Source organism: Oncorhynchus mykiss, chromosome 24, assembly GCF_057628025.1.
Source record: "Oncorhynchus mykiss isolate SJ-2025 chromosome 24, ASM5762802v1, whole genome shotgun sequence".
NCBI classification, from domain to species: domain Eukaryota; kingdom Metazoa; phylum Chordata; class Actinopteri; order Salmoniformes; family Salmonidae; genus Oncorhynchus; species Oncorhynchus mykiss.
The window spans coordinates 43,003,765-43,137,500 of NC_143045.1; the positions used below are offsets into that span (position 1 = coordinate 43,003,765).

General features: G+C 45.9%; 2 protein-coding genes across 5 annotated transcripts in view; both read left to right on the top strand.

Annotated features, from left to right (window-relative positions):
• Window positions 1–3,601: 3,601 nt before the first annotated feature.
• Window positions 3,602–82,621, top strand: bicra (BRD4 interacting chromatin remodeling complex associated protein). Of its 4 annotated transcripts, XM_090219004.1 has the most exons (15): window positions 3,652–3,751; window positions 6,383–6,428; window positions 19,944–19,989; window positions 21,121–21,186; window positions 23,520–25,424; window positions 35,273–35,416; window positions 40,294–40,893; window positions 50,204–50,480; window positions 50,748–50,884; window positions 51,856–51,987; window positions 56,880–56,932; window positions 57,210–57,358; window positions 66,365–66,459; window positions 66,755–66,857; window positions 77,448–82,621. In XM_090219004.1, the coding sequence occupies exons 1-15, from the start codon at window positions 3,691–3,693 to the stop codon at window positions 79,442–79,444; spliced, it is 5,811 nt and encodes a 1,936-aa protein (XP_090075130.1). In that variant the 5' UTR covers window positions 3,652–3,690; the 3' UTR covers window positions 79,445–82,621. The 4 variants fall into 4 exon arrangements, with proteins under 4 accessions (XP_090075131.1, XP_090075132.1, XP_090075133.1 ...); XM_090219005.1 differs by lacking the exon at window positions 21,121–21,186 and having other exon boundaries at window positions 3,602–3,751; XM_090219006.1 differs by lacking the exons at window positions 21,121–21,186; window positions 35,273–35,416 and having other exon boundaries at window positions 3,602–3,751.
• Window positions 82,622–104,709: 22,088 nt separating this feature from the next.
• The window catches only part of ehd2b (EH domain containing 2b), a 35,479-nt gene continuing 6,452 nt past the window's right edge, over window positions 104,710–133,736 (top strand). The window contains exons 1-5 of the mRNA XM_036961454.2: window positions 104,710–105,675; window positions 119,299–119,842; window positions 124,080–124,256; window positions 130,003–130,100; window positions 133,316–133,539. Coding sequence (XP_036817349.2) covers window positions 119,622–119,842; window positions 124,080–124,256; window positions 130,003–130,100; window positions 133,316–133,539 — 720 coding nt within the window. The 5' untranslated portion in view covers window positions 104,710–105,675; window positions 119,299–119,621. The remainder of the gene's footprint in view (window positions 105,676–119,298; window positions 119,843–124,079; window positions 124,257–130,002; window positions 130,101–133,315; window positions 133,540–133,736) is intronic.

Sequence of the window (133,736 nt, forward strand, 5' to 3'; positions counted from 1 at the left end):
ATGAAAAGAGTGTTTCTCAAATTGATATAACTGCTGTAGCACGGAGCTGCTGATAACAGGCATGAAGGCTCTGGTCTGGATAATATGATTTACTACCTGTCCTTGAAAATGCTGCTGAAATCAATCGGTTTGTGCCCTCTAGTGGAGAATGTATGTAAAATAGAGGTGCAGAAGAGCTGAGGACATCATCTGTGTATGTTAAATTCAGAACCGTAAATTTCTAAATGCTTGGTTAACAGTGCCGATTTTAGCAAGTACATCTTGCTAAAGTCGGCACAAACAAAAATTGGGGGATGCATGCCAGCAAAGTCACTGCACAACACAACACTAAACAATACATGAATTGCATTATATCGGTGACAAACTGTGACCACAAACTGTTTGGGCCAACATAAAGCTGTCCCAACAGCAGAGTCCCAACACCTTACCACTGCTACACCTGGCTATCAGTGGAGCCTTGTCTGGAAGCGAAACAGTTAATTCAGCCTCATTTACTGACATGTAAAAAAACATAGCTGATATGGCTGACGTGCTTAAATAAATGTGTTTTCTACTGACAATTGAGATGTACAAACTATGGCATAAGGGGACGACAAACGGATAAGAGGCGATCCGTAATTTCAATTAAGACGCAAATGAGCGAGCTAAGATGGACATAGTCAATATAACTATTTATTCAGCACTTTTGAAATGTACAGCGACAAAATTTAAAACATGGGCCGTTCTTACAGTGTTCTCCCTGTACACCAAGTCAGAACCGTAGGATAAATAAAGGGGTCATATAAGCAGACAATTAAAGCTCTTACAATATTCGATGATTACATTTCTCTAAAACAGGTTATAGGCTACAGGTGAAAATAAGAGGGGAAATAGACCAAATTGTTAGGGTGAGGCACATGGGCTACTATCAGCTTACTACACAACATGCACTTAGTATTACTTACTTAGCTACAGATACATATCTCCCTGGCAAATTACATAATTTATGCAGCAGCATACAACACATTTTTGGATTCACCTTGTTGTGCTGTGTTCACTTGAACTTGGACGGTGGAGTGGCGGTCCTTTGTGGGCAAATTTTGTCGTCATAATTTGTCATCAAAGTCTGTCATTCTCTGGAACTCTGAAAAAAAAAACAAGGTCGAATCATGATGCTGTCATAGATCTTCAGGCCGTAGCTCTAGAAAGAGACCAGAATTCCCAATATTTACAATTTCGAGTTGGATGACCATTCAAAACGTATTTTACCAGTCGGAGCTCAGTTTTCTCCAGAGTTCCCAGTTGTCTTGAACTCACTGAAGTCAGATTTCTCAGTTCCAAGTTAACAGTTGTTTGGAGCACGGCAGAAATCATGCTGGATTGACAGCATGGCCAATGTTGAATGTTCATAATTTTAAGCTTGGAAAAAACACACAGAATTGGTACCACACACCACACACCCACTCCATTGAATAGCAGGCTAGTGAGCCTTGCAATGCTTGCAGTTAACCACTGATTACTTCCAAACCACTCATTGTTGAATTTGCGATTTCCAACTTGTTGTGTAATGTTTATGTCCAATGGCCGATGAGCACCGATACATTTTATCTATAATTTCTCTTCATTATTTCTCTTCACATGACAAGGATTGAAAAGGATTTGCCAGTAGATTGTCGACTTGATTCATTATGATGACTGCTAGCTTGCTAGCTAAGATTTTGAAAGTATGATGTTGACATAATCAGTCTAATCAAAGCTACGGTAGATATAATGCGATTTGATGTCATTTTATCTGTGGCCAATGACCTTGAGCCTTCTTGGATGGGCACTTCTAATGTAACTCTATGGCAGCACTCAAGGGGCTTGAATTTTTGAGCTCTACCCTTAGATTGTGCGTTGGCGTAGTGTCCCCGTGAGTGACAGAACACAGAGCCAATCACGGCGACCAGCCCCTACGCTCCGTATTTTCCACTGGCTGCCCAAACCACCACAGAAAGCACTGAGCTGGGCTGAAACACCTGCATTTTGGAGCTGCCTTACTCAATCAAGCAACAAAGAGACCATGTTTGTATGCGGCTTTATTAACTCAGTGAATTATATATATATTTTTGCATTGTTTGCAAACTGATATGTAACACGTATTAATGCCAAAGTAACATACAAAAACAGGCAACCCCCTGAAGGACGGCTCACCACTGATGGTTAAACATGCATAGATGTCAAGGAAGTAGCTTGCAAAATACCTTTGCTCGTAATAGTATGCTGAGTGATATGACCTTTCTCAGAGTTGGCCACGTGCCAGTGGTCGGATATTCTAAATGTCCTCTAAATGCATGCTGCATTCACAAATTACGTGTTTCATTCAACCCCATGGGTGAACGATTTTTATGAAAAGGCCAAAGTGTGTACATTTTCATTAATATATGATTAGAATGTAGTGTCAAAATCAGCTAGAAGAGCTTTCTGTAACCACACCCAAATGGACAAACGATCTCTGAGTCCTCATTCAAATTCAACCAATCACTGAGTGTAAACAACAACCCAAACCACGCCCCTAGGAAAAATAGCTCTTTAAAACTGCCAATCACTTTCCCTGTATGCTGGAGGGAAATGACCTAAACACACATCTTTTTGTAGTCATCATTTGAACTGATCATGCCCTCTTTTTTAAAAAAATTTTTTATTTAAAAACATTTTTTTGTTGATATTGGCCAATCATATAACAAGATATATTTAATCACAAATAAAATAGCTTTGTCACTAATGCAGCTCTGAGGCAGAGGTGGATCGCCTGTGTATTTACTTCAGGACACATACCTACTGGTATTTTAATGCTATGGACAAAACATTAAAAACATCTGCTCTTTCCATGACATGGACTGACCAGGTGAAAGCTATGATCACTTGTTAAGTCCACTTCAATGTAGGTCAGTGTTCTCCAACCGGAGCAAAAAAAAAAACATTTATTTATTTTCATGTTTGGACAAAAAACACCGGACAAACTTAAGGAAATCAACTCCCAAGTTATTTTCATTTTTACAAATCTGTTCCCTAGTATTCTCACGCATAATAGAGACACGTGATTGTATACAAATGTAAACAAGGTTTGAAATGATTAGGTGTTTAGTCAAATATTATATATGTTTGGGCTTCTTGCATTCAATTTGCAGTCTACAAATGATTTGTAGTTATGTTCGTGACCCTGACCATCCGCTGAATAAAAAAAACTCGTCCTGCAGCTGAAGATGAAGGGGAGAAGACAGGTTAAAGAAGGACGTTTAAGCCTTGAGACGTGGATTGGTTATTACCACAATCTCAGACATAAAATGCTAATAGCATAACCGTAACCCAGTTGAATTATGATGGAAAATACAAGTGATAATGTCTCTATTAGTTTCTAACAGTGAATATACACTTAAAGCTATTACAAAACTGCACACTGTTTAAATATGTTTTGTTTATTGACAGTAAAATAAAGGTTTGCAACCATATACTCATCTGTATGACAGAGAAATCATTTGAAACCTAAACTAACATTTTTAACTTGCCTAAACTGGAACATTGGCTGTTTTACTATGATCGATAAACTGGCGCTCAGGGTTCATGAAAGGTTGAGGGATTTTTTTCTATTGAATGAATGCACACAAAACAATGATTTTTGAGCAGGCGAACTCAACGGTCCTCTGTTTCCTGCCTGTATCCGGGTCCTGTATGGAAGCCCGTGCGAGGCTGTCCCGGAGACCCCGCGCTGCCTGCACCTCTATCGTCTCGGGTGAGTTTGTTACAATGTAGCAATTTCTCTATTAATCTGAATAACTATATTAAAGCTGCAACATTTGCGTACTGCAAGCGGATTGCAAACCTCGCATCTGCCTTGATCTAAACGCCGTAGTCCTGTACGGCGAGACAAACCCTTTCATTTTCCAACGAATTCCCAAGCAAATACCCCCTGGTCCAAGAGTATTCCAACATTAACTCATATTTTGCTTGCAAGGAGAGCTGGCTTACGCAATTGCATTTTATTAAGGCAAACAAAATAATGCATCGGGAAAGCTAGGATGCAACGCTACCGTGCATTACAAGTGTTTCGATAGTACACCCTCTTGTGATGTTTTTACTTGTCAAATGTCTGAATCTGTTAACACCAGAATGTTGATAGAATGTTAGCTACTTAGCAGCTAATGCTAACGAAATGAAAGCTATGCATCAAAAGGTTCAAAAATAGCTAGCAGATTCAGACAAATAGACATCAAAAGAACACGCGAATTGTTTTAGAGGAAACCCAGTAGCAACAGGGCAAAAACAATGATATGATCGTGTCACTACATTGGAGGCATACAACGTTAAGTGAAAGCACCTAAACTAGCCAGCCGCTCGCAGTGTCCCTCCCATTCATATGCTGCGCACCGCTCTTCCTCTCTGCCCTGCTGGCTGTGCAATGGCTACGACCGCTTTAGCTACCAACCAACATTATGGAGAGCGGCAAATGGAGATTTGTCCTCTCTCTATATATATATATATATATATATATATATATATATATATATATATATAAGTGGGGGGTTTTTTTTCGCGGCGCAAGTCCGCTGCTGCTCGTCTCCGCCTCTCTGATCTCAGAATCTACTAGTTTATGTCGAGATGATACGAGCAGAGAGATTTAAAACATAGCTGGTTTCAGCAACATCTCCGTACTGTTTACTGGTAACATGAACAATCGGCCTCTCTGACTATAGCTATTATTCTTCTCTCTACGTGTGTGTATATATATATATATATATACACACGTAGAGAGAAGAATAATAATATAATATAATATATATATATATATAATACAATTTAAATAAATCTGAACATTGAATGATAACCGAGTGAGTGAAAAACGCGCGTTTTTAACCCAGAAGGTGATTTGCTCAAGGAAAGGGTATCACATTTTATTGTGATCAGATCGTGGTGATATTCAAGCAGAGGTGTTATGTTGTATGCATGCTTAAATTGGCCTACAAAAATAACTGTTTTATTGTAATGCTCACATTTTTTGGGGGGTGGGGGGGGGGTGTAATAGCAAGATAACTAATTCAAGAGCATCAATTAAGATTTCAGATCACTGATCATCAATAGGCTATGTATGTCATTAGTCCTGACCTTCTGGGCGAGACCAGTTAAATAAATCTGGAAAGTTTTGTAAAAAAAAAAAAAAATCCTGTCCCTATCTATATTTCAACCTGGTTGTTCTCTGGTGGTTTTAGTGTGGCGAAAACAACATAGCTCTGTTCTGCTCAGATCTGTGACGAATCGTAAGTAGCTCGTTTGATCTTGTTCTTGATACCACGAGGTGTTTTGACTGATGTCACGTTTATGCTAATATTTGTTAGTAAGCAAACGTCAACCAACTGTAACGATGTATTTGAGAGGCAAGTGCACCTTGTGCCACTTTAATTATGTTTTCAATAAACATTGGAGACAAAATCTAGTTTCCATGTTAACAACCTAAGCCAACCCCATCTGTTTTGCCCCAACCCCTATGCAACTGTGGGGCAAAATAGACAACACTTAAACTCAATTCAGTCTCGAAATGTTTATAAAAAATATAAATACATTTGCGCTCGTCTCAAATACATTGTTAGTTGTTGGTTAGCTTGCTAGCGAATTTGAGCCATATTAGCATAGACATGACATCAGTCAAAACATCTCAAAACAAGACGTGGTATCAAGAACCACCTACAACTCGCCACTTGACAGCTTCTTGTCATTGTTGCTAGATATCTGACCATTCAGAATCACAACAATGAAAGCCTTCCGGACACATCAACGCGCTGGCATCATTTTGGTGACGTTTTATTTTTTTGGGGGGGGAATGGAAGTATCGTGGTATCGCAATGCTTTGTTTAGGTTTTTGAACCTTGTGACTAACATATACTGTATCCTAGGACCTCGGTGGAAGTCTTTTTTTATTTTTTTATATATATATATCGAACAGAAAATGTAGAAAAATAAAAACAACTTCCCCCTAAAAAACGGTTATCAGACTGTCACCGTAGCCAAGTTGGAAGGACAATTACACAGAGAACCTCCTCACAGCACTTCCTGGATGGTTGGATTCTGGGAACTTATAAAGCCCCTTTAAAGAGACGCACGTTAGAAATGAATATTCATGCAATAATGATGCAGTTAGTCTTTGTTTGCATCGTTGCTAGTATCTTTGTATCCCAAATATAGGCTACACCTTGTTGATAGTATATTGGTTTACCAAAAGGATTGCACAAGCTTTGTTTGATATAGCCTACCACTATAGCCCCCCCCCCCCCCCCCCCCCCCTCTGTTTTTTACTGGAGTGGTGAATGCAATGATTGATGTATTGAACTAAATATTGTTGGGGGGTGGGGGATGTTTAATGTGTTTTCAGTTGACATGGACGATGAAGATGGCAGGTGCCTGCTAGATGTCATTTGGTGAGTTCATATATCCAAGCTATTCATCCTCGTCACACAATTGATTTATATTCTACTATCCACTGTTCATAACATCTAGTATACCTGACCAAGACATTGGTTTAGTCTATGTTGTAGGCTTGGGCAGGTATACTACCCCTATACCTAAGGGGGGGGGGGGGGGGGGTGTATTTCTAAAATAGCCACAGGATGTTGTTGTTTTCAATATCGTCACAGGGTTCGACATTAACGCCTGTCAAGTAAAACAGATCACCATATCCATTACTCAGATCGTAGAGACTAACAGTGGAAATTATATTTCAATCTATGGACAACTTGTTACAGCTGTTGTTAAATCATTGATAATAATCTGCCAGTTATTTTCCTGTAATTGCATTAAGATATATGGGGGAACATGGGTATATTCTAGAGGTCGACCGATTATGATTTTTCAAAACCGATACCGATTATTGGAGGACCCCCCAAAAAAAAGCCGATAACGATTAATCGGCGGATTTTTAAACACATTTATTTGTAATAATGACAATTACAACAATACTGAATGAACACTTATTTTAACTTAATATAATACATCAATAAAATAAATTTAGCCTCAAATAAAATGAAACATGTTCAATTTGGTTTAAATAATGCAAAAACAAAGTGTTGGAGAAGAAAGTAAAAGTGCAATATGTGCCATGTAAGAAAGCTAACGTTTAAGTTCCTTGCTCAGAACATGAGAACATATGAAAGCTGGTGGTTCCTTTTAACATGAGTCTTCAATATTCCCAGTTAAGAAGTTTTAGGTTGTAGTTATTATAGGAATTATAGGACTATTTCCCTCTATACCATTTGTATTTCATTAACCTTTGACTATTGGGTGTTCTAATAGGCACTTTAGTATTGCCAGTGTAACAGTATAGCTTCCATCCCTCTCTTTGCTCCTCCCTGGGCTCGAACCAGGAACACAACGACAACAGCCACCCTCGAAGCAGCGTTACCCATGCAGAGCAAGGGGAACAACCACTCCAAGTCTCAGAGCGAGTGATGTTTGAAACGGTATTAGCGCGCACCCCGCTAACTAGGTAGCCATTTCACATCGGTTACACAAGCCTCATCTCTGGAGTTGATAGGCTTGAAGTCATAAACAGCTGCAGGCAAACGCACGAAAGTGCTGTTTGAATGAATGCTTACGAGCCTGCTGGTGCCTACCACCGCTCAGTCAGACTGCTCTATCAAATCATAGACTTAATTATAACATAATAACACACAGAAATACGAGCCTTTGGTCATTAATATGGTCGAATCCGGAAACTATCATCTCGAAAACAAGACGTTTATTCTTTCAGTGAAATACGGAACCGTTTCGTATTTTATCTAACGGGTGGCATCCATCAGTCTAAATATTCCTGTTACATTGTACCACCTTCAATGTTATGTCATAATTACGTAAAATTCTGGCAAATTAGGCGGCCCAAACTGTTGCATATACACTGAAATGACACAATTTCACCTGGTTAATATTGCCTGCTAACCTCGATTTCTTTTAGCTAAATATGCAGGTTTAAAAATATATACTTCTGTGTATTGATTTTAAGAAAGGCATTGGTGTTTATGGTTGGGTACACGTTGGAGCAACGATATGCACAGCATCGATTATATGCAACGCAGGACACGCTAGATAAACTAGTAATATCATCAACCATGTGTAGTTAACTAGTGATTATGATTGATTGTTTTTTATAAGATAAGTTTAATGCTAGCTAGCAACTTACCTTGGCTTACTGCATTCGCGTAACAGGCAGGCTCCTCGTGGAGTGTAATGAGAGGCAGGTGGTTAGAGCGTTGGACTAGTTAACTGTAAGGTTGCAAGATTGAATCCCCGGGCTGACAAGGTACAAATCTGTCTTTCTGCCCCTGAACAAGGCAGTTATCCCACTGTTCCTAGACCAGTTAAGCCCACTGTTCCTAGGCTGTCATTGAAAATAAGAATGTGTTCTTAACTGACTTTCCCTAGTTAAATAAAGGTTAAATTATCGGCCAAATCGGTGTCCAAAAATATCAATCAATTCCGATTAATCGGTCGACCTCTAGTATATTCAATACAATTCACGAGTTGATTTAAAAATCTATGCTTATCGTGGTTGGTTTCTTGACAGATTTGCCCAAAATGTTGTGATGTAGAACATTTACTTTTCTGTCCTTGTATTTATGGCAGTGAAAGTTGTCCTTATATCATAGATGAATCCGTTAAATTAGACATCGAATCCAAAAGACCTGAGACTGGGACGGAGATTTGTCTTCCAACAAGACAATGATCCAAAACATAAAGCAAAATCTACAATGGAATGGTTCAAAAATAAACATATCCAGGTGTTAGAATGGCCAAGTCAAAGTCCAGACCTGAATCCAATCGAGAATCTGTGGAAAGAACTGAAAACTGCTGTTCACAAATGCTCTCCATCCAACCTCACTGAGCTCGAGCTGTTTTGCAAGGAGGAATGGGAAAAAATGTCAGTCTCTCGATGTGCAAAACTGATAGAGACATACCCCAAGCGTCTTACAGCTGTAATCGCAGCAAAAGGTGGCGCTACAAAGTATTAACTTAAGGGGGCTGAATAATTTTGCACGCCCAATTTTTCAGTTTTTGATTTGTTAAAAAAGTTTGAAATATCCAATAAATGTCGTTCCACTTCATGATTGTGTCCCACTTGTTGTTGATTCTTCACAAAAAAATACAGTTTTATATCTTTGTTTGAAGTCTGAAATGTGGAAAAAGGTCGCAAAGTTCAAGGGGGCCGAATACTTTCGCAAGGCACTGTATAGCCTCCACATTGACTCTGTACCGGTACCCCCTGTATATAGTCTCCACATTGACTCTGTACCGGTACCCCCTGTATATAGCCTCCACATTGACTCTGTACTGGTACACCCTGTATATAGCCTCCACATTGACTCTGTACCAGTACCCCCTGTATATAGCCTCCACATTGACTCGGTACCGGTACCCCCTGTATATAGCCTCCACATTGACTCTGTACCGTAACACCCTGTATATAGCCTCCACATTGACTCGGTACCGGTACCCCCTGTATATAGCCTCCACATTGACTCTGTACCGTAACACCCTGTATATAGCCTCCACATTGACTCTGTACCGTAACACCCTGTATATAGTCTCCACATTGACTCTGTACCGGTACCCCCTGTATATAGCCTCCACATTGACTCTGTACCGGTACACCCTGTATATAGCCTCCACATTGACTCTGTACCAGTACACCCTGTATATAGCCTCCACATTGACTCTGTACCGGTACCCCCCTGTATATAGCCTCCACATTGACTCTGTAGCGGTACACCCTGTATATAGCCTCCACATTGACTCTGTACCGGTACCCCCTGTATATAGCCTCCACATTGACTCTGTACCGTAACACCCTGTATATAGCCTCCACATTGACTCTGTACCGTAACACCCTGTATATAGCCTCCACATTGACTCTGTACCGTAACACCCTGTATATAGCCTCCACATTGACTCTGTACCGTAATACCCTGTATATAGCCTCCACATTGACTCTGTACCGTAATACCCTGTATATAGCCTCCACATTGACTCTGTACCGGTACTCCCTGTATATAGCCTCCACATTGACTCTGTACCGGTACCCCCTGTATATAGCCTCCACATTGACTCTGTACTGGTACCCCCTGTATATAGCCTCCACATTGACTCGGTACCGGTACCCCCTGTATATAGTCTCCACATTGACTCTGTACCGTAACACCCTGTATATAGCCTCCACATTGACTCTGTACCGTAACACCCTGTATATAGCCTCATTATTGTTATTTTATTGTTACTTTCTATAATTTTTTTTACTTTAGTCTTTTTAGTAAATATTTTCTTAACTCTATTTATTGAACTGCCTTGTTTGCCTTGTTGTTTAAGGCCTTGTAAGTAAGCATTTCACGGTACGTTCTACACTTGTATTCCGCACATGTGACAAATACGATTTGATGTCGAGCTGTTTTTAATTAAGTTGTGATGTATTCACACATCATCTGATCCATTTTAAGGATTTAAAAAAAAAAGACAAGTCAAGTGATGAAAAGATGATGTTGCGTTGGATGCACTAACAGCCCAAGTCAAGTGATGAAAAGATGATGTTGCGTTGGATGCACTAACAGCCCAAGTCAAGTGATGAAAAGATGATGTTGCGTCGGATGCACTAACAGCCCAAGTCAAGTGATGAAAAGATGATGTTGCGTCGGATGCACTAACAGCCCAAGTCAAGTGATGAAAAGATGATGTTGCGTCGGATGCACTAACAGCCCAAGTCAAGTGATGAAAAGATGATGTTGCGTTGGATGCACTAACAGCCCAAGTCAAGTGATGAAAAGATGATGTTGCGTTGGATGCACTAACAGCCCAAGTCAAGTGATGAAAAGATGATGTTGCGTCGGATGCACTAACAGCCCAAGTCAAGTGATGAAAAGATGATGTTGCGTTGGATGCACTAACAGCCCAAGTCAAGTGATGAAAAGATGATGTTGCGTTGGATGCACTAACAGCCCAAGTCAAGTGATGAAAAGATGATGTTGCGTTGGATGCACTAACAGCCCATGTGAACCAAAAAAAAGTATCCGAGAGGAATATCCATGAAAATGTTGCTGTCTTATTTGTTATGCGGTGAAGACGTACCTAGTGACTTGATGTTGATTATCTGTTGCTGTCTTATTTGTTATGCGGTGAAGACGTACCTAGTGACTTGATGTTGATTATCTGTTGCTGTCTTATTTGTTATGCGGTGAAGACGTACCTAGTGACTTGATGTTGATTATCTGTTGCTGTCTTATTTGTTATGCGGTGAAGACGTACCTAGTGACTTGATGTTGATTATCTGTTGCTGTCTTATTTGTTATGCGGTGAAGACGTACCTAGTGACTTGATGTTGATTATCTGTTGCTGTCTTATTTGTTATGCGGTGAAGACGTACCTAGTGACTTGATGTTGATTATCTGTTGCTGTCTTATTTGTTATGCGGTGAAGACGTACCTAGTGACTTGATGTTGATTATCTGTTGCTGTCTTATTTGTTATGCGGTGAAGACGTACCTAGTGACTTGATGTTGATTATCTGTTGCTGTCTTATTTGTTATGCGGTGAAGACGTACCTAGTGACTTGATGTTGATTATCTGTTGCTGTCTTATTTGTTATGCGGTGAAGACGTACCTAGTGACTTGATGTTGATTATCTGTTGCTGTCTTATTTGTTATGCGGTGAAGACGTACCTAGTGACTTGATGTTGATTATCTGTTGCTGTCTTATTTGTTATGCGGTGAAGACGTACCTAGTGACTTGATGTTGATTATCTGTTGCTGTCTTATTTGTTATGCGGTGAAGACGTACCTAGTGACTTGATGTTGCTGTCTGCTTCATTTACAGCAGGGTCTCGTTAGATTTAACAGAGAAAGCGTCAATGTAATACTTTCATATGTTTTTGCGCCTCGGATTGGACACCGAGCCTACTGTGCGCAATTATTTAGGATACACTATTGCGCAACACCCAACACTATTCATATGAATTATTCTGTATACAATGACAACGAATGACAGCCTAGCGGGCTTCACAGTATGATCTGGTAATGAAATATCATGACAAATACATTTTGGTTTCCCAGCGATTTTCAACAGTACCAAGGGGCTTGAAGTAGCCTACTTCAGAAATACAAACTAGTCACCTTTAGGCGAAATTTGATGTTTTTAATTAACAAAATAGGTTACCTACGGGGAATAGTGTAGGTCCGATTAGAATTTTTTTTTTGTGTGTGGGCCTGTGGATCACTACTGGCTGTAAGCAAACGAGTGATGCGCGTTTGTAAGCGAGCGAGTGATGCGCGTTTGTAAGCGAGCGAGTGATGCGCGTTTGTAAGCGAGCGAGTGATGCGCGTTTGTAAGCGAACGAGCGATGTGCGTTTGCAGCAATACTGGCTGTAATCCAAGGCTCAGCCAATCGTTCCCATATTAACAGAATGCAGCAGGAGACTGAAGAGAGAAGAGACAACCAATTTACTCATTACAGCATCAAAAAGACAACAGTGTGTCATTTAATTTACAGCAGCGCGTCCCCTGAACGATAACGACGAGGTAGGCGAGAAGCCTGACCGGGGTAAGAAGGTGATGAAGCCTACTTCATGAGCTGTAACCGGAAAAACAACTGGCTTTTTGGAAAGTTTGAGATGAGGGAGAAAGTGTGGTGGAACAAGTATTTGTTAGCATTGTTAAGTAATCTTGCTATAGTAGCTGGATCGAATTCTCCCGTTAGCTAACCAGAGACATGTTGGGCAACATTAGCCAATTTAACTGATCAAATCATTGAGTTTGTTTGACAATTAGCTGGTTAATAAAGTCAGACAGCCAGCTAGTTAATGTTACAACATCAGATAAGCTAACGGTGGTAACCAACGGGCTATAGTGTTAACTGGTACTGTATAAGACCCCTTGCCTTGTTGTGCCACCCCCCCCCCCCCCCCCATCGCGTGAACACACTCAATTCTTCATTGCCGCAACTTGCTTGCTAGTTGTTTCTGCTCCGTTTAACATACATATCACTGATCTTAGTAGCAGGAAACAATTTTGTATTTGTATCCTTCAAGGCAGCTGTCAATGATCACGTTAGGCTGCGTTTAATTCCTTTTATTGATCATGGGGTAGGCGCTAGTAATGTTTGCAGTTTTAGGGTTTGGCTATTTGTTTCAAGTTTATTAGATCTCTTTGCCAAAATTCATAATCTCTCCCATGTCTCATTCAACTAGTAGTTGTTGTGAAATGTTTATTGCTTGCCTGTATTTCACTCCCTCTGTTTAATATAACACACAATAATTACCCCCCCTTCTATTTTGGGACTGCAAGGCCTGGCACACGTCAGAATAATGCTTGTAGCTCCAGTAGTGTGTGCCACAGAAAGTATTTGACTCTAGCCACAAAATTAAGGGAATTAGAAGGGGGGGGGGGGGATTTCGGCAGGCAAGAAAATGCCCCCCCCCCCCCTCTCTAATTTTCTTACATTTTGTGGCTAGAGTCAAATGGCTATGCCAAATTTGGGCAGGGGGGAAGAATTTAGGCACAACACAGTTCCTGAAGTTATAACACATTAGTTGCTTACTGGACCCTGGCAATCTGTGTGAAATGTTAACTAGCTAACAAACTGTCTGTGAACTCATGTTTTCCCTCTACAGTATGTGGTTAATTTTCAGAATGAGAGAATTAGGTGAAAAAATGAGGCGTTGCTTGTTAAACAAGTGGATTCAGGGATCAAGCGTAGCTGAAGCTGGGCCTGACTTAAACGGGATGCCGCTATAGAGGTGAAAGGAACACCACACACTTTCCCTCTTTCAATACAGTGGATGAAAAGGGGTGTGCCAGGTGTGCCTGAAAGACAAAGAGATCAATTATACCAACGAAGGGTCTCCTGCTCTGCTGGGACTTTGTAGAACAGATGTCCTCATGGCAGAAAGTGTGCAGTGTGTTAGTGTGCAGTGTGTTAGTGTGCAGTGTGTTAGTGTGCAGTGTGTTAGTGTGTTAGTGTGTTAGTGTGTTAGTGTGCAGTGTGTTAGTGTGCAGTGCAGTGTGTTAGTGTGCAGTGTGTTAGTGTGTTAGTGTATTAGTGTGCAGTGTGTTAGTGTGCAGTGTGTGCAGTGCAGTGTGTTAGTGTGCAGTGTGTTAGTGTGCAGTGTGTTAGTGTGCAGTGTGTTAGTGTGCAGTGTGTTAGTGTGCAGTGTGTTAGTGTGCAGTGCAGTGTGTTAGTGTGCAGTGCAGTGTGTTAGTGTGCAGTGCAGTGTGTTAGTGTGCAGTGTGTTAGTGTGCAGTGCAGTGTGTTAGTGTGCAGTGTGTTAGTGTGCAGTGTGTTAGTGTGCAGTGCAGTGTGTTAGTGTGCAGTGCAGTGTGTTAGTGTGCAGTGTGTTAGTGTGCAGTGCAGTGTGTTAGTGTGCAGTGTGTTAGTGTGCAGTGTGTTAGTGTGCAGTGTGTTAGTGTGCAGTGTGTTAGTGTGCAGTGCAGTGTGTTAGTGTGCAGTGCAGTGTGTTAGTGTGCAGTGCAGTGTGTTAGTGTGCAGTGCAGTGTGTTAGTGTGCACTGTGCAGTGTGTTAGCGTGCAGTGTGTTAGCGTGCAGTGTGTTAGCGTGCAGTGTGTTAGTGTGCAGTGTGTTAGTGTGTTAGTGTGCAGTGCAGTGTGTTAGTGTGCAGTGTGTTAGTGTGCAGTGCAGTGTGTTAGTGTGCAGTGTGTTAGTGTGCAGTGTGTTAGTTTGCAGTGCAGTGTGTTAGTGTGCAGTGTGTTAGTGTGCAGTGTGTTAGTGTGCAGTGCAGTGTGTTAGTGTGCAGTGTGTTAGTGTGCAGTGTGCAGTGCAGTGTGTTAGTGTGCAGTGTGTTAGTGTGCAGTGTGTTAGCGTGCAGTGTGTTAGCGTGCAGTGTGTTAGTGTGCAGTGTGTTAGTGTGCAGTGCAGTGTGTTAGTGTGCAGTGTGTTAGTGTGCAGTGCAGTGTGTTAGTGTGCAGTGTGTTAGTTTGCAGTGTGTTAGTGTGCAGTGCAGTGTGTTAGTGTGCAGTGTGTTAGTGTGCAGTGCAGTGTGTTAGTGTGCAGTGTATTAGTGTGCAGTGTATTAGTGTGCAGTGTGCAGTGTGTTAGTGTGCAGTGTAGCCCAAAGAGAGGTGTTTTTGTTGTGTTGAACTTGACAGTAACACGTGTGAGTGGGGGGTTTATTACATGTTTTTCTCCTGACTGAACGTTATTTTATGTAACTTTGTGCACTTGATCGATGTCTGTAGTGGCCACTATAACAGAGCAACAATAGAATAGCCTGTTTTGTTTCATTCTATTTCAACTTTAAGATGTCCCCCCCCCCCCCCCAAAATGCAATATAATTTAAATGTGTGTGTGGTCAGAAGCGTTCTATTATAAAGGCTGTCGTGGCTAACTGCAATATTAGTGGATTGTTTTGTTGCAGGACTTGAGTGTCATTTGCAGTAAAGTCTAAAGCAACAAATAACATTCGATTGATTTCCTTACGTTTCTTTGTTTGTTTTTTAAAAACAAAATACACACAGAGACTGATGATGTAGATCATATTCTGTGTTGTTTAATTAGTTAAAACCTGCCTTTCTCCCTAGCCCTAACCCTAACCCTATCCCTATCCCTAACCCTTTCTCCCTAGCAGGGATTTATTTAGCATCTTTCAGTGCAACACAAGAAACGGTCACCTTTTTCGGTGGGGCCTCACCAGTTTGCATCCCCGCTCGTTGAATTTGGAGTTTCAAATGTCCTTGTGATTATTCTAGCCAATTTATAAGTTCTCCTGTTGCCTTAGTTTTTTTTGAGAGAGGTGGGGACACTTTCTTCCCCCCCCCCCCCCCCTCTCCAGCCACTTACATTTTAGGGTGTTGCGCAACACAACACCATATATGTGAAGCCCTATATGTACAACTATTATATAAATTATACAATTATATAACATTGAGGTCTTTCGAAATGACAATTTAAGTGCTTAAAAAAAGTTGCTGAAAGTCATTGAATTTCACTTGCCAATATATCTGTATGAGCCCCGTCCAACATGTTATAGTCCTATGTTTTTGTGTTGGTGTAGTAATGGATATATATATATATATATATATATATATATATATATATACCTCTAAGTATACAATCTAAATGTATCTAAATACACAAGGAACTGCATAAATATCCTTTATATTTTTCTGTTTCAACCCATTTTGACGTTTTGATTTCGATGTCAAACATTGGCCCCGTTACCGAGTTCCAAACTGCCTCTTCAAGCAACGTCGGCACCAGAACTGTTCGTCGGGAGCTTCGTGAAAACGAGTTTCCGTGGCCGAGCGGCCGCACACAAGCCTAAGATCACCATGCGCAACGCCAAGCGTCGGCCGGAGTGGTGTAAAGCTCACCGCCATTGGCAGTGCCTTCAGGATGTATTCATACCCTTTGACCTCTTCCACTTTTTGTTGTGTTAAATTGACTAAATTCAAAATGGATTTCTCACCCTATACACATATATACACTATACATCCCATAATGACACAGTGAAATGTTTTTAGACACGACTGCTAATTTATTGAAATTATTATTCTGTTTCTTTTTTTTTTTTTTTTGTTCTGATAAACTCTCCAGTCCTTAACAATTACAAGCATACCCATAACATGATGCAGACACCACTATGCTTGAAAACATGGAAAGTGGTACTTTTGTAATGTGTTTTTATTGGATTTTCCCCAAACATAACGTTTGTATTCAAGACAAAAACGTTAATTGTTTTCCAGTATTTCTTCAGTGCCTTGTTGCAAACCGGATGCACGTTTAGGAATAGTGTTGTTCTGTACTGGCTTCCTCCTTTTCACTCTGTCATTTAGTTTAGTATTATGGAGTAACTACAATGTTGAAAACAATCACAGCCGTTAAACTGTTTTCAAGTCAGTTAAGAACTGGGGAGTTTTTCCAGAACAAAAACCCGACAGGGTATGAAATGACTGCGTTTAATGAGTTAAGCACAGGCTAAATCCTAGAGAGAAACCTGCTTTCCACCAGACGCCGGAAGAGGATAATTAACCTTCCAGCACCTTCCAGCAGGACAACAACATAAAACACAAGGCCAAATTTACACTGGTGTTGCTTATCAAGAAGACAGGGAATGTTCTCAGAGTTGCAGAGTTACAGTTTGGACTTAAAATCTACTTGAAAACCTGAAAATTGTTGTCTAGCAATGATCGACAACCATTGTGAAAAATGTTGTAAAATGATAACGAGCTAATGTTGCACAATCCTCATGTGGAAAGAAAGCTCTTAGAGACTTACTCGGACGCTCAGCTGTAATCTCGGCCAAAGCTTCTACAAAGTATTGACTCTGGTACGAATACTTTATGGAAAAGAGATTTCTGTATTTCATTTACAATAAATTTGCCAAAAAATGTCTAAACCTGTTTTCACTTTGTCATTATGGGGTATTGTGTGTAGATGGAGGGGGGGGGGGGGGGGGGGCTGTAACACAACAAAATATTTGGGCTGTAACACAACAAAATGTGGAATAAGCCAGGCTAAAGGCAGGCTAAGCTCCAGTCATGTTTGACTAATGTATAATAATGACAAATAATTACCATTTTAACATCTACAGACTTAATTATGTGGACATAAGCGAGGCTCTGGTTCTGATGAAATGGTCACAAGACCCAAGAGTGAAGGGCCGTGCCTACTTCACATCACCCACCTTGAATCAGAGCGGAGGCCGTCAGTATTTGGAAGCAATTTAACCATAAAGTTAATCGTTTAAAACCTGGGATGTTTTATGTAATTTTATGAAGCATGTCTGTCTTGGTTTCAAACTATCCTCGCTAAAATACGGCCATAGAAATGTTGAGGGAATTATTTCATAAAAACCTAACATGCCGTTGAAACCAGCATTTCTCTCATGTTTGCCAAAGGCATACTCCTGGTTTTATTAATCCTGGTCTGATTGATGCGTCTTTCAGATCTCCTCGCTTCATTTCTAATTCATATTTTCATCTCTGTCACATGAAACAGCTTGTGCCTGTGGTGGCCTTTTGTGTTTACCCTCTAATTTCATTTTGGAACATTCGCGCTTAGGCTACCAAGTGTGTTATTTAGTTTGGCTACCAAGTGTGTTATTTAGTTAGGCTACCAAGTGTGTTATTTAGTTTGGCTACCAAGTGTGTTATTTAGTTTGGCTACCAAGTGTGTTATTTAGTTTGGCTACCAAGTGTGTTATTTAGTTTGGCTACCAAGTGTGTTATTTAGTTTGGCTACCAAGTGTGTTATTTAGTTTGGCTACCAAGTGTGTTATTTAGTTTGGCTACCAAGTGTGTTATTTAGTTTGGCTACCAAGGGTGTTATTTAGTTTGGCTACCAAGTGTGTTATTTAGTTTGGCTACCAAGTGTGTTATTTAGTTTGGCTACCAAGTGTGTTATTTAGTTTGGCTACCAAGTGTGTTATTTAGTTTGGCTACCAAGTGTGTTATTTAGTTTGGCTACCAAGTGTGTTATTTAGTTTGGCTACCAAGTGTGTTATTTAGTTGTAATTGTAATGTTTTGATAGGCTACCAAGGGTGGCCAACCATCCTCCAGGATAAACTTAAAGGGGCAGTGTTGTTTTTTGAGACGGGCTTGAATATGGAGAGAAGCCAATGGCCAGAGTGTTGCCTCCATTTTGTTTGATTCTCTATGTTAAAAAGTATGGTAATGGATTTTTATTTTGTAAAGTGGTTCTTTGCATCATACAATAAGGTAAAAATTGTTTTACATACCTTTTTTTGGAGGGGGGGGGGGACACAAGTGACGAGCTTTCGAAAAAAACAATCTTGCCTACTTAATGTTAAAACAATTTCTTTTGAAGTTTTTCAATAAATTTGAATATATGTAGCTAGCTTTTAACGTAAATACCTGCAGTCCACTTGTACGTTAGGAGATAAAGATCTTAATTTCACCCGTCACATTATTTGACATTATGGAGCTCACCGTAGTTCCCCAGAACCGTTGAGCCAGTCACGTGTTTTTGTTGTTGTTTTTTGTTTTGTAAATGGCTCAACGGGAGAATGCGTGAATCCAGGTGTGTAACTTGTTATCTCAGTAGGTAGCTTAATTAATAAGGAGACGGGGGCATCGAATCACAGGAGGTTGGTGGCACCTTTTTAATTAGGGAGGATGGGCTCGCGGTAATGGCTGGAGCAGAACGGTATCAAATACATCAAACACGGTTTCCACGCCGTTCCATTCGCTCCGTTCCAGACATTATAATGAGCCGTCCTCCGGTGCATCAAACATAAAGTGATAGATTTCTGTTTGTGTTTTGAGAAGTCCTAGGACTTTGGATGAATTATCTGTACAGCTGCCACTGCGACCTTGATTTCCTTGCGTATTTTCTCCTCTTCGTTCTCTGCCCGAGCAGACAGGCCCGTTGCCCTTGCGACTCCAGACTCCACACAGACACAGCAGGTACACATGCTGTTCCAGATCCACTACTGTTCTTCCTTCAGACGTGCAGGCCATTTGTACAATCCCTCTCGTTCATATTTCTCTTGTAAATGTCGAAACTCACCAATTTGTCCTTGTACATTTTGTTAGCTACTACCTAATATAGGCAATCCAGCTCAAGTTATAGGTGTCTTTTTGTAATTAGTTTATTTTCATTTTAGCGCTCATTAGCATATTTTGCTAGCAGCCTCTGTGGAAATTTCGTTAGTACTTGTGCCAATTTTGTGCCTCTCACCCTTTAAAAAAAATTTGGGTTAGCGTTCTGATAATAAATGTGGGTGGGTTGTTTTAGCGCCCCCTTGTGAATTTCGGCAGTAATAGCGTAAATCCCAGGATGAGAGAAGGATGGTAATGACGATGTGAACATCTGGATAATGGCTCAACTCTACTAGGTAGTAAGTGTGGATACTGGGACAGAGAAATAGACGTGACCTCAATGACTACCTGCCTGCCTGTCTGACCGATGTTCCTCTCTCCACAGTGACCCAGAAGCACTCAACGATTTTCTTCATGGATCAGAGATACATGTACGTGGCTGCTAATTGACCTGCATGGATGGTTATGATGCTTCTATTGTACTTACCAAAGCTAAGGAGGTAGCTGGATTGTGTTTCATAGCAGTTGATTTGACAATGAGGATGGGTGTGGTTGACTTCCAAGCACCAGATATCAGCTAACAGAACAGGCTACTTCTCTTGGGCCGTAGCGTCAGTGACACATTGAGGTCAACACGTGCACTGGCTACCACACACACACACACACACACACACACACACACACACACACACCTCCCCGTCCCTCCAACGGGGTTTCTGCGTCCATGGCTCTGCTACTGCTTATGGTTTCTTGCTTTGTGTCTGGTCTGTATGGTGGATCTGTGTGTCTGGTCTGTATGGTGTGTCTGGTCTGTGTGGTCGGTCTGTGTGGTCGGTCTGTGTGTCTGGTCTGTATGGTGGATCCGTGTGTCTGGTCTGCGTGGTGGATCCGTGTGTCTGGTCTGCGTGGTGGATCCGTGTGTCTGGTCTGTATGGTGGGTCCGTGTGTTTGGTCTGTGTGGTCGGTCTGTGTGGTCGGTCTGTGTGGTCGGTCTGTGTGTCTGGTCTGTGTGTCTGGTCTGTATGGTGGATCCGTGTGTCTGGTCTGTGTGGTCGGTCTGTGTGTCTGGTCTGTATGGTGGATCCGTGTGTCTGGTCTGTGTGTCTGGTCTGTATGGTGGATCCGTGTGTCTGGTCTGTGTGTCTGGTCTGTATGGTGGATCCGTGTGTCTGGTCTGTGTGGTCGGTCTGTGTGTCTGGTCTGCATGGTGGATCCGTGTGTCTGGTCTGTGTGGTCGGTCTGTGTGGTCGGTCTGTGTGATTTCAACCCTGCCTTGTCACCTGATTAATCCACGATGACCAGTACTAGTCTAACACTAGCCCTCTTCTGCTTCGCTTCCCTCCCTCCCTCCCTCCCACCTTTAAACCACTTTGCTGCCCCTCCTCAATTCCGGGTCATTGGTGGGTTTGTTTGTCTGTCTCGCTCTCCCTGTCTGTCTCGCTCTCCCTGTCTGTCTCGCTCTCCCTGCATTTTTTGGCTGTCCATGTGGTGTGACCTCCCTCCGGCCTATTCTGTCTGTCGTTCTGTCCTATCCTGTCTGCGTCTGTCGTGTCTGTCTGTAGCTGGACACTGACGACCTTTTGGATGGCTCTAACGACCCCTCCAGCTCGTTCTTCTCTTCTGTTGGGGTGAGTAATGGCTCTTCCCCACTCTGACCTCTGACCCTCCTGTCTCCATTCATATATGTAGCATGCATCTCTCCCCCACCCTGCCAGTAACACACATCCACACACACCAAGCTCTGATGGCCCTGGGCTGGTTGGTAGGAGCCATGACACTGTGGGGGTCTAAGGGTCCTGTCTGGGGGGCCTGTCTGGTCAACATCTCCACGTGTGAGGCCTGTCCAGGCTGATCTCAGGCCTGCTCAGTTCAACCCATTCCTTCCCATCTCTCCTCATCTCTCCTCATCTCTCCTCTCCTCATCTCTCCTCTCCTCTCCTCAGCTCTCCTCTCCTCAGCTCTCCTCTCCTCAGCTCTCCTCTCCTCAGCTCTCCTCTCCTCAGCTCTCCTCTCCTCAGCTCTCCTCTCCTCAGCTCTCCTCAGCTCTCCTCAGCTCTTCTCTCCTCAGCTCTCCTCTCCTCAGCTCTCCTCTCCTCAGCTCTCCTCTCCTCAGCTCTCCTCTCCTCAGCTCTCCTCAGCTCTCCTCATCTCTCCTCATCTCTCCTCTCCTCTCCTCAGCTCTCCTCTCCTCAGCTCTCCTCTCCTCAGCTCTCCCCTCCTCAGCTCTCCTCTCCTCAGCTCTCCTCTCCTCAGCTCTCCTCTCCTCAGCTCTCCTCTCCTCAGCTCTCCTCTCCTCAGCTCTCCTCTCCTCAGCTCTCCTCTCCTCTTCTCTCCTCAGCTCTCCTCAGCTCTCCTCAGCTCTCCTCAGCTCTCCTCAGCTCTCCTCTTCTCTCCTCAGCTCTCCTCAGCTCTCCTCAGCTCTCCTCTTCTCTCCTCAGCTCTCCTCTTCTCTCCTCAGCTCTCCTCAGCTCTCCTCAGCTCTCCTCTTCTCTCCTCAGCTCTCCTCAGCTTTCCTCAGCTCTCCTCTTCTCTCCTCAGCTCTCCTCAGCTCTCCTCAGCTCTCCTCTCCTCAGCTCTCCTCTCCTCTTCTCTCCTCAGCTCTCCTCTCCTCTCCTCAGCTCTCCTCTTCTCTCCTCAGCTCTCCTCTTCTCTCCTCAGCTCTCCTCTTCTCTCCTCAGCTCTCCTCAGCTCTCCTCAGCTCTCCTCTTCTCTCCTCAGCTCTCCTCTTCTCTCCTCAGCTCTCCTCAGCTCTCCTCAGCTCTCCTCTTCTCTCCTCTTCTCTCCTCTTCTCTCCTCTTCTCTCCTCAGCTCTCCTCAGCTCTCCTCAGCTCTCCTCAGCTCTCCTCAGCTCTCCTCTCCTCAGCTCTTCTCTCCTCAGCTCTCCTCTCCTCTCCTCAGCTCTCCTCTTCTCTCCTCAGCTCTCCTCTTCTCTCCTCAGCTCTCCTCTTCTCTCCTCAGCTCTCCTCTTCTCTCCTCAGCTCTCCTCAGCTCTCCTCTCCTCTTCTCTCCTCTTCTCTCCTCAGCTCTCCTCTCCTCAGCTCTCCTCTTCTCTCCTCAGCTCTCCTCTTCTCTCCTCAGCTCTCCTCTTCTCTCCTCAGCTCTCCTCTTCTCTCCTCAGCTCTCCTCTTCTCTCCTCAGCTCTCCTCTTCTCTCCTCAGCTCTCCTCTCCTCTCCTCTCCTCTTCTCTCCTCAGCTCTTATCTTCTCTCCTCAGCTCTCCTCTCCTCAGCTCTCCTCAGCTCTCCTCTCCTCAGCTCTCCTCTCCTCAGCTCTCCTCTCCTCAGCTCTCCTCTCCTCAGCTCTCCTCTCCTCAGCTCTCCTCTCCTCAGCTCTCCTCTCCTCAGCTCTCCTCTTCTCTCCTCAGCTCTCCTCAGCTCTCCTCAGCTCTCCTCTTCTCTCCTCTCCTCTCCTCAGCTCTCCTCTTCTCTCCTCAGCTCTCCTCAGCTCTCCTCTCCTCAGCTCTCCTCTCCTCAGCTCTCCTCTCCTCAGCTCTGCTCTCCTCTCCTCAGCTCTCCTCTTCTCTCCTCAGCTCTCCTCTTCTCTCCTCAGCTCTCCTCTTCTCTCCTCAGCTCTCCTCTCCTCTCCTCAGCTCTCCTCTCCTCAGCTCTCCTCTCCTCAGCTCTCCTCTCCTCAGCTCTCCTCTCCTCAGCTCTCCTCTCCTCAGCTCTCCTCTCCTCAGCTCTCCTCTCCTCAGCTCTCCTCTCCTCAGCTCTCCTCAGCTCTGCTCTCCTCTCCTCAGCTCTCCTCTTCTCTCCTCAGCTCTCCTCTTCTCTCCTCAGCTCTCCTCTTCTCTCCTCTGCTCTCCTCTTCTCTCCTCTGCTCTCCTCTCCTCTGCTCTCCTCTCCTCAGCTCTCCTCTCCTCAGCTCTCCTCTCCTCAGCTCTCCTCTCCTCAGCTCTCCTCTCCTCTCCTCTCGTCCTCCATCACAACGCTTCACTGTTCTTCCTTCTCTCTCCTTCATAGTGCCACGTTCCAGAGGTCCCACCCCCAGTCCAGCTGTCGTCCAATGAGCAGCAAGGCCTGCCCCGGGTCAGCGTGGACCTGGACTTCCTGGAAGATGATGTCATCCTGGACGGGTCGCCGGGCGACGACGGTAGCAACGCGATGGAGCCATGCGACATCCTGCAGCAGAGCCTGGCGGAGGCGAACATTACAGAGCAGAGCCTGCAGGAGGCCGAGGCAGAGCTGGACCTGGGCTCCTTCGACCTCACCATGCCAGGTCTGACTCAGGTGGTCCAGACCCTGCCCTGTACAGACAGCCTGACTGGGTCTGGAGGGACCGCTGCGGGGGTGGGGCTCCCCATCTTCCCTGGAGCTCCAGGCTCCTCCGCCACCCCTCCCCAGGCCACAGCTGACATGCTGGGCTCGGTGCTGGCCCAACAGGGCCTGGAGTTTGGGCCCCAGGTCATGAACAAGGCCCAGGCCATCAGTATGCAGCCTTTCATGCAGCAGGTGGCAGGCCTGGGTAACGTCACCCTTCAGCCAATCGCCTCCCTCCAGGCCCTACCTAACGGCTGTCAGTCAGGACACCTGGGGCTGGGACTGGGGCAGATACAGGTGATGGGCCAGCCCACTGTGATGACTATGAACCAATCAGGACAGTCCATCCTGGCCAAGGGTATGGGAGGATACCAGCTGCACCAGCCTGGCCCCGAGGCACAGGGGGCAGGTGGGCAGGGTGGACTTGGAGGAGGACTTCTGATCCAAGGGGGAAAAGCCACTCTGGGACCTCCTGCTTTAAACGGACCAGCGGTGTGCGGTACCACAGGAACCTTGGTTGGGTTCAGTAGCCCCGGACTGGCACAACATGGGCAGAACCATCCCCAAGGACAGATCATGCAGAACTTGATCGTCCAGCGAACTCCGACCCCCATCCAACCCAAACCCCCTCAGGGGGGCGCAGCCATCCAGCCCAAACTGTTTAAGCAGCAGCAGGCCCAGCCACACGCCTTCCAGAATGAAGCCAACAAGGCTCTAGGGGTGCAGCATGTCCCTGTCTCCGCTGCCCAGAATGTAGCCTTCCTGACAGGCAAGCCTGGCGCCAACGTGGTCCTAACCTCCCAGGCAGGGCTTCCCCAACAGGCTCTGTTCAAACAGCAGACAGCCCACCACCCCTCTGGGAAAGCACTCAGTGTCCACCTGCTCAACCAGCCCGGCAGCATCATGCTGGGGGGCCAGAACCACCAGTTCCTCCTGCCACAGCAGCTAGCCGGGGGTCAGATCCTCACGCAGCACCCTGGGGGCCACATCATCACCTCCCAGGGGCCTGGGGGCCAACTGATAGCCAATCAGATCCTGGCTCAGCACCAGAACATCAACCTGGGCCAGGTGCTGATGTCTCAGGGCCACATCCAGCTGCAGCCGGGTCAGATGGGTGTGGGACATCAGCTTTTCCAGATGCCTGTTACCCTCTCCCAGAGCCAGACCCACCCGGTCACGGGCCACCAGGCCCACACGGTGATCCAGGGCATGCCCCTGCAGAACTCCCTGGCCATGCTGAGCCAGGTGGAGGGGGTGAGTCCTGCTGTCAGCCTGCAGCCCGCTCTGCAACCGCAGCCGGGGGGCGTTCCCAGCAGTGGGATGGGCGGGGCAGCTGCCATGGCACAGGGCCAGCCTGGGGAGAGTGGGAGCTGTACAGACCAGGCAGCCCATCCTGGACAACCCCCCCAGCACTCCTCCATCCTTTCTATGCAGGCTGGGCCCTCTGTCTCTGTGGCTGTCTCTGTCCCCTCCTCTTCTCCATCCTTATCTGTGTCCTCCACGTCAGCCCAGCAGCAACACAGCCCCGGGAGCAGGGTGCTCTTCACAGGGCCACAGGGCTCCAGCATGATCCTCAGCCAGGAACACCTCCAGATGTTTCTCCAGCAGGTCAGTATGGCCCAGCTTCTACCTCACCTTTCTACCTTTCTACCTCACCATCTCTCTACCTCACCATCTCTCTACCTCACCATCTCTCTACCTCACCATCTCTCTACCTCACCATCTCTCTACCTCACCATCTCTCTACCTCACCATCTCTCTACCTCACCATCTCTCTACCTCACCATCTCTCTACCTCACCATCTCTCTACCTTTCTACCTCACCATCTCTCTACCTCACCACCCCTCTACCTCTCTACCTCACCATCTCTCTACCTCTCTACCTCACCATCTCTCTACCTCTCTACCTCACCATCTCTCTACCTCTCTACCTCAACCTCACCATCTCTCTACCTCACCATCTCTCTACCTCACCACCCCTCTACCTCTCTACCTCAACCTCTCTACCTCTCTACCTCAACCTCACCATCTCTCTACCTCTCTACCTCAACCTCACCATCTCTCTACCTCACCATCTCTACCTCACCACCCCTCTACCTCACCATCTCTCTACCTCACCACCCCTCTACCTCTCTACCTCTACCTCTCTACCTCAACCTCTCTACCTCACCATCTCTCTACCTCACCACCCCTCTACCTCTCTACCTCACCATCTCTCTACCTCACCACCCCTCTACCTCTCTACCTCACCATCTCTCTACCTCTCTACCTACCATCTCTCTACCTCACCACCCCTCTACCTCTCTACCTCACCATCTCTCTACCTCACCACCCCTCTACCTCTCTACCTCACCATCTCTCTACCTCACCACCCCTCTACCTCTCTACCTCACCACCCCTCTACCTCTCTACCTCACCATCTCTCTACCTCACCACCCCTCTACCTCTCTACCTCAACCTCTCTACCTCACCACCCCTCTACCTCTCTACCTCAACCTCTCTACCTCACCACCCCTCTACCTCTCTACCTCTACCTCTCTACCTCACCACCCCTCTACCTCTCTACCTCAACCTCTCTACCTCACCACCCCTCTACCTCTCTACCTCAACCTCTCTACCTCACCACCCCTCTACCTCTCTACCTCACCACCCCTCTACCTCTCTACCTCACCACCCCTCTACCTCTCTACCTCAACCTCTCTACCTCACCACCCCTCTACCTTCCTACCTCTCCCCCTCTACCTTTCTCTTTCCCCCCTACCTCTGGCTATTCTCCATGGTACAGACTGTAGGCTAGTTACTGTATGTTATCTGGCTATAGACTGTAGACTTGTTCATTTATCAGACTAGATACTGTATGTTATCTGGCTAGATACTGAATGTTATCTGGCTATAGACTGTAGGCTTGTTCATTTATCAGACTAGATACTGTATGTTATCTGGCTATAGACTGTAGGCTTGTTCATTTATCAGACTAGATACTGTATGTTATCAGACTAGATACTGTATGTTATCTGGCTATATATAGGCTTGTTCATTTATCAGACTAGATACTGTATGTTATCAGACTATAGACTGTAGGCTTGTTCATTTATCAGACTAGATACTGTATGTTATCTGGCTATAGACTGTAGGCTTGTTCATTTATCAGACTAGATACTGTATGTTATCTGGCTATAGACTGTAGACTTGTTCATTTATCAGACTAGATACTGTATGTTATCTGACTAGATACTGTATGTTATCTGACTAGATACTGTATGTTATCAGACTAGATACTGTATGTTATCTGACTAGATACTGTATGTTATCAGACTATAGACTGTAGGCTTGTTCATTTATCAGACTAGATACTGCATGTTATCAGACTAGATACTGTATGTTATCTGACTAGATACTGTATGTTATCAGACTATAGACTGTAGGCTTGTTCATTTATCAGACTAGATACTGTATGTTATCTGGCTAGATACTGTATGTTATCTGACTATAGACTGTATGTTATCTGACTATAGACTGTATGTTATCTGACTATAGACTGTAGGCTTGTTCATTTATCAGACTAGATACTGTATGTTATCAGACTAGATACTGTATGTTATCAGACTAGATACTGTATGTTATCTGACTAGATACTGTATGTTATCTGACTAGATACTGTATGTTATCTGACTATAGACTGTATGTTATCTGACTATAGACTGTATGTTATCTGACTATAGACTGTAGGCTTGTTCATTTATCAGACTAGATACTGTATGTTATCTGGCTAGATACTGTATGTTATCTGGCTAGATACTGTATGTTATCTGACTAGATACTGTATGTTATCTGACTAGATACTGTATGTTATCTGACTAGATACTGTATGTTATCTGGCTATAGACTGTATGTTATCAGACTAGATACTGTATGTTATCAGACTAGATACTGTATGTTATCAGACTAGATACTGTATGTTATCAGACTAGATACTGTATGTTATCAGACTAGATACTGTATGTTATCAGACTAGTTACTGTATGTTATCTGACTAGATACTGTATGTTATCTGACTAGATACTGTATGTTATCAGACTAGATACTGTATGTTATCAGACTAGATACTGTATGTTATCAGACTAGATACTGTATGTTATCAGACTAGATACTGTATGTTATCAGACTAGATACTGTATGTTATCAGACTAGATACTGTATGTTATCAGACTAGATACTGTATGTTATCTGACTAGATACTGTATGTTATCTGACTAGATACTGTATGTTATCTGACTAGATACTGTATGTTATCTGACTAGATACTGTATGTTATCTGACTAGATACTGTATGTTATCAGACTAGATACTGTATGTTATCAGACTAGATACTGTATGTTATCTGACTAGATACTGTATGTTATCAGACTAGATACTGTATGTTATCAGACTAGATACTGTATGTTATCAGACTAGATACTGTATGTTATCTGACTAGATACTGTATGTTATCTGACTAGATACTGTATGTTATCTGACTAGATACTGTATGTTATCTGACTAGATACTGTATGTTATCTGACTAGATACTGTATGTTATCAGACTAGATACTGTATGTTATCAGACTAGATACTGTATGTTATCAGACTATATACTGTATGTTATCAGACTAGATACTGTATGTTATCAGACTAGATACTGTATGTTATCAGACTAGATACTGTATGTTATCAGACTAGATACTGTATGTTATCAGACTAGATACTGTATGTTATCAGACTAGATACTGTATGTTATCAGACTAGATACTGTATGTTATCAGACTAGATACTGTATGTTATCAGACTAGATACTGTATGTTATCAGACTAGATACTGTATGTTATCAGACTAGATACTGTATGTTATCAGACTAGATACTGTATGTTATCAGACTAGATACTGTATGTTATCAGACTAGATACTGTATGTTATCAGACTAGATACTGTATGTTATCTGACTAGATACTGTATGTTATCAGACTAGATACTGTATGTTATCAGACTAGATACTGTATGTTATCTGACTAGATACTGTATGTTATCAGACTAGATACTGTATGTTATCAGACTAGATACTGTATGTTATCAGACTAGATACTGTATGTTATCTGACTATAGACTGTATGTTATCAGACTAGATACTGTATGTTATCTGACTAGATACTGTATGTTATCAGACTAGATACTGTATGTTATCAGACTAGATACTGTATGTTATCAGACTAGATACTGTATGTTATCTGACTAGATACTGTATGTTATCAGACTAGATACTGTATGTTATCAGACTAGATACTGTATGTTATCAGACTAGATACTGTATGTTATATTTTATATGATTTTATAGTAAGAAGAATATAATTGAACTTAGCTTAATAAAATATAAAGGATATTTTTCCCATTCAGAAGTGTGCGGATATGAAGTGTCTGTGTTGAGCATAATAGACATCATTTGAAACAGGTCTTATACGTTAGATTTAGAGTTATTTGACAACTTTAGTTGTAAATTATACAAACCTTGGAATGTGTTAGAAATCAAAAGATATATCGGCTGCATGGTGGGACTATAGACTATTGATGACTTCAGTAAGTTTGCTGTCTGTTCCTTGCCTCCGGCTGCACAAGCTGTTCATCAAGTGATCACATTTTCACCCATCAGACTATTCTCAGTTGAATATTGTCTTTACTAATATGTCAAATGAGTTTTGATTTATCAAATTTGGCAGGAACAGGGTCAAGAATGAAAAATACATTATGTGACTGGAGGCCACTTTCCCTCCGTTATGTTTTTCATTCATGTCAGGCTGGCTACTCCAGTGATGTTGCTGTGGGACAGGTGACATCCCAAACTGTGGTGTTGCTGTGGGACAGGTCACATCCCAAACTGTGGTGTTGCTGTGGGACAGGTCACATCCCAAACTGTGGTGTTGCTGTGGGACAGGTCACATCCCAAACTGTGGTGTTGCTGTGGGACAGGTGCCATTCCAAACTGTGTATACCGTGATGTTGCTGTGGGACAGGTGACATCCCAAACTGTGTATACCGTGATGTTGCTGTGGGACAGGTGACATCCCAAACTGTGGTGTTGCTGTGGGACAGGTCACATCCCAAACTGTGGTGTTGCTGTGGGACAGGTCACATCCCAAACTTTGGTGTTGCTGTGGGACAGGTAGCATTCCAAACTGTGTATACCGTGATGTTGCTGTGGGACAGGTGACATCCCAAACTGTGTATACCGTGATGTTGCTGTGGGACAGGTGACATCCCAAACTGTGATGTTGCTGTGGGACAGGTCACATCCCAAACTGTGGTGTTGCTGTGGGACAGGTGACATCCCAAACTCTGGTGTTGCTGTGGGACAGGTGGCATCCCAAACTCTGGTGTTGCTGTGGGACAGGTGGCATCCCAAACTGTGATGTTGCTGTGGGACAGGTGACATCCCAAACTGTGATGTTGCTGTGGGACAGGTCACATCCCAAACTGTGGTGTTGCTGCGGGACAGGTGACATCCCAAACTGTGGTGTTGCTGTGGGACAGGTGGCATCCCAAACTCTGGTGTTGCTGTGGGACAGGTGGCATCCCAAACTGTGGTGTTGCTGTGGGACAGGTCACATCCAAAACTGTGGTGTTGCTGCGGGACAGGTGGCATTCCAAACTGTGTATACCGTGATGTTGCTGTGGGACAGGTGACATCCCAAACTGTGTATACCGTGATGTTGCTGTGGGACAGGTGGCATTCCAAACTGTGGTGTTGCTGTGGGACAGGTGGCATTCCAAACTGTGGTGTTGCTGTGGGACAGGTGGCATTCCAAACTGTGGTGTTGCTGTGGGACAGGTGGAATTCCAAACCGTGTATACCGTGGTGTTGCTGTGGGACAGGTGACATCCCAAACTGTGGTGTTGCTGTGGGACAGGTGGCATTCCAAACCGTGATGTTGCTGCGGGACAGGTCACATCCCAAACTGTGTATACCGTGGTGTTGCTGTGGGACAGGTGGCATTCCAAACCGTGTATACCGTGGTGTTGCTGTGGGACAGGTGACATCCCAAACTGTGATGTTGCTGCGGGACAGGTGACATCACAAACTGTGTACGCCGTGATGTTGCTGTGGGACAGGTCACATCCCAAACTGTGATGTTGCTGCGGGACAGGTCACATCCCAAACTGTGGTGTTGCTGTGGGACAGGTCACATCCTAAACCATGATGTTGCTGCGGGACAGGTCACATCCCAAACTGTGATGTTGCTGCGGGACAGGTCACATCCCAAACTGTGATGTTGCTGCGGGACAGGTCACATCCCAAACTGTGATGTTGCTGTGGGACAGGTCACATCCCAAACTGTGATGTTGCTGCGGGACAGGTCACATCCCAAACTGTGGTGTTGCTGTGGGACAGGTCACATCCTAAACCGTGATGTTGCTGCGGGACAGGTCACATCCCAAACTGTGATGTTGCTGCGGGACAGGTCACATCCCAAACTGTGATGTTGCTGTGGGACAGGTCACATCCTAAACCGTGATGTTGCTGCGGGACAGGTAGCATTCCAAACTGTGATGTTGCTGTGGGACAGGTGGCATCCCAAACTGTGTATACCGTGATGTTGCTGCGGGACAGGTGGCATCCCAAACTGTGATGTTGCTGTGGGACAGGTGGCATCCCAAACTGTGTATACCGTGATGTTGCTGTGGGACAGGTCACATCCTAAACCGTGATGTTGCTGCGGGACAGGTGGCATCCCAAACTGTGATGTTGCTGTGGGACAGGTGGCATCCCAAACTGTGTATACCGTGATGTTGCTGTGGGACAGGTGACATCCCAAACTGTGATGTTGCTGCGGGACAGGTCACATCCCAAACTGTGGTGTTGCTGTGGGACAGGTCACATCCTAAACCGTGATGTTGCTGTGGGACAGGTGACATCCCAAACTGTGATGTTGCTGTGGGACAGGTCACATCCCAAACTGTGATGTTGCTGCGGGACAGGTGGCATCCCAAACTGTGTATACCGTGATGTTGCTGTGGGACAGGTTACATCCCAAACTGTGATGTTGCTGTGGGACAGGACACATCCCAAACTGTGATGTTGCTGTGGGACAGGTGGCATCCCAAACTGTGTATACTGTGATGTTGCTGTGGGACAGGTGACATCCCAAACTGTGATGTTGCTGCGGGACAGGTCACATCCCAAACTGTGATGTTGCTGTGGGACAGGTGACATCCCAAACTGTGATGTTGCTGCGGGACAGGTCACATCCCAAACTGTGTATACCGTGATGTTGCTATGGGACAGGTGACATACCAAACTGTGTATACCGTGATGTTGCTGTGGGACAGGTGACATCCCAAACTGTGATGTTGCTGCGGGACAGGTGGCATCCCAAACTGTGTATACCGTGATGTTGCTGTGGGACAGGTGACATACCAAACTGTGTATACCGTGATGTTGCTGTGGGACAGGTGACATCCCAAACTGTGTATACCGTGATGTTGCTGTGGGACAGGTGACATCCCAAACTGTGATGTTGCTGCGGGACAGGTGACATCCCAAACTGTGTATACCGTGATGTTGCTGCGGGACAGGTCACATCCCAAACTGTGATGTTGCTGCGGGACAGGTGCCATCCCAAACTGTGTATACCGTGATGTTGCTGTGGGACAGGTGACATTCCAAACTGTGTATACCGTGATGTTGCTGTGGGACAGGTGACATCCCAAACTGTGATGTTGCTGTGGGACAGGTGACATCCCAAACTGTGTATACCGTGATGTTGCTGCGGGACAGGTGGCATTCCAAACTGTGTATACCGTGATGTTGCTGTGGGACAGGTCACATCCCAAACTGTGGTGTGTTGTAATGTAACAAAATGTGGAAAAAGGTCATTACGACCTGAGGGTAGTTAGAGCCCTGAGTACCAGGCCATTACGACCTGAGGGTAGTTAGAGCCCTGAGTACCAGGCCATTACGACCTGAGGGTAGTTAGAGCCCTGAGTACCAGGCCATTACGACCTGAGGGTAGTTAGAGCCCTGAGTACCAGGCCATTACGACCTGAGGGTAGTTAGAGCCCTGAGTACCAGGCCATTAGGACCTGATGGTCGTTAGAGCCCTGAGTACCAGGCCATTAGGACCTGATGGTCGTTAGAGCCCTGAGTACCAGGCCATTAGGACCTGATGGTCGTTAGAGCCCTGAGTACCAGGCCATTAGGACCTGATGGTCGTTAGAGCCCTGAGTACCAGGCCATTAGGACCTGATGGTCGTTAGAGCCCTGAGTACCAGGCCATTAGGACCTGATGGTCGTTAGAGCCCTGAGTACCAGGCCATTAGGACCTGATGGTCGTTAGAGCCCTGAGTACCAGGCCATTAGGACCTGATGGTCGTTAGAGCCCTGAGTACCAGGCCAGTAGGACCTGATGGTCGTTAGAGCCCTGAGTCCCGGGCCATGAGGGCCCGCTGGTCGTTAGTACTACCAACGTCTGTCCAGAGTGCATAAAAGGAGATTACAGTGGTTCAATGGTCACATATAATTTGATTTGAATGTGGTCAGGACCCACGACTGCCGGTATGGCAGGAAAACTGTCACCGCAACAGCCCTACTCTCTACCTCTCCTCTTTACCTCTCTACCTCCACCCCTACCTCTCCTCTTTACCTTTCTACCTCCACCCCTCCTCTCTACCTCTCCTCTTTACCTCTCTACCTCCACCCCTACCTCTCCTCTTTACCTCTCTACCTCCACCCCTCCTCTCTACCTCTCCTCTTTACCTCTCTACCTCCACCCCTATCTCTCCTCTTTACCTCTCTACCTCCACCCCTCCTCTCTACCTCTCCTCTTTACCTCTCTACCTCCACCCCTCCTCTCTACCTCTCCTCTTTACTTCTCTACCTCCACCCCTACTCTCTACCTCTCCTCTTTACCTCTCTACCTCCACCCCTCCTCTCTACCTCTCCTCTTTACCTCTCTACCTCCACCCCTCCTCTCTACCTCTCCTCTTTACCTCTCTACCTCCACCCCTCCTCTCTACCTCTCCTCTTTACCTTTCTACCTCCACCCCTCCTCTCTACCTCTCCTCTTTACCTCTCTACCTCCACAACTACCTCTCCTCTTGACCTCTCTACCTCCACCCCTCCTCTCTACCTCTCCTCTTTACCTCTCTACCTCCACCCCTCCTCTCTACCTCTCCTCTTTACCTCTCTACCTCCACCCCTCCTCTCTACCTCTCCTCTTTACCTCTCTACCTCCACCCCTACCTCTCCTCTTTACCTCTCTACCTCCACCCCTCCTCTCTACCTCTCATCTTTACCTTTCTACCTCCACCCCTCCTCTCTACCTCTCCTCTTTACCTCTCTACCTCCACAACTACCTCTCCTCTTGACCTCTCTACCTCCACCCCTCCTCTCTACCTCTCCTCTTTACCTCTCTACCTCCACCCCTCCTCTCTACCTCTCCTCTTTACCTCTCTACCACTCCTCCTCTACCTCTCCTCTCCTCACTATCTCTACCACTCCTCCTCTACCACTCCTCCTCTACCTCTCCTCTCTACCTCTCCTCTCTACCTCTCCTCTCTACCTCTCCTATTTCCTCTCTACCTCCACCCCGTCTCTCTGCCTCTCCTCTCTACCACTCCTCCTCTACCTCTCCTCTCTACCTCTCCTATTTCCTCTCTACCTCCACCCCTTCTCTCTGCCTCTCCTCTCTACCACTCCTCCTCTCCTCACCATCTCTACCGCTCCTCCTCTACCTCTCCTCTCCTCACCATCTCTACCACTCCTCCTCTACCTCTCCTCTCTACCTCTCCTCTTTCCTCTCTACCTCCACCCCTACTTTCTACCACTCCTCCTCTACCTCTCCTCTCCTCACTATCTCTACCACTCCAGTCTCTGTTGACATTGTTGTTGATCTGAAGTGAACAGTTAATATTGGCCAACAAGATAACAGAGTGATGCATCATGGATGATAGACTGATTCCAATGGTACCTGACCTACCTACCTCTGGTTTCCTATTTTACTCATCTTCTCCATTTTTCTCTGCTCTCCCTCTCTCTCCCCCTCTCTCTCCCCCTCTCTCTCCCCCTCTCTCCCCCTCTCTCCCCCTCTCTCTCCCTCCCTCTCCCTCCCTCCCTCCCTCTCCCTGCCTCCCTCTCCCTGCCTCCCTCTCCCTGCCTCCCTCTCCCTGCCTCCCTCTCCCTGCCTCCCTCTCCCTGCCTCTCTCTCCCTGCCTCTCTCTCCCTGCCTCTCTCTCCCTGCCTCTCTCTCCCTGCCTCTCTCTCCCTGCCTCTCTCTCCCTGCCTCTCTCTCCCTGCCTCTCGCTCCCTGCCTCTCGCTCCCTGCCTCTCGCTCCCTGCCTCTCGCTCCCTGCCTCTCTTATCTCTCTCTCTCTCTCTCTCCATCCCTCTCTCTCCTCCCTCTCTTCTTGAATCGTTAATGTGCCCATGTCAGGACCAGCGACAGACAGAGAATGACCCCGCCCCCTCTGTCTCAGTGGGCGTCCCAGCGTCCGTTATCGTCAGCAGCAACAGCAGCTCTGGCAACACACCCTCGGGTCTTGACAGCCAATTAGCTGAGGCAGCAGTGGTAAACCAGGTAGACAATACGCCCCTTAATGCTAAGCCCCACCCCCTTGTTGCTGCCACTCTGTTAGGACATTGTCTGCCTCTCTCTCTCACTCCCTCTCACTCCCTCTCACTCCCTCTCACTCCCTCTCACTCCCTCTCACTCTCTCTCACTTCCTCTCACTCTCTCTCACTCCCTCTCACTCCCTCTCACTCACTCCCTCTCACTCCCTCTCACTCTCTCTCACTCTCTCTCACTCCCTCTCACTCCCTCTCACTCCCTCTCACTCACTCTCTCTCACTCCCTCTCACTCCCTCTCACTCTCTCTCACTCCCTCTCACTCCCTCTCACTCCCTCTCACTCCCTCTCACTCCCTCTCACTCTCTCTCACTCCCTCTCATTCCCTCTCACTCTCTCTCACTCTCTCTCACTCCCTCTCACTCTCTCTCACTCCCTCTCACTCACTCTCTCTCACTCTCTCTCACTCCCTCTCACTCCCTCTCACTCCCTCTCACTCCCTCTCACTCCCTCTCTCTCACTCTCTCTCACTCCCTCTCACTCCCTCTCACTCCCTCTCACTCCCTCTCACTCCCTCTCACTCCCTCTCACTCCCTCTCACTCCCTCTCACTCCCTCTCACTCTCTCTCACTCTCTCTCACTCCCTCTCACTCTCTCTCACTCCCCCTGCACAATTTGTTTCCTCTAAATCACCAGTCCGCTCTCACTTTGTTTCACATGCATGTGTTCCTGAATGTGACATCACTACTCATGTATAATACTAGACCTGTCATATCTCATCATACTAGACCTGTCATACCTCATCATACTAGACCTGTCATATCTCATCATACTAGACCTGTCATACCTCATCATACTAGACCTGTCATATCTCATCATACTAGACCTGTCATATCTCATCATACTAGACCTGTCATACCTCATCATACTAGACCTGTCATATCTCATCATACTAGACCTGTCATATCTCATCATACTAGACCTGTCATATCTCATCATACTAGACCTGTCATATCTCATCATACTAGACCTGTCATATCTCATCATACTAGACCTGTCATACCTCATCATACTAGACCTGTCATACCTCATCATACTAGACCTGTCATACCTCATCATACTAGACCTGTCATATCTCATCATACTAGACCTGTCATATCTCATCATACTAGACCTGTCATACCTCATCATACTAGACCTGTCATACCTCATCATACTAGACCTGTCATATCTCATCATACTAGACCTGTCATACCTCATCATACTAGACCTGTCATATCTCATCATACTAGACCTGTCATATCTCATCATACTAGACCTGTCATATCTCATCATACTAGACCTGTCATACCTCATCATACTAGACCTGTCATATCTCATCATACTAGACCTGTCATATCTCATCGTACTAGACCTGTCATATCTCATCATACTAGACCTGTCATATCTCATCATACTAGACCTGTCATATCTCATCGTACTAGACCTGTCATATCTCATCATACTAGACCTGTCATATCTCATCATACTAGACCTGTCATACCTCATCATACTAGACCTGTCATATCTCATCATACTAGACCTGTCATATCTCATCATACTAGACCTGCTCCTCTCCCATCCTGCTCCTCTCCCTTCCTCCGGCTCCTTGCTCCTCTCCCCTCCTACGGCTCCTTGCTCCTCTCCCCTCCTACGGCTCCCTGCTCCTCTCCTCTCCCATCCTGCTCCTCTCCCCTCCTACGGCTCCTTGCTCGTCTCCCCTCCTCTCCCATCCTGCTCCTCTCCCCTCCGCTCCCCTCCTCTCCCATCCTGCTCCGCTCCCCTCCGCTCCCCTCCTCTCCCATCCTGCTCCTCTCCCCTCCTACGGCTCCTTGCTCCTCTCCCCTCCTCTCCCATCCTGCTCCTCTCCCCTCCTCTCCCGTCCTTGCTCCTCTCCGCTCCTACGGCTCCCTGCTCCTCTCCCCTCCTCCGGCTCCTCTCCCCTCCTCTGGCTCCCTGCTCCTCTCCCCTCCTCTCCCATCCTTGCTCCTCTCCGCTCCTACGGCTCCCTGCTCCTCTCCCCTCCTATGGCTCCCTGCTCCTCTCCCCTCCTCCGGCTCCCTGCTCCTCTCCCCTCCTCTGGCTCCCTGCTCCTCTCCCCTCCTACGGCTCCCTGCTCCTCTCCTCTCCCATCCTGCTCCTCTCCCCTCCTACGGCTCCTTGCTCCTCTCCCCTCCTCTCCCATCCTGCTCCGCTCCCCTCCTCTCCCATCCTGCTCCCCTCCTCTCCCATCCTGCTCCTCTCCCCTCCTACGGCTCCTTGCTCCTCTCCCCTCCTCTCCCCTCCTCTCCATCCTGCTCCTCTCCCCTCTCCCATCCTTGCTCCTCTCCGCTCCTACGGCTCCCTGCTCCTCTCCCCTCCTCCGGCTCCTTGCTCCTCTCCCCTCCTCTGGCTCCCTGCTCCTCTCCCCTCCGGCTCCCTGCTCCTCTCCCCTCCTCCGGCTCCCTGCTCCTCTCTCCTCCTCCGGCTCCCTGCTCCTCTCCCCTCCTCCTGCTCCTCTCCTCTCCTCCGGCTCCCTGCTCCTCTCCCCTCCTCCGGCTCCCTGCTCCTCTCCCCTCCTCTCCCATCCTTGCTCCTCTCCCCTCCTCTGGCTCCCTGCTCCTCTCCCCTCCTCCGGCTCCCTGCTCCTCTCCCCTCCTCTGTCTCCCTGCTCCTCTCCCCTCCTCCGGCTCCCTGCTCCACTCCCCTCCTCCGGCTCCCTGCTCCTCTCCCCTCTTCCGGCTCCCTGCTCCTCTCCCCTCCTCTGGCTCCCTGCTCCTCTCCACTCCTCTGGCTCCCTGCTCCTCTCCCCTCCTCTGGCTCCCTGCTCCTCTCCCCTCCTCCGGCTCCCTGCTCCTCTCCCCTCCTCCGGCTCCCTGCTCCTCTCCCCTCCTCCGGCTCCCTGCTCCTCTCCCCTCCTCCGGCTCCCTGCTCCTCTCCCCTCCTCTGGCTCCCTGCTCCTCTCCCCTCCTCTGGCTCCCTGCTCCTCTCCCCTCCTCCGGCTCCCTGCTCCTCTCCCCTCCCCTCCTCCGGCTCCCTGCTCCTCTCCCCTCCTCCGGCTCCCTGCTCCTCTCCCCTCCTCCGGCTCCCTGCTCCTCTCCCCTCCTCTGGCTCCTCTCCCCTCCTCCTGCTCCTCTCCCCTCCTCCTGCTCCTCTCCCCTCCTCCGGCTCCCTGCTCCTCTCCCCTCCTCTGGCTCCCTGCTCCTCTCCCCTCCTCTGGCTCCCTGCTCCTCTCCCCTCCTCTGGCTCCCTGCTCCTCTCCCCTCCTCCGGCTCCCTGCTCCTCTCCCCTCCTCCGGCTCCCTGCTCCTCTCCCCTCCTCTCCCATCCTTGCTCCTCTCCCCTTCTACGGCTCCTTGCTCCTCTGTTGACTACAGTGACTGTGATACCCCCCATTTGCTCCAGTCTCTCTACCCCTCTCATGCAACAACTGGGTTTTGCCCCAAACCTAGATGCCCAACCCCTTCTATTCCCAGAAACCCCTTGGCTTAAACCTTGCCAGAACCCGCGTCCACCGGTTCCCCTCAGCATAATAACACAAGATCATCTCTCCTCCTTTCAACTGTCTCTCGCAGGCCAGGCAGAATGCTACACCTTTTTGGCTTTCTCATCGTGTTGTGTTTCAGGTTGGAGGATGGACTTGTTCTTTTCCACGGGCAGTAGTATAACACTAGCCCTAGTTTTCCTGTAGAAACTGACCAGCAGGGTGCTTGTGTCTCTGTGTGGTCCTCACAACCTGTTCTCTCTGAAAGTTGATCATGTGTGTCATCATGCTGTCCCCTGTATATAGCCTCCACATTGACTGCTGTTTTCGTTCTGATGTCCTGTATCTGCTTGTCCTCTCCTCCTCTCTCTCCTCCTCTCTCCAGCTCTCCTCCTCCTTTCTGTCCTCTCTCTCTGTCCTCTCTCTCTCCTCCTCTCTGTCCGCTCTATCCTCTCTATCCTCTCTGTTCTGCTCCTCTCTCTCCTCCTCTCTCCAGCTCTCCTCCTCCTTTCTGTCCTCTCTCTCTGTCCTCTCTCTCTCCTCCTCTCTCCTGCTCTCCTCCTCCTTTCTGTCCTCTCTCTCTGTCCTCTCTCTCTCCTCCTCTCTGTCCGCTCTATCCTCTCTATCCTCTCTGTTCTGCTCCTCTCTCTCCTCCTCTCTCCTGCTCTCCTCCTCCTTTCTGTCCTCTCTCTCTCCTCCTCTCTGTTCTCTCTAATCCTCTCTGTTCTGCTCCTCTGCTCTCCTCCTCACTGCTCTCCTCTCCTCTGTCCTCGCTCCTCTCTGCTCCTCTCCTGTTTTTGCTTGATGTCCTATACCTGCCTGTGCTCCTCCTCTGCGCCTCCCTGCTCCGCTCCTCCTCTGCTCATCCCTGCTCCTCTCTGCTCCTCCCTGTTCCTCCTCTGCTCCTTTCTGCTCCTCTCCTGTTTTTGCTTGATGTCCTATACCTGCCTGTGCTCCTCCCTGCTCCTCCTCTGCGCCTCCCTGCTCCACTCCTCTCCGCTCCTCCCTGCTCCTTCTCTGCTCCGCTCCTCTCCGCTCCTCCTCTGCTCCTCCCTGCTCCTCCTCTGCTCCTCCTCTGCTCCTCCTCCGCTCCTCCTCCGCTCCTCCTCCGCTCCTCCTCTGCTCCTCCTCTGCTCCTCCTCTGCTCCTCCTCTGCTCCTCCTCTGCTCCTCCTCCGCTCCTCTCCGCTCCTCCTCTGCTCCTCCCTGCTCCTCCTCTGCTCCTCCTCTGCTCCTCCTCCGCTCCTCCTCTGCTCCTCCTCTGCTCCTCCTCTGCTCCTCCTTGATGTTATAATGCTGTTTTCACATGTTTTATTTTCTTAAAGTCTGGTATTATTTGGAGCCTCTGTGTCTGATGTGTTTCCTGTCTGTTTTGACCTCTAACCCTAGATGCCCCAGGCGGCTGGACAGCAGTTGAAGCTCCAGAGCCTGTCCCCCTCCCAGCCCCTGGCCTCCCACACTGCTCCCCCTCTGTCGGACAGCCCTCAGCCCTCCCCCTTCCCCCTGCAGTCCCCCCTCCACCATGGCCAGTCCCGCACCCCCTCCCAGCCACAGACCCCTGTCCGCTCCTGCACCCCCTCATCTCTTCCCTCAATGTTCATTATCCACAACCAGATCCCTGGCTCCCCCCAGCCTGCACAACAACAACAACAACAACAACAACAACAACAACAACAACAACAACAACAACAGCAGCAGCAACAGATGCACATCCAGTCCCGGCCCCCCTCCCAGCCTGCTCCCTACCAACCTGACGTCCCCCCTCCCACCTGCTCCCCCAAACCCTCCCAGACTCTCCAGGGCCCTCCTGCAGGGTTCCAATTTACGGTGCCCGAGGTGGGGGCCCCCGGCGGTGGAGTGGTGAAGACCCAGGCTCAGCCCATCGCTCAGCCCATCGCTCAGCCCATCGCTCAGCCCATCGCTCAGCCCATCGCTCAGCCCATCGCTCAGCCCATCGCTCAGCCCTCTCCGCAACAGAAACTACAGCAGGTCTGAAGTGACACACCCTAACACTTATCTCGCTGCTCGGATGTTTTGATTGGTTAAGTTATCACATCTTATCAAATCACAGTTTATTTGTCACAAGCGCCCTGAATTCAACAGGTGTAGTAGACCTCACAGTGAAATGCTGAATACAACAGGTGTAGTAGACCTCACAGTGAAATGCTGAATACAACAGGTGTAGTAGACCTTACAGTGAAATGCTGAATACAACAGGTGTAGTAGACCTCACAGTGAAATGCTGAATACAACAGATGTAGTAGACCTCACAGTGAAATGCTGAATACAACAGGTGTAGTAGACCTCACAGTGAAATGCTGAATACAACAGGTGTAGTAGACCTCACAGTGAAATGCTGAATACAACAGGTGTAGTAGACCTCACAGTGAAATGCTGAATACAACAGGTGTAGTAGACCTCACAGTGAAATGCTGAATACAACAGGTGTAGTAGACCTTACAGTGAAATGCTGAATACAACAGGTGTAGTAGACCTTACAGTGAAATGCTGAATACAACAGGTGTAGTAGACCTTACAGTGAAATGCTGAATACGACAGGTGTAGTAGACCTTACAGTGAAATGCTGAATACAACAGGTGTAGTAGACCTCACAGTGAAATGCTGAATACAACAGGTGTAGTAGACCTTACTGTGAAATGCTGAATACAACAGGTGTAGTAGACCTGACAGTGAAATGCTGAATACAACAGGTGTAGTAGACCTCACAGTGAAATGCTGAATACAACAGGTGTAGTAGACCTTACAGTGAAATGCTGAATACAACAGGTGTAGTAGACCTCACAGTGAAATGCTGAATACAACAGGTGTAGTAGACCTCACAGTGAAATGCTGAATACAACAGGTGTAGTAGACCTTACAGTGAAATGCTGAATACAACAGGTGTAGTAGACCTCACAGTGAAATGCTGAATACAACAGGTGTAGTAGACCTCACAGTGAAATGCTGAATACAACAGGTGTAGTAGACCTGACAGTGAAATGCTGAATACAACAGGTGTAGTAGACCTCACAGTGAAATGCTGAATACAACAGGTGTAGTAGACCTTACAGTGAAATGCTGAATACAACAGGTGTAGGTAGACCTCACAGTGAAATGCTGAATACAACAGGTGTAGTAGACCTCACAGTGAAATGCTGAATACAACAGGTGTAGGTAGACCTTACAGTGAAATGCTGAATACAACAGGTGTAGTAGACCTCACAGTGAAATGCTGAATACAACAGGTGTAGTAGACCTTACAGTGAAATGCTGAATACAACAGGTGTAGGTAGACCTCACAGTGAAATGCTGAATACAACAGGTGTAGTAGACCTTACAGTGAAATGCTGAATACAACAGGTGTAATAGACCTTACAGTGAAATAACAATATATACAGGGTATTACGGTACAGAGTCAATGTGGAGGCTATATACAGGGTGTTACGGTACAGAGTCAATGTGGAGGCTATATACAGGGTGTTACGGTACAGAGTCAATGTGGAGGCTATATACAGGGTGTTACGGTACAGAGTCAATGTGGAGGCTATATACAGGGGCTACCGGTACAGAGTCAATGTGGAGGCTATATACAGGGGCTACCAGTACAGAGTCAATGTGGAGGCTATATACAGGGGGTACCGGTACAGAGTCAATGTGGAGGCTATATACAGGGTGTTACGGTACAGAGTCAATGTGGAGGCTATATACAGGGTGTTACGGTACAGAGTCAATGTGGAGTCTATATACAAGGTATTACGGTACAGAGTCAATGTGGAGGCTATATACAGGGGGTACCGGTACAGAGTCAATGTGGAGGCTATATACAGGGTGTTACGGTACAGAGTCAATGTGGAGGCTATATACAGGGGGTACCGGTATAGAGTCAATGTGGAGGCTATATACAGGGGGTACCGGTACAGAGTCAATGTGGAGGCTATATACAGGGGGTACCGGTACAGAGTCAATGTGGAGGCTATATACAGGGGGTACCAGTACAGAGTCAATGTGGAGGCTATATACAGGGGGTACCGGTACAGAGTCAATGTGGAGGCTATATACAGGGGGTACCGGTACAGAGTCAATGTGGAGGCTATATACAGGGGGTACCGGTACAGAGTCAATGTGGAGGCTATATTCAGGGGGTACCAGTACAATGTGGAGGCTATATACAGGGGGCACCGGTACAGAGTCAATGTGGAGGCTATATACAGGGGGTACCGGTACAGAGTCAATGTGGAGGCTATATACAGGGGGTACCGGTACAGAGTCAATGTGGAGGCTATATTCAGGGGGTACCAGTACAATGTGGAGGCTATATACAGGGGGTACCAGTACAGAGTCAATGTGGAGGCTATATACAGGGTGTACCAGTACAGAGTCAATGTGGAGGCTATATACAGGGGGTACCGGTACAGAGCCAATGTGGAGGCTATATACAGGGGGCACCGGTACAGAGTCAATGTGGAGGCTATATACAGGGGGTACCGGTACAGAGTCAATGTGGAGGCTATATACAGGGGGTACCGGTACAGAGTCAATGTGGAGGCTATATACAGGGGGTACCGGTACAGAGTCAATGTGGAGGCTATATTCAGGGGGTACCAGTACAATGTGGAGGCTATATACAGGGGGCACCGGTACAGAGTCAATGTGGAGGCTATATACAGGGGGTACCGGTACAGAGTCAATGTGGAGGCTATATACAGGGGGTACCGGTACAGAGTCAATGTGGAGGCTATATTCAGGGGGTACCGGTACAGAGTCAATGTGGAGGCTATATACAGGGGGTACCGGTACAGAGTCAATGTGGAGGCTATATACAGGGGGTACCGGTACAGAGTCAATGTGGAGGCTATATACAGGGGGTACCGGTACAGAGTCAATGTGGAGGCTATATACAGGGGGTACCGGTACAGAGTCAATGTGGAGGCTATATACAGGGGGTACCGGTACAGAGTCAATGTGGAGGCTATATACAGGGGGTACCGGTACAGAGTCAATGTGGAGGCTATATACAGGGGGTACCAGTACAATGTGGAGGCTATATACAGGGGGCACCGGTACAGAGTCAATGTGGAGGCTATATACAGGGGGTACCGGTACAGAGTCAATGTGGAGGCTATATACAGGGGGTACCGGTACAGAGTCAATGTGGAGGCTATATTCAGGGGGTACCGGTACAGAGTCAATGTGGAGGCTATATACAGGGGGTACCAGTACAATGTGGAGGCTATATACAGGGGGCACCGGTACAGAGTCAATGTGGAGGCTATATACAGGGGGTACCGGTACAGAGTCAATGTGGAGGCTATATACAGGGGGTACCGGTACAGAGTCAATGTGGAGGCTATATTCAGGGGGTACCAGTACAATGTGGAGGCTATATACAGGGGGTACCAGTACAGAGTCAATGTGGAGGCTATATACAGGGTGTACCAGTACAGAGTCAATGTGGAGGCTATATACAGGGGGTACCGGTACAGAGCCAATGTGGAGGCTGTATACAGGGGGCACCGGTACAGAGTCAATGTGGAGGCTATATACAGGGTGTTACGGTAAAGAGTCAATGTGGAGGCTATATACAGGGGGTACCGGTACAGAGTCAATGTGGAGGCTATATACAGGGGGGTACCGGTACAGAGTCAATGTGGAGGCTATATACAGGGGGTACCGGTACAGAGTCAATGTGGAGGCTATATACAGGGGGGTACCGGTACAGAGTCAATGTGGAGGCTATATACAGGGGGTACCGGTACAGAGTCAATGTGGAGTCTATATACAGGGTGTTACGGTACAGAGTCAATGTGGAGGCTATATACAGGGGGTACCAGTACAATGTGGAGGCTATATACAGGGGGCACTGGTACAGAGTCAATGTGGAGGCTATATACAGGGGGTACCGGTACAGAGTCAATGTGGAGGCTATATACAGGGTGTTACGGTACAGAGTCAATGTGGAGTCTATATACAAGGTATTACGGTACAGAGTCAATGTGGAGGCTATATACAGGGGGTACCGGTGCAGAGTCAATGTGGAGGCTATATACAGGGTGTTACGGTACAGAGTCAATGTGGAGGCTATATACAGGGGGTACCGGTATAGAGTCAATGTGTAGGCTATATACAGGGGGTACCGGTACAGAGTCAATGTGGAGGCTATATACAGGGGGTACCGGTACAGAGTCAATGTGGAGGCTATATACAGGGGGTACCAGTACAGAGTCAATGTGGAGGCTATATACAGGGGGTACCGGTACAGAGTCAATGTGGAGGCTATATACAGGGGGTACCGGTACAGAGTCAATGTGGAGGCTATATACAGGGGGTACCGGTACAGAGTCAATGTGGAGGCTATATTCAGGGGGTACCAGTACAATGTGGAGGCTATATACAGGGGGCACCGGTACAGAGTCAATGTGGAGGCTATATACAGGGGGTACCGGTACAGAGTCAATGTGGAGGCTATATACAGGGGGTACCGGTACAGAGTCAATGTGGAGGCTATATTCAGGGGGTACCAGTACAATGTGGAGGCTATATACAGGGGGTACCAGTACAGAGTCAATGTGGAGGCTATATACAGGGTGTACCAGTACAGAGTCAATGTGGAGGCTATATACAGGGGGTACCGGTACAGAGCCAATGTGGAGGCTATATACAGGGGGCACCGGTACAGAGTCAATGTGGAGGCTATATACAGGGGGTACCGGTACAGAGTCAATGTGGAGGCTATATACAGGGGGTACCGGTACAGAGTCAATGTGGAGGCTATATACAGGGGGTACCGGTACAGAGTCAATGTGGAGGCTATATTCAGGGGGTACCAGTACAATGTGGAGGCTATATACAGGGGGCACCGGTACAGAGTCAATGTGGAGGCTATATACAGGGGGTACCGGTACAGAGTCAATGTGGAGGCTATATACAGGGGGTACCGGTACAGAGTCAATGTGGAGGCTATATTCAGGGGGTACCGGTACAGAGTCAATGTGGAGGCTATATACAGGGGGTACCGGTACAGAGTCAATGTGGAGGCTATATACAGGGGGTACCGGTACAGAGTCAATGTGGAGGCTATATACAGGGGGTACCGGTACAGAGTCAATGTGGAGGCTATATACAGGGGGTACCGGTACAGAGTCAATGTGGAGGCTATATACAGGGGGTACCGGTACAGAGTCAATGTGGAGGCTATATACAGGGGGTACCGGTACAGAGTCAATGTGGAGGCTATATACAGGGGGTACCAGTACAATGTGGAGGCTATATACAGGGGGCACCGGTACAGAGTCAATGTGGAGGCTATATACAGGGGGTACCGGTACAGAGTCAATGTGGAGGCTATATACAGGGGGTACCGGTACAGAGTCAATGTGGAGGCTATATTCAGGGGGTACCGGTACAGAGTCAATGTGGAGGCTATATACAGGGGGTACCAGTACAATGTGGAGGCTATATACAGGGGGCACCGGTACAGAGTCAATGTGGAGGCTATATACAGGGGGTACCGGTACAGAGTCAATGTGGAGGCTATATACAGGGGGTACCGGTACAGAGTCAATGTGGAGGCTATATTCAGGGGGTACCAGTACAATGTGGAGGCTATATACAGGGGGTACCAGTACAGAGTCAATGTGGAGGCTATATACAGGGTGTACCAGTACAGAGTCAATGTGGAGGCTATATACAGGGGGTACCGGTACAGAGCCAATGTGGAGGCTATATACAGGGGGCACCGGTACAGAGTCAATGTGGAGGCTATATACAGGGGGTACCGGTACAGAGTCAATGTGGAGGCTATATACAGGGTGTTACGGTAAAGAGTCAATGTGGAGGCTATATACAGGGGGTACCGGTACAGACTCAATGTGGAGGCTATATACAGGGGGGTACCGGTACAGAGTCAATGTGGAGGCTATATACAGGGGGTACCGGTACAGAGTCAATGTGGAGGCTATATACAGGGGGTACCGGTACAGAGTCAATGTGGAGGCTATATACAGGGGGTACCGGTACAGAGTCAATGTGGAGGCTATATTCAGGGGGTACCAGTACAATGTGGAGGCTATATACAGGGGGCACCGGTACAGAGTCAATGTGGAGGCTATATACAGGGGGTACCGGTACAGAGTCAATGTGGAGGCTATATACAGGGGGTACCGGTACAGAGTCAATGTGGAGGCTATATTCAGGGGGTACCAGTACAATGTGGAGGCTATATACAGGGGGTACCAGTACAGAGTCAATGTGGAGGCTATATACAGGGTGTACCAGTACAGAGTCAATGTGGAGGCTATATACAGGGGGTACCGGTACAGAGCCAATGTGGAGGCTATATACAGGGGGCACCGGTACAGAGTCAATGTGGAGGCTATATACAGGGGGTACCGGTACAGAGTCAATGTGGAGGCTATATACAGGGGGTACCGGTACAGAGTCAATGTGGAGGCTATATACAGGGGGTACCGGTACAGAGTCAATGTGGAGGCTATATTCAGGGGGTACCAGTACAATGTGGAGGCTATATACAGGGGGCACCGGTACAGAGTCAATGTGGAGGCTATATACAGGGGGTACCGGTACAGAGTCAATGTGGAGGCTATATACAGGGGGTACCGGTACAGAGTCAATGTGGAGGCTATATACAGGGGGTACCGGTACAGAGTCAATGTGGAGGCTATATACAGGGGGTACCGGTACAGAGTCAATGTGGAGGCTATATACAGGGGGTACCGGTACAGAGTCAATGTGGAGGCTATATACAGGGGGTACCGGTACAGAGTCAATGTGGAGGCTATATACAGGGGGTACCAGTACAATGTGGAGGCTATATACAGGGGGCACCGGTACAGAGTCAATGTGGAGGCTATATACAGGGGGTACCGGTACAGAGTCAATGTGGAGGCTATATACAGGGGGTACCGGTACAGAGTCAATGTGGAGGCTATATTCAGGGGGTACCGGTACAGAGTCAATGTGGAGGCTATATACAGGGGGTACCAGTACAATGTGGAGGCTATATACAGGGGGCACCGGTACAGAGTCAATGTGGAGGCTATATACAGGGGGTACCGGTACAGAGTCAATGTGGAGGCTATATACAGGGGGTACCGGTACAGAGTCAATGTGGAGGCTATATTCAGGGGGTACCAGTACAATGTGGAGGCTATATACAGGGGGTACCAGTACAGAGTCAATGTGGAGGCTATATACAGGGTGTACCAGTACAGAGTCAATGTGGAGGCTATATACAGGGGGCACCGGTACAGAGTCAATGTGGAGGCTATATACAGGGGGTACCGGTACAGAGTCAATGTGGAGGCTATATACAGGGTGTTACGGTAAAGAGTCAATGTGGAGGCTATATACAGGGGGTACCGGTACAGAGTCAATGTGGAGGCTATATACAGGGGGGTACCGGTACAGAGTCAATGTGGAGGCTATATACAGGGGGTACCGGTACAGAGTCAATGTGGAGTCTATATACAGGGTGTTACGGTAAAGAGTCAATGTGGAGGCTATATACAGGGGGTACCGGTACAGAGTCAATGTGGAGGCTATATACAGGGGGGTACCGGTACAGAGTCAATGTGGAGGCTATATACAGGGGGTACCGGTACAGAGTCAATGTGGAGTCTATATACAGGGTGTTACGGTACAGAGTCAATGTGGAGGCTATATACAGGGGGTACCAGTACAATGTGGAGGCTATATACAGGGGGCACTGGTACAGAGTCAATGTGGAGGCTATATACAGGGGGTACCGGTACAGAGTCAATGTGGAGGCTATATACAGGGGGTACCGGTACAGAGTCAATGTGGAGGCTATATACAGGGGGCACTGGTACAGAGTCAATGTGGAGGCTATATACAGGGGGTACCGGTACAGAGTCAATGTGGAGGCTATATACAGGGTGTTACGGTACAGAGTCAATGTGGAGGCTATATACAGGGGGTACCAGTACAAAGTCAATGTGGAGGCTATATACAGGGTGTTACGGTACAGAGTCAATGTGGAGGCTATATACAGGGGGTACCAGTACAGAGTCAATGTGGAGGCTATATACAGGGGGCACTGGTACAGAGTCAATGTGGAGGCTATATACAGGGGGTACCGGTTAGTTCAGGTAGGATGTACATGTAGGTAGAGCTAATTAAAGTGACTATGCATAGATGACAACAGATACTAGCAGCGGTGTAAAAGAGAGGGGAGGGGGGGGGGGGGGGTGCTAATAGTTTGGGGTAGCCATTTGATTAGATGTTCAGGAGTTGAATGGTTTGGTGGTAGAAGCTGTTTAGAAGCCTCTTGGTCCTAGACTTTCTCTTTTATGTTATTGACTGTATGTTTGTTTACTCCATGTGTAACTCTGTGTTGTTGTTGGTGTCACACTACTTTGCTTTATCTTGGCCAGGTCGCAGGGGGGCGGCAGGGTAGCCTAGTGGTTAGAGCGTTGGACTAGTAACCGGAAGGTTGCACGTTCAAACCCCCGAGCTGACAAGGTACAGGCAGTTAACCCACTGTTCCTAGGCCGTCATTGAAAATAAGAATTCGTTCTTAACTGACTTGTCTAGTTAAATAAAGGTAAAATAAATAAAATAAAAGTTGTAAATTAGAACTTGTTCTCAACTATCCTACCTGGTTAAATAAAGGTGATCTGGTCTACCTGGTTAAATAAATGTGATCTGGTCTACCTGGTTAAATAAAGGTGATCTGGTCTACCTGGTTAAATAAAGGTGATCTGGTCTACCTGGTTAAATAAAGGTGATCTGGCCTACCTGGTTTAATAAAGGTGATCTGGCCTACCTGGTTAAATAAAGGTGAAATCAAATCCAAATAAAGACTTGGCTCTCCGGTGCCGCTTGCCGTGCGATAGCAGAGGGAACAATCTATGACTTAGGTGGCTAGAGTCTTTGACAATTTTTAGGGCCTCCTGACACCGCCTGGTGTAGAGGTCCTAGATGGTTGTCAGCTTGATGGCTGTACGCACTGCCTTGCGGTCGGAGGCCGAGCAGTTGCCATATCAGGCAGTGATGCCAGTCAGGAGTCAGGAGGCTCTCGATGGTGCAGCTGTAGAACCTTTTTGAGGATCTGAGGACCCATGCCCAATCTTTTCAGTCTCCTGAGGGGGAAATAGTTGTGAAGAGGGCACGACAAAACCTGTCTTCTACTTGCATGTTTTTTTGCCTGATATGTGAGTGGTGTCTTAGTCCAGCAAAACCATCTTTTCGATTATTATATATGTTAGAATCAAAGTATTTCTACTCATTTCTGTTCTATCTGTCCATTATTCACTCTCAGGTCCAACAGAACATTTTACTACAGGCCAAACAACAGCAGCATAGCCAACCCCAAACTCCACCCCAACAACAAGCCCAGTTCAACTCACAGCAAGATATGCCTGCTCTTCTGATCCCACAACAGGCCCAGTCCAGCTCACAGCAAGATGTGCCTGCTCTTCTGATCCCACAACAGGCCCAGTCCAGCTCACAGCAAGATGTGCCTGCTCTTCTGATCCCACAACAGGCCCAGTCCAGCTCACAGCAGGCGTCTGTGCTGGTCAAGACTCCTGCCACAGGTCAGAAAGAAACAACATTCACAGCTGCCAAAAACAACAACCCTGATGACGACCAAAAGCCCAAAACCCGTTGCTTCTACTTTTAGCAATAAATAAGATTATTTTTAAATTGAAATCCATTGTCCATCAAGTGTTGCTGAATCTCTTCACTTCTTCAGTTTGGTTGGCAGTGATCTCTTCATTAAAAAACAACTACAGTGAAATGTTTGACTCTCTCTCTGTCTCTCTCTCTCTCTCTCTCTCTCTCTCTCGCTCTCGCTCTTTCAGCATCCAATGACGTGCAGGTGTTCTCAGGAGTGCAGGGTCAAGGTGGAGTTGAGGTGAACCATGGGGGCGTGGCTCCAGCTAGTTTTAGCCAGTCAGCACATCCGCCTGGTCAACAGTCACTACACCAGTCTGTGCAGGTGGGTAGTACCTACTGACACTCAGTGCTCCTTTCAACCATTTGATAGAAGTAGTTGTAGCAGTAGCAGTAGTAGTAGTTGTAGCAGTAGTGGTAGCGGTAGTAGTAGTAGTAGTAGTAGCAGTAGTAGTAGCAGTAGTAGCAGTAGTAGTAGTAGTAGCGGTAGTAGCAGTAGTAGCAGTAGTAGCAGTAGTAGTAGTAGTAGTAGTAGTAGTAGTGGCAGTAGTAGTAGCAGTAGTAGCAATAGTAGTAGTAGCAGTAGTAGTAGTTGTAGCAGTAGTAGTAGTAGTTGTAGCAGTAGTAGTAGTAGTAGTAGTAGTAGTAGCAGTAGTAGTAGTTGTAGCAGTAGCAGTAGTAGTAGTAGTTGTAGCAGTAGTAGTAGTAGTAGCAGTAGTAGTAGTAGTAGCAGTAGTAGCAGTAGTAGCAGTAGTAGTTGTAGTAGTTGTAGCAGTAGTAGTAGCTGTAGTAGTAGTTGTAGCAGTAGTAGTTGTAGCAGTAGCAGTAGTAGTAGTAGTTGTAGCAGTAGTAGTAGTAGTTGTAGCAGTAGCAGTAGTAGCAGTAGTAGTAGTAGTAGTAGCAGTAGTAGTAGTAGTAGTAGTAGTAGTTGTAGCAGTAGCAGTAGTAGCAGTAGTAGTAGTAGTTGTAGCAGTAGTAGTAGTAGTAGTTGTAGCAGTAGTAGTAGTAGTTGTAGCAGTAGTAGTAGTAGTTGTAGCAGTAGTAGTAGTAGCAGTAGTAGCAGTAGTTGTAGTAGTAGCAGTAGTAGTAGTAGCAGTAGTAGCAGTAGTAGCAGTAGTAGTAGTTGTAGCAGTAGTAGTAGTAGTTGTAGTAGTAGTAGTGAAAAGGAAAGCTTTATTGTCCATCCAATTGACATAAATAAGAATTTGGTCTTAACTGACATACCTGGATGAAAGGTTAAATAAGATAAATATGTAAGAAAACAACATGATTATTTTGTTTCTACTGCTCCCCCAGTCAAAGACTGAAGGACTGATCGGTCAGATGGGGGTGAGGAGCCTGGGGATGATCCAGGTGATCGGGTCAGGTCTGGGTCAGATGACGTCAACACAGCAGCACACCCCTGGTCTGGTCTCGCTACAAACACAGGTGAGGAGACACTCAACCGATCCTACTGGGTTCCATTTGTTCATGTTCTTAATCCTGGTTCTGGGACCCAAAGGGCTGTACATGGTTGTTGTTGCCCGAGCAGTACCACCTCTGATTTAAAAAAAATGATGAATGGCTTGGTGGTGATTAGTGGTATACGGAGTGTACTGCTAGGGGGAAAACAACAGAGAACAGCCCTTTGGGTTTCCGGGACGAGGATTAAGAACCACTGTTGTATGTAATGCTATTTGTCACACTCGCCAAATATCTTACAGTGAAATACTGACTTACAAGCCCTTAACCAACAATGCAGTTTTAAGGAAAGGGGGGAAAAAAAGTGTTAAGTATTTACTTAAACTGAAATGAATCAAATAAAAAAAATAAGTTTATTTTTTATTTTTTAAATAACAAATAATTAAAGAGAAACAATAAAATAACAATAGCGAGGCTATATACAGGGGGTACTGGTACAGAGTCAATGTGGAGGCTATATACAGGGTGTTACGGTACAGAGTCAATGTGGAGGCTATATACAGGGTATTACGGTACAGAGTCAGTGTGGAGGCTATATACAGGGTATTACGGTACAGAGTCAATGTGGAGGCTATATACAGGGGGTACCGGTACAGAGTCAATGTGGAGGCTATATACAGGGTATTACGGTACAATGTGGAGGCTATATACAGGGGCTACCGGTACAGAGTCAATGTGGAGGCTATATACAGGTTATTACGGTACAGAGTCAATGCGGAGGCTTTATACAGGGGGCACCGGTACAGAGTCAATGTGGAGGCTATATACAGGGGGTACCGGTACAGAGTCAATGTGGAGGCTATATACAGGGGTACCGGTACAGAGTCAATGTGGAGGCTATATACAGGGGGTACCGGTACAGAGTCAATGTGGAGACTATATACAGGGGATACCGGTACAGAGTCAATGTGGAGGCTATATACAGGGTATTACGGTACAGAGTCAATGTGGAGGCTATATACAGGGTATTACGGTACAGAGTCAATGTGGAGGCTATATACAAGGGGTACCGGTACAGAGTCAATGTGGAGGCTATATACAGGGTATTACGGTACAGAGTCAATGTGGAGGCTATATACAGGGTATTACGGTACAGAGTCAATGTGGAGGCTATATACAGGGGGTACCGGTACAGAGTCAACGTGGAGGCTATATACAGGGTATTACGGTACAATGTGGAGGCTATATACAGGGGCTACCGGTACAGAGTCAATGTGGAGGCTATATACAGGTTATTGCGGTACAGAGTCAATGCGGAGGCTTTATACAGGGGGCACCGGTACAGAGTCAATGTGGAGGCTATATACAGGGGGTACCGGTACAGAGTCAATGTGGAGGCTATATACAGGGTATTACGGTACAGAGTCAATGTGGAGGCTATATACAGGGGGTACCGGTACAGAGTCAATGTGGAGGCTATATACAGGGGGTACCGGTACAGAGTCAATGTGGAGGCTATATACAGGGTATTACGGTACAATGTGGAGGCTATATACAGGGGCTACCGGTACAGAGTCAATGTGGAGGCTATATACAGGTTATTACGGTACAGAGTCAATGTGGAGGCTATATACAGGGGGGTACAGAGTCAATGTGGAGGCTATATACAGGGGGTACCGGTACAGAGTCAATGTGGAGACTATATACAGGGTGTACCGGTACAGAGTCAATGTGGAGGCTATATACAGGGGGTACCGGTACAGAGTCAATGTGGAGGCTATGTACAGGGTGTTACGGTACAGAGTCAATGTGGAGGCTATATACAGGGTGTTACGGTACAGAGTCAATGTGGAGACTATATACAGGGTGTACCGGTACAGAGTCAATGTGGAGGCTATATACAGGGGGTACCGGTACAGAGTCAATGTGGAGGCTATATACAGGGTGTTACGGTACAGAGTCAATGTGGAGGCTATATACAGGTTATTACGGTACAGAGTCAATGCGGAGGCTTTATACAGGGGGCACCGGTACAGAGTCAATGTGGAGGCTATAAACAGGGGGTACCGGTACAGAGTCAATGTGGAGGCTATATACAGGGGGTACCGGTACAGAGTCAATGTGGAGGCTATATACAGGGGGTACCGGTACAGAGTCAATGTGGAGACTATATACAGGGGATACCGGTACAGAGTCAATGTGGAGGCTATATACAGAGTATTACGGTACAGAGTCAATGTGGAGGCTATATACAGGGGGTACCAGTACCGAGTCAATGTGGAGGCTATATACAGGGGGTACCGGTACAGAGTCAATGTGGAGGCTATATACAGGGGGGTACAGAGTCAATGTGGAGGCTATATACAGGGGGGTACAGAGTCAATGTGGAGGCTATATACAGGGGGTACCGGTACAGAGTCAATGTGGAGACTATATACAGGGTGTACCGGTACAGAGTCAATGTGGAGGCTATATACAGGGGGTACCGGTACAGAGTCAATGTGGAGACTATATACAGGGTGTACCGGTACAGAGTCAATGTGGAGGCTATATACAGGGGGTACCGGTACAGAGTCAATGTGGAGGCTATATACAGGGTGTTACGGTACAGAGTCAATGTGGAGGCTATATACAGGGTGTTACGGTACAGAGTCAATGTGGAGACTATATACAGGGTGTACCGGTACAGAGTCAATGTGGAGGCTATATACAGGGGGTACCGGTACAGAGTCAATGTGGAGGCTATATACAGGGTGTTACGGTACAGAGTCAATGTGGAGGCTATATACAGGGTGTTACGGTACAGAGTCAATGTGGAGGCTATATTCAGCTGAAAAGGTGGCTCAGGGAATTCAAAAATATTCTTTAGAAATATTTAACTTTCACACATTAACAAGTCCAATACAGCAAATTAAAGATAAACATCTTGTTCATCTACCCATCATGTCCGATTTTAAAAATGTTTTACAGCGAAAACACAACATAAATTTGTTAGACCACCACCAAATTTTTTTAAAAACACAGCCTTTTTTCCCAGCCAAAGATAGAGTCACAAAAGCAGGATTAGAGATAAAATGAATCACTAACCTTTGATGATCTTCATCAGATGACACTCATAGGACATCATGTTACACAGTACATTTATGTTTTGTTCGATAATATGCATATTTATATCCACAAATCTCGGTTTACATTGACGCCATGTTCAGAAGTGCCTCCAAAATACCCGGAGGAATTATAGAAAATTATACGATATTACATCATAAATATTCCCTTACCTTTGATGATCTTTCATCAGAATGCAGTGCAAGGAGTCCTAGTTCCACAATACATCGTTGTTTTGTTCCATAATGTCCATTACTAGTGTCCAATTAGCCGCATTTGCTAGCACTTTCAGCTCACGTGCCCAAAAGCTGACGTCCAGGCTTCAAGAAGTTATATTCCAGGTCGAATAAACTGGTCAAACTAAGTAGAGAATCAATCTTCAGGATGTTATTATCATATATATCCAATAACGTTCCAACCGGAGCATTCGTTTTCTTCTGCAGCCAAATGGAACGATGGTGACATCAACAGACAAAAATGCGCAACAGGGAAATTGCATTCTGCCAGGAATACTGAATGAGGACATCTAGTGGAAGGCGTAGGAAGTGCTACCAGATCCATATCTTATTTGGAAGTGAAGAGGCACTGACTTAAAATCAGACTCCGCATTCAGAATTTCACTTCCTGTTTGGAAGATTGCCTGCCCTGTGAGTTCTGTTATACTCACAGACATAATTCAAACAGTTTTAGAAACTTCAGAGTGTTTTCTATCCAATAGTAATAATAATATGCATAAATTAGCAATCTAGGACAGAGTAGGATGCAGTTCACTATGGGCACGCAATTCATTCAAAATGGAAATACCGCCCCCTATCCTCAACAAGTTAAGGAGGCTTTTGGACCTAGACTTGGCGCTCCGGTACCGCTTGCCGTGCGGTAGAAACGGCAGCTCTACCCTTTAGCTCAGTGCGGATGTTGCCTGTAATCCATGGCTTCTGGTTGGGGTATGCACTGTTGGGACGTGATCTTCAATGCACTTATTGATGAAGCCAGTGACTGATGTGGTGTCCTCCTCAATGTCATCTGAAAAATCACGGGAACATATTCCAGTCTGTGCTAACAAAACAGTCCTGTAGCTTAGCATCTGTGTCATCTGACCACTTCCTTATTGAGTGAGTCACTGGTACTTCCTGCTTTATTTTTTTCTTGTTAGCAGGAATCAGGAGGATAGAGTTGTGGTCAGATTTACCAAATGGAGGGCGAGAGAGCTTTGTATGCATCTCTGGTAAATTGTGTGGTCTACAGCTTATCACGAGATACTCTTACCTCAGGCGAGAAAAACCTTGAGACTTCCTTAATATTAGATTTTGTGCACCAGCTGTTATTGACAAATAGACACAAACCACTACCCCCTTATCTTACCGACGGCAGCCGTTCTATCTTGGCGACGCACCGAAAACCCAGCCAGCTGTATGTTTACATGTCGTCGTTCAGCCACGACTCTGAGAAACAACATAAGACCGTTTTTTAAATGTCCCGTTGGTAGGATCGTCTTGATTGGACCTCATCCGGTTTGTTATCCAATGATTTTGCACGTTGGCTAATAGGACTGATGGTAGAGGGGGGGGGGGGGGGGGTTGTTTACTCCCTTCTATGTGAATCTGACCATATAGATGGGTCTGTGTTCTAATGGTGTGATGTCGTGGATGCTGTGATGTCGTGGATGCTGTGATGTCGTGGATGCTGTGATGTCGTGGATGCTGTGATGTCGTGGATGGTGTGATGTCATGGATGGTGTGTTGCTGTGATGTCATGGATGCTGTGATGGTGTGTTGCTGTGATGTCATGGATGCTGTGTCTTGTTCACCTGACAGACTGCTACTATGAAGATGCCTTTCAGTATTGCTGAACCCAGCAAGGAAGCCAGGTATGCTATTACATCATCATTCTGTATCATGGTCCTGTATCGTCATTCTGTATCGTGGTCCTGTATCATGGTCCTGTATCATGGTCCTGTATCGTCATTCTGTATCGTGGTCCTGTATCGTCATTCTGTATCGTGGTCCTGTATCGTCATTCTGTATCGTGGTCCTGTATCGTCATTCAAGGGTCAGCCATAGTAGTATGATAGGTGTTGTTTTACAGGGTTACCATGCCAATCCAGCCTTGTGACCCATGTTTTCTGACTGTGTGTGTGTGTGCAGGATGTTGGAGCAGCTGAGGAAGCAGCAGGGTTCAGTCCTCCACCCAGACTACAGCTCTTCCTTCCAGTGTTTTGAAGACACCCTGACCCGCCTGGTGCCTTACCACCTCTACCAGGGCACTGCCACCGCACCACACGACTACCACAGAGGTACACACACCCTGACCCGCCTGGTGCCTTACCACCTCTACCAGGGCACTGCCACCGCACCACATGACTACCACAGAGGTACACACACCCTGACCCACCTGGTGCCTTACCACCTCTACCAGGGCACTGCCACCGCACCACATGACTACCACAGAGGTACACACACCCTGACCCGCCTGGTGCCTTACCACCTCTACCAGGGCACTGCCACCGCACCACACGACTACCACAGAGGTACACACACCCTGACCCGCCTGGTGCCTTACCACCTCTACCAGGGCACCGCCACCGCACCTAAAATGTGTTTCCATTTCAAATCCCGTTTTTCCCTAATGCCGAACCCCTAACCCTGAACCTAATCCCTAAACCGAACCCCTAACCCTGTACCTAATCCCTAAACCTAACCCCTAACCCTAAACCTAATCCCTAAACCTAACCCCTAACCCTGATCCTAATCCCTAAACCGAACCCCTGTACCTAATCCCTAAACCTAACCCTGAACCTAATCCCTAAACCTAACCCTGAACCTAATCCCTAAACCGAACCCCTAACCCTGTACCTAATCCCTAAACCGAACCCCTAACCCTGAACCTAATCCCTAAACCGAACCCCTAACCCTGTACCTAATCCCTAAACCTAACCCCTAACCCTAAACCTAATCCCTAAACCTAACCCCTAACCCTGAACCTAATCCCTAAACCGAACCCCTAACCCTGTACCTAATCCCTAAACCTAACCCCTAACCCTAAACCTAATCCCTAAACCTAACCCCTAACCCTGATCCTAATCCCTAAACCGAACCCCTGTACCTAATCCCTAAACCTAACCCTGAACCTAATCCCTAAACCTAACCCTGAACCTAATCCCTAAACCTAACCCCTAACCCTGATCCTAATCCCTAAACCGAACCCCTGTACCTAATCCCTAAACCTAACCCTGAACCTAATCCCTAAACCTAACCCCTAACCCTGAACCTAATCCCTAAACCGAACCCCTAACCCTGTACATAACCCCTAAACCTAACCCCTAACCCTGTACATAACCCCTAAACCTAACCCCTAACCCTGTACATAACCCCTAAACCTAACCCCTAACCCCTAACCCTGTACATAACCCCTAAACCCTATCACTAAACCTAACCCTCTAAACCTAACCCTCTAAACCTAACCCCTAAACCTAACCCCTAACCCTTTTTGTAACCCTAACCCCTAACCATGCACTTAACCCTAACCCTGTACATAACCCTAAACCTGACCCCTAAATTTAAAATAGCCTCTGTCCTTGAGGGGATGTGGGAGAAGTTTCCTTGTTAAACCTACTGGGACAGTGACATATTCTTTTGGGGTGGGGGGGGGGGGGGGGTCTGTACTCCATGACTTTGGATTTGAAATGATACAATGACTATGAGGTTAAAGGTCACACTGTCAGCTTTAATTTGAGGGTATTTTCATCCGTATCAGGTGAACCGTTTAGAAATTACAGCCCTTTTTGTACACAGTCCCCCTTTTTTAGGGGACCAAAAGTATTGGGACAAATTCACTTAAAATGTGTTTTAAAGTAGATAAAAGTTTAGTATTTGGTCCCAATACTAACCTCAATGCTAACCTCCCCTGCAATGACTACTGAAAAATGATGAGTGAGGAAGATAGACGCACAAATATCATAGCCCCCAAAAATGCTAACCTCCCCTGTTATTGTAATGGTGAGAGGTTAGCATGTCCTGGGGTTATGATATAAAATGCTAACCTCCCCTGTTATTGTAATGGTGAGAGGTTAGCATGTCCTGGGGTTATGATATAAAATGCTAACCTCCCCTGTTATTGTAATGGTGAGAGGTTAGCATGTCCTGGGGTTATGATATAAAATTCTAACCTCCCCTGTTATTGTAATGGTGAGAGGTTAGCATGTCCTGGGGTTATGATATAAAATGCTCACCTCCCCTGTTATTCTAATGGTGAGAAGTTAGCATGTCTTGGAGGCATGATATTTGTGCGTCTAACTTTCTTGATTCATTATTCACCATTCATTCAGGATTATCCGTAATCAGGGTAGCAACCACATTAATATAGAAGTGTTTAGAAACATATTCTATTCTGATTTACAATAAAAGTGACTCCAAAATGACACAATACATTATATACCATTAATTTCTATTGGACACAAAATAATCTTAAACACAATAGTGGACTTTGCGGTTAGCCTTCAAAATAAAAGCATGGCGTAATTCTACTATTTGTATTAATTTGCATCACTGGCAATGACATACTTTTATTTTGAAGGCAAACTCAAATTCCACTATTGTGCCTGATCCTTGTCCCAAAGCCACTCCTGCGCTGTCTTGGCTGTGTGCTTAGGGTCATTTTTCTGCTGCCTGAGTCTGAGGTCCTGAGCGCTCTGGAGCAGGTTTTCATCAAGGATCTCTAGTTTTTTTTAAATGTTACCTTTATTTAACGAGGCAAGTCAGTTAAGAACAAATTCTTATTTTCAATGACGGCCTAGGAACAGTGGGTTAACTGGCCTATGAACAGTGGGTTAACTGCCTGTTCAAGGGCAGAACGACAGATTCGTTTGTACCTTGTCAGCTCGGGGGTTTGAACTTGCAACCTTCTGGTTACTAGTTCAATGCTCTAACCACTAGGCTACCTGCCACCTCTACACTCTAACCACTAGGCTACCTGCCACCTCTACACTCTAACCACTAGGCTACCCGCCACCTCTACACTCTAACCACTAGGCTACCCTGCCACCTCTACACTCTAACCACTAGGCTACCTGCCGCCCCTACACTCTAACCACTAGGCTACCTGCCACCTCTACACTCTAACCACTAGGCTACCTGCCACCTCTACACTCTAACCACTAGGCTACCCTGCCACCTCTACACTCTAACCACTAGGCTACCCGCCACCTCTACACTCTAACCACTAGGCTACCCTGCCACCTCTACACTCTAACCACTAGGCTACCTGCCGCCCCTACACTCTAACCACTAGGCTACCTGCCACCTCTACACTCTAACCACTAGGCTACCTGCCACCTCTACACTCTAACCACTAGGCTACCCTGCCACCTCTACACTCTAACCACTAGGCTACCCGCCACCTCTACACTCTAACCACTAGGCTACCCTGCCGCCTCTACACTCTAACCACTAGGCTACCTGCCGCCCCTACACTCTAACCACTCGGCTACCTGCCACCTCTACACTCTAACCACTAGGCTACCCTGCCGCCTCTACACTCTAACCACTAGGCTACCTGCCACCTCTACACTCTAACCACTAGGCTACCCTGCCACCTCTACATTCTAACCACTAGACTACCTGCCGCCTCTACACTCTAACCACTAGGCTACCTGCCACCTCTACACTCTAACCACTAGGCTACCCTGCCACCTCTACATTCTAACCACTAGACTACCTGCCACCTCTACACTCTAACCACTAGGCTACCTGCCGCCCCTACACTCTAACCACTCGGCTACCTGCCACCTCTACACTCTAACCACTAGGCTACCCTGCCGCCTCTACACTCTAACCACTAGGCTACCTGCCACCTCTACACTCTAACCACTAGGCTACCCTGCCACCTCTACATTCTAACCACTAGGCTACCCTGCCACCTCTACATTCTAACCACTAGACTACCTGCCACCTCTACACTCTAACCACTAGGCTACCTGCCGCCTCTACACTCTAACCATAAGGTTACCTGCCACCTCTACACTCTAACAACTAGGCTACCCTGCCGCCTCTACACTCTAACTACTAGGCTACCCTGCCACCTCTACACTCTAACCACTAGGCTACCCTGCCACCTCTACAATCTAACCACTAGGCTACCCTGCCGCCTCTACACTCTAACCACTAGGCTACCCTGCCACCTCTACACTCTAACCACTAGGCTACCCTGCCACCTCTACACTCTAACCACTAGGCTCCCTGCCACCTCTACACTCTAACCACTAGGCTACCTGCCTCCTATACACTCTAACCACTAGGCTACCCTGCCGCCTCTACACTCTAACCACTAGGCTACCCTGCCGCCTCTACACTCTAACCACTAGGCTACCTGCAGCCTCTACACTCTAACCACTAGGCTACCTGCCACCTCTACACTCTAACCACTAGGCTACCTGCAGCCTCTACACTCTAACCACTAGGCTACCTGCAGCCTCTACACTCTAACCACTAGGCTACCCTGCCGCCCCTACACTCTAACCACTCGGCTACCTGCCACCTCTACACTCTAACCACTAGGCTACCCTGCCGCCTCTACACTCTAACCACTAGGCTACCTGCCACCTCTACACTCTAACCACTAGGCTACCCTGCCACCTCTACATTCTAACCACTAGACTACCTGCCACCTCTACACTCTAACCACTAGGCTACCTGCCGCCTCTACACTCTAACCATAAGGTTACCTGCCACCTCTACACTCTAACAACTAGGCTACCCTGCCGCCTCTACACTCTAACTACTAGGCTACCCTGCCACCTCTACACTCTAACCACTAGGCTACCCTGCCACCTCTACAATCTAACCACTAGGCTACCCTGCCACCTCTACACTCTAACCACTAGGCTACCCTGCCACCTCTACACTCTAACCACTAGGCTACCCTGCCACCTCTACACTCTAACCACTAGGCTCCCTGCCACCTCTACACTCTAACCACTAGGCTACCTGCCTCCTATACACTCTAACCACTAGGCTACCCTGCCGCCTCTACACTCTAACCACTAGGCTACCTGCCACCTCTACACTCTAACCACTAGGCTACCCTGCCACCTCTACACTCTAACCACTAGGCTACCCGCCACCTCTACACTCTAACCACTAGGCTACCCTGCCACCTCTACACTCTAACCACTAGGCTACCTGCCGCCCCTACACTCTAACCACTAGGCTACCTGCCACCTCTACACTCTAACCACTAGGCTACCTGCCACCTCTACACTCTAACCACTAGGCTACCCTGCCACCTCTACACTCTAACCACTAGGCTACCCGCCACCTCTACACTCTAACCACTAGGCTACCCTGCCGCCTCTACACTCTAACCACTAGGCTACCTGCCGCCCCTACACTCTAACCACTCGGCTACCTGCCACCTCTACACTCTAACCACTAGGCTACCCTGCCGCCTCTACACTCTAACCACTAGGCTACCTGCCACCTCTACACTCTAACCACTAGGCTACCCTGCCACCTCTACACTCTAACCACTAGACTACCTGCCACCTCTACACTCTAACCACTAGACTACCTGCCACCTCTACACTCTAACCACTAGGCTACCTGCCGCCTCTACACTCTAACCATAAGGTTACCTGCCACCTCTACACTCTAACAACTAGGCTACCCTGCCGCCTCTACACTCTAACTACTAGGCTACCCTGCCACCTCTACACTCTAACCACTAGGCTACCCTGCCACCTCTACAATCTAACCACTAGGCTACCCTGCCACCTCTACACTCTAACCACTAGGCTACCCTGCCACCTCTACACTCTAACCACTAGGCTACCCTGCCACCTCTACACTCTAACCACTAGGCTACCCTGCCACCTCTACACTCTAACCACTAGGCTCCCTGCCACCTCTACACTCTAACCACTAGGCTACCTGCCTCCTATACACTCTAACCACTAGGCTACCCTGCCGCCTCTACACTCTAACCACTAGGCGACCCTGCCGCCTCTACACTCTAACCACTAGGCTACCTGCAGCCTCTACACTCTAACCACTAGGCTACCTGCCACCTCTACACTCTAACCACTAGGCTACCTGCCGCCCCTACACTCTAACCACTCGGCTACCTGCCACCTCTACACTCTAACCACTAGGCTACCCTGCCGCCTCTACACTCTAACCACTAGGCTACCTGCCACCTCTACACTCTAACCACTAGGCTACCTGCCACCTCTACACTCTAACCACTAGGCTACCCTGCCTCCTCTACACTCTAACCACTAGGCTACCCTGCCTCCTCTACACTCTAACCACTAGACTACCCTGCCGCCTCTACACTCTAACCACTAGGCTACCCTGCCGCCTCTACACTCTAACCACTAGGCTACCCTGCCTCCTCTACACTCTAACCACTAGACTACCCTGCCGCCTCTACACTCTAACCACTAGACTACCCTGCCGCCTCTACACTCTAACCACTAGACTACCCTGCCGCCCCTACACTCTAACCACTAGGCGACCCTGCAGCCTCTACACTCTAACCACTAGGCTACCCTGCAGCCTCTACACTCTAACCACTAGGCTACCCTGCCGCCTCTACACTCTAACCACTAGGCTACCCTGCCGCCTCTACACTCTAACCACTAGGCTACCTGCCACCTCTACACTCTAACCACTAGGCTACCCTGCCGCCTCTACACTCTAACCACTAGGCTACCCTGCCACCTCTACACTCTAACCACTAGGCTACCCTGCCTCCTCTACACTCTAACCACTAGGCTACCCGCCACCTCTACACTCTAACCACTAGGCTACCCTGCCGCCTCTACACTCTAACCACTAGACTACCCTGCCGCCTCTACACTCTAACCACTAGGCTACCCTGCCGCCTCTACACTCTAACCACTAGGCCACCCTGCCACCTCTACACTCTAACCACTAGGCTACCTGCACCTCTACACTCTAACCACTAGGCTACCTGTTTAACATTTTTTTTGGTTACTACATGATTCCGTATGTGTAATTTCATAGTTTTGATGTCTTCACAATGTAGAGTAGGTGTGTCCAAACATTTCACAGTTTACTGTGTGTACATTTATGTCTGCTGCGACTTGACAAGAGAGCATGAGAAAATTAGTTTTGATCAGTTAACTTCTGACTGTGTGTGTGTGTGTGTGTGTGTGTGTGTGTGTAAATATTGATTTATTTTTGTAAATATTTGTTGTTCGGTGGTGTTGCTAGTCGTCTGTTCCTTTGCCAAAATTCGTTCTCAGTCTTCTTTTTTAAATAACATGTTTTCACCACTTTATTTCATATTTATATATCAACAATAAAACATTCTCATGCTCTTGTCTCGTTGCAGCAGACGTATAGTGAGCAATATGGTTGGGACATCGAATCACATTAGCAATACATATAGAATCGTGAGAATCTCAATACATATAGAATCTCAATACATATAGAATCTCAATACATATAGAATCTCAATACATATAGAATCTCAATACATATAGATAGAATCTCAATACATATAGAATCGTGAGAATCTCAATACATATAGAATCTCAATACATATAGAATCTCAATACATATAGAATCTCAATACATATAGAATCTCAATACATATAGATAGAATCTCAATACATATAGATAGAATCTCAATACATATAGATAGAATCTCAATACATATAGATAGAATCTCAATACATATAGAATCTCAATACATATAGAATCTCAATACATATAGAATCTCAATACATATAGAATCTCAATACATATAGATAGAATCTCAATACATATAGATAGAATCTCAATACATATAGATAGAATCTCAATACATATAGAATCTCAATACATATAGAATCTCAATACATAGAGAATCTCAATACATATAGAATCGTGAGAATCTCAATACATATAGAATCTCAATACATATAGAATCTCAATACATATAGATAGAATCTCAATACATATAGAATCTCAATACATATAGAATCTCAATACATATAGAATCTCAATACATATATATAGAATCTCAATACATATAGAATCTCAATACATATAGAATCTCAATACATATAGAATTTCAATACATATAGAATCTCAATACATATAGAATTTCAATACATATAGAATCTCAATACATATAGAATCTCAATACATATAGAATCTCAATACATATAGAATCTCAATACATATAGAATCTCAATACATATAGAATCTCAATACATATAGATAGAATCTCAATACATATAGATAGAATCTCAATACATATAGATAGAATCTCAATACATATAGATAGAATCTCAATACATATAGATAGAATCTCAATACATATAGAATCTCAATACAGATAGAATCTCAATACATATAGAATCTCAATACATATAGATAGAATCTCAATACATATAGAATCTCAATACATATAGAATCTCAATACATATAGAATCTCAATACATATAGAATCGTGAGTGAGAATCTCAATACATATAGAATCGTGAGTGAGAATCTCAATACATATAGAATCGTGATCATATTGTGAGGTCCTTGGCAATTCCAAGCCCTAATGTGTATGGTCGGGAGTGACCACATGACCTGACCAGAAACTCCAAGCCCTAATGTGTATGGTCGGGAGTGACCACATGACCTGACCAAAAACTCCAAGCCCTAATGTGTATGGTCGGGATTGACCACATGACCTGACCAGAAACTCCAAGCCCTAATGTGTATGGTCGGGAGTGACCACATGACCTGACCAGAAACTCCAAGCCCTAATGACCGTTGGGTCTGATTACCCATGTTCCATTCTCTCCCTCTCTGCCCCCCCCCCCCCCCTCAGTGGATGATGAGTTTGATTACCCATGTTCCATTCTCTCCCTCTCTGCCCCCCCCCCCCCCTCCCTCCCTCAGTGGATGATGAGTTTGATTACCCATGTTCCATTCTCTCCCTCTCTGCCCCCCCCCCTCCCTCCCTCAGTGGATGATGAGTTTGATTACCCATGTTCCATTCTCTCCCTCTCTGCCCCCCCCCCCCCTCAGTGGATGATGAGTTTGATTACCCATGTTCCATTCTCTCCCTCTCTGCCCCCCCCCCCCCCCCCTCCCTCCCTCAGTGGATGATGAGTTTGATTACCCATGTTCCATTCTCTCCCTCTCTGCCCCCCCCCCCCTCCCTCCCTCAGTGGATGATGAGTTTGATTACCCATGTTCCATTCTCTCCCTCTCTGCCCCCCCCCCCCCCTCAGTGGATGATGAGTTTGATTACCCATGTTCCATTCTCTCCCTCTCTGCCCCCCCCCCCCCCCCCTCAGTGGATGATGAGTTTGAGAGTGTTTCCAGCCAGCTCCTGAAGAGAACGCAGGCCATGCTGGATAAATACAGACACCTGCTTTTTGAGGAGTCAACGGTAAGTTATTAATATTATATAACATATTATATTACCTTATTATCAACAGTAAGTAATTAATATTATTTTAGGTTATTATCAACGGTAAGTAATTAATATTGTTACCTTATTAACAACTTTTTTCTCACATTGATCTCAATGGTTCTTGTCCTTCTCCTCCTCCTTGTCCTACTCAGCCCTCCTCCACTGTTCAGTGTGTTCTTTCTCTCCCTCCACTAACCGATGTGCTGTGGCGCATTCATTGATTCATTGATTGATTGGCTGGTTGGCTGTGTTTCTGTTGTATGTTTCACAGCGCCTTGGACCGTCAGCTGAGATGGTAATGATGGACAGGATGTTTATTCAGGAGGAGAAGATCTCTCTTGGACAGGACCGCATCCTCGCCAGGGACAGACCTGGTAATACTATACAGTGTGTGTGTGTGTGTGTGTGTGTGTGTGTGTGTGTGTGTGTGTGTGTGTGTATATATATATATGCGTGTTTGTGTGTGTGCGCAGTTGAAGTCAGAAGTTTACATACACCTTAGCCAAATGTGAAAGACTGAGTTTAAATGCAATTCCTGAGATTTAATCCTAGTAAAAAAATCCCTGTTTTAGGTCAGTTAGGATCACCACTTTATTTTAAGAATGTGAAATGTCAGAATAATATTAGAGAGAATTATTTATTTCAGCTTTTATTTCTTTCATCACATTCCCACTGGGTCAGAAGTTTACATACACTCAATTTGTATTTGGTAGCATTGCCTTCAAATTGTTTTAACTTGGGTCAAACGTTTCGGGTAGCCTTCCACAACAAGTTGGGTGAATTTTGGCCCATTCCTCCTGACAGAGCTGGTGTAACCGAGTCAGGTTTGTAGGCCTCCTTGCTCGCACATGCTTTTTTCAGTTCTGCCTACAACTTCCTGATTGATGTTTTGAGATGTAGCTTCAATATATCCACATAATTTTCATAAGTGCACCAGTCCCTCCTGCAGCAAAGCACCCCCACAACATGATGCTGCCACCCCCACAACATGATGCTGCCACCCCCACAACATGATGCTGCCACCCCCACAACATGATGCTGCCACCCCCACAACATGATGCTGCCACCCCCGTGCTTCACGGTTGGGATGGTGTTCTTCAACTTGCAAGCCTCCCCTTTTTTTTTTTTTTTAAACTTCTGACTTCAACTGTAGAGATATAGATATGTAGATGTAGATATGTAGATGTAGATATGTAGATGTAGATATGTAGAGATATAGATATGTAGATGTAGATATGTAGATGTATATATGTAGATGTAGATATGTAGATGTAGATATGTAGATGTAGATATGTAGAGATATAGATATGTAGATGTAGATATGTAGAGATATAGATATGTAGATGTAGAGATATAGATATGTAGATGTAGATATGTAGATGTAGATATGTAGAGATGTAGATATGTGGAGATGTAGATATATAGAGATGTAGATATGTAGAGATATAGCTATGTAGATGTAGATATGTAGAGATATAGATATGTAGATATGTAGAGATATAGATATGTAGATGTAGATATGTAGATGTAGATATGTAGAGATATAGATATGTAGAGATATAGATATGTAGATATGTAGAGATATAGATATGTAGATGTAGATATGTAGATGTAGATATGTAGATGTAGATATGTAGATGTAGATATGTAGATGTAGATATGTAGATGTAGATATGTAGATGTAGATATGTAGATGTAGATATGTAGATGTAGATATGTAGATGTAGATATGTAGATATGTAGAGATATAGATATGTAGAGATATAGATGTGTAGATAGAGATGTGTAGATAGAGATGTGTAGATAGAGATATGTAGATATGTAGATATCTATATAGAGATATGTTGATATAGATATGTAGATATCTATATAGAGATATGTTGATATAGATATGTAGATGTAGAGATGTAGATATGTAGATATAGATATGTAGATATAGATATGTAGATATCTATATAGAGATATGTAGATATCTATATAGAGATAGGAATGGATGGATATACACTGTGTGTCCATAAGTGTGTGGGCACTTGCTTGTCGAACATCTTGTTCCAAAATCATTGGCAGTAAAATGGAGTTGGTTCCCTCTGCTGTTATAACAGCCTATTCCATTCTGGGATGGCTTTCCACTATATTTTGGAATATTAATGCAGGGGACTTACTTCCATTCAGTAACAAGAGCATTAGTGAGGTCGGGCACTGATGTTGGGCGATTAGGCCTGGCTCGCAGTCTGCGTTCCAATTCATCCCAAATGTGTTCGATGGGGTTGAGGTCAGGGCTCTGTGCAGGCCAGTCAAGTTCTTCCACACCGATCTCGACAAACCATTTATTTCTGTATGAACCTCGCTTTGTGCACGGGGGCATTGTCATTGCGTGAGTGGCCAGCTGAGGGCTCTCAGAGTGATTCTTGCGTAAAAGACAGAGGTAGTCATTTTTCCTCTCGCTCCTACTGAAAAGCCAATTGTCCCGGTTGACATATTATCGAATAGATATTTGAAAAACACCTTGAGGCTTGATTATTAAAAACGTTTGCCATGTTTCTGTCGATATTATGGATATAATTTGACTTTTTTTTCTGCGTTGTCGTGACCGCTATTTCCGGCGGATTTCTGAACATAACGTGACAACCAAACGGAGGTATTTTGGATATAAAAATAATCTTTATGGAATAAAAGGAACATTTGCTGTCTAACTGGGAGTCTCGTGAGTGAAAACATCCGAAGATCATCAAAGGTAAACGGTTAATTCGATTGCTTTTCTGATTTTCGTGACCAAGCTTCCTGCTGCTAGCTGGACATAATGCTATGCTAGGCTAATGATAAACTTACACAAACGCTTGTCTTGCTTTGGCTGTAAAGCATAATTTCAAAATCTGAGATGACAGGGTGATTTAACAAAAGGCTAAGCTGTGTTTTCATTATATTTCACTTGTGATTTCATGAATATTAATATTTTCTAGTAATATTTTTTGACCGTTGCACTATGCTAATTAGTGTCGTTGATGACAATTCTCCCGGATCCGGGATGGGTAGTTCTTCCGTTCATCTTTCCCCTCGATCTTGACTAGTCTCCCAGTCCTGGCCATTGAAAAACATCCCCACAGTATGATGCTGCCACCACCATGCTTCACCGTAGGGATGGTGCCAGGTTTCCTCCAGATGTGACGCTTGACATTCAGGCCAAAGAGTTCAATCTTGGTATCATCAGACCAGAGAATCTTGTTTCTCATGGTCTGAGAGTCTTTAGGTGCCTTTTGGGAAACTTCAAGTGGGCTGTCATGTGCCTTTTACTGAGGAGTGGCTTCCGTCTGGCCACTCTACCATAAAGGCCTGATTGGTGGAATTCTGCAGAGATTGTTGTTTTTCTGGAAGAGTAACTCTAGAGCTCTGTCAGAGTGACCGTCAGGGTCTTGGTCACCTCCCTGACCAAGGCTCTTCTCCCCGATTGCTCAGTTTGGCCGGGCTGCCAGCTATAGAAGAGTCTTGGTGGTTCCAAACTTCTTCCATTTAAGAGTGTTGGAGGTCACTGGTTTCTTGGGGACCTTCAATGCTGCAGAAATGTTTTGGTACCCTTCCCCACAATCAGGTCTTGGAGCTCTACGGACAATTCCTTTGACCTCAAGGCTTGGTTTTTGCTCTGACATGCACTGCCAACTGTGGGACCTTATATAGACAGGTGTGTGCCTTTCCAAATCATGTCCAAATCAATTGAATTTACCACAGGTGTACTCCAATCAAGTTGTGGAAACGGGATGCACCTGAGCTCAATTTCCGGTCTCATAGTAAAGGGTTTGACTATTTGTTTTTTTTATTCTAAATAAATTTGCAAAAATATATCTAAACCTTTTTTTGCTTCATCATTATTGGGTATTGTGTGTAGATTGCTGAGGATTCTTTTCATTTAATCCCTTTTAGAATAAGGCTGTAATTTACCAAAATTTACTTTGGGCACATCATTCATCCGAACTTCTGAACACTCGGGGGGAGCCTTAACTATTGAAGGCACCAATAATTCTGGACTCCAATGTATATCTAACATACCTGTACCTTTTTTATATATAAAAAATATATAATAATTATATATAATATATACTTTACGAAAAATATAAACGCAACAATTTTTACTGCGCCACAGTTCAAATAAGGAAATCACTACATTTTTTAATACATTCATTAGGTCCATATTTTTATGGATTTTCCGTGACTTGGCAGGGGCGCAGCCATGGGTGGCTCTTGAAGGGCATAGGCCCACCCCCTGGCTGGGCCTGGCTTCCCAATCAGACTGGCCCACCCGATGTGGAGAAATGGGCGTTTTTTTTGTGCATATGGAACATTTCTGGGATCTTTTATTTCAGCTCATGAAACACGGGACCAACACTTTACAATGTTGTGTTTTATATTTTAGTTCCGTGTATATTTATACACACACACACACACAAAGTGGGGTCTGGAATGATTGCGTAGCTTCGTAAGGAAGGAAAAAAGACGACCGTTGAATAATACAATTACTGCTTTTTAATCATTTGTAAACATTGTAAACAATAACAAAGTGTTAAACAAATCAAAATATATATTTGAGATTCTTCAAAGTAGCCACCCTTTGCCTTGATGACAGCTTTGCACACTCTTGGCATTCTCTCAACCAACTTTCATGAGGTAGTCAACCTGGAATGCATTTCAATTAACAAATGTGCCTTTTTAAAAAAAGTTAATTTGTGGGAATTTCTTTCCTTCTTAATGCGTTTGAGCCAATCAGTTGTGTTGTGAGAAGGTAGGGTTGGTATACAGAAGATAGCCTTATTTGGTAAGAGACCAAGTCCATATTATGGCAAGAACAGCACAAATAAACGACAGTCCATCATTACTTTAAAACATGAAGGTCAGTCAATCCGGAAAATGTCAGGAACTTTGAAAGTTTCTTCGACTGCAGTCCCAAAAACCATCATGTGCTGTGATGAAACTGGCGCGTATGTCTCTCATGAGGACCGCCACAGTAAAGGAAGACCCAGAGTTACCTCTTCTGCGATATGATGAAACTGGCGCTATGAGGACCGCCACAGGAAAGGAAGACCCAGAGGTACTTCTTCTGCGATATGATGAAACTGTCTCTCATGAGGAACCCACAGGAAAGGAAGACCCAGAGTTACCTCTGCTGCAGAGGATAAGTTCATTAGAGTTACCAGCCTCAGAAATCGGCAATTAACTGCACCTCAGAAATTACAGGTTCCAACCTCTGTGTCTTTGAGAGACACAGAGTAGGTGAACAGATGATCTCTGCATGTGTGGGGGTGCTTGGCTGGTGGCACTGTCAGTGATTTATTTAGAATTCAAGGCACACATAACCAGAATGGTTACCACAGTATTCTGCAGCGATACACCATCCCATCTGGTTTGGGCTTAGTGGGACTATCCATTTGTTTTTCAACAGGACTCTGACCCAACACAACTCCAGGCTGTGTAAGGACAATTTGACCAAGAGGAGAGTGATGGAGTTCTGCATCAGATGACCTGGCCTCCACAATCACTCGACCTCAACCCATTTGAGATGGTTTGGGATGAATCGGAATGCGGAGTGAAGGAAAAGCAGCCAACAAGTGCTCAGCGTATGTGGGAACTCCTTCAAGACTGTTGGAAAAGCATTCCAGGTGAAGCTGGTTGAGAGAATGCCAAGAGTTTGCAAAGCTGTCATGAAGTCATCAAGGGTGGCTACTTTGAAGAATCTCAAATGTAAAAAATATATTTTATAATGCTCATAAAATATATTTTGATTTGTTTAATATTTCTTTTGTTACTACATGATTCCATATGTGTTATTTCATAGTTTTGATGTCTTCACTATTATTCTACAATGTAGAAAACAGTCAAAATAAAGAAAAACCCTTGAATGAGTAGGTGTTCTAGAACCCTTGAATGAGTAGGTGTTCTAGAACCCTTGAATGAGTAGGTGTTCTAGAACCCTTGAATGAGTAGGTGTTCTAAAACTTTTCAGTGTGTGGATCTTCTTTTTTTTTTCATTATTATTTTAACCTTTATTTAACGAGGCAAGTCAGTTAAGAACAAATTCTAATTTTCATTGACGGCCTAGGAACAGTGGGTTAACTGGCCTAGGAACAGTGGGTTAACTGGTCTAGGAACAGTGGGTTAACTGGCCTAGGAACAGTGGGTTAACTGGTCTAGGAACAGTGGGTTAACTGGCCTAGGAACAGTGGGGTTAACTGGTCTAGGAACAGTGGGTTAACTGGTCTAGGAACAGTGGGTTAACTGGTCTAGGAACAGTGGGTTAACTGGTCTAGGAACAGTGGGTTAACTGGTCTAGGAACAGTGGGGTTAACTGGTCTAGGAACAGTGGGGTTAACTGGTCTAGGAACAGTGGGTTAACTGGTCTAGGAACAGTGGGTTAACTGGTCTAGGAACAGTGGGTTAACTGGTCTAGGAACAGTGGGGTTAACTGGTCTAGGAACAGTGGGGTTAACTGGTCTAGGAACAGTGGGGTTAACTGGTCTAGAAACAGTGGGTTAACTGGTCTAGGAACAGTGGGTTAACTGGTCTAGGAACAGTGGGTTAACTGGTCTAGGAACAGTGGGGTTAACTGGTCTAGGAACAGTGGGGTTAACTGGTCTAGGAACAGTAGGTTAACTGGTCTAGGAACAGTGGGTTAACTGGTCTAGGAACAGTGGGGTTAACTGGTCTAGGAACAGTGGGGTTAACTGGTCTAGGAACAGTGGGTTAACTGGCCTAGGAACAGTGGGTTAACTGGTCTAGGAACAGTGGGTTAACTGGCCTAGGAACAGTGGGTTAACTGGTCTAGGAACAGTGGGTTAACTGGTCTAGGAACAGTGGGTTAACTGGCCTAGGAACAGTGGGTTAACTGGTCTAGGAACAGTGGGTTAACTGGCCTAGGAACAGTGGGGTTAACTGGTCTAGGAACAGTGGGTTAACTGGTCTAGGAACAGTGGGTTAACTGGTCTAGGAACAGTGGGTTAACTGGTCTAGGAACAGTGGGGTTAACTGGTCTAGGAACAGTGGGTTAACTGGCCTAGGAACAGTGGGTTAACTGGTCTAGGAACAGTGGGTTAACTGGTCTAGGAACAGTGGGTTAACTGGTCTAGGAACAGTGGGCTAACTGGCCTAGGAACAGTGGGCTAACTGGTCTAGGAACAGTGGGGTTAACTGGTCTAGGAACAGGGGGTTAACTGGTCTAGGAACAGGGGGTTAACTGGTCTAGGAACAGTGGGTTAACTGGTCTAGGAACAGTGGGTTAACTGGTCTAGGAACAGTGGGGTTAACTGGTCTAGGAACAGTGGGGTTAACTGGTCTAGGAACAGTGGGGTTAACTGGTCTAGGAACAGTGGGGTTAACTGGTCTAGGAACAGTGGGGTTAACTGGTCTAGGAACAGTGGGGTTAACTGGTCTAGGAACAGTGGGGTTAACTGGTCTAGGAACAGTGGGGTTAACTGGTCTAGGAACAGTGGGGTTAACTGGTCTAGGAACAGTGGGGTTAACTGGTCTAGGAACAGTGGGGTTAACTGGTCTAGGAACAGTGGGGTTAACTGGTCTAGGAACAGTGGGGTTAACTGGTCTAGGAACAGTGGGGTTAACTGGTCTAGGAACAGTGGGGTTAACTGGTCTAGGAACAGTGGGTTAACTGGTCTAGGAACAGTGGGTTAACTGGTCTAGGAACAGTGGGTTAACTGGTCTAGGAACAGTGGGTTAACTGCCTGTTCAGGGGCAGAACGACAGATTTGTACCTTGTCGGCTGAACTTTCGGTTACTAGTCCAACGCTCTAACCACTCAGCTACCCTACAGTGCATATGGAAAGTATTCATGTTTAATGGTTTCAACGAGGCCAGAGAATCTTGTTTCTCATGGTCAGAGACTCCTTTAGGTGCCTTTTATGGGGTATTGTGGATGTGTTTTATCACTTATGTGTTATCCCTGGTGGATGTGTTATCCCTGGTGGATGTGTTATCCCTGGTGGATGTGTTATCCCTGGTGGATGTGTTATCCCCTGGTGGATGTGTTATCCCTGGTGGATGTGTTATCCCTGGTGGATGTGTTATCCCCTGGTGGATGTGTTATCCCTGGTGGATGTGTTATCCCCTGGCCAGTGTCTTGGTGGATGTGTTATCCCTGGTGGATGTGTTATCCCCTGGTGGATGTGTTATCCCCTGGCCAGTGTCCTGGTGGATGTGTTATCCCCTGGCCAGTGTCCTGGTGGATGTGTTATCCCCTGGCCAGTGTTTTGGTGGATGTGTTATCCCCTGGTGGGTGTGTTATCCCTGGTGGAGGTGTTATCCCCTGGTGGATGTGTTATCCCCTGGTGGATGTGTTATCCCCTGGTGGATGTGTTATCCCCTGGTGGGTGTGTTATCCCCTGGTGGGTGTGTTATCCCCTGGTGGGTGTGTTATCCCTGGTGGGTGTGTTATCCCTGGTGGATGTGTTATCCCTGGTGGATGTGTTATCCCTGGTGGATGTGTTATCCCTGGTGGATGTGTTATCCCCTGGCGAGTGTCCTGGTGGATGTGTTATCCCAGGTGGGTGTGTTATCCTCTGGCCAGTGTCTTGGTGGATGTGTTATCCCTGGTGGATGTGTTATCCCCTGTCTTGGTGGATGTGTTATCCCCTGGTGGATGTGTTATCCCCTGGCCAGTGTCTTGGTGGATGTGTTATCCCCTGGCCATTGTCTTGGTGGATGTGTTATCCCCTGGTGGATGTGTTATCCCCTGGCCAGTGTCCTGGTGGATGTGTTATCCCCTGGTGGATGTGTTATCCCTGGTGGATGTTTTATCCCCTGGCCAGTGTCTTGGTGGATGTGTTATCCCTGGTGGATGTGTTATCCCCTGGTGGATGTGTTATCCCCTGGCCAGTGTCCTGGTGGATGTGTTATCCCCTGGTGGATGTGTTATCCCCTGGCCAGTGTCCTGGTGGATGTGTTATCCCCTGGTGGATGTGTTATCCCCTGGCCTGTGTCCTGGTGGATGTGTTATCCCTGGTGGATGTGTTATCCCCTGGTGGATGTGTTATACCCTGGTGGATGTGTTATCCCTGGTGGATGTGTTATCCCCTGGTGGATGTGTTATCCCCTGGCCAGTGTCTTGGTGGATGTGTTATCCCCTGGTGGATGTGTTATACCCTGGTGGATGTGTTATCCCTGGTGGATGTGTTATCCCCTGGCCAGTGTCTTGGTGGATGTGTTATCCCCTGGCCAGTGTCTTGGTGGATGTGTTATCCCCTGGTGGATGTGTTATCCCCTGGCCAGTGTCTTGGTGGATGTGTTATCCCCTGGCCAGTGTCTTGGTGGATGTGTTATCCCCTGGTGGATGTGTTATCCCTGGTGGATGTGTTATCCCCTGGTGGATGTGTTATCCCCTGGCCAGTGTCTTGGTGGATGTGTTATCCCCTGGTGGATGTGTTATCCCCTGGTGGATGTGTTATCCCTGGTGGATGTGTTATCCCTGGTGGATGTGTTATCCCCTGGTGGATGTGTTATCCCCTGGTGGATGTGTTATCCCCTGGTGGATGTGTTATCCCTGGTGGATGTGTTATCCCCTGGCCAGTGTCTTGGTGGATGTGTTATCCCCTGGTGGATGTGTTATCCCCTGGTGGATGTGTTATCCCCTGGTGGATGTGTTATCCCCTGGTGGATGTGTTATCTCCCCTGGTGGATGTGTTATCCCCTGGTGGATGTGTTATCCCCTGGCCAGTGTCTTGGTGGATGTGTTATCCCCTGGTGGATGTGTTATCCCCTGGTGGATGTGTTATCCCCTGGTGGATGTGTTATCCCTGGTGGATGTGTTATCCCCTGGTGGATGTGTTATCCCCTGGCCAGTGTCTTGGTGGATGTGTTATCCCCTGGTGGATGTGTTATCCCCTGGCCAGTGTCTTGGTGGATGTGTTATCCCCTGGTGGATGTGTTATCCCCTGGTGGATGTGTTATCCCCTGGTGGATGTGTTATCCCCTGGCCAGTGTCTTGGTGGATGTGTTATCCCCTGGTGGATGTGTTATCCCCTGGTGGATGTGTTATCCCCTGGTGGATGTGTTATCCCTGGTGGATGTGTTATCCCCTGGTGGATGTGTTATCCCCTGGCCAGTGTCTTGGTGGATGTGTTATCCCCTGGTGGATGTGTTATCCCCTGGTGGATGTGTTATCCCTGGTGGATGTGTTATACCCTGGCCAGTGTCTTGGTGGATGTGTTATCCCCTGGTGGATGTGTTATCCCCTGGCCAGTGTCTTGGTGGATGTGTTATCCCCTGGTGGATGTGTTATCCCCTGGCCAGTGTCTTGGTGGATGTGTTATCCCCTGGCCAGTGTCTTGAGATGATCAACCTCTTGGGGAGTGAGAGAATTGACAATAATTACAAGAGATCAGCAAGGAGAAGCTTTGTAACGTTTCTATTGGTCAGTCTGTCCCTCATGTATAGCAGAGCAGCACATAGCTAATCAGATCAGTGTTTGGAGTAGCTTTGTCTTTGGTTAGGTCTCTCTTTCTGCCTCATCTTATAACATATCTTTCTCCCTATTACTCTCTCTCTCTGTCTCTCTCTCTCTCTGTCTCTATCTCTGTCTCTATCTCTGTCTCTCTCTCTCTGTCTCTCTCTCTGTGTCTCTGTCTCTCTCTCTGTGTGTCTGTCTCTCTCTGTGTCTCTCTCTCTCTCTGTCTCTCTCTCTCTGTGTCTCTGTCTCTCTCTCTGTGTGTCTCTGTCTGTCTCTCTGTGTGTCTGTCTCTCTGTGTGTCTCTCTCTCTGTGTGTCTCTCTCTGTCTCTCTGTCTCTCTCTCTGTGTGTCTCTGTCTGTCTCTCTCTGTCTCTCTCTCTCTGTCTCTCTCTGTCTCTCTCTCTCTGTCTCTCTCTCTGTCTGTCTCTCTCTCTCTCTCTCTCTCTCTCTCTCTCTCTCTCTCTCTCTCTCTCTCTGTCTCTCTCGTTCTGTCTCTCTCTCTGTCTCTCTCTGTCTCTCTCTCCAGAGGAGTACGTTGCCAACTCGAAGATGCTGGAGCAGGAGAGTGTAGCTGCCAGGGTGCCCCAGTCTTTTGTGTCTGCTGAGCCCAGCGTCGTGTGGAGTCGTGTATCTGTGGCAGGGACAGATAAAGGTCCTACCCCCATCACAGCCTCAACACCGGCCCACTTCCCCTCCACCAAGCTGGTGATAAAGCAGGGAGGAGCGGGGGCGTCTGCCTCCTGGTCCAGCTCCCCAGCTCCTGTAGCCAGGTCGGGGTCAGGGGTCAGACAGACAGTTGACACCCAGAGTCACAGCTCCTCCTTCAGCCACGGTCCTCCGCCTCCTTCCTCATCCAGCTCCTCCTACCGCTCCTTCTCCTCCAACTCCTCCTACCGCCCCTCCTCTCGTCCAGCTGATGATGATGATGATGATTCTCTCCCCCAGAGGACCAGTAAACCTCCCATGAAGACTTACGCCGCCCGCCCACGCATCGGCTTGAAGCTCAAGATCAAACAGGAAGCGGGGTTTAGTAAGGTGGTACACAACACCGCCCTCGACACACCATCCACACCCCAGCCTCAAGCCCAACCACACCCCACCACCCAACCACACCCCATCACCCAGCCACACCCCACCACCCACCCCACCACCCAGCCACAATCAGCACTGACGCACCCAAAAGCCCGAGCTGTAGCAGCACTAGTCACTCCTCCTTCTATAACTACTGTCATTAGGACTCCACCCCCTACCTGTAATGCCACTTCCTCGGCAACGGTCTCCATAGAAACCACACAGGCGACCCCCAGCCCCCTCCAGAGAGTCACAGCCCCCCCACCCCCCTCCTCCTATCACCCTTGGTCTTCATCATCAACGACAACACCATCCTCATCCTCTTTCACTGCTCAAATTAACGGAACGTTAGAACATCACAATGTGGGTGGAGTCGAGCGTAACCCCGCCTCCACGGTCACTCCTCCTCAGACCACTTGCCGTCTACCGCTACGGAAGACTTACCGGGAGAACATCAGCCCGCGCGTCCGACCGGGGGTACCGGGAGGAGGAGGAGACAGTGTCCCGTACCCCCGTCCCTCCCCCTCACCCCCCAAATCTCCCCTCCCACCCTCCTCACCCTCTGCCCTCTCGGAGCGGACAGTGATCGCCAACGTGAAGTTGGAGAAGAGAGGAGGCAGCTCCAGGGAGGTGGGCTCCCACGCCCACACAGAGCCCAGCCGAGAGGCACCGAGGCTGGGGAACTCCACCTCCTCCTCCCCTGGCTTAGGTCTGGAGGTGTTGTACCGCGGCATCAAAAACACAAACACCCACCCTCACCTCTCAGGCAGAACCAGAGACGGTGAGGGGGAGCAGGGGGACAGAGGGGGGGACAGAGGAGCGGACAGAGGGGCGGACAGAGGAGCGGACAGAGGGGGGGACAGAGGAGCGGACAGAGGGGCGGACAGAGGGGCGGACAGAGGGGCGGACAGAGGGGCGGACAGAGGGGCGGACAGAGGAGCGGACAGAGGGGCGGACAGAGGGGGGGACAGAGGAGCGGACAGAGGGGGGGACAGAGGGGGGGACATGGGGAGGTGTAAAAGGGTGAGCAGTAAAAACCATCAGAGGTCAGGGAGCGGAACGTTCAGAATGGACCAGCATGCCCCTGGGCCCCCGTCCACGCCGCCAGATGCTTCCTGTTACAGAGACTCATCACTTCCTGCTAAGCGCTGTAAGTCGGACTCCCCTGACATGGACAACGCCTCCTTCTCCTCCGGTTCCCCGCCACACGATGAGTCTCTTAACGAGCACCTGCAGTGTGCTATCGACTCCATCCTCAACCTGCAGGGCCAGGTCCAGGGGCCCCCGCCGCGCGGGGCTAAAGGAGGCCCCGCCAGGCCACAGCGCGCCACAGGCCCCCAGTCCTCCTCAAACACACACAGACCCTCCTCCTCTTCCTCATCCTCCTCCTCTTCTCAGGTTGGAGGCCGAGGACGCAATGGCGGCCTGGTGCCACAGACTCAAGGCAGATAACACACACACACACACACACACACACACACACACACACACACGGGACAGTAGAGACTGAAGAGGAGGAGAGGCGGACAGAGAAGTCTCGCTGTGTTTTAATGAACTGTTTGTCCATCTGAATGTTGTCTACTTTACAACATGACCCAATGCTCACAGTCTCTCCATGGATGAGTGGATGATGTCTCTCTCTCTCTCTCTCTCTCTCTCTCTCTCTCTCTCTCTCTCTCTCTCTCTGTCTCTCTGTCTCTCTGTCTCTCTGTCTCTCTCTCTCTCTGTGTAAAAAGGTATCGTGTTTTACTCTGGAAGTCTCCTCTGCTCTCTCTCAACCACGCTCAATCATTCATTAGAATAATTAGTCTTGAGGTTTTTCATTCACACGCTGTATTCCATTACATTCCTTAGTTCATCATGGTCTGTCTGTCTGTCTCTGTCTGTCTGTCTGTCTGTCTGTCTGTCTCCTGGTGCAGAAATAACACCGTGGTCATGTTCACTAGGTGAAACGGGTGAAAAAGAATCTGAAACTACACAATCTAGTCCAATAAGAACACAGATTTGTTTTTTCTGTTGCAAACGGTTTTACTGCGGTGTGCCTGCTGTCACTAGGTAACCCACACCAGGAAGAGAGCGGTCTGGTTTATAACACCCTACAGCCTGCTGTCACTAGGTAACCCACACCAGGAAGAGAGAGGTCTGGTTTATAACGCCCTACAGCCTGCTGTCACTAGGTAACCCACACCAGGAAGAGAGGTCTGGTTTAGAAAGCCCTACAGCCTGCTGTCACTAGGTAACCCACACCAGGAAGAGAGAGGTCTGGTTTATAACGCCCTACAGCCTGCTGTCACTAGGTAACCCACACCAGGAAGAGAGGTCTGGTTTATAACGCCCTACAGCCTGCTGTCACTAGGTAACCCACACCAGGAAGAGAGCGGTCTGGTTTATAACACCCTACAGCCTGCTGTCACTAGGTAACCCACACCAGGAAGAGGGAGGTCTGGTTTAGAACGCCCTACAGCCTGCTGTCACTAGGTAACCCACACCAGGAAGAGAGAGGTCTGGTTTATAACGCCCTACAGCCTGCTGTCACTAGGTAACCCACACCAGGAAGAGAGAGGTCTGGTTTATAACACCCTACAGCCTGCTGTCACTAGGTAACCCACACCAGGAAGAGAGGTCTGGTTTAGAACGCCCTACAGCCTGCTGTCACTAGGTAACCCACACCAGGAAGAGAGGTCTGGTTTAGAAAGCCCTACAGCCTGCTGTCACTAGGTAACCCACGCCAGGAAGGGAGAGGTCTGGTTTAGAACGCCCTACAGCCTGCTGTCACTAGGTAACCCACACCAGGAAGAGAGCGGTCTGGTTTATAACGCCCTACAGCCTGCTGTCACTAGGAAACCCACACCAGGAAGAGAGAGGTCTGGTTTAGAATGCCCTACAGCCTGCTGTCACTAGGTAACCCACACCAGGAAGAGAGGTCTGGTTTAGAACGCCCTACAGCCTGCTGTCACTAGGAAACCCACACCAGGAAGAGAGAGGTCTGGTTTATAACACCCTACAGCCTGCTGTCACTAGGTAACCCACACCAGGAAGAGAGAGGTCTGGTTTAGAACACCCTACAGCCTGCTGTCACTAGGTAACCCACACCAGGAAGAGAGCGGTCTGGTTTATAACACCCTACAGCCTGCTGTCACTAGGTAACCCACACCAGGAAGAGAGAGGTCTGGTTTAGAATGCCCTACAGCCTGCTGTCACTAGGAAACCCACACCAGGAAGAGAGAGGTCTGGTTTATAACGCCCTACAGCCTGCTGTCAATAGGTAACCCCCACCAGGAAGAGAGAGGTCTGGTTTATAACGCCCTACAGCCTGCTGTCAATAGGTAACCCACACCAGGAAGAGAGAGGTCTGGTTTAGAATGCCCTACAGCCTGCTGTCACTAGGTAACCCACACCAGGAAGAGAGAGGTCTGGTTTAGAACGCCCTACAGCCTGCTGTCACTAGGAAACCCACACCAGGAAGGGAGAGGTCTGGTTTATAATGCCCTACAGCCTGCTGTCACTAGGTAACCCACTGTCCTCTTCTCCTGTTGTCCATGTGTCCCCCAGGTCAACTGTCCTCTTCTCCTGTTGTCCATGTGTCCCCCAGGTCAACTGTCCTCTTCTCCTGTTGTCCATGTGTCCCCCAGGTCAACTGTCCTCTTTACTCTGTTGTCCATGTGTTCCCCAGGTCAACTGTCCTCTTTACTCTGTTGTCCATGTGTTCCCCAGGTCAACTGTCCTCTTTACTCTGTTGTCCATCATCATATTCATGGTGTATCACTGGTTTTAATAGTGAGGTGACTGCTCTCTGACTGACTGTTGTGGGTTGACTGTTGTGGCTGCTCTCTGACTGACTTGTGGGTTGACTGTTGTGGGTTTACTTGTGGGTTAATCTCTGACTGACTGTTGTGGGTTGACTGCTGTGGGTTGACTGCTGTGGGTTGACTGCTGTGGGTTGACTGCTGTGGGTTGACTGTTGTGGGTTGACTGCTGTGGGTTGACTGCTGTGGGTTGACTGTTGTGGGTTGCTCTCTGACTGTTGTGGGTTGGCTGTTGTGGCTGCTCTCTGACTGACTGTTGTGGGTTGACTGTTGTGGGTTGACTGCTGTGGGTTGACTGTTGTGGCTGTTCTCTGACTGACTGTTGTGGGTTGACTGTTGTGGGTTGACTGTTGTGGGTTGCTCTCGGTCTCTAATGGAACCACATTACTGTATTGTTGAGGTGTTAATGAAATCGCCTGTATGGTAAAACACATCTCTTCTGTTGTGAATGTCTCTGGTTGTCCTGGCAACTGGTCTTTCTGACCGGTTCAATATGTTCGATGCATTTCAGTCAACACACAGACGGCCACCCTTACCCCCCCCCCCCCCTCCATCACTGTCCATCCATCCCTCTCTTCCTCCATGTCATCCCTCTCTTCCTCCATGTCATCCCTCTCTTCCTCCATGTCATCCCTCTTCAAAGCCCAGTGGAGAAGTCAAACCCAAACGCAGCGAGAGCAACAACAACATGGACAAACAAACTAATGTACAACAAAACCTGAAGAGAATTGGTAGTATATTATTACAGATTAATTTTGTATTGTATTTATTGTGTATAATGACACTTTTTAAAAAATAAATGTACATTTGGTAAAACTGTAAATCAAACCTTGTTTCTTTTCTAAAAGAGTTGATTTAAAAACAAAAAATATATTTAACCTTTTATTTAACCAGGTAGGCCAGTTGAGAACAGTTCATTTACAACTGCGACCTGGCCAAGATAAAGCAAAGCAGTTCAACAGATACAACGACACAGAGTTACACATGGAGTAAAACAAACATACACCCAATAATACAGTAGAAAAAGTCTATATACATTGAGTGCAAATGAGGTAGGATATGGGAGGTAAGGCAATAAATAGGCCATGGTGGCGAAATAATTACAATATAGCAGTTAAACACTGGAGTGATAGATGTGCAGAAGATGAATGTGCAATTAGAGAAACTGGGGTGCAAATGAGAGAAATAAATAACATGGGGATGAGGTAGTTGGATTGGGCTATTTACAGATGGGCTATTTACAGATGGGCTATGTACAGGTGCAGGGATCTGTGAGCTGCTCTGACAGCTGGTGCTTAAAGCTAGTGAAGGAGATATGAGTCTCCAGCTTCAGTGATTTTTGCAATTTGTTTGGGTCATTTGCAGCAGAGAACTGGAAGGAAAGGCGGCCAAAGGAGGAATTGGCTTAGTGGGTGACCAGTGACATATACCTGCAGGAGCGCGTGCTACAGGTGGGTGTTGTTATCGTGACCAGTGAACTGAGATTAGGCGGGGCTTTACCTAGCAAAAACGTATAGATGACCTGGAGCCAGTGGGTTTGGCGACGAATATGAAGCGAGGGCCAGCCAAGGGCCAGCCACCGAGAGCATACAGGTCGCGGTGGTGGGTAGTATATGGGGCTTTGGCGACAAAACGGATGGCACTGTGATAGACTGATATTTTGTAAATGACATCGCCGAAGTCAAGGATCGGTAGGATAGTCAGTTTTACGAGGGTATGTTTGGCAGCATGAGTGAAGGATTCTTTGTAGCGAAATAGGAAGCCAATTCAATATTTAATTTTGGAATGGAGATGCTTAATGTGAGTCTGGAAGGAGAGTTTACAGTCTAACCAGACATCCAGGTATTTGTAGTTGTCCACATATTCTAAGTCAGAACCGTACAGAGTAGTGATGCTAGACAGGCAGGTGTGGGCAAACGATCGGTTGAAGACCAGGCATTTAGTTTTACTTGCATTTAAGAGCAGTTGGAGGCCACAGAAGGAGAGTTGTATGGCATTGAAGCTCGTCTGGAGGTTTGTTAACACAGTGTCCAAAGAAGGGCCAAAAGTATACAGAATGGTATCGTCTGCGTAGAGGTGGTTCAGAGAATCACCACCAGCAAGAGCGACATCATTGATGTATACATAGAAGAGTCGGCCCGAGAACTGAAACCTGTGGCACCCCCATAGAAGACTGCCAGAGGTCCGGACAACAGGCCCTCCGATTTGACACACTGAACTCTGTCTGAGAAGTAGTTGGTGAACCAGGTGTGGCAGTCATTTGAGAAATCAAGGCTGTTGAATCTGCCTATAAGAATAATGTGATTGACAGAGTCGAAAGCCTTGCCCAGGTCGATGAAGACGGCTGCACAGTATTGTCTCTTATCGATGGCGGTTATGATATCGTTTAGGACCTTCAGCGTGGCTGAGGTGCACCAGTGACCGGCTCGGAAACCAGATTGCACAGCGGAGAAGGTTAACTTGGCTTTCAAAGACCTTAGAATGGCAGGGTAGGATATATTTAGGTCTATAGCAGTTTGGATCTATAGTGTCTCCCCCTTTGAAGAGGGGGATGACCGCGGCAGCTTTCCAATCTTTGGGGATTTCAGACAATACGAAAGAGGTTGAACATTCTAGTAATAGGGGTGGCAACAATTTCGGCGGGTCATTTTAGAGAGGGTCCAGATTGTCTAGCCCGGCTGATTTGTAGGGGTCCAGATTTTGTAACTCTTTCAGAACATCAGCTATCTGGATTTGGGTGAAAGAGAAATGGGGGAGGCTTGGGCGAGTTGCTGTGGGGGGTGCAGGGCTGTTGACCGGGGTAGGGGTAGCCAGGTGGAAAGCATGGCCAGCCGTAGAAAAATGCTTATTGAAATTCTCAATTATAGTGGATTTATCAGTGGTGACAGTGTTTCCTAGCCTCAGTGCAGTGGACAGCTGGGAGGAGGTGCTTTTATTCTCTGTGGACTTTACAGTGTCCCAGAAGGAGGTGCTCTTATTCTCCATGGACTTTACAGTGTCCCAGAAGGAGGTGTTCTTATTTTCCATGGACTTTACAGTGTCCCAGGAGGAGGTGTTCTTATTCTCCATGGACTTTAAAGTGTCCCAGAAGGAGGTGCTCTTATTCTCCATGGACTTTAGTGTCCCAGAAGGAGGTGTTCTTATTCTCCATGGACTTTACAGTGTCCCAGGAGGAGGTGTTCTTATTCTACCTGGACTTTACAGTGTCCCAGAAGGAGGTGCTCTTATTCTCCATGGACTTTACAGTGTCCCAGAAGGAGGTGCTCTTATTCTCAATGGACGTTAGTGTCCCAGAAGGAGGTGTTCTTATTCTCAATGGACGTTAGTGTCCCAGGAGGTGCTCTTATTCTCCATGGACTTTACAGTGTCCCAGAAGGAGGTGCTCTTATTCTCCATGGACTTTAGTGTCCCAGAAGGAGGTGCTCTTATTCTCCATGGACTTTACAGTGTCCCAGAAGGAGGTGCTCTTATTCTCCATGGACTTTAGTGTCCCAGAAGGAGGTGCTCTTATTCTCCATGGACTTTACAGTGTCCCAGAAGGAGGTGTTCTTATTCTCCATGGACTTTAGTGTCCCAGAAGGAGGTGTTCTTATTCTCCATGGACTTTACAGTGTCCCAGAAGGAGGTGCTCTTATTCTCCATGGACTTTACAGTGTCCCAGAAGGAGGTGCTCTTATTCTCCATGGACTTTACAGTGTCCCAGAAGGAGGTGTTCTTATTCTCCATGGACTTTACAGTGTCCCAGGAGGAGGTGCTCTTATTCTCCATGGACTTTACAGTGTCCCAGAAGGAGGTGCTCTTATTCTCCATGGACTTTAGTGTCCCAGAAGGAGGTGTTCTTATTCTCAATGGACTTTAGTGTCCCAGAAGGAGGTGTTCTTATTCTCCATGGACTTTAGTGTCCCAGAAGGAGGTGTTCTTATTCTCCATGGACTTTAGTGTCCCAGAAGGAGGTGCTCTTATTCTCCATGGACTTTAGTGTCCCAGAAGGAGGTGCTCTTATTCTCCATGGACTTTAGTGTCCCAGAAGGAGGTGCTCTTATTCTCCATGGACTTTAGTGTCCCAGAAGGAGGTGCTCTTATTCTCCATGGACTTTACAGTGTCCCAGAAGGAGGTGCTCTTATTCTCCATGGACTTTAGTGTCCCAGAAGGAGGTGCTCTTATTCTCCATGGACTTTAGTGTCCCAGAAGGAGGTGCTCTTATTCTCCATGGACTTCAGTGTCCCAGAAAGAGGTGCTCTTATTCTCCATGGACTTTAGTGTCCCAGAAGGAGGTGCTCTTATTCTCCATGGACTTTAGTGTCCCAGAAGGAGGTGCTCTTATTCTCCATGGACTTTAGTGTCCCAGAAGGAGGTGCTCTTATTCTCCATGGACTTTAGTGTCCCAGAAGGAGGTGCTCTTATTCTCCATGGACTTTAGTGTCCCAGAAGGAGGTGCTCTTATTCTCCATGGACTTTAGTGTCCCAGAAGGAGGTGCTCTTATTCTCCATGGACTTCAGTGTCCCAGAAGGAGGTGCTCTTATTCTCCATGGACTTTAGTGTCCCAGAAGGAGGTGTTCTTATTCTCCATGGACTTTAGTGTCCCAGAAGGAGGTGCTCTTATTCTCCATGGACTTTAGTGTCCCAGAAGGAGGTGCTCTTATTCTCCATGGACTTTAGTGTCCCAGAAGGAGGTGCTCTTATTCTCCATGGACTTTAGTGTCCCAGAAGGAGGTGCTCTTATTCTCCATGGACTTTAGTGTCCCAGAAGGAGGTGCTCTTATTCTCCATGGACTTTAGTGTCCCAGAAGGAGGTGCTCTTATTCTCCATGGACTTTAGTGTCCCAGAAGGAGGTGCTCTTATTCTCCATGGACTTTAGTGTCCCAGAAGGAGGTGCTCTTATTCTCCATGGACTTTAGTGTCCCAGAAGGAGGTGCTCTTATTCTCCATGAACTTTAGTGTCCCAGAAGGAGGTGTTCTTATTCTCCATGGACTTTACAGTGTCCCAGAAGGAGGTGTTCTTATTCTCCATGGACTTTAGTGTCCCAGAAGGAGGTGCTCTTATTCTCCATGGACTTTACAGTGTCCCAGAAGGAGGTGCTCTTATTCTCCATGGACTTTACAGTGTCCCAGAAGGAGGTGTTCTTATTTTCCATGGACTTTACAGTGTCCCAGGAGGAGGTGTTCTTATTCTCCATGGACTTTAAAGTGTCCCAGAAGGAGGTGTTCTTATTCTCCATGGACTTTAGTGTCCCAGAAGGAGGTGTTCTTATTCTCCATGGACTTTACAGTGTCCCAGAAGGAGGTGCTCTTATTCTCCATGGACTTTAGTGTCCCAGAAGGAGGTGTTCTTATTCTCCATGGACTTTACAGTGTCCCAGAAGGAGGTGCTCTTATTCTCCATGGACTTTACAGTGTCCCAGAAGGAGGTGCTCTTATTCTCCATGGACTTTACAGTGTCCCAGAAGGAGGTGTTCTTATTCTCCATGGACTTTACAGTGTCCCAGAAGGAGGTGCTCTTATTCTCCATGGACTTTAGCATCCCAGAAGGAGGTGTTCTTATTCTCAATGGACTTTACAGTGTCCCAGGAGGAGGTGTTCTTATTCTCCATGGACTTTACAGTGTCCCAGAAGGAGGTGCTCTTATTCTCCATGGACTTTACAGTGTCCCAGAAGGAGGTGCTCTTATTCTCAATGGACGTTAGTGTCCCAGAAGGAGGTGTTCTTATTCTCAATGGACGTTAGTGTCCCAGGAGGTGCTCTTATTCTCCATGGACTTTACAGTGTCCCAGAAGGAGGTGCTCTTATTCTCCATGGACTTTAGTGTCCCAGAAGGAGGTGCTCTTATTCTCCATGGACTTTACAGTGTCCCAGAAGGAGGTGCTCTTATTCTCCATGGACTTTAGTGTCCCAGAAGGAGGTGCTCTTATTCTCCATGGACTTTACAGTGTCCCAGAAGGAGGTGTTCTTATTCTCCATGGACTTTAGTGTCCCAGAAGGAGGTGTTCTTATTCTCCATGGACTTTACAGTGTCCCAGAAGGAGGTGCTCTTATTCTCCATGGACTTTACAGTGTCCCAGAAGGAGGTGCTCTTATTCTCCATGGACTTTAGTGTCCCAGAAGGAGGTGTTCTTATTCTCCATGGACTTTACAGTGTCCCAGAAGGAGGTGCTCTTATTCTCCATGGACTTTAGTGTCCCAGAAGGAGGTGTTCTTATTCTCCATGGACTTTACAGTGTCCCAGAAGGAGGTGTTCTTATTCTCCATGGACTTTAGTGTCCCAGAAGGAGGTGCTCTTATTCTCCATGGACTTTACAGTGTCCCAGAAGGAGGTGCTCTTATTCTCCATGGACTTTACAGTGTCCCAGAAGGAGGTGTTCTTATTTTCCATGGACTTTACAGTGTCCCAGGAGGAGGTGTTCTTATTCTCCATGGACTTTAAAGTGTCCCAGAAGGAGGTGTTCTTATTCTCCATGGACTTTACAGTGTCCCAGGAGGAGGTGCTCTTATTCTCCATGGACTTTAGTGTCCCAGAAGGAGGTGCTCTTATTCTCCATGGACTTTAGTGTCCCAGAAGGAGGTGTTCTTATTCTCCATGGACTTTAGTGTCCCAGAAGGAGGTGTTCTTATTCTACATGGACTTTAGTGTCCCAGAAGGAGGTGCTCTTATTCTCCATGGACTTTAGTGTCCCAGAAGGAGGTGCTCTTATTCTCCATGGACTTTAGTGTCCCAGAAGGAGGTGCTCTTATTCTCCATGGACTTTAGTGTCCCAGAAGGAGGTGCTCTTATTCTCCATGGACTTTACAGTGTCCCAGAAGGAGGTGCTCTTATTCTCCATGGACTTTAGTGTCCCAGAAGGAGGTGCTCTTATTCTCCATGGACTTTAGTGTCCCAGAAGGAGGTGCTCTTATTCTCCATGGACTTTAGTGTCCCAGAAGGAGGTGCTCTTATTCTCCATGGACTTCAGTGTCCCAGAAGGAGGTGCTCTTATTCTCCATGGACTTTAGTGTCCCAGAAGGAGGTGCTCTTATTCTCCATGGACTTTAGTGTCCCAGAAGGAGGTGCTCTTATTCTCCATGGACTTTAGTGTCCCAGAAGGAGGTGCTCTTATTCTCCATGGACTTTAGTGTCCCAGAAGGAGGTGCTCTTATTCTCCATGGACTTCAATGTCCCAGAAGGAGGTGCTCTTATTCTCCATGGACTTTAGTGTCCCAGAAGGAGGTGCTCTTATTCTCCATGGACTTCAGTGTCCCAGAAGGAGGTGCTCTTATTCTCCATAGACTTCAGTGTCCCAGAAGGAGGTGCTCTTATTCTCCATGGACTTTAGTGTCCCAGAAGGAGGTGTTCTTATTCTCCATGGACTTTAGTGTCCCAGAAGGAGGTGCTCTTATTCTCCATGGACTTTAGTGTCCCAGAAGGAGGTGCTCTTATTCTCCATGGACTTTAGTGTCCCAGAAGGAGGTGCTCTTATTCTCCATGGACTTTAGTGTCCCAGAAGGAGGTGCTCTTATTCTCCATGGACTTTAGTGTCCCAGAAGGAGGTGCTCTTATTCTCCATGGACTTTAGTGTCCCAGAAGGAGGTGCTCTTATTCTCCATGGACTTTAGTGTCCCAGAAGGAGGTGCTCTTATTCTCCATGGACTTTAGTGTCCCAGAAGGAGGTGCTCTTATTCTCCATGGACTTTAGTGTCCCAGAAGGAGGTGCTCTTATTCTCCATGAACTTTAGTGTCCCAGAAGGAGGTGTTCTTATTCTCCATGGACTTTACAGTGTCCCAGAAGGAGGTGTTCTTATTCTCCATGGACTTTACAGTGTCCCAGAAGGAGGTGTTCTTATTCTCCATGGACTTTAGTGTCCCAGAAGGAGGTGCTCTTATTCTCCATGGACTTTACAGTGTCCCAGAAGGAGGTGCTCTTATTCTCCATGGACTTTACAGTGTCCCAGAAGGAGGTGTTCTTATTTTCCATGGACTTTACAGTGTCCCAGGAGGAGGTGTTCTTATTCTCCATGGACTTTAAAGTGTCCCAGAAGGAGGTGTTCTTATTCTCCATGGACTTTAGTGTCCCAGAAGGAGGTGTTCTTATTCTCCATGGACTTTACAGTGTCCCAGAAGGAGGTGCTCTTATTCTCCATGGACTTTAGTGTCCCAGAAGGAGGTGTTCTTATTCTCCATGGACTTTACAGTGTCCCAGAAGGAGCTGCTCTTATTCTCCATGGACTTTACAGTGTCCCAGAAGGAGGTGCTCTTATTCTCCATGGACTTTACAGTGTCCCAGAAGGAGGTGTTCTTATTCTCCATGGACTTTAGTGTCCCAGAAGGAGGTGCTCTTATTCTCCATGGACTTTAGTGTCCCAGAAGGAGGTGTTCTTATTCTCAATGGACTTTAGTGTCCCAGAAGGAGGTGTTCTTATTCTCCATGGACTTTAGTGTCCCAGAAGGAGGTGTTCTTATTCTCCATGGACTTTAGTGTCCCAGAAGGAGGTGCTCTTATTCTCCATGGACTTCAATGTCCCAGAAGGAGGTGCTCTTATTCTCCATGGACTTTAGTGTCCCAGAATTAGGTGCTCTTATTCTCCATGGACTTCAGTGTCCCAGAAGGAGGTGCTCTTATTCTCCATGGACTTCAGTGTCCCAGAAGGAGGTGCTCTTATTCTCCATGGACTTTAGTGTCCCAGAAGGAGGTGTTCTTATTCTCCATGGACTTTAGTGTCCCAGAAGGAGGTGCTCTTATTCTCCATGGACTTTAGTGTCCCAGAAGGAGGTGCTCTTATTCTCCATGGACTTTAGTGTCCCAGAAGGAGGTGCTCTTATTCTCCATGGACTTTAGTGTCCCAGAAGGAGGTGCTCTTATTCTCCATGGACTTTAGTGTCCCAGAAGGAGGTGCTCTTATTCTCCATGGACTTTAGTGTCCCAGAAGGAGGTGCTCTTATTCTCCATGGACTTTAGTGTCCCAGAAGGAGGTGCTCTTATTCTCCATGGACTTTAGTGTCCCAGAAGGAGGTGCTCTTATTCTCCATGAACTTTAGTGTCCCAGAAGGTGTTCTTATTCTCCATGGACTTTACAGTGTCCCAGAAGGAGGTGTTCTTATTCTCCATGGACTTTAGTGTCCCAGAAGGAGGTGCTCTTATTCTCCATGGACTTTACAGTGTCCCAGAAGGAGGTGCTCTTATTCTCCATGGACTTTACAGTGTCCCAGAAGGAGGTGTTCTTATTTTCCATGGACTTTACAGTGTCCCAGGAGGAGGTGTTCTTATTCTCCATGGACTTTAAAGTGTCCCAGAAGGAGGTGTTCTTATTCTCCATGGACTTTAGTGTCCCAGAAGGAGGTGTTCTTATTCTCCATGGACTTTACAGTATCCCAGAAGGAGGTGCTCTTATTCTCCATGGACTTTACAGTGTCCCAGAAGGAGGTGCTCTTATTCTCCATGGACTTTAGTGTCCCAGAAGGAGGTGTTCTTATTCTCAATGGACTTTACAGTGTCCCAGGAGGAGGTGTTCTTATTCTCCATGGACTTTACAGTGTCCCAGAAGGAGGTGCTCTTATTCTCCATGGACTTTACAGTGTCCCAGAAGGAGGTGCTCTTATTCTCAATGGACGTTAGTGTCCCAGAAGGAGGTGTTCTTATTCTCAATGGACGTTAGTGTCCCAGGAGGTGCTCTTATTCTCCATGGACTTTACAGTGTCCCAGAAGGAGGTGCTCTTATTCTCCATGGACTTTAGTGTCCCAGAAGGAGGTGCTCTTATTCTCCATGGACTTTACAGTGTCCCAGAATGAGGTGCTCTTATTCTCCATGGACTTTAGTGTCCCAGAAGGAGGTGCTCTTATTCTCCATGGACTTTACAGTGTCCCAGAAGGAGGTGTTCTTATTCTCCATGGACTTTAGTGTCCCAGAAGGAGGTGTTCTTATTCTCCATGGACTTTACAGTGTCCCAGAAGGAGGTGCTCTTATTCTCCATGGACTTTACAGTGTCCCAGAAGGAGGTGCTCTTATTCTCCATGGACTTTACAGTGTCCCAGAATTAGGTGTTCTTATTCTCCATGGACTTTACAGTGTCCCAGAAGGAGGTGCTCTTATTCTCCATGGACTTTAGTGTCCCAGAAGGAGGTGTTCTTATTCTCAATGGACTTTAGTGTCCCAGAAGGAGGTGTTCTTATTCTCCATGGACTTTAGTGTCCCAGAAGGAGGTGTTCTTATTCTCCATGGACTTTAGTGTCCCAGAAGGAGGTGCTCTTATTCTCCATGGACTTTAGTGTCCCAGAAGGAGGTGCTCTTATTCTCCATGAACTTTAGTGTCCCAGAAGGAGGTGTTCTTATTCTCCATGGACTTTACAGTGTCCCAGAAGGAGGTGTTCTTATTCTCCATGGACTTTACAGTGTCCCAGAAGGAGGTGTTCTTATTCTCCATGGACTTTACAGTGTCCCAGAAGGAGGTGTTCTTATTCTCCATGGACTTTAGTGTCCCAGAAGGAGGTGCTCTTATTCTCCATGGACTTTACAGTGTCCCAGAAGGAGGTGCTCTTATTCTCCATGGACTTTACAGTGTCCCAGAAGGAGGTGTTCTTATTTTCCATGGACTTTACAGTGTCCCAGGAGGAGGTGTTCTTATTCTCCATGGACTTTAAAGTGTCCCAGAAGGAGGTGTTCTTATTCTCCATGGACTTTAGTGTCCCAGAAGGAGGTGTTCTTATTCTCCATGGACTTTACAGTGTCCCAGAAGGAGGTGCTCTTATTCTCCATGGACTTTAGTGTCCCAGAAGGAGGTGTTCTTATTCTCCATGGACTTTACAGTGTCCCAGAAGGAGCTGCTCTTATTCTCCATGGACTTTACAGTGTCCCAGAAGGAGGTGCTCTTATTCTCCATGGACTTTACAGTGTCCCAGAAGGAGGTGTTCTTATTCTCCATGGACTTTACAGTGTCCCAGAAGGAGGTGCTCTTATTCTCCATGGACTTTACAGTGTCCCAGAAGGAGGTGTTCTTATTTTCCATGGACTTTACAGTGTCCCAGGAGGAGGTGTTCTTATTCTCCATGGACTTTAAAGTGTCCCAGAAGGAGGTGTTCTTATTCTCCATGGACTTTAGTGTCCCAGAAGGAGGTGTTCTTATTCTCCATGGACTTTACAGTGTCCCAGAAGGAGGTGCTCTTATTCTCCATGGACTTTAGTGTCCCAGAAGGAGGTGTTCTTATTCTCCATGGACTTTACAGTGTCCCAGAAGGAGCTGCTCTTATTCTCCATGGACTTTACAGTGTCCCAGAAGGAGGTGCTCTTATTCTCCATGGACTTTACAGTGTCCCAGAAGGAGGTGTTCTTATTCTCCATGGACTTTACAGTGTCCCAGAAGGAGGTGCTCTTATTCTCCATGGACTTTAGTGTCCCAGAAGGAGGTGTTCTCATTCTCAATGGACTTTAGTGTCCCAGAAGGAGGTGTTCTTATTCTCCATGGACTTTAGTGTCCCAGAAGGAGGTGTTCTTATTCTCCATGGACTTTAGTGTCCCAGAAGGAGGTGCTCTTATTCTCCATGGACTTCAATGTCCCAGAAGGAGGTGCTCTTATTCTCCATGGACTTTAGTGTCCCAGAATTAGGTGCTCTTATTCTCCATGGACTTCAGTGTCCCAGAAGGAGGTGCTCTTATTCTCTATGGACTTCAGTGTCCCAGAAGGAGGTGCTCTTATTCTCCATGGACTTTAGTGTCCCAGAAGGAGGTGTTCTTATTCTCCATGGACTTTAGTGTCCCAGAAGGAGGTGCTCTTATTCTCCATGGACTTTAGTGTCCCAGAAGGAGGTGCTCTTATTCTCCATGGACTTTAGTGTCCCAGAAGGAGGTGCTCTTATTCTCCATGGACTTTAGTGTCCCAGAAGGAGGTGCTCTTATTCTCCATGGACTTTAGTGTCCCAGAAGGAGGTGCTCTTATTCTCCATGGACTTTAGTGTCCCAGAAGGAGCTGCTCTTATTCTCCATGGACTTTACAGTGTCCCAGAAGGAGGTGCTCTTATTCTCCATGGACTTTACAGTGTCCCAGAAGGAGGTGTTCTTATTCTCCATGGACTTTACAGTGTCCCAGAAGGAGGTGCTCTTATTCTCCATGGACTTTACAGTGTCCCAGAAGGAGGTGTTCTTATTTTCCATGGACTTTACAGTGTCCCAGGAGGAGGTGTTCTTATTCTCCATGGACTTTAAAGTGTCCCAGAAGGAGGTGTTCTTATTCTCCATGGACTTTAGTGTCCCAGAAGGAGGTGTTCTTATTCTCCATGGACTTTACAGTGTCCCAGAAGGAGGTGCTCTTATTCTCCATGGACTTTAGTGTCCCAGAAGGAGGTGTTCTTATTCTCCATGGACTTTACAGTGTCCCAGAAGGAGCTGCTCTTATTCTCCATGGACTTTACAGTGTCCCAGAAGGAGGTGCTCTTATTCTCCATGGACTTTACAGTGTCCCAGAAGGAGGTGTTCTTATTCTCCATGGACTTTACAGTGTCCCAGAAGGAGGTGCTCTTATTCTCCATGGACTTTAGTGTCCCAGAAGGAGGTGTTCTCATTCTCAATGGACTTTAGTGTCCCAGAAGGAGGTGTTCTTATTCTCCATGGACTTTAGTGTCCCAGAAGGAGGTGTTCTTATTCTCCATGGACTTTAGTGTCCCAGAAGGAGGTGCTCTTATTCTCCATGGACTTCAATGTCCCAGAAGGAGGTGCTCTTATTCTCCATGGACTTTAGTGTCCCAGAATTAGGTGCTCTTATTCTCCATGGACTTCAGTGTCCCAGAAGGAGGTGCTCTTATTCTCTATGGACTTCAGTGTCCCAGAAGGAGGTGCTCTTATTCTCCATGGACTTTAGTGTCCCAGAAGGAGGTGTTCTTATTCTCCATGGACTTTAGTGTCCCAGAAGGAGGTGCTCTTATTCTCCATGGACTTTAGTGTCCCAGAAGGAGGTGCTCTTATTCTCCATGGACTTTAGTGTCCCAGAAGGAGGTGCTCTTATTCTCCATGGACTTTAGTGTCCCAGAAGGAGGTGCTCTTATTCTCCATGGACTTTAGTGTCCCAGAAGGAGGTGCTCTTATTCTCCATGGACTTTAGTGTCCCAGAAGGAGGTGCTCTTATTCTCCATGGACTGTAGTGTCCCAGAAGGAGGTGCTCTTATTCTCCATGGACTTTAGTGTCCCAGAAGGAGGTGCTCTTATTCTCCATGGACTTTAGTGTCCCAGAAGGAGGTGCTCTTATTCTCCATGAACTTTAGTGTCCCAGAAGGTGTTCTTATTCTCCATGGACTTTACAGTGTCCCAGAAGGAGGTGTTCTTATTCTCCATGGACTTTAGTGTCCCAGAAGGAGGTGCTCTTATTCTCCATGGACTTTACAGTGTCCCAGAAGGAGGTGTTCTTATTTTCCATGGACTTTACAGTGTCCCAGGAGGAGGTGTTCTTATTCTCCATGGACTTTAGTGTCCCAGAAGGAGGTGCTCTTATTCTCCATGGACTTTACAGTGTCCCAGAAGGAGGTGTTCTTATTTTCCATGGACTTTACAGTGTCCCAGGAGGAGGTGTTCTTATTCTCCATGGACTTTAAAGTGTCCCAGAAGGAGGTGTTCTTATTCTCCATGGACTTTAGTGTCCCAGAAGGAGGTGTTCTTATTCTCCATGGACTTTACAGTGTCCCAGAAGGAGGTGCTCTTATTCTCCATGGACTTTAGTGTCCCAGAAGGAGGTGTTCTTATTCTCCATGGACTTTACAGTGTCCCAGAAGGAGGTGCTCTTATTCTCCATGGACTTTACAGTGTCCCAGAAGGAGGTGCTCTTATTCTCCATGGACTTTAGTGTCCCAGAAGGAGGTGTTCTTATTCTCAATGGACTTTACAGTGTCCCAGGAGGAGGTGTTCTTATTCTCCATGGACTTTACAGTGTCCCAGAAGGAGGTGCTCTTATTCTCCATGGACTTTACAGTGTCCCAGAAGGAGGTGCTCTTATTCTCAATGGACGTTAGTGTCCCAGAAGGAGGTGTTCTTATTCTCAATGGACGTTAGTGTCCCAGGAGGTGCTCTTATTCTCCATGGACTTTACAGTGTCCCAGAAGGAGGTGCTCTTATTCTCCATGGACTTTAGTGTCCCAGAAGGAGGTGCTCTTATTCTCCATGGACTTTACAGTGTCCCAGAAGGAGGTGTTCTTATTCTCCATGGACTTTAGTGTCCCAGAAGGAGGTGTTCTTATTCTCCATGGACTTTACAGTGTCCCAGAAGGAGGTGCTCTTATTCTCCATGGACTTTACAGTGTCCCATAAGGAGGTGCTCTTATTCTCCATGGACTTTACAGTGTCCCAGAAGGAGGTGTTCTTATTCTCCATGGACTTTACAGTGTCCCAGAAGGAGGTGCTGTTATTCTCCATGGACTTTAGTGTCCCAGAAGGAGGTGTTCTTATTCTCAATGGACTTTAGTGTCCCAGAAGGAGGTGTTCTTATTCTCCATGGACTTTAGTGTCCCAGAAGGAGGTGTTCTTATTCTCCATGGACTTTAGTGTCCCAGAAGGAGGTGCTCTTATTCTCCATGGACTTTAGTGTCCCAGAAGGAGGTGCTCTTATTCTCCATGAACTTTAGTGTCCCAGAAGGAGGTGTTCTTATTCTCCATGGACTTTACAGTGTCCCAGAAGGAGGTGTTCTTATTCTCCATGGACTTTACAGTGTCCCAGAAGGAGGTGTTCTTATTCTCCATGGACTTTACAGTGTCCCAGAAGGAGGTGTTCTTATTCTCCATGGACTTTAGTGTCCCAGAAGGAGGTGCTCTTATTCTCCATGGACTTTACAGTGTCCCAGAAGGAGGTGCTCTTATTCTCCATGGACTTTACAGTGTCCCAGAAGGAGGTGTTCTTATTTTCCATGGACTTTACAGTGTCCCAGGAGGAGGTGTTCTTATTCTCCATGGACTTTAAAGTGTCCCAGAAGGAGGTGTTCTTATTCTCCATGGACTTTAGTGTCCCAGAAGGAGGTGTTCTTATTCTCCATGGACTTTACAGTGTCCCAGAAGGAGGTGCTCTTATTCTCCATGGACTTTAGTGTCCCAGAAGGAGGTGTTCTTATTCTCCATGGACTTTACAGTGTCCCAGAAGGAGCTGCTCTTATTCTCCATGGACTTTACAGTGTCCCAGAGGGAGGTGCTCTTATTCTCCATGGACTTTACAGTGTCCCAGAAGGAGGTGTTCTTATTCTCCATGGACTTTACAGTGTCCCAGAAGGAGGTGCTCTTATTCTCCATGGACTTTAGTGTCCCAGAAGGAGGTGTTCTTATTCTCAATGGACTTTAGTGTCCCAGAAGGAGGTGTTCTTATTCTCCATGGACTTTAGTGTCCCAGAAGGAGGTGTTCTTATTCTCCATGGACTTTAGTGTCCCAGAAGGAGGTGTTCTTATTCTCAATGGACTTTAGTGTCCCAGAAGGAGGTGTTCTTATTCTCCATGGACTTTAGTGTCCCAGAAGGAGGTGTTCTTATTCTCCATGGACTTTACAGTGTCCCAGAAGGAGGTGTTCTTATTCTCCATGGACTTTAGTGTCCCAGAAGGAGGTGCTCTTATTCTCCATGGACTTTACAGTGTCCCAGAAGGAGGTGCTCTTATTCTCCATGGACTTTACAGTGTCCCAGAAGGAGGTGTTCTTATTTTCCATGGACTTTACAGTGTCCCAGGAGGAGGTGTTCTTATTCTCCATGGACTTTAAAGTGTCCCAGAAGGAGGTGTTCTTATTCTCCATGGACTTTAGTGTCCCAGAAGGAGGTGTTCTTATTCTCCATGGACTTTACAGTGTCCCAGAAGGAGGTGCTCTTATTCTCCATGGACTTTAGTGTCCCAGAAGGAGGTGTTCTTATTCTCCATGGACTTTACAGTGTCCCAGGAGGAGGTGCTCTTATTCTCCATGGACTTTACAGTGTCCCAGAAGGAGGTGCTCTTATTCTCCATGGACTTTACAGTGTCCCAGAAGGAGGTGTTCTTATTCTCCATGGACTTTACAGTGTCCCAGAAGGAGGTGCTCTTATTCTCCATGGACTTTAGTGTCCCAGAAGGAGGTGCTCTTATTCTCCATGGACTTTACAGTGTCCCAGAAGGAGGTGCTCTTATTCTCCATGGACTTTACAGTGTCCCAGAAGGAGGTGCTCTTATTCTCCATGGACTTTAGTGTCCCAGAAGGAGGTGCTCTTATTCTCCATGGACTTTAGTGTCCCAGAAGGAGGTGCTCTTATTCTCCATGGACTTTAGTGTCCCAGAAGGAGGTGTTCTTATTCTCCATGGACTTTAGTGTCCCAGAAGGAGGTGTTCTTATTCTCCATGGACTTTACAGTGTCCCAGAAGGAGGTGCTCTTATTCTCCATGGACTTTACAGTGTCCCAGAAGGAGGTGCTCTTATTCTCCATGGACTTTAGTGTCCCAGAAGGAGGTGTTCTTATTCTCCATGGACTTTACAGTGTCCCAGAAGGAGGTGCTCTTATTCTCCATGGACTTTAGTGTCCCAGAAGGAGGTGTTCTTATTCTCAATGGACTTTAGTGTCCCAGAAGGAGGTGTTCTTATTCTCCATGGACTTTAGTGTCCCAGAAGGAGATGTTCTTATTCTCCATGGACTTTAGTGTCCCAGAAGGAGGTGCTCTTATTCTCCATGGACTTTAGTGTCCCAGAAGGAGGTGCTCTTATTCTCCATGGACTTTAGTGTCCCAGAAGGAGGTGCTCTTATTCTCCATGGACTTTAGTGTCCCAGAAGGAGGTGCTCTTATTCTCCATGGACTTTACAGTGTCCCAGAAGGAGGTGTTCTTATTCTCCATGGACTTTAGTTTCCCAGAAGGAGGTGTTCTTATTCTCCATGGACTTTACAGTGTCCCAGAAGGAGGTGCTCTTATTCTCCATGGACTTTACAGTGTCCCAGAAGGAGGTGCTCTTATTCTCCATGGACTTTACAGTGTCCCAGAAGGAGGTGTTCTTATTCTCCATGGACTTTACAGTGTCCCAGAAGGAGGTGCTCTTATTCTCCATGGACTTTACAGTGTCCCAGAAGGAGGTGTTCTTATTCTCCATGGACTTTACAGTGTCCCAGAAGGAGGTGCTCTTATTCTCCATGGACTTTACAGTGTCCCAGAAGGAGGTGCTCTTATTCTCCATGGACTTTACAGTGTCCCAGAAGGAGGTGTTCTTATTCTCCATGGACTTTACAGTGTCCCAGAAGGAGGTGTTCTTATTCTCCATGGACTTGTGTGTCCCAGAAGGAGGTGTTCTTATTCTCCATGGACTTTAGTGTCCCAGAAGGAGGTGCTCTTATTCTCCATGGACTTCAATGTCCCAGAAGGAGGTGCTCTTATTCTCCATGGACTTTAGTGTCCCAGAAGGAGGTGCTCTTATTCTCCATGGACTTCAGTGTCCCAGAAGGAGGTGCTCTTATTCTCCATGGACTTCAGTGTCCCAGAAGGAGGTGCTCTTATTCTCCATGGACTTTAGTGTCCCAGAAGGAGGTGTTCTTATTCTCCATGGACTTTAGTGTCCCAGAAGGAGGTGCTCTTATTCTCCATGGACTTTAGTGTCCCAGAAGGAGGTGCTCTTATTCTCCATGGACTTTAGTGTCCCAGAAGGAGGTGCTCTTATTCTCCATGGACTTTAGTGTCCCAGAAGGAGGTGCTCTTATTCTCCATGGACTTTAGTGTCCCAGAAGGAGGTGCTCTTATTCTCCATGGACTTTAGTGTCCCAGAAGGAGGTGCTCTTATTCTCCATGGACTTTAGTGTCCCAGAAGGAGGTGCTCTTATTCTCCATGGACTTTAGTGTCCCAGAAGGAGGTGCTCTTATTCTCCATGGACTTTAGTGTCCCAGAAGGAGGTGCTCTTATTCTCCATGGACTTTAGTGTCCCAGAAGGAGGTGCTCTTATTCTCCATGAACTTTAGTGTCCCAGAAGGTGTTCTTATTCTCCATGGACTTTACAGTGTCCCAGAAGGAGGTGTTCTTATTCTCCATGGACTTTAGTGTCCCAGAAGGAGGTGCTCTTATTCTCCATGGACTTTACAGTGTCCCAGAAGGAGGTGCTCTTATTCTCCATGGACTTTACAGTGTCCCAGAAGGAGGTGTTCTTATTTTCCATGGACTTTACAGTGTCCCAGGAGGAGGTGTTCTTATTCTCCATGGACTTTAAAGTGTCCCAGAAGGAGGTGTTCTTATTCTCCATGGACTTTAGTGTCCCAGAAGGAGGTGTTCTTATTCTCCATGGACTTTACAGTGTCCCAGAAGGAGGTGCTCTTATTCTCCATGGACTTTAGTGTCCCAGAAGGAGGTGTTCTTATTCTCCATGGACTTTACAGTGTCCCAGAAGGAGGTGCTCTTATTCTCCATGGACTTTACAGTGTCCCAGAAGGAGGTGCTCTTATTCTCCATGGACTTTACAGTGTCCCAGAAGGAGGTGTTCTTATTCTCCATGGACTTTACAGTGTCCCAGAAGGAGGTGCTCTTATTCTCCATGGACTTTAGTGTCCCAGAAGGAGGTGTTCTTATTCTCCATGGACTTTACAGTGTCCCAGAAGGAGGTGTTCTTATTTTCCATGGACTTTACAGTGTCCCAGGAGGAGGTGTTCTTATTCTCCATGGACTTTAAAGTGTCCCAGAAGGAGGTGTTCTTATTCTCCATGGACTTTAGTGTCCCAGAAGGAGGTGTTCTTATTCTCCATGGACTTTACAGTGTCCCAGAAGGAGGTGCTCTTATTCTCCATGGACTTTACAGTGTCCCAGAAGGAGGTGTTCTTATTCTCCATGGACTTTACAGTGTCCCAGAAGGAGGTGCTCTTATTCTCCATGGACTTTAGTGTCCCAGAAGGAGGTGTTCTTATTCTCAATGGACTTTAGTGTCCCAGAAGGAGGTGTTCTTATTCTCCATGGACTTTAGTGTCCCAGAAGGAGGTGCTCTTATTCTCCATGGACTTTACAGTGTCCCAGAAGGAGGTGCTCTTATTCTCCATGGACTTTACAGTGTCCCAGAAGGAGGTGTTCTTATTTTCCATGGACTTTACAGTGTCCCAGGAGGAGGTGTTCTTATTCTCCATGGACTTTAAAGTGTCCCAGAAGGAGGTGTTCTTATTCTCCATGGACTTTAGTGTCCCAGAAGGAGGTGTTCTTATTCTCCATGGACTTTACAGTGTCCCAGAAGGAGGTGCTCTTATTCTCCATGGACTTTAGTGTCCCAGAAGGAGGTGTTCTTATTCTCCATGGACTTTACAGTGTCCCAGAAGGAGGTGCTCTTATTCTCCATGGACTTTACAGTGTCCCAGAAGGAGGTGCTCTTATTCTCCATGGACTTTACAGTGTCCCAGAAGGAGGTGTTCTTATTCTCCATGGACTTTACAGTGTCCCAGAAGGAGGTGCTCTTATTCTCCATGGACTTTAGTGTCCCAGAAGGAGGTGCTCTTATTCTCCATGGACTTTACAGTGTCCCAGAAGGAGGTGCTCTTATTCTCCATGGACTTTACAGTGTCCCAGAAGGAGGTGCTCTTATTCTCCATGGACTTTAGTGTCCCAGAAGGAGGTGCTCTTATTCTCCATGGACTTTAGTGTCCCAGAAGGAGGTGCTCTTATTCTCCATGGACTTTAGTGTCCCAGAAGGAGGTGTTCTTATTCTCCATGGACTTTAGTGTCCCAGAAGGAGGTGTTCTTATTCTCCATGGACTTTACAGTGTCCCAGAAGAAGGTGCTCTTATTCTCCATGGACTTTACAGTGTCCCAGAAGGAGGTGCTCTTATTCTCCATGGACTTTAGTGTCCCAGAAGGAGGTGTTCTTATTCTCCATGGACTTTACAGTGTCCCAGAAGGAGGTGCTCTTATTCTCCATGGACTTTAGTGTCCCAGAAGGAGGTGTTCTTATTCTCAATGGACTTTAGTGTCCCAGAAGGAGGTGTTCTTATTCTCCATGGACTTTAGTGTCCCAGAAGGAGATGTTCTTATTCTCCATGGACTTTAGTGTCCCAGAAGGAGGTGCTCTTATTCTCCATGGACTTTAGTGTCCCAGAAGGAGGTGCTCTTATTCTCCATGGACTTTAGTGTCCCAGAAGGAGGTGCTCTTATTCTCCATGGACTTTAGTGTCCCAGAAGGAGGTGCTCTTATTCTCCATGGACTTTACAGTGTCCCAGAAGGAGGTGTTCTTATTCTCCATGGACTTTAGTTTCCCAGAAGGAGGTGTTCTTATTCTCCATGGACTTTACAGTGTCCCAGAAGGAGGTGCTCTTATTCTCCATGGACTTTACAGTGTCCCAGAAGGAGGTGCTCTTATTCTCCATGGACTTTACAGTGTCCCAGAAGGAGGTGTTCTTATTCTCCATGGACTTTACAGTGTCCCAGAAGGAGGTGCTCTTATTCTCCATGGACTTTACAGTGTCCCAGAAGGAGGTGCTCTTATTCTCCATGGACTTTAGTGTCCCAGAAGGAGGTGCTCTTATTCTCCATGGACTTTAGTGTCCCAGAAGGTGTACTTATTCTCAATGGACTTTAGTGTCCCAGAAGGAGGTTTTCTTATTCTCCATGGACTTTAGTGTCCCAGAAGGAGGTGTTCTTATTCTCCATGGACTTTAGTGTCCCAGAAGGAGGTGTTCTTATTCTCCATGGACTTTAAAGTGTCCCAGAAGGAGGTGTTCTTATTCTCCATGGACTTTAGTGTCCCAGAAGGAGGTGTTCTTATTCTCCATGGACTTTACAGTGTCCCAGAAGGAGGTGCTCTTATTCTCCATGGACTTTAGTGTCCCAGAAGGAGGTGTTCTTATTCTCCATGGACTTTACAGTGTCCCAGAAGGAGGTGCTCTTATTCTCCATGGACTTTACAGTGTCCCAGAAGGAGGTGCTCTTATTCTCCATGGACTTTACAGTGTCCCAGAAGGAGGTGTTCTTATTCTCCATGGACTTTACAGTGTCCCAGAAGGAGGTGCTCTTATTCTCCATGGACTTTAGTGTCCCAGAAGGAGGTGCTCTTATTCTCCATGGACTTTACAGTGTCCCAGAAGGAGGTGCTCTTATTCTCCATGGACTTTACAGTGTCCCAGAAGGAGGTGCTCTTATTCTCCATGGACTTTAGTGTCCCAGAAGGAGGTGCTCTTATTCTCCATGGACTTTAGTGTCCCAGAAGGAGGTGCTCTTATTCTCCATGGACTTTAGTGTCCCAGAAGGAGGTGTTCTTATTCTCCATGGACTTTAGTGTCCCAGAAGGAGGTGTTCTTATTCTCCATGGACTTTACAGTGTCCCAGAAGGAGGTGCTCTTATTCTCCATGGACTTTAGTGTCCCAGAAGGAGGTGCTCTTATTCTCCATGGACTTTAGTGTCCCAGAAGGAGGTGCTCTTATTCTCCATGGACTTTAGTGTCCCAGAAGGAGGTGTTCTTATTCTCCATGGACTTTACAGTGTCCCAGAAGGAGGTGCTCTTATTCTCCATGGACTTTACAGTGTCCCAGAAGGAGGTGCTCTTATTCTCCATGGACTTTACAGTGTCCCAGAAGGAGGTGTTCTTATTCTCCATGGACTTTACAGTGTCCCAGAAGGAGGTGCTCTTATTCTCCATGGACTTTACAGTGTCCCAGAAGGAGGTGCTCTTATTCTCCATGGACTTTAGTGTCCCAGAAGGAGGTGCTCTTATTCTCCATGGACTTTAGTGTCCCAGAAGGTGTACTTATTCTCAATGGACTTTAGTGTCCCAGAAGGAGGTGTTCTTATTCTCCATGGACTTTAGTGTCCCAGAAGGAGGTGTTCTTATTCTCCATGGACTTTAGTGTCCCAGAAGGAGGTGCTCTTATTCTCCATGGACTTTAGTGTCCCAGAAGGAGGTGCTCTTATTCTCCATGGACTTTAGTGTCCCAGAAGGAGGTGCTCTTATTCTCCATGGACTTTAGTGTCCCAGAAGGAGGTGCTCTTATTCTCCATGGACTTTACAGTGTCCCAGAAGGAGGTGCTCTTATTCTCCATGGACTTTAGTGTCCCAGAAGGAGGTGCTCTTATTCTCCATGGACTTTAGTGTCCCAGAAGGAGGTGCTCTTATTCTCCATGGACTTTAGTGTCCCAGAAGGAGGTGCTCTTATTCTCCATGGACTTTATTGTCCCAGAAGGAGGTGTTCTTATTCTCCATGGACTTTAGTGTCCCAGAAGGAGGTGCTCTTATTCTCCATGGACTTTAGTGTCCCAGATGTTTTTTGGTAGTTTGTGCTGCAGGATGTCAATTTCTGTTAGAAAAAGCTAGCCTTTGCTTTCCTAACTGCCTGTGTATATTGGTTCCTAACTTCCCTGAAAAGTTGCATATCGCTGGGGCTATTCGATGCTAATGCAGAACACCACAGGATGGTTTTGTGATGCTTCTCGTGCTTCCATTACAGTGCCTTATATTTGTAGATGTAATGTGATTTGACCAGGAAAAACTCTGGGCCTTTTACTTATTTCTACTTATTGTGGGACATTCAGGGCAGCCTACATACCATTGGATGAGTAACGATGTCAGAAGAGGTGTCGATTTGAAGGGGGAGAAGGATGCAATGTAGCTGAGAGCCAGCAGGAGGCGCCAGTGGTAGTGGAAACGTTGCGCTGGGTGGTTTGCCTGCGGGGTTTCGAGAGTTGCGGGAAAGGAGGAGGGGCAATGGAAAGAGGAGGAGAGAAGGTAGACAGTGGAAAATGTCTAAATGCTGGGAACTTAAACTAAGTCATGGGGTGGTCTCTGAGAATGTTTATTACATAAAAAAATAAAAAAAAGAACTGGGGGAAAACTATAACTGAATAATGCAACCATTGGCAGGATGTGTAATCTCCATTTTATCGACTCTTTGAGTTCTGTTGAAGATCTCTGTATTGGGGTTGCCATCAAAGAAGGACTCCACCCAAATGATTTATCCAACTCCCCCATCGCACGTACACCCCGTGCTCTCCACCCTCCTCAACCTTCCCTGCCAGTACCCCACCCAACCTTTTTCCCAGCTCTAAACACTAGAGATTCAGGGTTAGTCCCATAGTTTTGCTTGGCATCGCTGGGAGAGGAGGTGCATTGAGAGAGGAGAGAGAGAGAGAGAAGGGTGTAGTCAGTGTGTCCCTGTCTTCCTCCAGCTAGCAGAGAGAGGACCCCTTCATCTGAAACATATTCAACTCTGGAGAGAAACCATCCCACGGACTGACAGGCTTCTGGTTGCCCTTACCTCACAGGAGCACACTGAGTAGCTGGTATTTACTGACAGTAGAGAGAGAGAGCACCCTCCTGAGTAGCTGGTATTTACTGACAGTAGAGAGAGAGAGCACCCTCCTGAGTAGCTGGTATTTACTGACAGTAGAGAGAAAGAGAGCACCCTCCTGAGTAGCTGGTATTTACTGACAGTAGAGAGAGAGAGCACCCTCCTGAGTAGCTGGTATTTACTGACAGTAGAGAGAGAGAACACCCTCCTGAGTAGCTGGTATTTACTGACAGTAGATAGAGAGAGCACCCTCCTGAGTAGCTGCTATTTACTGACAGTAGAGAGAGAGAGCACCCTCCTGAGTAGCTGGTATTAACTGACAGTAGAGAGAAAGAGAGCACCCTCCTGAGTAGCTGGTATTTACTGACAGTAGAGAGAGAGAACACCCTCCTGAGTAGCTGGTATTTACTGACAGTAGAGAGAGAGAGCACCCTCCTGAGTAGCTGGTATTTACTGACAGTAGAGAGAGAGAGCACCCTCCTGAGTAGCTGCTATTTACTGACAGTAGAGAGAGAGAGCACCCTCCTGAGTAGCTGGTATTTACTGACAGTAGAGAGAAAGAGAGCACCCTCCTGAGTAGCTGGTATTTACTGACAGTAGAGAGAGAGAGCACCCTCCTGAGTAGCTGGTATTTACTGACAGCATACATGCAGCAGCATTCTACAACCTCCTGAAGGGAGGAGACGTTGCTCCCATCTTCGCCAGGTAAGGGTTTTGTTCTCTGACTTTTAAAACTCATGTTTCCTAAACTGTGTTAACAAGTTCCCGTATATAAAGAACTTTTATGGAAATTGTGATGCGCTGAATGGAACAAGTTGGAAGTTTAGTATTTGAATCAGTGAAATGGAAAGTCTTGGTGACGGTCTGCTCTGATGCATTTAGCTAGAGTCACCCTGTTCCCACTGTTATAGTGAACTCCAAGATACATCGCCCTGTCTGTTAAAACTACCAAACGCTGTCTCTGTACAGTTCCCCACTGCGCCATCTCTGACTTAAGCCCCCCCCCCCCCCCCCCCCCCGTACGCCACGTCTATCTCTATGGCCTCTGTTAATTAATGATACAAACTGTTCACACCCCTATTTGTTTGGCAGAGAACATTTCACAGGTTTAAAGCTAATTTCCTGCAATTCTGCACATTTTGATAAGGGGTGGAGAGAAAAACTATCTGTTTTAAAGTGCATTTCCTGCAATTCTACACATTTTGCCCCCCCTCCCCCAGATGCACCCCCCAGTTTGTGGACCACTGCTCTAGAATATTCTATCTGACAGTACTCTGGTTTGTTCACTATAGATTCTGTTTGGCTCTGCCAGTACTCTAGAATGTTCACTATAGATTATGTTTGGCTCTGCCAGTACTCTAGAATGTTCACTATAAATTATATTTGGCTCTGCCAGTACTCTGGAATGTTCACTATAGATTCTGTCTGGCTCTGCCAGTACTCTAGAATGTTCACTATAGATTCTGTTTGGCTCTGCCAGTACTCTAGAATGTTCACTATAGATTATGTTTGGCTCTGCCAGTACTCTGGAATGTTCACTATAGATTATATTTGGCTCTGCCAGTACTCTGGAATGTTAACTATAGATTCTGTTTGGCTCTGCCAGTACTCTAGAATGTTCACTATAGATTCTGTTTGGCTCTGCCAGTACTCTGGAATGTTCACTATAGATTCTGTTTGGCTCTGCCAGTACTCTAGAATGTTCACTATAGATTATGTTTGGCTCTGCCAGTACTCTGGAATGTTCACTTTAGATTATATTTGGCTCTGCCAGTACTCTGGAATGTTCACTATAGATTCTGTTTGGCTCTGCCAGTACTCTAGAATGTTCACTATAGATTCTGTTTGGCTCTGCCAGTACTCTGGAATGTTCACTATAGATTATGTTTGGCTCTGCCAGTACTCTAGAATGTTCACTATAGATTCTGTTTGGCTCTGCCAGTACTCTAGAATGTTCACTATAGATTCTGTTTGGCTCTGCCAGTACTCTGGAATGTTCACTATAGATTATGTTTGGCTCTGCCAGTACTCTAGAATGTTCACTATAGATTCTGTTTGGCTCTGCCAGTACTCTAGAATGTTCACTATAGATTCTGTTTGGCTCTGCCAGTACTCTAGAATGTTCACTATAGATTCTGTTTGGCTCTGCCAGTACTCTAGAATGTTCACTATAGATTATATTTGGCTCTGCCAGTGATCTAGATAGAATGGTAACTTGTTTGTTTCCAGTCCAAGGACTGACTGACTGTGTTGCAATGTGTACAAACCCACAAGGCATTTTCCATGATCTTCAACAGTGTGCTATGCTTTCATAAAGGAGCCTAACCCAAAACCCTGAGCTAGATAGTAGTTAACCCATAGGAACCATTTTCTCCATATCCTATGTCTAATACTGCTGTTTGGATTATACTGTGATGATACCAACTCCTCTCTCCTCTGTCACCATTTTGATTCTACCCCTCTGCCCCATTTAGTCTCCTGACATGAAAATAATCTCCCTCTCTCTTTCCCCTCCGCTGTAGTGAAAAACTAAAACAACCAATAAAACCCACAAAGTGAATTAAAGACATAAAAGAATCGGACATTAACAGTAAACATTACACACAACAAGTTTCAAGAGAATAACATTTAACATATATTATTAGCAGTAAAATACATCTAGTTTGTGAAAATGTTGTTTGATTTCTTTGTGGATCTGTGTAATCTGAGGTGAAATATGTCTCTCTAATATGGCCCTACATTTAGCAGGAGGTTAGGAAGTGCAGCTCAGTTTCCACCTCGTTTTGTGGGCAGTGAGCACATAGCCTATCTTCTCTTGAGAGCCATGTCTGCCTATGGCGGCCTTTCTCAATAGCAAGGCTATGCTCTGTAACTATACATTCATGTACATACTACCTCAATTGGCCCGACCAACCAGTGCCCCTGCACATTGGCTAACCGGGCTATCTGCATTGTGTCCCACCACCCACCAACCCCTCTTTTACACTGCTGCTCTTTTATAGTCTCTCTACTGTATATAGCCTCTCTACTGTATATAGCCTCTCTACTGTATATAGCCTCTACTGTATATAGCCTCTCTACTGTATATAGCCTCTCTACTGTATATAGCCTCTCTACTGTATATAGCCTCTCTACTGTATATAGCCTCTACTGTATATAGCCTCTCTACTGTATATAGCCTCTCTACTGTATATAGCCCCTCTATTGTATATAGCCTCTCTACTGTATATAGCCTCTCTACTGTATATAGCCTCTACTGTATATAGCCTCTCTACTGTATATAGCCTCTCTACTGTATATAGCCTCTCTACTGTATATAACCTCTCTACTGTATAGAGCCTCTCTACTGTATATAGCCTCTACTGTATATAGCCCCTCTACTGTATGTAGCCTCTCTACTGTATATAGCCTCTCTACTGTATATAGCCTCTCTACTGTATATAGCCTCTCTACTGTATATAGCCTCTCTACTGTATATAGCCTCTACTGTATATAGCCTCTCTACTGTATATAGCCTCTCTACTGTATATAGCCTCTCTACTGTATATAGCCTGTCTTTTTACTGTTGTTTTATTTCTTTACTTACCTTTTTTGCACTATTGATTAGAGCCTGTAAGTAAGTATTTCAGTGTAAGGTCTACTACACCTGTTGTATTCAGCGCACGTGACAAATAAACTTTGATTTGATGCTCACTGAGTCTGTCCATAGCCGAGGCTTTTCTTAGTTTTGGGTTAGTCACAGTGGTCAGGTATTCTGCCACAATGTGACCTCGTCGCGGCATGGCTTCCCTGGGAAATTCCATGGCAGAAATCATTTAAAAAGGGGTCGGAAACCCGGTGTAAAATTGACGCCTCGCAACACGTCAAACAAATCGAATACCTTGGGGTGGGTGGAGCTCCAAAGATGCAGATTAATGCTGTCGGAGCGACTGTTTCTCAAACTAGACACTCAGTCTAATGTACTTGTCCTCTTGCTCAGTTGTGCACCGGGGCCTCCCACTCCTCTTTCTATTCTGGTTAGAGCCAGTTTGCGCTGTTCTGTGAACAGAGTAGTACACAGCGTTGTACGAGATCTTCAGTTTCTCTGCAATTTCTTTGCATTGAATAGCCTTCATTTCTCAGAACATGAATAGACTGACGAGTTTCAGAAGAAAGTTCTTTGTTACTAGACATTTTGAGCCTGTAATCAAACCCACAAATGCTGATTCTCCAGATACTCAACTAGTCTAAAGGCCAGTTTTATTGTTTCTTTAATGAGCACAACAGTTTTCAGCTGTGATAACATAATTGCAAAAGGGGTTTCTAATGATCAATTAGCCTTTTAAAATGATAAACTCGGATTAGCTAACACAACGTGTCATTGGAACACAGGAGTGACGGTTGCTGATAATGGACCTCTGTACGCCTATGTAGATATTACATAACAAAATCAGCCGTTTCCAGCTACAATGGGTCATTTACAACATCAACAATGTCTACACTGTATTTCTGATCAATTTGATGTTATTTTAATGGACAAAAAAAATGAGCTTTTCTGTCAAAAACAAGGACATTTCTAAGTGACCCCAAACTGTTGTGTTGTGTGTGTATATACAGTTGAAGTCGGAAGTTTACATACACATACATACTCCAACAAACAAACTATAGTTTTGGCAAGTCGGTTAGGACATCTACTAGTCCAACAATTGTTTACCGACAGATTATTTCACTTATAATTCACAAATTTATTGTTAACAAACTATAGTTTTGGCAAGTCGGTGGTGCATGACACAAGTAATTTTTCCAACAATTGTTTACAGACAGATTATTTCACTTACAACTCACTGTATCACAATTCCAGTGGGTCGGAAGTTAACATACACTAAGTTGACTGGGCCTTTAAACAGCTTGGAAAATTCCAGAAAATTATGTCATGGCTTTAGAAGCTTCTGATAGGCTAATTGACATAATTTGAGTCAATTGGAGGTGTACCTGTGGATGTATTTCAAGGCCTACCTTCAAACTCAGTGCCACTTTGCCATCATACCACTCAAGGAGACTCGTTCTGTCTCTTAGAGATTAACGTACTTTGGTGGGAAAAGTGCAAATCAATCCCAGAACAACAGCAAAGGACCTTGTGAAGATGCTGGAGGAAACAGGTACAAAAGTATCTATATCCAAAGTAAAACCAGTCCTATATCGACATAACCTGAAAGGCCGCTCAGCAAGGAAGAAGCCACTGCTCCAAAACCTCCTTAAAAAAGCTAGACTACGATTTGCAACTGCACATGGGGACAAAGATTGTACTTTTTGGAGAAATGTCCTTTAGTTGGATGAAACAAAAATAGAACTGTTTGGCCATAATGACCATCATTATGTTTGGAGGAAAAAGGGGGAGGCTTGCAAGCTGAAGAACACCATCCCAACCGTGAAGCACGGGGGTGGCAGCATCATGTTGTGGAGGAGCTTTGCTGCAGGAGGGACTGTTGCACTTCACAAAATAGATGGCATCAAGAGGCATGAAAATTATGTGGATATATTGAAGCAACATCTCAAGACATCAGTCAGGAAGTTAAAGCTTGGTCGCAAATGGGTCTTCCAAATGGACAATGACCCCAAGCATACTTCCAAAGTTGTGGCAAAATGGCTTAAGGACAACAAAGTCGAGGTATTGGAGTGGCCTGATGGCCACTGACCTCAGACCTATAGATAATTTGTGGGCAGAACTTAAAAAGCGTGTGCAAGCAAGGAGGCCTACAAACACCACCTCTGTTAGGAGGAATGGGCCAAAATTCACCCAACTTATTGTGGGAAGCTTGTGGAAGACTACCTGAAACGTTTGACCCAAGTTAAACAATTTAAAAGCAATGCTACCAAATACTAATTGAGTGTATGTAAACTTCTGACCCACTGGGAATGTGATGAAAGAAATAAAAGCTGAAATAAATCATTCTCTCTAATATTATTCTGACATTTCACATTCTTAAAATAAAGTGGTGATCCTAACTGACCTACGACAAGGAATTTTTAAATGTCAGGAATTGTGAAAAACTGAGTTTAAATGTATTTGGTTAAGGTGTATGTAAAACTTCTGACTTCAACTGTATATGTTTGTGTGTGTGTGTACACTACATGACCAAAAGTATGTGGACATACTAGATGCTCGTTAATCATCTCATTTCTCTCATTCCAAAATCATGGGCATTAATATGGAGTTGTTCCCCCCCCCCCCCCCCCTTGCTGCTATAACAGCCTCCACTCTTCTGGGATGACTTTCCACTAGATGTTTCAATTCATCCCAACGGTGTTTAATGGGGTTGAGATCAGGACTCTGTGCAGGCCAGTCAAGTTCTTCCACAACGATCTCAACAAAACATGTCTGTATGGACCTCGCTTTGTGCACGTGGGGCATTGTCATGCTGAAACAGGAAAGGGCCTTCCCCAAACTGTTGCCACAAAGTTGGAAGCACAGAATAGTCTAGAATGTCATTGTATGCTGGAGCATTTAGATTTCCCTTCACTGGAACTAAGGGCCCGAACCATGAAAAGCAGCCCCAGAACATTATTCCTCCTCCACCAAACTTTATATTTGTCACTATGTATCAGGGCAGGCAGTGTTCTCCTGGCATCCTCCAAACCCAGATTTGTCCATCAGGCTGCCAGATGGTGAAGCGTGATTCATCACTCCAGAGAATGCATTTCCACTGATCCAGAGTCCAATGGTGGTGAGATTTACACCACTCCAGCCGATGCTAAGCATTGCGTCATGACTTGGCCATGGAAACTCATTTCATGAAGCTCATGATGAGCAGTTCTTGTGCTGACGTTGCTTCCAGAAGCAGTTTGGAACTCGGTGGTGAGTGTTGCAACCGAGGCCAGACGATTTTTACGACAGACGTTTCTACTTCACAATAACAGCACTTACCGCTGACCGGGGCAGCTCTAGCAGGCCAGAAATGTGAAGTACTGACTTGTTGGAAATCCTATGACGGTGCCAAGTTGAAAGTCACTGATATCTTCAGCAAGGCCATTCTACTGCCAATGTTTTCTCTATGGAGATTGCATGGCTGTGTGCTTGATTTTATACACCTGTTATCAACGGGTGTGGCTGAAATAGCCGAATCCACTAATTTGAAAGCGTGTCCACATACTTTTGTATATATAGTGTATCAGCCAGATCCTAACTGGGATTTCTAATTTGATGTTCCTTTTGATGGCGTAGAAGGCTCCTCTTGACTCTCAGATTGTTCACAGCCTTGTGGAAGTTACCTGTGGTGTTGATGTTTAGGCCGAGGTAGGTGTAATTATTTGTGTTGCTCTAGGGCAACAGTGTCTAGATGGAATTTATGTTTGTGGTCCTGGTATCTGGACCTTACTGTCAGAGCCCAGGTCTGATGGAATCTGTGCAGAAGATCTAGGTGCTGCTATAGGCCCTCCTTAGTTGGGGACAGAAACACCAGATCATCAGCAGACAGTAGACATTTGACTTCATTCAGATTCTAGTAGGGTGAGGCCGGGTGCTGCAGACTGTTCTAGTGCCCGTGTCAATTAGTTGATATATATGTTGAAGAGGGTGGGGCTTAAGCTGCATCCCTGACACATCCCCCGGCCCTGAAGGAATACGTCTGTGTTTATCGCCAATTTTAACACTTGTTGTTTGTGGACATTGACCCCCCCAAAAAACTGCTTTCCATCAGTTTATACAGCAGACCCTCATGCCTAATTGGGTCAATAGCTTTTTTTTAAATCAACAAAGCATGAGAATACTTTGGTTTGTTTAGGATTTTTTTTATTTATTTTTTATTAAGGTTTGCCCGGTGAATACATGGTCTGTACTACGGTATTCTGGTAAGAAGCCAATTTGACATTTTGTTTTCACAGAAGAAATGTTGGAGTCTGCTGTTGATGATACTGCAGAGGCTATCCCTGAGGTTGTTGTTGACACAGACTCCACAGTTCATTCAACGGAATTGGAGAATCCATTGCGTTCTGGTAGTCTTTAATAGTTGATTCTAAGTTTAGTAAATGATCATGTATAATATATTTTAGCTCTAGGTTCTTCGTTATAGGGCCGAAAAGGTTGGAGAAGTGGTTTATCCCATACACACATCTCCATTTTGTATTAGATAACGCTTTGTGTTGTTTATTCAGTGTTTCACAGAAGTGACTTGATATTCTGGAATCTTCCATCGCTCTAGCTAGGTTTCCACGGCAACAGATTTCCATGCAAATATTCTAAAATCTGGATAAAGACTATGTGCATTTCCCCACCGCTGGTGTTTCCGGCTGTTCCCACCAAACGGACTTGTTGCGTGATGGAAGAAGTGCACAAAATTTTACTTTTCCGTTTAAGTTTTCATTTACCGAATAAAAATCGAAAATTCGATGTGTTTCCATCTCATTTTGAAACCTTGCCGGTAGTTTAGACACACAAACTGTTGCGCTAAATATGAAATGTGCCTCCTCTGGTCTTGGCCCGTGCGCTCTTTCCAACAGATACAGTGCAGGTTGTCTTAGTCTACATGATAATGACATTATTATGGATAAAAGAGAGAATATTTGTATTAGTCAAACAGCAGCCAAGCATCGATCATCGTGTCACCAGAATAAGACCCTAGATATTTATAAAAGGAGCATCCAGCTCATCACCTTTCACCACCCTGTGAAGTTCACGATAAATTATAAATCATCTGTAGCCTAATAAACTAACTGGTTTCCGGAGTGGTAGTGGGAGGACCACACAGCATATTATCGCGTGATTTCAAGTTTACTTCAATATGATGGTTTTTATATCAATATCTGTGCATAAAGGTATTTCCACAGCCATTTCAGACTCAATAAGATCCTTACCATGTCGAACGAAAAAAATTATCTGTATGGCATGTATAAAATTGTACCCGAAAACTTTTGTGTGTTTCTGCACTGATTCTCCATAGTAAAGGCCTGCGTTCTGGTTTTCTGGGTCTGTGTTTTTGGTTGGATATATTTCTCAATGTTTTTCTTATATTTTATCGCTCTTCATCAAACCATTTCTCATTGCTACTAATTGTCTTATTTAAAATTAAATACATTTTAAAAGTGCTATGTTAAATATACTTTTCAGGCTTTCTACTGCTAAGTTTACACCATCGCTATTGCAGGGAAACATTTTGGCCAGGAAGTTCTGTCTCTCGTCCACAGATGAGTTCACATCTATCGATGTGTGACGGATCGGATCTTTATTCTCTCACTGTAGCTCTTACCAGCAGAGGGGGAGAGAATGAAAGAGAGAGATGGACAGGATCTCACCACATACAGTTACATTACAGCACCATTCATACCTATCAGATGTGGTGCTTCTCTAGGAGCCTACAGAACCATTCAAACCTATCAGATGTGGTGCTTCTCTAGGAGCCTACAGCACCATTCATATCTATCAGATGTAGTCCTTCTCTAGGAGCCTACAGCACCATTCATATCTATCAGATGTAGTCCTTCTCTAGGAGCCTACAGAACCATTCATACCTATCAGATGTAGTGCTTCTCTAGGAGCCTACAGAACCATTCATACCTATCAGATGTAGTGGTAGTGCTTCTCTAGGAGCCTACAGCACCATTCATACCTATCAGATGTAGTGCTTCTCTATGAGCCTACAGAACCATTCATACCTATCAGATGTAGTGCTTCTCTAGGAGCCTACAGCACCATTTGGTAGGTGACTCCTGTAATAACTTGCTCAGAGCAGACTGGTGATTAACAAGGCAGACTGTGTCTGTGCATGTAGAGAGGATCTGTGTGTGTGTGTGTGTGTGTGTGTGTGTGTGTGTGTGTGTGTGTGTGGTCGCTCCAACATTCTCCAACAGCGTTCCATTGTGCGAACAATTGATAATCATTCACTCATTTAACGTTCCCTTGAGAACAAACACATCCTCTCGGAAAAACTGATGTCTTACTCATTTCAATGTAAGGAAATGAGGTAGGCTACTAATGTAGTAGAGCTGGGTGTGAGTGGACACACGGCTGTGTGTGTGTGTGTGTGTGTGTGTGTTAGTGTTTCCACTGCAAGGGAACACCATGTTTTTCCAGACATGCTCTTACAATTGAATTTTTTATTTAACCTTTATTTAACTAGGCAAAACAGTTAAGAACAAATTCTTATTTACCATGATGGCCTACAGGGGCTGGGATAAAAATACAAAAAAACACACATCACGACAAGAGAGACCTAAGACGACAACATAGCATGGCATTAACACATGACAATAAGGCATGGTCGCAACACAGCATGGTCGCAACACAGCATGGTCGCAACACAGCATGGTCGCAACACAGCATGGTCACAGCACAGCATGGTCGCAACACAGCATGGTCGCAACACAGCATGGTCGCAACACAGCATGGTCACAGCACAGCATGGTCGCAACACAGCATGGTCGCAACACAGCATGGTCGCAAAACAGCATGGTCGCAACACAGCATGGTCGCAGCACAGCATGGTCGCAACACAGCATGGTCGCAAAACAGCATGGTCGCAAAACAGCATGGTCGCAACACAGCATGGTCGCAACACAGCATGGTCGCAAAACAGCATGGTCGCAACACAGCATGACAACAACATGGAAGCAGCACAACATGGTAGAAGCACAATTTGGTACAAACATTATTGGTCACAGACAACAGCACAAAGGGCAAGAAGGTAGAGACAACAATACATCACGCAAAGCAGCCACAACTGCCAGTAAGAGTGTCTATGATTGAGTCTTTGAATGGAGAGATTGAGATAAAACTGTCCAGTTTGAGTGTTTGTTGCAGCTCGTTCCAGTCGCTAGCTGCAGCGAACTGAAAAGAGGAGCGACCCAGAGATGTGTGTGCTTTGGGGACCTTTGACAGAATGGGACTGGCAGAACGGGTGCTGTATGTGGAGGATGAGGGCTGCAGTAGATATCTCAGATAGCGAGGAGTGAGGCCTAAGAGGGTTTTATAAATAAGCATCAACCAGTGGGTCTTGCGACGGGTAAACATAAATGACCAGTTTACAGAGGAGTATAGAGTGCAGTGATGTGTCCTATAAGGAGCATTGGTGGTAAATCTGATGGCCAAATGGTAAAGAACATCTAGCCGCGAGAGAGCACCCTGACCTGCCAATCTATAAATTATGTCTCTATAATCTAGCATGGGTAGGATGGTCATCTGAATCAGGGGTAGTTTTGCAGCTGGGGTGAAACAGGAGTGATTACGATAGAGGAAACTATAAAGTCTAGATTTAACCAAGTCTAGATTTAACTTTAGCCTGCAGCTTGGATATGTGCTGAGAGAAGGACAGTGTACCGTCTAGCCATACTCCCAAGTACTTGTATGAGGTGACTACCTCAAGCTCTAAACCCTCAGAGGTAGTAATCAGACCTGTGGAGAGGGGCATTCTTCTTACCAAACCACATGACCTTTGTTTTGGATGTGTTCAGAACAAGGTTAAGGGCAGAGAAAGCTTGTTGGACACTAAGAAAGCTTTGTTGTAGAGCATTTAACACAAATTCCAGGGAAGGGCCAGCTGAGTATAAGACTGTATCAACTGCATGTAAATGGATGAGAGAGCTTCCTACTGCCTGAGCTATGTTGTTGATGGAAATTAAGAAGACCGTGGGGCCTAGGATCGAGCCTTAGGGTACTCCCTTGGTGACAGGCAGTGGCTGAGACAGCAGATGTTCTGACTTTATACACTGCACTCTTTGAGAGAGGTAGTTAGCAAACCAGGCCAAAGACCCCTCAGAGACACCAATACTCCTTAGCCGGCCCACCAGAATGGAATGGTCTACCGTATCAAAAGCTTTGGCCAAGTCAATAACAATAGAAGCACAACATTGATCAGAATTAAGGGCAATGGTGACATCACTGAGGACCTTTAAGGTTGCAGTGACACATCCATAACCTGAGCGGAAACCAGATGCATACCAGAGAGAATACCATAGACATCAAGAAAGCCAGTCAGTTGATTATGGACAAGTTTTTCCAACACTTTTGATAAACAGGGTAACATAGAAATAGGCCTATAACAGTTAGGATCAGCTTGATCTTCCCCTTTAAATACAGGATGAACCGTGGCTGCCTTCCAAGCAATGGGAACCTCCTCAGAAAGGAGAGACTCCAGGTCGTTAACCTTTTTCCAGAACTTCTTGGGGTTAGACCCACAGAGAGAGAACTGCTCCTTAAAGTAACTAACTTTGGCCTTCCGGATAGCCTGAGTGCACTTATTTCTAATTTGCCTGAACGAGAGCCAGTCACCCTGAGTATGCATGTGCAGAGCCTTTCGCCAAATGCAATTCTTGAGGTGGAGTAACTCTGCAAGATCCCGGTCGAACCAGGGGCTGAACCTGTTTTTAATTCTCATTTTCTTTATGGGGGCGTGTTTGTTAGTAAAAATATCAAAAAATAAGGTCCAAGTGTCTTCGACGGAGGGGATCACGCTGATTCTATACCAATTTACAGAAGCCAGGTCATGCTAATTTATTTTATTTTAGCAAGTGTCTATGACAAATCAGGACAGGTCATTTCACTGAGCAGCCATTACAAACACAGCTGTAAAACTGTGATCACTAAGGTCATTACAGAAAACACCAGATTTATATTTGTGAGGATAACATCGAGGATGTTTGGGTATTTGGAGTCATACCTTGTGGGATTGGTGATAATCTGAGAGAGATTTAGGGAGTCCCATTGCTTTAGGACTTGGTCAGGTGGTTTAAGCATGTCCCAGTTTAGGTCACCTAGCAGGACAAATTCAGACTTCGTGTAAGGGGCCAGGAGAGAGCTCAGGGCAGGTAGGGTACAGGCCGGTGCTGATGGTGGACGATAACACCCAGCAACAGTCAACAAAGAGTTATTTGAAAGTTTAATGCTTAAAACCAGCAAATCAAATTGTTTGGGGACAGACTTGGTGGAGACAACCGAGCACCGAAGGTGATCCTTGGTAAAGATTGCCACTCCACCAACCTTTGGAAGATCTGTCTTCTCCAAAAAGGTTGTAACCAGAAAGGTTAACATCAGTAGTCAAAACACTCTTCCTTAACCACGTCTCAGTAATGACCAACCCATTTGGATTGGAGCTGTGAACCCACACTTTCAATTGATCCATTTTAGGTAATAAGCTTCTAGTGTTAACGTGCAGAAAACCCAGGCTTTTACGAGAGCAGAAATCAGTGAAGCAGATATCAGAGCACAAGTCAGAGTTGGGTCTAGTCTAGCAACAGTAGATGGGCCAGGGTGTACATGCACATTTCCAGATATCATCAGTAGTAAAACAATCAGGGCACGGCAGAGGACAGGGAGAGCTCTGCAGTGCTGATTTATAACATTTGAATGTGCATCAGACGGCAACAAGATCATATTGCACAGCAATTTCATCAGGTGACATGAATACAAAGCCGGCGAGAGGTGGTTAGAATAGGATGGGAGGGCAAAGAGTACGTGTAACCAATAGAGAGTCCCGAGTGTGGAAACAAACATAGTTAATCCCACGATTGGGTAAACAAGAAAGTGCATAGTCAACAAAGCATGCAGGAGTCATGAGGCAAATAGCACAATAGCAAAATGCACAAGAGAAAATATATAAGGACTTGGGGCTAGCCATTGTAAGTTCAGCGTCACTTGCCCCAAAAAGTGCTGGAGGCAGGCGAAAGCTCGGGAGAGAGGGGAGAATGTGGTGGGGGTACCTGTACCAGACAGGGGGAGACAGGCCAGGGCAGACTGGGAACAGAGAGGGGGGAGTGTGGTGGGGGTATCTGTACCAGACAGGGGGAGACAGGCCAGGGAGAGAGGGGAGTGTGGTGGGGGTACCTGTACCAGACAGGGGGAGTGTGGTGGGGGTACCTGTACCAGACAGGGGGAGTGTGGTGGGGGTACCTGTACCAGACAGGGGGAGTGTGGTGGGGGTACCTGTACGGGAGACAGACCAGGGCAGATGGTGAACAGATCGCCAGGTGGAATCCAAGCAGCAGGCAACGGGACTAGGTGTCACACCCACTTGGGAGAAACAGACAGGCAGGCACGCAGGCAGACAGGCAGGCAGACAGGCACGCAGGCAGGCAGTGTTCAGTAGGGTGTAATATGCATAATGTTGCAGACAGAATTGTATGCATAGACCTGAAATCCCACTGACCTATTGTTGAGTATCACAGCTGTTCTATGCTAGGTCCCTATACATCTAGCTGTGTGTTCTGTGTATGTAGAGTGTTCTGAGTCTCCTGTCACTACAAAATGGCACTAGAACATGTTGACAATTCATTGACGGTTTTCTTCTGCAGCAGTGTGTTCGTGTCTTTCTAGAGACATGTTTAGAATTTACGTTTCATTGCTGGTTTTCTTTTTTTCCACAGAAGTCTTTTGAAGGAGTCAGAGTGGTGACTGCGTAGGAGAGGGAAGACCTCAGACCAGAGCTTTAACGACATAAAACAGACCGTACAGTAACATCCAGTACCATCCTCGAAGAGGCCCGGCTGAAGAAGAGGTCTCAGAGGAGAAGAGTTCCCATTAAAACACAGGAAACACCTGAAAACGCTCCCAGGCTCCCACACACACACACTCACAGGTAGTTTACGGAACTCCCAAGCTCCCTCACATTCCTCAAAGGTAGATAATTTCCTCTTGAAGGACAACAATCAACCAATCAGCCAATCATTCAGCCAGTCAGCCAATCAGGATGTCTCGTTGGGGCCGTAAGGATGTGAAGAAGACTCCTGAGGTGATCAGGACAGTCACAGAGGGGCTGAAGTCTCTGTACCGTCAGAAGCTCCTCCCCCTGGAGCAGTACTACGGTTTCCATGACTTCCACTCCCCCTCTCTGGAGGACGCAGACTTTGACAACAAACCCATGGTGCTGGTGGTGGGGCAGTACTCCACTGGCAAGACAACGTTCATCAAGTAAGATATTATACACAGTAAGATATTATACACAGTAAGATATTATACACAGTAAGGCTTATATTCAGTAAGATATTATACACAGTAAGATATTATACACAGTAAGATATTATAACAGGAAGATATTATACACAGTAAGATATTATAACAGGAAGATATTATACACAGTAAGATATTATACACGGGAAGATATTATATACAGTAAGATATTATACACAGTAAGATATTATACACAGTAACGTTTACATACAGTAAGATATTATACACAGTAAGGCTTATATTTAGTAAGATATTATAAACAGTAAGATATTATACACAGTAACGTTTACATACAGTAAGATATTATACACAGTAAGGCTTATATTCAGTAAGATATTATACACAGTAAGATATACACAGTAAGATATTATAACAGGAAGATATTATACACAGTAAGGCTTATATTCAGTAAGATATTATACACAGTAAGATATACACAGTAAGATATACACAGTAAGATATACACAGTAAGATATACACAGTAAGATATACACAGTAAGATATTATACACAGTAAGATATTATACACAGTAAGATATTATACGCGGTAAGATATTATACACAGTAAGATATTATACGCGGTAAGATATTATACGCGGTAAGATATTATACACAGTAAGATATTATACGCGGTAAGATATTATACGCGGTAAGATATTATACACAGTAAGATATTATACACGGTAAGATATTATACGCGGTAAGATATTATACGCGGTAAGATATTATACACAGTAAGATATACACAGTAAGATATACACAGTAAGATATACACAGTAAGATATACACAGTAAGATATACACAGTAAGATATTATACACAGTAACGTTTACATACAGTAAGATATACACAGTAAGATATACACAGTAAGATATACACAGTAAGATATACACAGTAAGATATACACAGTAAGGTATACACAGTAAGATATACACAGTAAGATATACACAGTAAGATATACACAGTAAGATATACACAGTAAGATATACACGGTAAGATATACACAGTAAGATATTATACGCGGTAAGATATTATACGCGGTAAGATATTATACACAGTAAGATATTATACACGGTAAGATATTATACGCGGTAAGATATTATACGCGGTAAGATATTATACACAGTAAGATATACACAGTAAGATATACACAGTAAGATATACACAGTAAGATATACACAGTAAGATATACACAGTAAGATATACACAGTAAGATATACACAGTAAGGTATACGCAGTAAGATATTATACACAGTAACGTTTACATACAGTAAGATATACACAGTAAGATATACACAGTAAGATATACACAGTAAGATATACACAGTAAGATATACACAGTAAGGTATACACAGTAAGATATACACAGTAAGATATACACAGTAAGATATACACAGTAAGATATACACAGTAAGATATACACGGTAAGATATACACGGTAAGATATTATACGCGGTAAGATATTATACGCGGTAAGATATTATACGCGGTAAGATATCATACACTAATGTTTATATACAGTGCCTTCAGAGAGTATTCACACCCATTGACTTTATCCACATTTTGTTGTGTTACAGCCTGATTACATTGAGATTTATTTTGCTATTGGCCTACACACAATACCCTATAATGTTGAAGTGAAATTATGTTTTGTAGAATTGTTTTGTTTATTAATAATAAAAAAATGAAAAGCAGAAGCCACGCGTCCTTCCTAACTCAGTTGCCTGAGAGGATGGAAATCGCTCAGGGATTTCACCATGAGGCCAATGGTGATTTTAAACCAGTTACATAGTTAAATGGCTGTAATAGGAGAACTGAGGATGGATCAACAACATTGTAGTTACTCCACAATACTAACCTAAATGACAGAGTGAAAAGAAGGAAGCCTGTACAGAATACAAATATTCCAAAACAATCATCCTGTTGGCAACAAGGCACTAACCTAAAACTGCAAAAAATGTGGCAATTTATGTCCTGAATACAAAGTGTTATGTTTGGGGCAAATCCAACACAACACATCACTGAGTACCAGTCTTTATATTTTCAAGCATGGTGGCGGCTGCATCATGTTATGGGTATGCTTGTCAGTGGCAAGGACTAGGATAAAAAGAAAATGAATAGCGCTAAGCACAGGCAAAGTCCTAGAGCAAAACCTGGTTCAGTCTGCTTTCCAACAGACACTGGGAGATGAATTCACCTTTCAGCAGGACAATAACCTAAAACACAAGGCCAAATTACACTGGAGTTGATTACCAAGACGGCAGTGAATGTTCTGACGGGCCTAGTTACAGTTTTGACTTCAATCAGCATGAAAATGGCTGTCTAGCAATGATCAACAACCAACTTGACAGAGCTGAAAGAATTATTTTTAAGAAAAATTTGCAAATATTGTACAGTCCAGGTGTGCAAAGCTCTTAGAGACTCACCCAGAAAGACACACAGCTGTAATCACTCTTAGAGACTTACCCAGAAAGACTCACAGCTCTTAGAGACTCACCCAGAAAGACTCTCAGCTGTAATCGCTCTTAGAGACTCACCCAGAAAGACTCTCAGCTGTAATCACTCTTAGAGACTTACCCAGAAAGACTCACAGCTGTAATCGCTCTTAGACTTACCCAGAAAGACTCTCAGCTGTAATCACTCTTAGAGACTTACCCAGAAAGACTCTCAGCTGTAATCACTCTTAGAGACTTACCCAGAAAGACTCTCAGCTGTAATCACTCTTAGAGACTTACCCAGAAAGACTCTCAGCTGTAATCACTCTTAGAGACTTACCCAGAAAGACTCACAGCTGTAATCGCTCTTAGAGACTTACCCAGAAAGACTCTCAGCTGTAATCACTCTTAGAGACTTACCCAGAAAGACTCACAGCTGTAATCGCTCTTAGAGACTTACCCAGAAAGTCTCTCAGCTGGAATCACTCTTAGAGACTTACCCAGAAAGACTCACAGCTGTAATCGCTCTTAGAGACTTACCCAGAAAGACTCTCAGCTGTAATCACTCTTAGAGACTTACCCAGAAAGACTCACAGCTGTAATCGCTCTTAGAGACTTACCCAGAAAGACTCACAGCTGGAATCACTCTTAGAGACTTACCCAGAAAGACTCACAGCTGGAATCACTCTTAGAGACTTACCCAGAAAGACTCACAGCTGTAATCGCTCTTAGAGACTTACCCAGAAAGACTCACAGCTGTAATCGCTCTTAGAGACTTACCCAGAAAGACTCACAGCTCTTAGACTTACCCAGAAAGACGCACAGCTCTTAGAGACTTACCCAGAAAGACTCACAGCTGTAATCGCTCTTAGAGACTTACCCAGAAAGACTCACAGCTCTTAGAGACTCACCCAGAAAGACTCTCAGCTCTTAGAGACTTACCCAGAAAGACTCTCAGCTCTTAGAGACTTACCCAGAAAGACTCTTAGCTCTTAGAGACTTACCCAGAAAGACTCTTAGCTGCAGTCGCTGCCAAAGGAGATTCTAACATGTATTTAATTATGTAAATAAAATATTGCTGTATCTTCAATACATTTGCAAAAAGGTATAAAAACATGTTTTTCACTTTATCATTCATTATGGGGTATTGTGTGTAGATGGGTGAGAAAGAAAATCAATTTGATCCGTTTTGAATTCAGGGCTGTAACACAACAAAATGTGGAATAAGTGAAAGGGGTATGAATACTTTGTGAAGGCCCAGTACAGACACATTAACCTGTAGTCCATGGTGCTGGTGGTGGGGCAGTAGTCCACTGGCAAGACTACCATTAGCAAGTAAGACTTTTTCCAGATTATACTGTAGGTAGGGACAGGAGTTGCTCCTGAACTACTCCAAACCAGCTTTTATAAATTATAGGAAGGGCCTCCGTCTCCTATGACTGACTCTAGCTACCTGGGCCCTACTGACGTAGTACTGCAGATGTAGTACTGCAGATGTAGTACTGCACATCATATCGTATGTCGTCCTGATATACTGCTCATATTCATTCTGACCTGGTGACCCTTTGTTGTGTGTAACAGGTATCTGACCTGGTGACCTGTTGTTGTGTGTAACAGGTATCTGACCTGGTGACCTGTTGTTGTGTGTAACAGGTATCTGACCTGGTGACCTGTTGTTGTGTGTAACAGGTATCTGACCTGGTGACCTGTTGTTGTGTGTGTATATCAGGTATCTGACCTGGTGACCCGTTGTTGTGTGTAACAGGTATCTGTTGGAGCAGGATATCCCAGGAAGCAGGATAGGGCCAGAGCCTACCACCGACTGTTTCACAGCCATCATGCACGGTGAGGTAGAGGGGGTGATCCCGGGCAACGCTCTCATCGTCGACCCCAACAAACCTTTTCGCAAGCTCAACCCCTTCGGAAACACCTTCCTCAACAGGTGAGTACAGAGGCGGAATCCAGAATGCACGACGTCGTGTTTCAGAATGTTCTAGAATGGCCTGTCTGAAGGGAGGGGGTTGGAGGAGGGGAGAGAAAGAAGTGTGTTCGTTTTTTTTTTTTTTTTTTTTTGCTCTGTGGAATTTCAAGTGTCCGTGCCAAATTTCAGAGCTGGGAGGGACTTGCCTTATTTGTGGAAAAATGGAGAAAGGGAGTGATATCTCTGTAGAGAGGGAGAGGGTGGGGGGAGAGGTAGTGTACTCAGATATGAGCTGCTATGTGCTCCAGTTCAAAGGCATGGTTATAGGGCCCCAAAGAGCCACAGCCATGCAGGACTAACTAACAGATGATGTCACAGACATGGCAGGACCAGGGTAAAGCAGAGCAGACTGGCTGGGCTGAATCACCCTGAGGTATTTTCCACTGCTCTGGTGTGTTTATCCTGTTGTCTGGGATACCCTTGTTCACGGGATTTCCTTCTATTGAGGCGAGCTGGCCTTACTGTTTATGGAACATGGTTTGCTGTAATACTGAAGCCACATCAACTGTAGGAGTCGAACACTACAATTATGAGTAGAAAAGATACAGTAGATGTAACCTTTAGGCACAGATCTGGGACCAGCCTACACTCCAAAAATCCTAAGCACAACCATCAGGCTAGATCTAGCTACCACAACGTTCTGACGCACAAATTACAAAGATCCAAGGAATGGTCTCTCTCTCTCGCGCTCTCTCTCGCTCACTCTCTCTCTCTCGCTCACTCTCTCTCTCTCGCGCTCACTCTCTCTCTCGCGCTCACTCTCTCTCTCTCGCGCTCACTCTCTCTCTCTCGCGCTCTCTCTCTCTCTCTCGCGCTCTCTCTCTCTCACTCTCTCGCTCTCTCTCTCACTCTCTCGCTCTCTCTCTCTCTCACTCGCTCTCTCTCGCTCCCCCCCCCCCCCCCCCCTTGGCGGGGTGTGTTTGCGTCGGTCCTTCCTGTCTGGTGAAGCCCTGGTTAAAGCCATCTGAATCAGGAAGTAGCGGTGTTGTTGTTAACGATCATTAGCAGGTCATATTGTTGAGGCTATGACACTGGAGACCGTTTTCCTTCAGGAAGCCCAGAGCATTGAGAGTCCTGCTTCAACACAATGGGTTCTGGGAAGGGAGTAGTCCGACACAGTAGCACAATGAGTCCCACTCTCAACTCAGGATCTGGTTCCTAGATCGCCTTTAGCTGTTACCTTGACTGTGCAGAGAGATTAGTGCTTTCTTTTTAAATTATTAGTATCATGGTTAAAGATTTCGGTTTTGATTATGTTTTTAGACACATAATAAAGCTCCCCAGGCCCTCCTGGAGCCGGTAACACAGGTGAGGAGTCTGCTGAGCGATTAGTCCATTTTTATTGAGTAATAATAAATAAATCATTAAAAAAACATGAATTGCATTGTGGGTTAAATGCTGTAACACATAATAACACAATAAGTCCCATGATGGCTATAACTGTCCATTACTGTTTATCATTTATCAACCATCATTTATTCACTCTACTTTAATAACACATTTCAGTTGTTGTGTATATTACACAAGTTTTGTGTATATATATATATATTTTGTGTATATATATATATATATATATATATATATATATACACTGCTCAAAAAAATAAAGGGAACACTAAACTAACACATCCTAGATCTGAATGAATGAAAACCCAGGGCCAACCGCACCAGCATATGGTCTCACAAGGGGTCTGAGGATCTCATCTCGGTACCTAATGGCAGTCAGGCTACCTCTGGTGAGCACATGGAGGGCTGTGCGGCCCCCCAAAGAAATGCCACGCCACACCATGACTGACCCACCGCCAAACCGGTCAGGCTGGAGGATGTTGCAGGCAGCAGAACGTTCTCCACGGCCTCTCCAGACTGTCACGTGCTCAGTGTAACCTGCTTTCATCTGTGAAGAGCACAGGGCGCCAGTGGCGAATTTGCCAATCTTGGTGTTCTCTGGCAAATGCCAAACGTCCTGCACGGTGTTGGGTTGTAAGCACAACCCCCACCTGTGGACGTCGGGCCCTCATACCACCCTCATGGAGTCTGTTTCTGACCGTTTGAGCAGACACATGCACATTTGTGGCCTGCTGGAGGTCATTTTGCAGGGCTCTGGCAGTGCTCCTCCTTGCACAAAGGCGGAGGGAGCGGTCCTGCTGCTGGGTTGTTGCCCTCCTACGGCCTCCTCCACGTCTCCTGATGTACTGGCCTGTCTCCTGGTAGCGCCTCCATGCTCTGGACACTACACTGACAGACACAGCAAACCTTCTTGCCACAGCTCGCATTGATGTGCCATCCTGGATGAGCTGCACTACTCTACAACCCACTTGTGTGGGTATATTACATTAGTTTTATATATAATATATTACATTAGTTGGAGACTTGTACGTCCCTCACCAACTTTAAACATCTGCTATCTGAGCAGCTAACCGATCGCTGCAGCTGTACATAGTCTATCGGTAAATAGCCCACCCAATTTTACCTACCTCATCCCCATACTGTTTATATTTATTTACTTTTCTGCTCTTTTGCAGACCAATATCTCTACCTGTACATGACCATCTGATCATTTATCATTCCAGTGTTAATCGGCATAATTGTAATTATTCGCCTACCTCCTCATGCCTTTTGCACACAATGTATATAGACTCTCCTTTTTTTCTACTGTGTTATTGACTTGTTTATTGTTTACTCCATGTGTAACTCTGTGTTGTCTGTTCACACTGCTATGCTTTATCTTGGCCAGGTCGCAGTTGCAAATGAGAACTTGTTCTCAACTAGCCTACCTGGTTAAATAAAGGTGAAATAAAAATATATATTATAAAAGTTATATATATGTATATATAATATATTACATTCGTTTTAGTTTTATATATAATATATATTACATTAGTTTAGTTTATATGTGTATGTGTATATATAGTTTTATTTTATGACTTTATTATTTAATTCCAAGTCATCATCTCATCTCTATAGAGCTGCTGTCTTCTGTCTGACAACATCACTATTTTACTATTTGTTCAAAGTAAATAAGGCTTTATAACTGCTGAATACCAACTATCAATCACTTAGATCACGTATTTTCAGGTAGAGATACCTAGTGAAGATAACTGCTCTGTATCCCTCTCCATCGCACCTTCTTCATTTTTCTCTCTCGTCTCCGCGCCCCCACACAGACCGGACATATAGGCGCACAATGGATTATGGTCATTGTAGTTAATTACCACGTTTTCTGCGCTAAACTATGTAGATTATTGACCTGTTGGAAACTACAACTCCCTACTACATCACACAGTTCAGCCTTGATCTGATGTATCTTTAGAGAAGCTGTGCATTAAGCTCAGACATTTTTTGGGGGGTGGGGAGGAGGTTAATCGCTCAGCATCCTCCATTATCCACATTCATTCCATTGCTGTTAACTGATGGAGCGGTGGACGGGGAGGAGGGGGGGGGGGCATTTAGTGGAATGTTTGGAAAGCTGCCCTGACCTGAGGAGAACCTGAGGAGAACCTGTAGGTAAATTATAGATGCTAGATGCTCCTCTAACTGTTCCATGTTATGTTATTGTGTTATGGTGTTATGTTATTGTTTTATGTTATTGTGTTATGGTGTTATGTTATTGTTTTATGTTATTGTGTTATGGTGTTATGTTATTGTTTTATGGTGTTATGCTATTGTGTTATGTTATTGTGTTATGGTGTTATGTTATTGTTTTATGGTGTTATGTTATTGTTTTATGGTGTTATGTTATTGTGTTATGTTATTGTTTTATGTTATTGTGTTATGGTGTTATGTTATTGTGTTATGGTGTTATGTTATTGTTTTATGGTGTTATGTTATTGTGTTATGGTGTTATGTTATTGTGTTATGGTGTTGTTTTATGGTGTTATGCTATTGTGTTATGTTATTGTTTTATGGTGTTATGTTATTGTTTTATGCTGTTATGTTATTGTTTTGCAGTGGCTGGTCAAAGTATTCACCCAAAGTATTCACCCAAAGTATTAATTGTTGCCTTACAACCTGGAATTAAAATATAAACCCCACAAAATCTATAATTTGATTTACACAACATGCCTACCACTTTGAAGATGCAAAATGTTTTATTGTGTAACAAACAAGAAATAAGACAAAAAAAACAGAACTTGAGTGTGCATAACTATTCACCTCCCTCAACACTTTGTAGAGCCAGCTTTTGCAGCAATTACAGCTTTAAGTCTCTTGGGGTATGTCTCCATAAGCTTGGCACATCTAGCCACTGGGATTTTTGCCCATTCTTCAAGCAAAACTGTTCCAGCTCCTTCAAGTTGGATGGGTTCTGCTGGTGTACATCAATCTTTAAGTCATACCACAGATTCTCAATTGGATTGGAGGTCTGGGCTTTGACTAGGCCATACCAAGACATTTCAATGTTTCCCCTTAAACCACTCTAGGGTTGCTTTAGCAGTATGCTTAGGGCCATTGTCCTGCTGGAAGGTGAACCTCTGTCCCAGTCTCAAATCTCTGGATGAGTGAAACAGGTTTCCCTCAAGAATTTCCCTGTATTTAGCACCATCCATAATTTCTTCAATTTTGATCAGTCCCTGCAGATGAAAAACATCCCCAGGGCATGATGCTTCCACCACCATAATTCACTGTGGGGATGGGATTCTCGGGGTGAGGAGGGGTGTTGGGTTTGTTTTTCTTGATGGACAAAAAGCTACATTTTAGTCTCATATGACCAGAGTAACTTCTTCCATATGTTTGGGGAGTCTCCAACATGTGTTTGCTTATTTTTTCTTTAAGCAATGGCTTTTTTCTGGCCATAAAACTCTGTGGAGTGTACGGCTTAAAGTGGTCCTATGGACAGATACTCCAATCTCCGCTGTGGAGCTTTGCAGCTCCTTCAGGGTTATCTTTGGTCTCTAAGTTGCCTCTTTGATTAATGCCCTCCTTGCCTGGTCCATGAGTTTTGGTGGGCAGCCCTCTCTTGGCAGGTTTGTTGTGGTGCCATAACCCAACCCTGATCTGTACTTCTCCACAACTTCGTCCCTGACCTGTTTGGAGAGCTCCTTGGTCTTCATGGTGCCGCTTGCTTGGTGGTTCCCATTGCTTAGTGGTGTTGCAGACTCTGGGGCCTTTCAGAACAGGTGTATATATACAGAGATCATGTGACAGATCATGTGACACTTAGATGCACACAGGTGGACTTTATTTGGGGCGGCAGGGTAGCCTAGTGGTTCGACTTGTAACCGGAAGGTTGCAAGTTCAAACCCCCGAGCTGACAAGGTACAAATCTGTCGTTCTGCCCCTGAACAAGGTAGTTAACCCACTGTTCCTAGGCCGTCATTGAAAATAAGAATTTGTTCTTAACTGACTTGCCTAGTTAAATAAAGGTAAAATAAAATAAATGTAACTAATTATGTGACTTCTGAAGGTAATTGGTTGCACCAGATCTTATTTAGGGGCTTCATAGCAGAGGGGGTTAAAACAAATGACCGCACCACTTTTCAGTTTTACATTTAATTTATTTTTTTTAAACAAGTACTTTTTTTCATTTCACTTCAACAATTTGGACTATTGTGTTTGTCCATTACATGCAATCCAAAATAAACATCCATTTAAATGACAGGTTGTAAAGCAACGAAATAGGAAAATCGCTGAGGGGGATGAGTTGACTTTTGCAAGGCACTGTATGACTGTTGTGTCATGTCCCTCCCCCTTCTCTGCTGTTGCGTGATAGGTTCCAGTGTGCCCAGCTGCCCAATCAGGTCTTGGAGAGCATCAGCATCATCGACACACCGGGGATCCTGTCAGGAGCGAAGCAGAGGGTGAGCCGAGGTAAGAAGAGGTGGAGGTTGGGGGGAGTGGACAGGACAAGGAGAGGAGGAGGTAGGGGGGAGTGGACAGGACAAGGAGAGGAGGAGGTAGTGGACAGGACAAGGAAAGGAGGAGGTAGGGGGGAGTGGACAGGACAAGGAGAGGAGGAGGTAGGGGGGAGTGGACAGGACAAGGAGAGGAGGAGGTAGGGGGGAGTGGACAGGACAAGGAGAGGAGGAGGTTGGGGGGACCAGACAGGACAATGTGAGGTGGAGGTAGGGGGTCACAGACACATCTGGTCTGGTCCCTCATCTGTCATGGTCAGCTAAAACAACTACTTCCTCCCTCCTGACCTGGCTAACCGATGTGACCGACCTCCATGCACTGAAGCAAGGAGACAAGGATATAGGGTGACAAGGATATAGGGTGACAAGGATATAGGTTGACAAGGATATAGGGTGAAAAGGAGACAAGGACATAGGAGACAAGGACATAGGTGACAAGGATATAAGGTGACAAGGATATAGGGTAGTGTGTGGGTGAAAACATGCTTTGGTGATGAAATTGAACTGCCTTATGTTATAGAAGAGATTTTACCAAGACAAATATGATTATTTATGTTCTGAATCGTTCTTTCTCTACCATATCATTAACATTCTATCTGGGAAGTCGGATTTCGTAACCTCATTACATTCAACAATAAGCAGCGATCTCTGTTGACATAGCTGTGCCACTTCTTGCCGCAACTTTTGAGGATTTTACATGTTGGGGTGGTCTTCTGCAAAGCTGTTTCCGCGGGTTGTGAAAAACTACATGAACACAAGCCCAATTAAATGTTAAAAGCTCCGTTGAAGTTTCACAGATCTGCTTGTTTTTCTGAGACTTCTTTGAAAAATAACAGGAATTTGAATATATTAAAGAACTTAAACTAAAAGATACTAAAATATGAAAATACTACGTCGTGTCTGATCGATCTCACCTCCTATATTGTTTTTTTTGTCCTCTGGATATGAGAAGAAAGATGAGAGTTGGACAGTGAGTCTGTCAGTTAGCCTTCATTCTCTCACAGCATCCAACCTCGCTGACGCAACCCACTGGGCACAGACATCAGTTCAACGTCTGGTTTTGATTTACATTTGGTTGAGTTGTCAACTAACCAACTAACGTGAAATCAACAACAAATGTCACCATATCAATGGATTTAGGTTGAATTTGGGTAAATAAAAGACTAAATGCCTTTTACAATTATGACTTTTTGCAAATCTAATCAGTTGTCCACTTTGATTCAACGTTATCACATTAATGTTTTTGGTTGAAATGAAGCGATTCAACCAGTTTGGCCTCCATTGATTTGGCCATCCTACAAGGGTAAAAACTACAATAAGTTTTGAACAGATACTGACTGAGACATGAGGGTTGGAGAATTGGTTTTCTTAGAGGGGTATCTACACAACCCAAATTGTCAAAAGATGCGTTTTTGATTGGACACCCAGAGGATACAAGTAGACAAGGATACAGGGTGACGAGGATACAAGGAGACGAGGATACAGTGGGAACGAGGATATAGGGGAACGAGGATACAGGGGAACGAGGATACAGGGGGACGAGGATACAAGGGGACGAGGATACAGGGGGACGAGGATACAGGGGGACGAGGATACAGGGGGACGAGGATACAGGGTGACGAGGATACAGGGGGACGAGGATACAGGGGGACGAGGATACAGGGGGACGAGGATACAGGGGGACGAGGATACAGGGGGACGAGGATACAGGGGGACGAGGATACAGGGGGACGAGGATACAGGGGGACGAGGATACAGGGTGACGAGGATACAGGGTGACGAGGATACAGGGGGACGAGGATACAGGGGGACGAGGATACAGGGGGACGAGGATACAGGGGGACGAGGATACAGAGGGACCCTGGCGAGTTCTTCAGATTCCTCCACCACGTCTTGGAAGGAACACACACACAAAGATTTTTTTTTATTTAACCAGGTAGGCTAGTTGAGAACAAGTTCTCATTTGCAACTGCGACCTGGCCAAGATAAAGCATAGCAGTGTGAACAGACAACAACAGAGTTACACATGGAGTAAACAATAAACAAGTCAATAACACAGTAGAAAAAAAGGAGAGTCTATATACATTGTGTGCAAAAGGCATGAGGAGGTAGGCGAAGAATTACAATTTAGCAGATTAACACTGGAGTGATAAATGATCAGATGGTCATGCTACAGGTAGATATACTGGTGTGCAAAAGAGCAGAAAAGTAAATAAATATAAACAGTATGGGGATGAGGTAGGTAAAATTGGGTGGGCTATTTACCGATAGACTAGATAAATACAGGACAGAGGTTTTGAGCGTGAAGCCTCGTGAATCTGTCTCTCACTCCTTAAATTCCCTCCCTTTCCATCCTAATACCGTGTCACCGTTCATGGGGCATGAGTAACTATAACAACATTAAGTATGATGACGGTGGAACAACAGAAGAGACGAAGCCTTGTGGAAAATATGAGGGCAGGTCAATGCCTCCAGTGTTATGACCTTACCGCATTCCAACCTATCAGTTAGGAGAGCTTTCTGCTCAAGGTCCTGTTGGAGTCACATCGTAACGCATGTACGGCAGATACTGGAGAGGAAACTGTATCAGTTAGAGGAATGTGAGGAACGAAGTACTCATCAGAGAAAGAGAGAGAGAGGACTCATCAGAGAGAGAAGAGAGAGAGGACTCATCAGAGACAGAAAAGAGAGGACTGATCAGAGAGAAGAGGACTCATCAGAGAGAAGAGACAGAAGAGAGAGGACAGAGATGTGAAGGGTCTGTGTAGCCCTATTCCCCTCTCCTCTGTGTGTGTGTGTGTGTGTGTGTGTGTGTGTGTGTGTGTGTGTGTGTGTGTGTGTGTGTGTGTGTGTGTGTGTGTGTGTGTGTGTGTGTGTGTGTGTGTGTGTGTGTGTGTGTGTGTGTGTGCTCTAAAACCAACTATATGGGAGTGCTTCAACATGTCTTTATGGACTTTTATTTATCCTGTTTTTTCTCATTGAGATAACATCTCTTTTCCAAGAGAGACCTGTCAAGCATGCGTTTTGTGATCATGTGTTTTGTGCTCAGCGTGTTGCAAATCTAGAAATGTAACACCCTCATCTCCTTTTCACTGTTTCACTATTAATACTCTGACAGACTCCTCGTGTCCCGTCTCTCCCCTGACCTCTGACCCCTAACCCTCTCTTCAGGCTATGACTTCCCAGCGGTGCTACGTTGGTTTGCGGAGCGCGTTGACCGCATCATCCTCCTGTTCGACGCCCACAAGTTGGAGATCAGTGATGAGTTCTCCGAGGCCATCGGAGCGCTGCGTGGTAACGAGGACAAACTGCGTGTCGTCCTGAACAAGGCTGACATGGTGGGAACACAACAGCTGATGAGGATCTACGGAGCTCTAATGTGGTCTCTGGGCAAGGTGAGAGGAGACCTTTACTCATCGCCAAGGGAAATGTTGTCATTCTACAGCTAGTGAAACAATAAACAATTACTAGAAAATAAATATTATTGTGGGGGGTGATATGCATTGGTTGAAGCCCATTGGTTGAAGCTCATTGGTTGAAGCTCATTGGTAAATTCAAATCTCCCTACCATCATATATAATATGCCACCAAT

Excerpts from the sequence above, each read along its gene's own strand:
- bicra (XM_090219005.1), top strand. The coding sequence starts at position 3,613 with ATGAATGCACACAAAACAATGATTTTTGAGCAGGCGAACTCAACGGTC. Across the intron at positions 19,990-23,519 it reads TTCATGGATCAGAGATACAT|TGCCACGTTCCAGAGGTCCC; the intron begins GTACGTGGCTGC and ends TCTCCTTCATAG. Across the intron at positions 50,481-50,747 it reads GGTCAAGACTCCTGCCACAG|CATCCAATGACGTGCAGGTG; the intron begins GTCAGAAAGAAA and ends TCGCTCTTTCAG.